Source organism: Salmo salar, chromosome 18 (genome assembly GCF_965601325.2).
Source record: "Salmo salar chromosome 18, fSalSal1, whole genome shotgun sequence".
Taxonomy (NCBI): domain Eukaryota; kingdom Metazoa; phylum Chordata; class Actinopteri; order Salmoniformes; family Salmonidae; genus Salmo; species Salmo salar.
This window is the reverse complement of record NC_138308.1, coordinates 16,210,538-16,323,679: the sequence shown is the minus strand read 5'-3', so window position 1 is coordinate 16,323,679 and position 113,142 is coordinate 16,210,538. Positions and strand designations below refer to the sequence as shown.

Here is a 113,142-nt window from a genome sequence, read left to right as displayed (position 1 = left end):
CAGCAAGAGCGACATCATTGATATATACAGAGAAAAGAGTCGGCCCGAGAATTGAACCCTGTGGCACCCCCATAGAGACTGCCAGGGGTGGACAACAGGCCCTCCGATTTGACACCCTGATCTCTGTCTGAGAAGTAGTTGGTGAACCAGGCGAGGCAGTCATTTGAGAAACCAAGGCTGTTGAGTTTGCCGATAAGATTGCAGTAATTGACAGAGTCAAATGCCTTGGCCAGGTCGATGAAGACGGCTGCACAGTACTGTCTCTTATCGATGGCGGTTATGATATTGTTTAGGACCTTGAGCGTGGCTGAGGTGCACCTATGGCCAGCTCGGAAACCAGATTGCATAGCGGAGAAGGTACAGTGGGATTCGAAATGGTCGGTGATCTGTTTGTTTACTTGGCTTTTGAAGACTTTACAAAGGCAGGGCAGGATGGATATAGGTCTATAACAGTTTGGGTCTAGAGTGTCTCCCCCTTTGAAGAGGGGGATGACCGCAGAAGCTTTCCAATCTTTAGGGATCTCAGACGATACGAAAGGGAGGTTGAACAGACTAATAATAGGTGTTTCAACAATTGCGGCGGATCATTTTAGAAAGAGAGGGTCCAGATTGTCTAGTCCAGCTGATTTGTAGGGGTCCAGAAATTGCAGCTCTTTCAGAACACCAGCTACCTGGATTTGGGTGAAGGAGAAGCGGTCGGGTGGTCGTTTGACAGTGGACCCATTACGGACGCAGGGAATGAGGCAGTGATCGCTGGGATCCTGGTTAAAGACAGCAGAGGTGTATTTAGAGGACAGGTTGGTCAGGATGATATCAATGAGGGTGCCCGTGTTTACGGATTTAGGGTTGTACCTGGTAGGTTCCTTGACAATTTGTGTGAGATTGAGGGTATCTAGCTTAGATTGTAGGACGGACGGGGTGTTATTAAGCATATCCCAGTTTAGGTCACCTAACAGTACGAACTCTGAAGATAGATGGGGGGCAATCAATTCACATGTGGAGTCCAGGGCACAGGTAGAGGTGGTATACAGAAGATAGCCATATTTGTTAAAAGCCCAAGTCCATATTATGGACTGCTGCAGAAGATAAGTTCATTAGAGTTACCAGCCTCAGAAATTACAACCCAAATAAATGCTTCAGAGTTCAAGTCACAGACACATCTCAACATCAACTGTTCAGAGGAGACTACGTGAATCAGGCCTACATGGTCGAATTGCTGCAAAGAAACCACTACTAAAGGACACCAATAAGAAGAAGAAACTTCTTTGGGCCAAGAAACACGAGCAATGGACATTAGACCGGGGGAAATCTGTCCTTTGGACTGAGTCAAAATGTGATATTTTTGGTTCCAATCTTTGTGTCTTTGTGAGACGCAGAGTCTGTGAACGGATGATGTCTGCATGTGTGGTTCCCACAGTGAAGCATGGAGGAGGAGGTGTGATGGTGTGGGGGTGCTTTGCTGGTGACACTGTCTGTGATTTATTTAGAATTCAAGGCACACTTAACCAGCATGGCTACCACAGCATTCTGCAGCGATACCCCATCCCATCTGGTTTGCGCATAGTGGGACTATAATTTGTTTTTCAACAGGACAATGATCCAACACACCTCCAGGCTGTGTAAGGGCTATTTGACCAAAAAGGAGCGTGATGGAGTACTGCATCAGATGACCTAGGGATGACCTGGCCTCCACAATCACCCAACCTCAACCCAATTGAGATGGTTTGGGATGATTTGGACCGCAGAGTGAAGGAAAAGCAGCCAACAAGTGCTCAGCATATGTGGGAACTCCTTCAAGACTGTTGGAAAAGCATTCCAGGTGAAGCTTGTTGAGAGAATGCCAAGAGTGTGCAAGCTGTCATCAAGGCAGATGGTGGCTACTTTGAAGAATCTCAAATCTAAAATATATTTTGATTTGTTTAACACTTTTTTGATTACTACATGATTCCTTATGTGTTATTTCAAGGTTTGGTGTCTTCACTATTATTCTTCAATATAGAACACAAGAAAAATAAAGAAAAACCCTTGAGTGAGTAGGTGTGTCCAAACTTTTGACTGGTACTGTAGGTCTCATAACACTGTTGTCGAAAATAGCCTAAAAACAGTAATCATGCTTCAGCCAAAGGCAGCCATGCCGCTTGGTGTTTAGAAGAGATTTAGCCTAATCTTGATGCATCCATGATGCATTTATAAGTTATATTGTTCACGAATCAATGCATATCAGTAGCTTTAGCTACAGTATTGAAATGTGAACATTGAACAGTAGGAAACATCCCAGAATGAAATATATTGCAGCTGATCCAATAGGCTTGATACATTGTCTACTCTAGAGTCTAGTAGAAACTAATGTTGAAATACATGTTGGTGGTGTCCGCTATGTGAAAAAGAACACACATTGTGCTATGGGAAATAATAAACAGATACTTTCTTAAACACTGCCTTGACTGTTAAAGCTGTGATACAATGTAACAAGGTTGCATTGCATCATTGTATAATTGAATAGCTTACTTGCAATGCACTATTGAGTTTTCACTGCGCAAGAGATTCTTCCTTTCTAAAAAGTGTTTTTTGCAGATTCAAATGTTAAGGTGCTGCCATCTGCTGTCATGTATGGGTACGTCATGTATGGGTACGAACACAGGTTCTCTTCGAAATGCAATGCAACACCTACTTTTAGGCCTATGCATTTATTACGACTTAATTTCAGTCTATAGTCTAGGCCTGAATCAATGCGCAATATTATGTTCTTTACGCATAAATTATTTTGGAGCCTAGCCTGTTTACTGTTTAAAGAAATGTTGTTTAGGCAAGCAGATGTTCTTGTGGAAAGATGAAATATGCCCTGTATTTGGCATTATTCTTCACGAGGCATGAATCACTGCGTAAAAGTGGTAGGTGACTTTGAAAGAGCCAATCATTTGGCTTCAGTTTTCCTGGGGTGTAATCATTAATCAAAACATTTGCTAAAGGTTCAATTTTGCAACGAAAACGAGATTTTCTATTGGAGAAATTCAGGTATGCATCTCCCCGTTTCGTTCCGTTTGCTTCCGTTTGGTTTCTTGTGAATACACCCCTGGGCTCGTGCGTTTTGTAGCCTAACGTACACTTTTGTGAACTCCGTCATTACGCACAACTACGTAAAACGTTCGCCCAATCAGATGAGGAGCTTGAACCCAGGAAAGAATTCGTGTCACGGCAGCAGCACCAGCTGGATCCTATCCACATTAAGACTTCCGGTTTTTGAATTTGGACTTCAACATAAAAGTCAGCGGTAAAAACGCTTTGCGTATGATGCTAAATCTATATTTTTTTTGCAGCTTTGTATAGTGCATAATGTGAAAAGCCAGCAGCAAGCTGTGCAACACAGTCCCCCTTGAAAAACTAAGAATATTTGGTTTCTAGAGACCCTAATGAGTATTTTGGGGTGGGAAATACTCAGTAGGGTCTCCACTAACCAAATATGATTAATTTTGGAGGGGGACTGTGTTGCACGGCCTGTTGCTGGTATTTCACTCCGCCCCCTCCATAGCCCCCAATGCAATACACTCTAATACACTGTGCAAGAGATATGTATTAGTTTGTACAGCAGTAGCAGTGTGTGGGTAAAATCCCTGGGGAAGCCAAGCCAGGAAAATAATGCCATATTACAACCTGTATTGTGATATCTGCATTATTTCCTCAATAACCTGTTAGTTCATATGCCTTGCCACTGTGATATATAGGCCTAAGGCCGAGACAATAAGAAGACACAGTGGCAGAATATATTCAACCACACCTTTGTTTCATCACAAAACCGGAGCGCAACATCTGTCTAGTGGAGTCCACAAGGCATATTGCATGTAACATAACTTACAGCATGGTCAATCAAGTTAATGTTTCCGTCATTTTCGGACTACTAAACGAACACCGGAAAGTTACCACAAGTAGCAAAAAAAAAAACAGGAGCTGCTTCCACTATTCCAGCACCATTTCAACATCATCATATCACCTATGCTAATAGGTGTCTAATATAGTGACAACTAAAAGATTCCCAAAACAATTTAGTCCAATAAATGTAAGCTAAATATCACGTGGCTGTCTATTGGTACTGATTTGTGTGTGTGTGCATAAATAGAAAAACATGTTGACTCATCTTACTTGTAGAGAAACACCAATGCCATCCTCCTTTCTTTCATGTTGCCGAAACAATCTATGACTGTCATACAGTACACGCCTTTAGTTTTTGTTGTCCTAGGCTACCTGGCTAAAATGCTTGCTCGCTAGCCTAACTTCCTTTCATGAGCAATGATTAGCCAGCTAGTTAACATTAGCTTACTAGCTACATATTGAACTTCCATCCTCTCAGGCCAGAGGCACAATGTATGAATTTATGGTTGGGTCAGAATCACCGTTATAATCATTGGCCAGTACTGAGAATTAAGTAAACCACAAGTCCAAATCCCTATCTCCATCAATGGCTAATTTAGGATAGGGCCAATTTTAGCTAGATAGCTCGCCACTGGAGGACAACAACACAACGACATGCAACAATTCAAGTTTTTTTCTGTCAATGACGTTTGGCTTTTGATGTAAAATGATTGGTGTGAAGCCAAATCCAACCTGGCTTCCCTTTACACTTTTTTTTGGTTCGCCAGTACCATTCACAGTTGAGTTCATTCAATTTAGCTCAATACTGAATGGCTATTAGTGTATAAATCTTTTTTTTTATCAAGGGAGGCCAAATGCTTACCGGCTTCCCTTGCACACAACCATTCAGTGACAACAATATCATACATACTCTTGTTGACCAGACAACATCAGATAGATGGACTACACATACAGAGACAGAGGGGTGTTGTTTCGCTCGATCGGATGCTTTCTCCAGTGAGATACATTCAGCCTTTTGCTGAATGTATCTTGAAGGTTAATTATGAAACACAAAGAGACGAAAGATAAAATAAGTTATGTTTTTTTATTTTTGCTTGGTCAATTTTTTGGGAAATATATATAAAATTATATTCTATATATAGAATATACAGACCCTATGGAGTACTCCACACCCCACTTTTACATCTGCACAATTCTATTTTCCCTGTACCACTTTAGTTGGATGATCTAGTGTCCAGGCACCTTGATCCTGGAACATGTTTTAAAACCCAGATTTAATGCAAATGCAACTTAAATATGAACACATATTAATCATTGTTAATGTTTAGACAGTTATTTTTCATACTTCATGAATACATATAGGTTAATGATGCTTTCCTACTATTATGTGGGGACTTTCATTTTGAACGTTTCCGAAATTCCGTGACCCGGAAGTACTTTTTTAGTGTTGCTCACGAGCCGCTAATCAGGAAAGAGGCAGATGATATGGCAGCTTTGTGAGCGACCAGGTGGAACTTGCATTGTTAAGACGGTTAAACGTCGGAATATGAAAACATTTTAACGCGGAAACAGGGAGAGGGACACTGCTCGAAATGATTTACTTGATAGTCATATCCGCATTGTCTGGAGCATTCATTACATTGGTATTACAGTTCTTACTGCTTTACCGGAGAAGCCCCGAGCCTATAGCCAGGACAGTGCAATATGTCAAAGCAGTGCCTGATCCCGCATTGAAGGATTACTTTAATAACCAACATGCAGAATCAGGCCAGCAGCAACAAGACAACACATCATCCGCTACACCCAAACAGCAAGAGGCCATCACTCCCAGGCATCAGGAAGCGGCTGCCACCAGCAGTAGCCCTAAACAACAACCGCCACCGCCTTGTCTAAGTGAGCCCCTCCACACCTCCAAACCGGAGACGTGCAATTTTCTAAATGCTATCTTTTTGTTCCTATTCAGAGAACTCCGCGACACTCCCGTCGTTAGGCACTGGCTCACCAAAAAGTTCAAGGTGGAGTTCGAGGAGCTATTACAAACCAAGACAGCTGGTCGGCTGTTGGAGGGACTCAGTCTCAGGGATATCTCCCTTGGTAATTCTTTGCCCGTGTTTAAAACGGCCAAACTTATGAAGCCAGTGAGTTTAAATGAAGACGGCATGCCCGAGGAACTCAATTTCGAGGTGGACCTTGAATATAATGGCGGGTTCCATCTAGCAATTGATGTAGATCTTGTTTTTGGGAAGTCAGCATACCTGTTCGTAAAAATGACGCGTGTGGTTGGAAGACTGAAGCTGCAGTTCACACGCATGCCTTTTACGCACTGGTCCTTCGCGTTCCTTGAGGACCCACTGATAGACTTCGAGGTGAAGTCACAGTTCGAGGGAAGGCCCTTGCCCCAGCTCACCTCAATCATTGTCAACCAGCTGAAAAGAATCATCAAGAAGAAACACACCTTGCCAAATTACAAAATCAGGTAAAAAAAACTTGCACTGAGTCTACTACCACTTTTATATTTATTTAGGTCTATGCAAGTCAGTAGGCCTACCAAGAGGTGGTCAGAGATGTGCATCAACATTTCAAGCTGATTTAAGGACAAGGGAAAGTGGCCCAACTAACAGCCCAGCTATTATTTTGATAGTTTCCAAGATCTGTAAGATGCACATTTGGACTCCAAATGGGTGATAACGCATAGCCATATTGCTTTCTATTTGGCTAAATTGAAGGCTCTGCTCAATGCAACCTTTTTAGATATTTTTTTTAGGTTGAAATTGTCCACCACGTTATTGAACAGCCTGGCCTCAGACTAGATGTAACAGAGTATATGTTAATCTGTGAAACTGAAATGAGTATGATATGTTATGTTTGCTATGGTTACATAAAAGAAGGTTACTTAGCCAAAACGAAAGGACAGAGTTTGTTCGGGGAGGATGGGTGGGTGTATAACGTGTGTCCAGCATCCCAAAGGTTGTTTGAGTCACATCATGGACAACTTTAGCATTGTAGATAATTAGCAACTTTGTTAAGTCCAGGTTGCAGCGAAAGGTTAAATGATGACAAACATGTAGTCTTAAATAAAAATTTAACTGTCAGGGCATAGGCATACCGACTGTCAGTAGGCAGTGTGGTAGTATACAGTGTTTAGACATGGGACGGAACCTGTTGCAAAGGAAGCCATTGAGGGACATCATGGTTGCGAACCTATGAAATTATATAGGATAGTGTTGATCCTTCTGAGACAGAGGAGTGCCCCCTGTCATTACATTGAGAACATTTTGAAATGACCACAACCTGGTGTGAAATAGTCAGTTAAACACTTTGCCAACACTAAAACTGAAAGACAGAAAGCTTTCTAGTACTTCCCTGTTAGTAACATGAATGCATGTGCAGCATTTTGTCGCCTCTTATTTCTTTTAGACTGTCACATTAGTCAGGTACTCTTTTGCAGATGGATTATTTGCCGGAAGTGTTCACCATCACTTTTGTATTTGGTTGCACTCGCTCAAGGCAAAAAACACGAATGTAGATTTAACTAGGCCTGAAAGTATATTTCTTTTCTATGGATGTATTAACACAGACCTGATGTCACACAGCCTAGATTTAACAATTTAACTAATAATATATGTCCTTGCTAATATGTTACTGTAGTACATTCTAACTTCTCAGTTATAAGAGCAACTTAATGTTAAAGACATGCTCTCGAACTTTGGTGACTACTAAGTATATTTAACTTCATATGGAACAGTGGGACGCTAGCCACCTCGACAACTTCTGGTGAAATTGCAGAGCGTCAAATTCGAATTAAATTACTATAAATATTTAACTTTCATGAAATCACAAGTGCAATACATCAAAATAAAGCTTAACTTGTTGTTAATCCAGCCGCCGTGTCAGATTTCAAAAAGTCTTTACGGCGAAAGGAAACCATGCGATTATCTGAGGACAGCGCTCAGCACACAAACCATTAAACAGTTAGCAGCCAAGTAGATTAGTCACGAAAGTCAGAAATAGCAATAAAATGAATCACTTACCTTTGATCTTCGTATGGTTACACTCACAAGACTCCCGGTTACACAAATGTTCGTTTTGTTCGATAAAGTCCCTCTTTATATCCAAAAGAGCGCGTTTTGTTCAGTAATCCAATGGCTCATTTGCAGTCACAAGAGGCAGACGAAAATTCCAAATAGTATCCGTAAAGTTCGTAGAAACATGTCAAACGATGTTTATAATCAATCCTCAGGTTGTTTTTAGCCTAAATAATCGATAATATTTCAACCGGAAAATAACATCGTCAATATAAAAGAAAAACAAGAAAGGTGCGCTCTCGGGCGTGCGCCGTAACCTGCTCTGAGGACATCCCAGGGTCCACTCACTCAATGTTGTCATTCTCCCTAATTTTTCAGAATAAAGGCCTGAAACAATGTCTAAAGACTATTCACAACTAGTGGAAGCCATAGGGAATGCAATCTGGGTCATAACCATTTATATGGTGGATAGGCTTTCAATGGAAAAACACCCATTTCAAAATAATGGCACTTCCTGGATGGATTTTCCTCAGGTTTCCTTCTGCCATATCAGTTCTGTTTACACAGACATTATTTTAATGGTTTTGGAAACTTTAGAGTGTTTTCTATCTAAATCTACCAATTATATGCATATCCTAGCTTCTGGGCCTGAGTAGCAGGCAGTTTACTTTGGGCACGCTTTTCATCCAAAAGTCCGAATGCTGCCCCCTATCCTAGTGAGGTCAAACCTCCCGCTTTGGGCTATATGTGTCAATGTGTAATTCATACATGCATAATCTATTAGCAGAAATACTGCTAATTCCTCAATTATCCACAAAATCCCTAGTTTGAAAGCGACTGTTTTTCTGGAAGCTGCGCTGTGCAATTTTGCTTACATTCCCCCCCACGTTGGCCGGCCCCCTAGCAATTCGAGTTCTAGCCAATGAGCTTCAGCACCTTTCCATTTGAGTGACAGTTTGCAAGATGAACATACAGCAGAGCGAGCGAGAGAGCAATGATGTGGTACACATACTGTATCTGCACATATGTACGCAATTTTCGGGGACCACTTTTAGCTTGTGAGTGCTACTTTAAGAACTACTGGTTAAAAAGTATACAAAAGTACCAGGAAATCTCTAAGTGTTACCTTTCAACATGTCTAGGCCTGAATGTTAAATGAATCTAGGCTATTGTGGAAAACAAATCTATTTAATTATGCTGAAAGGGTAAGCCTTAGCGTATCACCTATAGAAGTTGCTATCGTTGAGGTTCTTGTTAGTGCTTCTATTGGCCCAGTCAGCTTGTCACAAATGTTGTGACAGCACTTACTGGGCTCAGCATTTGTGGCCTCAATTACATGGCAAACTAACCCATGCAGCTGGTTCGTCTGTGTCATGTCTGGAAGGGTCACGCTGGTGTGCTGGAACTGCAGCGATAGCCGCATTGGAACGCCAAAACTTCTCTATACAGCCTTCTGTACAGCATAATTACTCCTGTCACATTCCTTTGCTTTGATTGTTAGAATATCACAATTCCAGCAAAATGTTATATTGTTGCCTGTTCTGTCCTTTGAAGTGAAATGCACTTCAAACATCCTGGGTTGGTTGTTTTCAGGTGTGTTTGAGAATCGCTACAACGCAGCATGCCAAAATCACTTTTTTGTTTGCTAATATTGTTTTTAGCGTTCTGTGATTTATTCCAAGATGTGGTGTTTAATTGTGGGGAAAAGTTGTTTTCTTTTTAGAAGGTGTAGTTGTGATTATTGGGCTGTGAAATAAGCTACTGTAATATGTTCTGGTCCATGACATACATCTGTATAATTGTAATGTAGATATATACAGTACCAGTTAGAAGTTTAGACACGCCTACTCATTCAAGGGTTTTTCTTTATTTTTACAATTTTCTACATTGGAGAATAATAGTGAATGCATTAAAACTATGAAATAACACACATGAAATCATGTAGGAACCAAAAAAGTGTTAAACAAATCAAAATATATATTAAATGTTTTCTTAAAATAGCCACCCTTTGCCTTGATGACAGCTTTGCACACTCTTGGCATTCTCTCAACCAATTTCACCTGGAATGTTTTTCCAGCAGTCTTCAAGGAGTTCCCACATATGCTGAGCACTTGTTGGCTGCTTTTCCTTCACTCTGCGGTCCAACTCATCCCAAACATCTCAATTGGGTTGAGATCGAGTGATTGTGGAGGCCAGGTCATCTGATGCAGCACTCAATCACTTTCCTTCTTGGTCAAATAGCCCTTACACAGCCTGGAGGTGTGTTTTGGGTCATTGTCCTGTTGAAAAACAAATGATAGTCCCACTAAGCACAAACCAGATGGGACGGCGTATCGCTGCAGAATGCTGTGGTAGCCATGCAGGTTAAGTGTGCCTTGAATTCTAAATAAATCACCAACAGTGTCACCAGCAAAGCACCATCACACCTCCTCCTCCATCCTTCACTGTGGGAACCACACATGCGGAGATCATCAGTTCACCTACTAGGCATCTCACAAAGACACAGTGGTTGGAACCAAAAATAAGAAATTTGCACTCATCAGACCAAAGGACAGAATTCCAACAGTCTAATGTCCATTGCTCGTGACTCTTGGCCCTAGCAAGTCTCTTCTTCTTATTGGTGTCCTTTTTAGTAGTGGTTTCTTAGCAGCAATTCGACCATGAAAGTCTGACTCACGCAGTCTCCTCTGAACAGATGACATTGAGATGTGTCTGTTACTTGAACTCCATGAAGCATTTATTTGGGTTGCTATTTCTGAGGCTGGTAACTCTAATGAACTTATCCTCTGCAGCAGAGGTAACTCTGGGTGTTCCTTTCATGTGGTGGTCCTCATGAGAGCCAGTTTCATCATAGCGCTTGATGGTTTTTGCGACTGCACTTGAAGAAACTTTCAAAGTTCTTGACATTTTCCGGATTGACTGACCTTCATGTCTTAAAGTAATGATGGACTGTCATTTCTCTTTGCTTATTTGATCTGTTTCTGCCATAATATGGACTTGGTCTTTTACCAAATAGGGCTATCTTCTGTATACTACCCCTACCTTGTCACAACACAACTGATTGGCTCAAACACATTAAGAAGGAAAGAGATTCCACAAATTAACGTTTAACAAGGCACAACTGTTAATTGAAATGCATTCCTCATGAAGCTGGTTGAGAGAAGGCCAAGAGTGTGCAAAGCTGTCAAGGTAAAGGGTGTGCACCCATCTTTTCTTGGTTACTACATGATTTCATATTTGTTATTTCAAAGTTTTGATGTCTTCAATATTATTTGTAAAAATAAAGAGAAACCCTTGAATGAGTAGGTGTCCAAACTTTTGACATGTATAATAAATAAACAACCTGGCTGTTGCCATTTACAATTTTTATTTAATATGAAGACATTTTATATAGTAATGCTGCAAATGGTCCATACAAAACCTGCATTTCTCATTGATTTAGGTTGTATATAATTAGGTAGGATTAATCAGGCGGTTATTGTTGTTGAAATGCCAGACTATGTGAGAAGGCACATTGTTTCACTTGAAAATCAATGAAACGCTGTCTTGTGCCTGACAAAATGAACAGACTTTCCTTTTGTCCACCATATTTACTATGTGGGCTGCGGAGCAGGCAAACAATGGTTTGGTTGTTTTGTGAGAACAACAACTAAATGTAACTATTTTATGTCCCTCTGTGCAGCCACAGGCCTCTACTGGCATGGCATGTGAAAGATCTGGTTTAGATCATGTGTGGGAGCTAAATGTTAACGGTAGGCTAAATGCAACAATCTGGAGGATTGACCTAAAATGGTGCATGTTTGTGAGGTGCCCGTGATAATGACTCTGTCTGAGCGAGATTTGTGTGGCAATGTCATCTAAAACAGCCTTTAAGGACGGAGCAGTGGACATTAGGATTAGCTGAATGTCACAGATGGCAGGACTCTGGAGGGGAGGGAGGGCTGGAGGTAATCCAGGCATAACAACACCCATCTTGAGTCAGAACAAAAGCAATATGGATACTGTGCAGTGGGGAATGAGATACTACAGCAATCCTCTGTAGCATAGAATAAAGCTTTATCTCTGCAGTAAGTTTCAGGGAGGGTAACATTCTTTGTTTCCAGATTTACGGTGCGAGTTGACAGAGTTATGACCTCCCTCTCTACTCTACAAACCTGACAGGTTTGTGAGTCTTGACAGTGAGTCTGTCTGGTTTCTGAATGGAATGTTCAGGAGATAGGAGATGATGCAGTTAAAAAGCATGAGATGAATGGCTGATTAAGTACTGGAATCAACCTTTCACCTGCTCCTATCTTCACTAAGGCAATGCTGATAGCCCTGCAATCTCAGCAAACCCACATGGTGTGGATTGGCGAGTTCTTGTTTACATGCATTGCAAATACACTCATGTTACGTTCAGGCGGTAGGTATTCTTAGCATAATAGATGGGGGTGGTGAACAGATCATTGCAGAATTTTCTGGCTACGCTCTCAAATGGTATTAAGCCTTTTGAGATTTTTTGGGGGGGGTCAGAGAATTTAAACCTGTAAGAGAAGAATTCTCAGACACTGGACCAGTGTTAAACTTGAGCACATCATTAACCACATTCCAGGTGTGCAAAGTAGGGGGCCAATCACTTGGCATATTAGATCACAGTAAAATGCACTGAGCCATTCACCCCTGTCCCCATCCTTATCTGGACAGGACATACTAGATTGGCATCATTTCTTCGTAAGCTTGGGCTTACCGTGTGCCATTCCTTTGTCATTTTCATGACTTTGGGTGGTTGTTGGACTGGCTTGTCCTCTATGATTCTAATATCCTGTGAAATTCTGAATGTCTTACATTTGATTTGTCCTGGACCATCAGTAATGTGTACCAATATGTACTGAACCCATTACCCCCCCCATCCCTCCCTTATCCACTGTCAGCTGGGCTGTTTCTTACGGGCAATTCCATTATAACAGAGTGATGCTGAGATCCACTTTAAAATGAATGCCAAGCCAAAATCATTGACTGCAAAGTTTAACAAACCATACACCTATATGCAGAAGTCTAGTTTTGACAATTTCCACAGAATATTTTACTGAAACACATTTACTTGAGGAACAGTGCAGATGCAAAGTTTGATAAATGTTTTTTGTGACCATGTGCTCTGCCATTTCCTGGTTGCTAAAATTGTAATAGTTTGCTTAATTTTAGTTTATGTGACAAAAGAAAACAAGTATAGTGTAGAGAATCATTGTATCATCTAAACCGCTGTGAAATATATTTTCCATAACCCAAAACATTGTATTTTCTGCTGTTTTGAAGCTGGTGTACAAAACCGAAAGTAAAAGATGCAAAAACTAAACTTAAGAACGGGAAGCATGAAAATAGGGCACATAGAACATATCTACAACTTCTTAGACTTGCTTTCATTGAGAAATGACACATCTATAACTCACATTTCTATGTGAATTTGGTCGTGTCGACCAAAAGGTTTCAGCTATGTCATGACACCTTGAGTTTGAAAATATCAATTTTGGTTATTGAACTACAGTAAGTGAAGTGTATCAGCACCTGTTAACAGACTGACTGTAACAGAATGACATGCGTCCTTGGTCTGTACTTTACAGAAATGCATAATTATTAATGTCGTTCTTTTCATCGTGATGTATCCTGAATAGGTACACAAAGGTAGAAAAATGTAATATCCTTCTTCGGTGTTTCGATATTATTCTATCCACTAGCTATTATTCTAATGAGCTCCGCCCTCCAAACAAGACCAAATTTGGACAGAGTTTGGGGAAACCCTGCTGTGCTGTGCTGTGCTCTGCTGTACTGTGCTGTACTGCACTCTATTGCGACTGGTATTTGACTACTATGATTTCCCATTGTGGCCAATTAAATTGCAATCATACTGTTACTGATTTTTCCGGCACTCTGTAACCGATTTGATAACAGATTGACTCGTTTTAATCATTTAATATTTCATAAACAAAATGATCAGTAAAAACAGGAACTACGCTGAACCAAAAAAATAATAAATGCCACATGTAAAGTGTTGGTTCCATGTTTCATGAGCTGCGGCATTTGCACGCAGCGGTAGCGTGCGGAGGTTGCTTGCGCGGCGCGCAGCAAGGAAACAAAACATGAAGAGGATTACATTTCCTGAGGATAACAGTTCTAATGTTGGAAACAAGCAGCCTTATGTTGTCACCCAGAATCACTTTTCTATTCCAAGCTATATAACCATTTTACATACTGTAGGTTTTTGAAAGGACCAAAGAGTTTTAAGTCTGCTTCGTATTTTCCTTTTTGCCATGGAACATCAGGTATCGTAGTATCGCGATACTGGTATCGTGACAACCCTACTTCATACCCTTCATTGATTGAGCTGTCATTGTTGTTTAGCTGTTCTATTGGATCCCAGAGATGGAGAAAATAGGTTAATAAGACAATGAAGCTGGAAGTAATACTAGCCAGAAAGCCACCATTTTGGTGCAATAATGCACTTCATACAGTTGCATATCGGGATATTATTTTGGACGATGTGTCATTTTGACAATATCACAATATTATTTTTGTGCTAGTTGGCTGTACCTGCGCTAAAACCCCAGTATTTTCCCTTCATAGCTTGTTCTAAATCTTTTTAAATAGCGAGACCATTTCTTTTTCAGCACTTATCTTTCCTTGACGGATCAAAACAAATTTTCTCATGGCTCTCTTGTCTCTCTGCAGCAGACATATGGTGAGCAATATGTCTGGAACATCGAAATAAAATCACAGTATCAAATCATAATATTGTGAGAATCGCAATACATATACTGTAGTATCGGCACCTAAGTATCGTGATAATATCATATCGTGAGGTCCCTTGCAATTGCCAGACCTATTTTTACGTCATAGTGAACAAATAGTGTGGGAGGGCAATGTCCATCTGTTAAATCTCCCCTTACAGTATGTCCGACCTCTTTCAATAGAACGACATATTGCATACTCTTGCATTAGTGTGTGTTAATGACTGGTGTTCAGGGTTCTAATCAATAATACTTTTGAAAGCTTTGATTGCTAATGTGTTGAAAAATAGCCCTGTAGTTATACACAAAGTCCACCGCAGTACATGTTCATGACATCCTGATAGAGAATAACTTCTTTGCTTGAAATTTGGAGCAAAGCTTCTATGTTGTTTTTTTGGGGGGGGCCTGGCCAAATGCTTTACTTTCTAAAGTGACATGATAACTCACTGTCTATTAAATATGGATCTGCACAACCCGTTTCAACTCCAAGGTTCTCAAGATTTCTGTTTGTAATGTAACATCTTATGATCTTACTGTTGCTTGGGAACTGAGCATAAGCAATGGGGATACTAGAATTTAGTCGTAGCTGAGGGAAGGAGATACAGCAGGAAAAAGTACATTTTGTCTGAGAGTACAGTAATAACTTAAAGCATACATGTGAATATTCAGTTCAATTTCTAGTTAAGTTGCAGCAAATGCTATGCTACACTCTTTCACACACATGCTACAAGCTTATGATTGCACACACGTGCTCCCTGATTTTGTTAGGGCGTTGGAGTGTTGCACAGTTGGTGTTGAGTCCATTTTCATAACATAAATAATTGAGGTTACCCCATTTTCCAGACATGCTTCTTCTCATATTGAGACTTGATCCCTTTACAGAAAATGCACCTTAAGTAGAGTAGGGATTTTTTTTTGTCTGCTTTGCTGTGTAATGTAGTTTACATACATTATTTAGGAGAATCACAATGCGTTTGACTATTCCATCAGAGTTCTGCATTTTACCGCATTTAACCTCTGTGTATCATGCCCTCTCACGTTCATCCCTCATGGTAATTTTAGGATTATTGCCTGGAACTTTGGTCTGGCTACGTTTTGTGCCAATCCCCCCCCAAAATAGACTTTAATGCTCACCGATACATCAGGACGATTAAGCTTTTGAATTTGCAGATCTTTAGTAGGCAACCCAGGCAGTTGGTACATAATCGCAAATCAAATTTGCTGACACGGAACACCTGGGCTGTCTCAATCAGGTTTTGGGGATTGCTTACCAAAGCCCGGCCTGGTTTGACATCAGGATTTGTGGTATCTAAATCAGACAGTTAATCTGTGGTTTCATAGCAGGAAGAGGCCATATTCTCATGTAGCCTTTTTAAATGCTTTGAGCCCAACAGAGAGCTATTTCTTACTGTTTTATTACTGCCGTCAGCATTTATTTAGACTACCCTTTTCATTTTGATGTTACATGTTTATTAGTTTGTACAAATATTCATCTTTTGAGAGTTACTGTGTTAGCTTGTAAGCACTTGAATGAATAAGATACCAATACTATTCCATCCAGTTGTTCCTTACCAATATAGGAGCCTACAAGTACATTCCTCTTGTCCTTGTGTGTGCACAAACCGTTTTCACAGAAAAAAAATCTACGCCTTGGCTAATCTTTTAAGAGCTTTCTGATTAAAGAATCAAGTTTCCTTACTAAAAGGAATGTCTGGCCGGAACATTGTTCAGAAAGCTTTTGCCTTCTCATTAGCTGAGCAATTCGCAAAAATGTTGGTTATTTTTCGTTTTTTAAATGGTTAAATTATTTGAATTCCATTTATTGTTTATTTTTTTATGTGAGCTCAATGCGCACGTTGCACAGTTTCTCATGAGATAAATCAGATTCAGCCTGAACTGTGCGATGTAGTATGGCGTTGTTGTTTCCAACAGACCAATATTCTATATAGTGTAGAGTGGAAAACGTGATAATTAACTACAATGACCATAATCGATTGCGCACCTACTTGTCAGGTCTGTTTGTTTTTATGCTTGCTACAGAAGAGACCGCAGAATGTATGCTTAATTTACTTTGAAGAATTACAAAATAGTGACTTTGCCAGACAACATATGCAGCAGCTCTATAGAGATGAGATGACTTGGAACAGAATGATAGTCATCAAATTAAACAAATGTAATAAAGTATACACAACTGAAAAATTGTATTCAAGTAAAGTCATGTGAATAAATTATGGTTAATAAGTAGTAATGGGAAGTCACCACCATCATGGGAGTTTTATTAATAGTTTTATTCTGTGTTACAGGGTTCAACCCACATAATGCATAGTGCATTTAATGTTTACAAAAAATGATTTAATCAAAAAGTGTGATTTTATTTTTTAATAATCTAAAGGAATCCGAACTGACTTGAAAAATACTAATCGCTCAGCACTACTGAGCTGCCATAACGGACCGGGTCTATGGGAGATGCCAAGCACAGAATACAAGGAATAATTTGGCCAAACTTATTCAAGGACTGTATTGTGTGTCCATCTCAGAACGAGATATTCACTTTCTACTGTAACCCCCATGGTTGTTGTGGTTGAGACTTGCTTTGGTCCTACTTAATTATTAAAGGCCCAACCACTAGAAATAAGGCAATCTTTAGATCCCTTGATACAAGAAACAATTATTGATAATATTTTAATAAGAGACTAGGCCTATAGCAACAATCATGTTTGGTTTACATTGTTATATGCATGTTTTCTTTTCAGCAATTCGGTGGCAGGGTACGGTATTTGTGACGGCCTAAACTAATGGATAATAGTAAAGAGGCTAAATGCAAGATGCAGGTAGGCCAAAGGGATAGGGATGTGCCCTATGCATTTTTAATAGAGGCTTTTTGATGAGGCTAATGGTGTCTGTGGAACGTGATAGGCCACGTCTGCCCGCTTGTACTTGCACCGAGACAAAATGCAGACGTGTTTTCCAATTAAGATGACTTTGTCGTGGAATGGTGCTGTCAAGCCCTCATGCCTAATAATCTGCTATGTTCTCCTAATCATTGCCCATCTAATGTTACTGAGCTGAGCTTCCTCTTCCACTCTGACCTGCACTGTCTGCGCAATAGAGGGAATATTAACTGTGATTTAAGAATGTAGGCCTGTGTGGCCTCTGTGCGATAAGTGGTTTTGGAACTGGGTTCATTCATGACCACAGAGGCGCACTACAGTGTCAACTGCTGATGTGAACATTTGGTTGTACAAAGCACAGTATAATTAGCCACTCACCAAACATCTGACAGGCTTTGATTTTAAAGTGTACTGTCCCTTTAGGGAGTTAGCCTACCTTTTGTAGATCATAGCCAACTACTCATCATAATAAGGACTAATAAAGTGTTGTTTAGCCATTCTCACATGCTAAGACATTGTTCATCTTGGAGTTTAGCATGCGATGAATGTTGCTGATTTAAAGACTGCCCTGGAGTTAGCCAGCCAAGTCCTTCAGAATGTCTCCCCTGTCACATTCTTCTGCCCCTTTTCTGGATTTCTATTTTCTCCCTGTGGAAATGTATTGGAGACAGTGTGCTGACAACCACAAAGGAGCCTGAAGGAACTGAGCCCTGAACAATGGTTCTGCTTTTGTTCAGTACCCGAAGAACCTGGCGGGTACAGCCAGGGCTGGGACGCTGCATGCTGATTGTGGTAGTGGTACCATTCTCTTCCACCTTGTTATTTGACCTCTCTGGACAACCTGTTGAAGCATGACAGAGAAGCTGCTATGTATGTCAACATAGAGAATTAATGGGAATTCAAGATGCTGGATTTGAAAAACGCTAGGAAAAAAAGAATCAGTGGGAGCTATTGTAGAGGCATTGATATAAAACACTTCATCTTGAAAACAAATATCCTTTGGAGGTAGGTTAGGCTCACAACTAGGATAAGTTATTTATATTTATTTTGTTTCTATGGTTAGGCTGTCTCATATCTAGCATTTTATATTAATGAACAGTTACACAAAATCCTCTCTGGTATAGAATGCCAGGGGCTTCAGGCTAGACATGGCACCAGGGGCCAAAAATAGTAGAGGCAGGCGTGTAGTCCAAAACAACATGATGTTCATAATTACAATGAGGATTTTCATTACTGTTTAATCATTGTCCTTAATTTTGCTTTTAGCCAATGACCACAGCCAATAGAGGAAGTCACAGTGCTGGGACCAAATGTTTTGGAGGACATCATGTTGTATGAGTGGGTCAGTGTGTGTGAACTAGGGTGAGATGGAGAGCCAGGCTGTGTGTCTCACCCCACTCTGGTTAAGGTCAGTCCTCCTGCTGTGGAGCGAGAGCAGGAAACACCCAGGGTCTGTTAGGAAATCCCTGCCCTGCTGGGATCAGATTATCTATCTGCCCATATGCCCAATTGAACCGTGGGCCTCCAGTAGATGCTCCTGTAGCATCTCCATTTCGCATCTACAGTGCCATCAGAAAGTATTCACACCCCTTGACATTTTCAGGCTGAATTTAAGATGGATTAAATATAGATTTGTTGTCACTGGCCTACTCACAATACCCGGTAATGTCAAAGTGGAATTATGTTTTTTGAAATTTTTACAAATGTAAAGCTGAAATGTCTTGAGTCAATAAGAATTCAACCCCTTTGTTATGACAAGCCTAAATAAGTTCAGGAGTAAACATTTGCCTAACAAGTCACATAAGTTGTATGCACTCACTCTGTGTGCAATAAGTGTTTAACATGATTTTTGAATGACTACCTCATAGGGCTGGGTGATATGGCCAAATATCATTATATATATATATGATGGCAACACATATATTCAAAATTATTTCAATGGGTCTTTCTCCATTCTGATTGTTTTATATTGTTCAATTCAACTTCAACCTAAAGTTATTTCCATCAATTTCTGCATTTCCTGCGCTCATTTGAGATCATTTCCACACTGCCACGATGTGGGCAAAAATACTAGGCCTTATTTTTAACCAAATGTTGCAATTGTAATTTAGATCAAAACAGTTGGGTGAACTTTTGGAATCATGGAAATAGAATGTTTATTATAATTCTGTAGTTAGAATATAAATAATAGTGGGCACTTTGAATACAGTGTTTGACATGACAACGAATGAAAATGCTATGGACGAGTTATTGTGACAGGGTAGGAACCAAAGTGATGTTGAGTGTTTCCTAGGGGACCCTATAATCTTTGGCTACATTAAATCTTTTTTCCTATAGCCAACATGCTTTGCCTATTCCTGTTTGATTTAGAAGATACTGTTGCACAAACAACATGCTGATTTAAGCCTCCACCAGTACTGGTACCAGGTAGTATTAGCTAGCTACGTTTGCTCTGACTAAGTACTTTTATTAGCTAGTTAGCTAGCCATCGATATAAAACTAGTGATTAGCATTAGTGTCTAACACGATTTAGCGTAACTTGCTAAGAAAATACAAACTAGCTGTTTGCAGATGTAATAAACAAATTAATATTGTAATTATAGAACGCTTGTGGATTTATATTAAGATCATAGTGCAAACAACATGGTTGTCATCCAACTTGTTGCATGTGCTGCAGACTGAATGAAAGTGTCTCGTGGTCAAGCAACAACAAATGTCCTACTTGAGTGACGGGGTGGGACTAGGTCTGTGTGGAAAGCGGCATGGAGAGAGCGGAGAGGGATGACTCAAGTAGCGGAGTAAACTATAAAAATGGACGTTACACACGGATTATCACATTTAACAAACTAAACATTCAAACACCATTATAGAAGGTAGTAAAAACCCAAACCGGTCCGTGCATAAATACCGGTGTATATAGTAAAATACAGTATACTGCCTAGCCCTACTACCTCATTTACCCAACACATATCTGTAAGGTCCCTCATTCGAGCAGTGAATTTCTAACAGATTCAACCATGAAGACCAAGAAGAATTTCCAATGCCTCGCAAAGAAGGACACCTATTGGTGTATTAAAAAGCACACATTGAATATCCCTTTGATCATGGTGAAGTTATTAGTTACACTTTGGATGGTGTATAAATATATCTAGTCTCTACAAAGATACAGGCGTCATTCCTAACTCAGTTGCTGGAGAGGAAAGAAACCCCCTCAGGGATTTCACCATGAGGCCAATGGTGACTTTAAGACAGTTGCAGAGTTGAATAGCTGGGATAGGAGAGCTGAAGATGGATCAACAATATTGTAGTTGCTCCACAATACTAAACGAACTGACACAGTGAAAAGAAGGAAGCCTGTGCAGAATAAAAATATTCCAAAACATGCAAAACAAGTGTGGCAAAGTAATTCACTTTTTGTCCTGAATAAGTGTTATGTTTGGGGCTAATCCAATACAACACATTACTGAGTAACACACTCCATATTCTCAAGCATAGTTGTGGCTGTATCATGTTATAGGTATGCTTGTAATCGTTAAGGACTGGGGAGTTTTTCAGGATGAAAAAGAAATGGAAAGGAACTTAACACAGGCAAAATCGTAGAGGAAAACCTGGTTGTCTGCTTTCCACTAGACACTTGGAAATTAATTCACCTTTCAGCAGGACAATAACCAAAAACAGAAGGCCACATTTACACTGTAGTTGCATATCAAGAAGACAGTGATGGTTCCTGAGTAGCTGAGTTACAGTTTTGACTTAAATCTACTTGAAAATCTATGGCAAGACCTGGAAATGGTTGCCTAGCAATGATCAATGGCCTAGCAACGCCACCATGGCCTATTTATTGCCTTAACTCCCTTATCTTACCTCATCTGCACAGACTTTTTGTTTTATTTTTTCTACTGTATTATTGACTGTATGTTTTGTTTATTCCATGTGTAACTCTGTGTTGTATGTGTCGAATTGCTATGTTTTATCTTGGCCAGGTCGCAGTTGCAAATGAGAACTTGTTCTCAACTAGCCCACCTGGTTAAATAAATAAATAAAAAAATAACCAATTTGACAGCTTGGAGAATTCTGAAAAGAATAATGGGCAAATGTTGCACAATCCAGTTGTGGAAAGCTCTTAGGGCCAGATTCCAATTTAGTAAATTACGCCTTTCTTACGCCTTTCCAATGCACTTCTCAGTAGTTGGTATTCAAACGTACCTTTTTTTGTCGTGGATTTTTAATTAAATAGGGTTTTCAGTACATTTATCTTAAGACATCCCTTTCAATACGGTGTACCTTTGCTTGAATTTTGTCGACAGACTCAATAGAGCATATCGACAGAACGGGTTCAGAATATTAGGGATCAATAAAAGTAAGCCATCTTTCAGCACCAATTTGCTAGATTTAAAAAGGTTAGGAAAGTATTTATGAATCATAAACAGGTTTGGAGAGCCTTTACGCACTAAAGAAAAAACGGTTTGATTCATTCTAAAAATTGCCACATTCAGTTCTTTAACACATGGTGATGTTAGAAGATTAGTGTACATAGAATTATAATGGGGAGACTAGTGTACACTAGTAGGCTATACCCTTGTCTATTGCCTGCACAAACCATGGAGCTGTGTGATGACACAGCCAAGTATTGCGCTATGCTGTGGGTTCAAACTGTTACGGCTTGGTCTGCGCTCTGCTTCATAATGATTTAAATGGCCTACATGTCTTTTTAAAAAATAAAATCAACTGTTAGTAATGATCCTTAGCACAACCACCTGGCCGTGATCGCGTTTACAGGGGAAGCAAATTTAAGGTAAACGAAACAATGGAATGATATCTAGGCTATACCAGCTGAAGGGAGCTAACAGTAAATTGGCAGTTGAATATGTGTGGCTATTAGGCCTACTGACGGTCGATACTGATGGTGGGTAAAATTTTACATGATTCAAATAAGAAAGCGAAAGTTGGGGTAGCCTATAAGAGATTTGAGAATGCCCATCCCTGCAAGTTAAAAGGCCATATAATTTGAGTTATGCTTTGTGGCACAGCATTTCATAAACTTCACTGTGGGAAAGTTGATATGCTTCAGTTTTCTGCCTTATGACTGGTTTCACATTTGTCTCCAGCGATTATAAGATAAAATATACACTATAAATAAAAGTATGTGGACACCCCTTCAAATGTAGCAAAGGGGGGACCAACTCCATATTAATGTCCATGATTTTAATATGAAATGTTCGATGAGCAGGTGTCCACATACTTTTGGCCATGTAGTGCATACTTCCATACATTTTTCCGACTGGTACCAGGGGACCGCATACTTTTGTTCATGTAGTTTATCTAAAGCAAGTGTCATTTATATTTACAATTCCCTTATTCAAACGGATTACTCATTACCTAGCTCTTATCAAGTTGTTAATGGAGAATGGTGTTATTTCTACTTGGAACCGGTAGGTTCGCTAGACCTTATTCATGCTTTTCTTGCTCATAAAGGTGGTGGAATTATTTGGGAATTCAGTCAAGGTCAGAATACAGCGTATTTGTAGACGCACCCAAAATTAATAGCAGGTAAATAGCATGCTATTCTCATGCTTAAGTTCAAGGTCATAATATGCATAGAGGGAAAAGTGCATTAAAAGGGAATTGTGTCCCATTTGCATGGCTTAATCGGGCCCTTAATCGGAATCGGGCCCTTAGAGACTTACCCAGAAAGACTGACAGCTGTATTCGCTGCCAAAGGTGCTTCTACAAGGCATTGACTCAGGCGTGTGAATACTTATGTAAGTGATATTTCTGAATTTTCAATAATTTGCCAACATTTCTAAATCATATTTTCACTTTGTCATTATGGGGTATTGTGTGTAGATGGGTGAGAATTGTATTTATTTAATCCATTTTGAATTCAGGCTGTAACACAACAAAATGTGGAATAAGTCAAGGGGTATGAATACTTTCTGAAGACACTAGCTCTTCTCCATCTCTCCCCCACTTTTCCTCATCTCACCATCCTCCTCCTCATCTCTCCATCATCCATCCCTCTTTCATTTTTCAACTCCAAGTCTTCTCAATCTCAACTTTATTTGTACTCCATTTTCTCAATTTCTACTTATCTCATTTGCTTTTCCATTCCTCTTTCCAACCCATTTGTCCTCTGAGCAAGGAGATGTGTATCTTACACTTTGTATTACAGTGACCTTATTACTTTGTAATTATTCCTGTAATTACAGTGTAACAGTTTATTATTATTATTATTATTCCACATGTAATTATTAGACAGCCTGCTGTGTGCCTATGCTGATGTGTAGTGATGAAGCAGTCAATAGCAGCTTTAGCATACGTTTTAGTCAGTTGGTTAACTCCTTATCACTGAGCCCGTGTTTCAGTCACTCAAGAGAAACAATCCTGAGCATGATGACAAAGCAGAGATGCTAACCGGTTCTGTGTCTGTTAAACTATTGCCGTGGGCTAACAGCACATCATCTGAAACGTAGACAGTAGCGAATTAGCACTGGATGTCCTCAGGGCTTTGCTACTCAACTTCTCCAACAGTATGATGGTTAGAAAAGCAGAACTAAGCAGAAATGTTTTAAGCAATGCTTAATCGCTGAATCAAATTGCTGATACAGTAGTATTTGTGTTTGGGATTTGAGGGAAGTGATCACAAGTTCTCTGTTATTTTCTTCCCACAGTGGAAAAGCCATAGGCCTATGCATAGATTGTCAAACACTGCTCAATGAAGTGTTGAATCTCTCAGTCGTTATGTTCACACTGAAATCACTAGCAGTATACAACGAATGGACAACCATTTTCTAATTGAATCATTGTCTTTTATTTGTGTTTTTTTTTACAGATACAAACCCTTTTTCCCGTTCCAAGTGCAACCTCCTATCGGGTCTTCCGCCTGTGACTTGGACCTCTCCGTTCAGGAATCAGGATTGGTGGAGGGCCGGCTTAGGGTCACCCTTGTTGAATGTAGCAGGTAGGATGTCTCATGCCCTGTTTACATTGTGACATATTTCATTTCGCCTTACGTCATCTTCACGGAATCTTGCCCCGCTACATAACGGACAAGTGTAGTGTTTGTAACGCAAGATGTTGGAGACCCTGTCTGTTGTCAGAGATGGCATTTATTTTATTCAAAACAGGATAAATATTGTTTTAAGTGATAATAAAACATGTTTTGTTTAGTTCGTTTTTCTTCAACTTGTTTCTCTACATTTATAGCAAGTCAAGCGCACTTTCATTGCAGCTAGCTAGCTAGATGCTAGGCTAGGTTGAAGATACCACTGTAGCTTGCGATGTCCACCTAATAATTATCATCAAAACAAAGGTCATTACCATCACAATAAACTTAAACGGGAAGCAACTGTCATATAATATAATTGGCTCACAGCCAATGTGTATTATTTAACATGACTATTAAATTTGTACTCGCTTATAGGCATGAGTCATTGTTTACAAGTTGCTAGCGATCCCATAAAGCCCTCAATATTTTAATCTTCTGTAGTTTGCCAACTTCCTCTCGCAACGGAGCCTTCAACCGCAAGGGGGAGTGCTTATGGGTAATGTGAACAAGGATTCTGTCTTGGGAACACGGGGGGGGGCGGTATTTCCCAATGCATCACAGCAAGACCCCGCTTTTTCAGAGATGATATGAGAATATAATTATACACGCACTGTGCCAACAATGTTACAGTCCTAAGAGGCCTATTGGAACTAAGAGCAGGAAACGCTATTGATCATTATTAGTAGTTCTACAGTACTTGCAATTTGTCTGCAGTCTCCACAGCTTTTCTGCACAGGGATACAATATACAGTGTAACTTATACAGTTGCGGCCAATTAGTGCCTTCGGAAAGTATTCAGACCCATTGACTTTCTGCATTTTACGTTACAGCCTTATTCTAAAATGTATTAAATAAAAAGAATCCTCAGCAATCTACACAATACCCCATAATGACAAAACGAAAACAGGTTTTTTGAATTTTTTGAAAATGTATTAAAAATTTTAAACATAATACTTATCTAAATAAGTTAAGACCCTTTGCTATGAGACTCGAAATTGAGCTCAGGTGCATCCTGTTTCCATTGATCATTCTTGAGATGTTTCAATAACTTGATTGGAGTCAACCTGTGGTCAATTCAATTGATTTGACATGATTTGGAAAGGCACACCGGTCTATATAAGGTCTCACAGTTGACAGTGCATGTCAGAGCAAAAACCAAGCCATGAGGTCAAATTAATTGTCTGTAGAGCTCCGTGACAGGATTGTGTCTGCACAGATCTGGGGAAGGGTACCAAAAAATTTCTGCATCATTGAAGGTCCCCATGAACACAGTGCCCGCCTCCATTATTCTTAAATGGAAGAAGTTTGGAACCACCAAGACTCTTCCTAGAGCTGGCCGTCCGGTCAAACTGAGCAATCGGGGGAGAAGGGCCTTGGTCAGGGAGGTGACCAAGAACCCGATGGTCACTCTGACAGAGCTCCAGGGTTCCTCTGTGGAGATGGAGAACCTTCCAGAAGGACAACCATCTCTGCAGCACTCTACCAACCAGGCCTTTTATGGTAGAGTGGCAAGATGGAAGCCACTCCACTTTGAGTTTGCCAAACGGCACCTAAAGACTCTCAGACCATGAGAAACAAGGTTCTCTGGTCTGATGAAACCAAGATTGAACTATTTGACACATGCACCTTACAGTGAAATGCTTACTTACAGGAACTTACCAACAATGCATTTTTAAGAAAGTACCCCCCCCAAAAAGTAAGAGAAGAATAACAAATAATTAAAGAGCAGCAGTAAATAACAATAGCAGGGCTATATACAGGGTGTACCAGTACAAAGTCAATGTGCGGGGGCACCGGTGTTGAGGTATTTGAGGTAATATGTACATGTAGGTAGAGTTATTAAAGTGACTACGCATAGATAATAACAGAGTAGCAGCAGCATGGGGGGGGGGGGGGCAGCAATGCAAATAGTCTGGGTAGCTATTTGATTAGATGTTCAGGAGTCTTACGGCTTGGGGGTAGAAGCTGTGTAGAAGCCTCTTGGACCTAGACTTGGCGCTCCGGTATCGCTTACCGTGTGGTAGCAGAGAGAACAGTCTATGACAAGGGTGGCTGGAGTCTTTGACAATTTTTAAGGCCTTCCTCTGACACCACCTGGTATAGAGGTCCTGGATGGCAGGAAGCTTGGCCCCAGTGATGTACCGGGCCGTACGCACTACACTTTGTAGTGCCTTATGGTCGGATGCAGAGCAGTTGCCATACCAGGCAGTGATGCAACCCGTCAGGATGCTCTCGATGGTGTAGCTGTAGAACTTTTTGAGGATCTGAGGACCCATGCCATTTCTTTTCAGTCTCCTGAGGGGAATAGGTTTTGTCGTGCACTCTTCACGACTGTCTTGGTGTGCTTGGACCATGTTAGTTTGTTGGGGCAGTGGGCGCCGAGGAACTTGAAGCTCTCAACCTGCTCCACTACGGCCCCGGCCCCGTCGATGAGAATGGGGGCGTGCTGGGTCTTCTTTTTCCTGTAGTCCACAAACATCTCCTTTGTCTTGATCACGTTGAGGGAGAGGTTGTTGTCCTTGCACCACACGGTCAGGTCTCTGACCTCCTCCCTGTAAGCTGTCTCATTGTCGGTGATCAGGCCTACCACTGTTGTCATTGACAATTTTTATATATTTGTTACCCTTTTTTCTCTCCAATTTCGTGGTATCCAATTGGGAGTTAGTCTTGCCTCATCGCTGCAACTCCCGTACGGACTCGGGAGAGACGAAGGTCGAGAGCCGTGCGTCCTCCGAAACACAACCAAGCCGCACTGCTTCTTGACACAACCCGGAAGCTTGCCGCACCAATGTGTCGGAGGAAATACCGTACACTTGGTGACCGTGTCAGCGTGTACTGCGCCCGGCCTGCCACAGAAGTCGCTAGTGTGCGATGGGACAAGGACATCCCTGCTGGCCAAACCCTCCCATAACACGGACGACGCTGGGCCAATTGTATGTCGCCCCATTTGGTCTCCCGGTCGCGACTGGCTGGGATTGAACCCCAGGCTGTAGTGACGCCGCAACACTGCGATGCAGTGTCTTAGATTGCTGCGCCACCCAGAAGAACCTTGCTGTACCTTTTCTACTGGCAATTTGGCCCACTCTTCAGCAGCAAACTGCTCTAATTCTTCTATGTATGGGTGGTGCCCTCTACCAGCTGCTGTTTTCAGATCTTGCCATATTTTTGGATGTGATTCAGATATGGACCCTTCGCTGGCCACTCCAGAACAGTCCAGCGTTTCTTCTTGAACCATTCCTGGGTGCATTTTGATGCATGTTTGGGGCCTTGTCCTGCTGGAAGATCCACAGCCTTCAATGGAAACCCAGTTTTTGGACACAAGGTTGAACTTTGGACTCTAAAACACCTTGATAATCTGCTGATTTCATGATGCCTTGCACACGTTCAAAGCCACTAGTACCAGAGGCAGAAAAGCAACCCCACTATATTATCAAACGTCGCCATGTTTGATTGTAGAGAAGGTGTTCTTTTTCATTGAATGTTTAATTTGGTTTTCGGTAAACACAGCGCTGATCTGAGCTAGCTCTATTTGTTTCAATGGTCCACAGCAGTTTCCCCAGGATTTAAGCTTGTTTTTAGGTGGGTTTTTGAGAAGTTCAATTAGGCTTTCTTGTCTCTTTCAGTAGTGGGGTCTTCCTATGTTTACCAACGACCACATGAAACATTCAAAGAAAATCATACCCTCCCTAAAATCAAACATGGGGGAGGTTCAGTAATGCTGTGCTAAGCTGCTTCTGGTACTGGGGGCCTTGAACGTGTGCAAGACATCATGAAAACAGCAGATTGTCAAGATGTTTTGTCATGCAATGTTCAACCTTGTGTCCAAAAACCTGGATCTCTGTTAAAGGTTGTGGGTTTTCTAGCTGGACAACCACCCCAAACACACATCAAAAGCACCTTGGAATGGTTCAAGAACAAGCGCTGGACTGTTCTGGAGTTGCCAGCAAAGAGTCCAGATCTGAATCACATCTATAACCTATGGTGAGAGCTGAAAACAGCAGTTGGAGGACACTCAAACATTGAGAAATTAGAGCAGTTGAAAAGTGTGCCAACTTGTCAGTAGAAAGGTGCAGCAAGCTCAGTGATGGCTACAAGAAGCATTTGTTGGCAGTTCTCTTAGCCAATGGCTCTGCAACCAAGTACTAGCTTCAGGGTGGCAATTGTTTTGTTCAAGCCATTTTATCTTAACTTTATTTTGTAAATGAAAATTGTAAACTTAACAAAAAATAAAACGTAATATAACTGGTAACGTAGTGTCTGTCAACAGACTGGAACGAGACGACAAATGAGGAACTTTGGTCCGGGCGCAGATTGTTCATCACTAATCATTTGGAAAAATCACGACTTTTCAGGTGTTCGCATCTTTCGAATTTTGGAAAGTCTGTCTTGGCAGTTGCAAAGAGAGGAGGGGTGGAGCTACAGCTCTGTGTCTGCTTCTCGTTCGTTATAGTATATTTTCTAACATGTTTCCCTCAGAATTGAATCAAGCATGTTACGCAAGATTTTAGTTCTGTGTTTCCGAGATTAAATCTGCGTTAAAAGGGGCTAAAACAGTCTGGACTATATCTAGACCTTGCATTTTTCACCACTATATGTGCTAGGTGTCCAATCCTGCTCTAGTTAAAGGCTCTGGCCACACCCATGAAGGAAATACATCATGAATAAACTTAACCAGCAAGGCTACACATTTACCAATTTAGTTACCTCCTGCTAAAAGTAGCCTAATCCATTTGGGTGACAATGCCTTGCACAGTTAAAAAGCAGTCTGTCTTTAGGTAGGTCATATATCTCTTCTCTAGTCTCCCATCCCTTCCTAAAACACAGCCACATCTCCTCTGGGCCAATGACAACTTAAACATGTCAGCTCTGGGCCTGAGAAGTGTCTCCTCCACCCTGTCCTGATGGCGGTGTAAGTCTTTGTGTTGCTTGGGTCTAGTATAGTAGTGGAGTGGCCGCAAGACTGTAGGACACCAGAAAAGCTCCTCATTAATAATACACAGTTCTTGCCCATTATGAGGCCAGGCCCAAGCTATGGCTGGCACTTCTATCCTTACAGCTGCTGCAAATTGATACCCTCTTACTTCACTGGGCGCAGCCAGATATGTCTGACAATGACGCCCATCCACTTCAATTTACACAGGCTCTACCGTGCCTAATATTGCGTTTTGTCTCTGTAGGATTCCATTGGGAGGGAGCCAAATGAAACCGAACTGCGAGAAAGTCTTAGTTTTTTTGAATAGGCAATGCATTTTTAAGAGGAGGAATAAAAGGTTGTTGATATTCAGAGGAACATCCTTATATTCTAAATAGACCTGAAATTATCAGTGAATTGGTTCAAATGAATATTTTATACATTGCAAATAGCAACAAGATCATTTTAAACGGCCTGTCATTTTTTTTATTTTTTATGTTCTCCTCTTAGTTTTGATTGGTTACTTTCTGTCTGTTGGTTGCTGCTAACTGACAGTGAAAAACCTCAATGTAATGATAGCATGCTTGCTTTCTCTTGCCTACCATGCATCCAACATATACTGTATACAGTTGAAGTCGGAAGTTTAGATACACCTTAGCCAAATACATTTAAAATCAGTTTTTCACAATTCCTGACATTTAATCCTAGTGAAAATTCCCTGTCTTAGGTCAGTTAGGATCACCACTTTATTTTAAGAATATGAAATGTCATAATAATAGTAGAGAATGATATATTTCAGCTTTCATTTCTCTCATCACATTCCCAGTGGGTCAGAAGTTTACATACACTCAATTAGTATTTGTTAGCATTGCCTATAAATTGTTTAACTTGGGTCAAATGTTTCGGGTAGCCTTCCACAAGCTTCCTACAATAAGTTGGGTGAATATTGGCCAATTCCTCCTGACAGAGCTGGTGTAACTGATTCAGGTTTGTAGGCCTCCTTGCTCGCATACGCTTTTTCAGTTCTGCCCACAAATGTTCTATAGGATTGAGGTCAGGGCTTTATGATGGCCACTCCAATACCTTGACTTTGTTGTCCTTAAGCCATTTTGCCACAACTTTGGAAGTATGCTTGGGGTCATTGTCCATTTGGAAGACCCATTTGCGGCCAAGCTTTAACTTCCTGACTGATGTCTTGAGATGTTGCTTCAATATATCCACATAATTTTCCTCCCTCATGATGCCATCTATTTTGTGAAGTGCACCAGTCCCTCCTGCAGCAAAGCACCCCCACAACATGATGTTGCCACCCCCGTGCGTCACGGTTGGGATGGTGTTCTTCGGCTTGCAAGCGTTTCCCTTTTTCCTCCAAACATAACGATGGTCATTATGGCCAAACAGTTCTATTTTTGTTTCATCAGACCAGAGGACATTTCTCCAAAAAGTACAATCTTTGTCCCCATGTGCAATTGCAAACCATAGTCTTTTTTTTATGGTGGTTTTGGAGTAGTGGCTTCTTCCTTGCTGCTCAAATGATGTAAATTTGCATATCAGAAGCTTCTAAAGCCATGACATCATTTTATGGAATTTTCCAAGCTGTTTAAAGGCGCAGTCAACTTAGTGTATGTAAACTTCTGACCAACTGGAATTGTGATACAGTGAATTATAAGTGAAATAATCTGTCTGTAAACAATTGTTGGAAAAATGACTTGTCATGTACAAAGTAGATGTCCTAACCGACTTGCCAAAACTATAGTTTGTTAACAAGAAATTTGTGGAGTGGCTGAAAAACGAGTTTTAATGACTCCAACCTAAGTGTATGTGAACTTCCAGCTTCAACTGTGTGTATATAATACATGAATTGAAAACATTTAAGTGTGTTTTGGTAACTGATTTTAAAGCCAGGCACTGGGTAGTGAACTAGTTAAGACACTGGTCAAGACAGAAGGGTGTCCAAAGTTAGTGGCCAGATTTGACCTCAATTTTGAAAGGAGTTTGACAAAATTATAATCAGTCAGTGACTGGCAGGATTAGGTTGTCAAGTCTGTGTAAATTGTATTGTCTGCCACCAGCAGATGGAGACACAGTCAGCATATTGTTCATCCAGAATCCAGTATGTCATCTGCACATCCTGTAAACAGATAGAGCTTGTTGTATACAGATGGAGCTTGTTGTATACGGTAATTGGGGACTCAGTTGAGTTAATGGGACAAGACCATACATATCCAGTGGTGTAATTGAGGCAAATAAAAATAGTTACTACTGTTTCTTTGTTTACTTTTTTAACACTTGTCAATTGTATTTTTATGACTTTAAAATAAGTTGAAACTATCAATTTCAAATAGGTCTACCTACTGTATATTGTAGAAAGTAATCCTGCAATATAAATATTTACACACTTCAAATGCGCGTCTACTACTGCTTTACCTTAGTATTTTACTATTTTCTGGTATATTTTCATCACTTCACAAGGGGGCAGCAATAGCCTTGACAGTGTTTGCTTCAGTATACTTGTACCATTGGTCAGGGGTCTCTGATGCATCCTAGTAGTACCTGAAAACACTTGTCCCAGCACAAAGAATTTGGTTTGTCTACAGTGGCATCAAGGTCTTTCAAGTGTGTACGTCTGTATTTTAAATGTGCATTGCCTACAATATGTAACAATATTACACAGGGAGACGGAGAGAATCAGCAATGATGTACTGTCTAAAATTAGCTTTTTCTTCTCTAATTTCTCCTTCAGGCTTTTTATCCTGGGCTCGTACGACAGAGAGACCTACGTGCACTGCACCTTTGAGCTGAGCAGCCACGAGTGGAAAGAGAAAACCCGCAGCTCCATCAAAACGGTGGGCTTCTTTAAGATACTGTCCCCCTCCCACTCCCCCCCCCCCCCCCCCCCCCCCCCCATGTAAAACAACACCAGTCATCTTTCTTAAAGACCACCCAAGCGTAATGCCTATTTGTCAGACAAAGAGCCAGAGGGCTACTGACACATGTTTGATCCGCCATGTTCAACTAGGGAATCATAGGTTTTTCCTTAAGAAGAACAACAAGCAGTATCGTATTGGTGCTCCATGTTATTTTTGTGGTCCTAATCATTTGTCACAATATGACAATAGTGTTTAACTTCTTATAGATGCGTTACATTTGTGACACATTAATTGGCTGGTACAAAATACCTAATGGTGACATTTACCGGTTTCATTGATGGTATATTTTTATTCAAAGATATTAACATGATAGAGACCATAGTCATTAGAGAAGAAGCATGGACCACTTGATCTATTGATTCAAAAGTTTTATTTTCCCCCATCTGAGATAAGTCAATTTCCCCCAGTGACATTTTGAAAGCAACAAAAATAATCGAGCCTTAGAGCAAACCTTTTCTAATTGCAGCAATTCAGAGATATTAACATTATAACATGGGACTTGTTCGGAAGTGACTAATGACTGTTTGAGACGGAAATGGCAAGTCTAATTACTGACCATCACTCACACATCCCGACGCTGCTTCTCTCTGTGTGAACTGGCATTTGCATTGGCTCAAAGTAAATTTTAGTTTCATTCAAGAGGTCATTTTTCAGAATAATGTTATTATGTTGTAGCAGCTTCCATCCTGTCCAGCAGAGGGCAATGCCACTATAACATTTGTTCCTCGCTACATCACTTGCAAAAAATAAAGGGACATTTTCAGTAAAATAGTTAATATCAGTAATCCTCATTGACTATATGTACTCTCAGTAAGCCATGCGCTCTAGCATGCCACGGTCTGTAAGTTACAGTTGTGCGTGTGATATTTGTGTTGAAGAGAGAAAGACCATCTCAAATAATTTTCAACATGCTTTCATTGGGAAGTGAGAGGCCCAGTTTTATCTCTACCATCACATTTTCTCATATAAAGCTTGGTTGTGTGTCACGCCTTGGTGTTAGGCTGCAGAGCAAAATCGCACACTGTGTAGTAGTGCAAGTGATAGCTGAAGGCCGTTGACAATGTATTTAATAATAATAAAGAATTAGGTGGGTGCTTATATTAGTCGTATTTCACTTAGTACTAGTGTATATTATACGCATGTGTGAATTGGAAATGTGTTTTTTGCATAGCCCAACTCCCCGAGACACCTTTGGAAAGTGGGGTCACGGCCAGGTTCTGCCATTATCAACGACGACCCTGGAGCAATTAAGTGCCTAGATCAAGGGCACATCGACAGATTTTTCACCTTGTCGGCTCTGGGATTCAAACTGCCGACCTTTCGGTTACTGTCCCAATGCTCTAACCGCTAGGCTACCTGCCTGCAATAAAAGCTATGACTCTCAGACGTGCTACAACACAATTTCTTCAACATTCCTTCCAATGTACAACCCATCAACTGCAGCTGCTGAGGAAAATGTTCAACTTGACCAATATGGCTGTCACCCGGTGTGTCCCTCTAATGACATCCTCTTCAGACAGAGTGCTGTAGCTAGCTCTCCATTAATATGCCACCTAGAGATGCAGATGCAAGGTGGCATTTGGGCCGTTGTATCAGCCTCTTGCAGCTTGTGTCCCAAGCAGGACCATGTTAAGGATTAAAGGCGATACCATCTTAAAAAAAGGTCACTCTCCCTTTCTCTCTGCATATTCCTTTGCGTTTTTATTCCAAGAATGGTCGCTGGAGATGAGGCCCAACTATCCTCTGACCTGGGCTCTCTGTGTGGCACATGTATGTTAATGCACTGAACAAAAATATAAACACAACATTTAAATTGTTGGTCCCATGTTTCATGAGCTGAAATAGAAGATCCCAGAAATATTCCATATACACAAAAGCTTATTTTGCGCCAAAGTTTGTTTACATCCCTGTTAGTGAGCATTTCTCCTTTGCCACGATAATCCATCCATCTGACAGGTGTGGCATATCAAGAATCTGATTAAACAGCATGAACATTCAGGTGCACCTTGTGTGGTGTACAATAAAAGGCCACTCCACAATGCCACAGATGTTTTGAGGGACTATGCAATTGGCATACTGACTGCAGGAATGTCCACCAGACCTGTTGCCAGATAATTAAATGTTAATTTCTCTACCATAAGCCGCCTCTGTCATTTTTAGAGAATTTGGCAGTACGTCCAACTGGCCTCACAACCGCAGATCATGTGGGATCTCCACATCCGGTTTCTTCACCTACGGGATCGTCTGAGACCAGCCACCCAGACAGCTGATGAAACTGTGGGTTTGCACAACTGAAGAATTTCAGCGCAAACTGTCAGAAACCATTTCAGGGAAGCTCATCTGCGTGCTTGTCCTCCTCACCAGGACCTTGACCTGACTGCAGTTTGGCATCGTAACCGACTTAAGTGGGAAAATGCTCATTTTCGATGGCCGCTGGCACAGATGAATTCCGGTTTCAACTGTACTGGGCAGATTGCAGACAGCGTGTATGGCGTCGTGTGGGCGAGCGGTTTGCTGAAGTAAACGTTGTGAACAGAGTGCCCCATGGTGGCAGGTGGGGTCATGGTATGGGCAGGCATACGCTACGGACAGTGAACACAATTGCATTTTGTCAATGGCAATTTGAATGCACAGAAATATACCGTGACGACCTCCTGAGGCCCATTGTCGTGCCATTCATCCCCCGCCATCACCTCATGTTTCAGCATGGTAATGCGCGGCCCCATGTTGCAACGATCTGTACACAATTCCTGGAAGCTGAAAATGTCCCAGTTCTTCCATGGCATGGAAACCTCTTCACTGTTGACGTTGAGACTGTGTTTTGCGGGTACTATTTAATGAAGCTGCCAGTTGAGGACTTGTGAGGCATCTGTTTCTCAAACTAGACACTCTAATGTACTTGTCCTCTTGCTCAGTTGTGCACCGGGGCCTCCCACTCTTTCTATTCTGGTTAGAGCCAGTTTGCGCTGTTCTGTGAAGGGAGTAGTACACAGCGTTGTACGAGATCTTCAGTTTCTTGGCAATTTCTCGCATGGAATAGCCTTCATTTCTCTGAACAAGAATAGACTGGCGCGTTTCAGAAGAACGTTCTTTGTTTATGGCCATTTTGAGCCTGTAATCAAACCCACAAATCTTGATGCTCCAGATACTCAACTATTCTAAAGAAGGCCAGTTTTATTGTTTTTTAGAATCAGGACAACAGTTTTCAGCTGTGCTAACATAATTGCAAAAGGGTTTTCTAATGATCAATTAGCCTTTTAAAATCCTAAACTTGGATTAACTAAGACAACGTGCCATTGGAACACAGGAGTGATGGTTGCTAATAATGGGCCTATGTAGATATTCCATTAAAAGTCAGCCGTTTCCAGCTACAATAGTCATTTTTATTTTTATTTAACCTTTATTTAACTAGGCAAGTCAGCTAAGAACAAATTCTGATTTACAATGACGGTGTACCAAAAGGCAAAAGGCCTCCTGCTGGGACAGGGGCCTGGGATTTAAAAAAATTAAAAAATACAATATAAATATGGGACAAAACACACATCACAACAAGAGAGGCAACATTACATAGAGACCTATGGCAGCAACACCTGGCAACACAACATAGCAACAACAACATGGTAGCAACACATTGTAGCAGCATAAAACATTAGGGATGCACGATATATCTGTGACCATATCCGAATCATCCGATATTAGCTAAAAATGCTAACATTGGTATCGGCCGATGCCTATGTGCAAAACTGATGTCAAAGCTGACGTGCATACCTATATAATGTAGGTATTGACACCACGTAAAATGTTGCGCTTCACGTGCAACACAGCATTCCTAACCTAGCCCACAATGTGGGTCGAGCAGTCAACAAGTCGAGCAGTCATTTGAAAGAGTAAGAAAATTTCAGCAAGACAACTTAAAGGCGCAATCCATTAAAGCTAAGATAATGGAATTCATTGCCCTTGACAATCAACTGTTCTCTGGTCATGGGTGATGTTGGCTTTCGCCGACTGGTCGAGCACTGGTACACACTACCAACTGCGCTATTTTTCAGATGTTGCCCTACCAGAGTTACACAGTAATAGCGTCACTGCTATTAGCTTCACTACATGCATACTATGGAACACCGTTTGGGTCTTTGCGTGTCAAAAAAGATACAGTAGCACTGTCAAAGCTGTACAAGAAAGTCTGCAAACAAGCAAACACCAGCCACGAACGATGCGTTTTCAATACCGTGTTGATAGTAAAGCATAATTTGTTTGACCGCAACTTCTGGGGTAGAGCGCTATAGCTTGGTACCTAGCAAGCACCAAATCAACCAGCCTGAAAACAATGACCAGTAGAAACTGCAGTCATTTTCATCATTCTTAGCAATGATTTAGGAATCCTTGAGTAAGTATTAGCTAGGTTGCCACTTGTTGTTCGCCTATTGAAATTGAACTTCAGTTAATGAAAATTAATAGATAGCCAGCTATTTAAACCTGTTGCCCAAAACTAACGTTATAAGCAGCCAGCTAGCTTCTTCTGGCTAGTGAGGCTCGACCGGACCGGGTTATGTGTTGGGAAGCTAGCCACAATAAGGATTAGGAACAATAGTGGATTTTGATGTTTGCTTTCAAACTAAAAGTATGTCATTGATAGGGATGCAAATGAATACAAAGAGTAGAATTATGCCATACTTTTATATTGAAGGCTAACCGCAAAGTCCACTATTGTGGCTAATCCTTACTGTGGCTAGCTTCACATTGATGGGTCTGACCACCATTAATCAAATAAGAACTGTCTTATAAATTAGGATTATTTTAGATGACGACACCTAGCTATATAGTGAGCTAGCTAACGATAGCTACTGAAACAGATTGTCATTTTATGTTTTTGTGGAAGAACATTGTTTGCATCCATGAGCGAGCTAGCTTTTTTTATGACCAGCACTGTAGGTGCGCGAGACAACTTTACCAGCATCATAGCATATGTATCGGTGAATCGTTGTGACATATGAAATACGAGTGATTAGTGTAATCAATGTGTAATAACTGAGTAAAAAATTTATGAACACGTTAAATTATGTGATGTGCAGTCATTTGCATCAAGCTTATTTGACACGTTAAATGGTATATTTTGAGACACGCAGAGACCCAATCGGCGTTCCATAGAAATCCTGGTTGAGAATGAAACGCCTGAACAAATGAACAACGAAACAGCACAGCAAGTAAAATAAATGGGTTTTGATTATGTTTTACTGGTAATGGGGACATATGTAAATGCCAACAAAATAACTTTTTGGTCTGTGTGTGTGTGTGTGTGTGTGTGTGTGAGTGAGAGAGACCTTTTATTTAACTAGGCAAGTCAGTTAAGAACAAATTCTTATTTACAATGACGGCCTACCCCGGTCAAACTCGGACGACGCTGGGCCAATTGTGCGCCGCCCTATGGGACTCCCAATCACGGACGGATGTGATACAGCCTGGATTTGAACCAGGGACTGTAGTGACGCCTCTTGCACTGAGATGCAGTGCCGTAGACCGCTGTGTGTGTGTGTGTTAACTATTTAACTGTACTAGAATGCTTTTAAAAGGCTGCAAAAATTAAATATAATTTATTTTTTGGCAAGGAAAATATTGGATATCGGTATATCCCAAAATTGTCCTATCGGTGCATCACTATAAAACATGGCACAAACATTATAGGGCACAGACAACAGCACAAATGGCAAGAAGGTAGAGACAACAATACATCACGCAAAGCAGCCACAACTGTCAGTAAGAGTGTCCATGATTGAGTCTTTGAACGAAGAGATTGAGATAAAACTGTCCAGTTTGAGTGAGTGTTGCAGCTCGTTCCATTCTCTAGCTGCAGCGAACTGAAAAACATTAACAATGTCTACACTGTATTTCTGATCAATTTGATGTTATTTTAATGGCCCAAAAAAAATGTTCTTTCAAAAACAAGGACATTTCTAAGTGACTGCAATCTTTTGAACGGTAGTGTGATATATTTATCTTTTGTTTCTTTTTAGTCTCTTCCTTCAGCTACCCTCAACCCCTCCATCTATCTCTGAAGACCATCCAGTTTTGATTTCTATTTGCCATATATTTTTCAACAGTGCTGTGATGTTTCACAAAAGTTCAGTACCTTTTTATTCTCATAATTTTTACAGATTTTACATTTTGCTAAGATTATTATTATTATATTATTGAATGATTGACTATGAATTTTTAAATCACCCAGCAGTACTATTTGCAGAGTTAGCTAGCTAAATCTCTTCCCAATACTTTTCCAGTCTACAGTGAGGTCTGAAAGTTGTCAGCCTAATTCTAAAATGGACCAATGTTGTTGTTTTTTCTCAATCTACACACAATACCCCATAATGACAAAGCAAAAGCAGGTTGCTAGAATTTTTTTGGGGCCGGTTTATAAAAAATTAAATCAAACTCAGCAAAAAACTCAGTTTATTTTCAGCAAACTTAACGTGTAAATATTTGTATTAACATAAGATTCAACAACTGAGACATCAACTGAACAAGTTCCACAGACATGTGACTAACAAAAATGGAATAATGTGTCAAAATCAAAAGTAACAGCCAGTATCTGGTGTGGCCGCCAGCTGCATTAATTACGGCAGTGCATCACCTCATGGACTGCACCAGATTTGCCAGTTTTTGCTGTGAGATGTTACCCCACTCTTCCACCAAGGCACCTGCAAGTTCCTGGACATTTCTGGGGGGAATGGCCCTAGCCCTCACCCTCCGATCCAACAGGTCCCAGACATGCTCAATAGAATTGAGATCCGGGCTCTTCGCTGGCCATGGCAGATCACTGACATTCCTGTCTTGCAGGACATCACGCACAGAATGAGCAGTATGGCTGGTGGCATTGTCATGTTAGGATGAGCCTGCAGGAGGGTACCACATGAGGGAGGAGGATGTCTTCCCTGTAACGCACAGCGTTGAGATTGCCTGCAATGACGACAAGCTCAATCCGATGCTGTGATGCTGTGACACACCACCCCAGATCATGACATACCCTCCAAATCGATCCCGCTCCAGAGTACAGGCCTCGGTGTAACGCTCTATCCTTCGACGATAAACGCGAATCCGACCATCACCCCTGGTGAGACAAAACCGAGACTCGTCAGTGAAGAGCACTTTTTGCCAGTCCTGTCTGGTCCAGCGACGGTGGGTTTGTGCCCATAGGTGACGTGATGTCTGGTGAAGACCTGCCTTACAACAGGCCTACAAGCCCTCAGTCCAGCCTCTCTCAGCCTATTGCAGACAGTCTGAGCACTGATGGAGGGATTGTGCATTCCTGGTGTAACTCGGGCAGTTGTTGTTGCCATACTGTACCTGTCCCGCAGGTGTGATGTTCGGATGTACCGATCCTGTGCAGGTGTTGTTACACGTGGTCAGCCACTGCGAGGACGATCAGCTGTCCGTCCTGTCCCCCTGTAGGGCTGTCTTAGGCGGCTCACGGTACGGACATTGCAATTTATTTGCCCTGGCCACATCTGCAGTCCTCATGCCTCCTTGCAGCATGCCTAAGGCACGTTCACGCAGATGAGCAGTGGCCCTGGGCATCTTTATTTTGGTATTTTTCAGAGTCAGTAGAAAGGCCTCTTTAGTGTCCTAAGTTTTCATAACTGTGACATGAATTGCTGTAAGCTGTTAGTGTCTTAACGACCGTTCCACAGGTGCATGTTCATTACTTGTTTTTTTGATTCATTGAACAAGCATGGGAAACAGTGTTTAAACCCTTTACAATGAAGATCTGTGACGTTACTTGGATATTTACAAATTATCTTTGAAAGACAGGGTCCTGATAAAGGGACGTTTCTTTTTTTGCTGAGTTTACATCACATTTATATAAGTATTCTGACCATTTACTCAGTACTTTGTTGAAGCACTGGCAGTGATTACAGCTTCGAGTCTTCTTGGGTATGATGCTACAAGCTTGGCACACCTGTATTTGGGGAATTTCTCTCATTCTCTGCAGATCTTCTCAAGCTCTGTCAGGTAGGATGGGGAGCGTTGCTGCACAGCTATTTTCCGGTCTCTCCAGAGAGGTTCGATCGGGTTCAAGTCTGGGTCTGGCGGTGCCACTCAAGGACATTCAGAAACTTGTCCTGAAGTCACTCCTGTTTTGGTCTTGGCTGTGTGCTTAGGGTCGGTGTCCTGTTGGAAGGTAAACCTTCGCCCCAGTCTGAGGTCCTGAGTGCTGTGGAGCAGGTTTTCATCAAGGATCTCTCTCTACTTTGCTCTGTTCATCTTTGCCTTGATCCTGACTAGTCTCCCAGTCCCTGCCCCTGAAAAACATCCCCACGGCATGATGCTGCCACCACCATGCTTCACTGTAGGTTTCCTCCAGACGTGACGATTGGCATTCAGGCCACATAGTTCAGTCTTGGTTTTGTCAGACCAGAGAATCTTGTTTCTCATGGTCTGAGAGTCTTTAGGTGCCTTTTGGCAACTCCAAGCAAGCTGTCATGTGCCTTTTACTGAGGAGTGGCTTCCGTCTGGCCACTACAATAAAGGCCTTATTGGTGGAGTGCTGCAGAGATGGTTGTCCTTCTGGAAGGTTCTCCCATCTCCACAGAGGAACACTGGAGCTTGGTCAGAATGACCATTGGGTTCTTGATCACCTCCCTGACCAAGGTCCTTCTCCAGTAGCTCAGTTGGGACAGGCGGCCAAATCTAGGAGGAGTCTTGGTGGTTCCGAACAACTTCCATTTAAGAATGATGGAGGCCACTGTGTTCTTGGGGACCTTCACAACTGCAGACATTTTTTTGTTACTCTTCCCTAGATCTGTGCCTTGACACAATCCTGTCTCTGAGCTCTACGGCCAAATCCTTGGACCTCATCGCTTGGTTTTTGCCCTGACATGCCCTGTCAACTGTGGGACCTTATATAGACAGGTGTGCCTTTCCAAATCATGTCCAATCAATTGAAATGACCACAGGTGGACTCCAATCAAGTCATAGAAACCTCTCAAGGTTGATCAATGGAAACAGGATGCACCTGAGCTCAATTTTGAGTCTTATAGCAAAGGGTCTGAATTCTTTTATAAATAAGGTATTTCAGTTTTTAATTTTTTAATACATTCGCAAGAAATTCTAAACCAGTTTTCACTTTGTCATTATGGGATATTGTGTGTAGATTGAGTTTAAAATAAATTAAAAAAAATGGTAGAATAGGGCTGTAATGTAGCAAAATATGGAAAAAGTCAAGGGGTCTGAATACTTTCCGAAGGTACTGTATATGGCACAGCTGTACATTTTTTTTGGTGCTTAAATGAGACTGGTATACTTTTTTATTTAACCAATTGTGGTCTTTAATGCAATGCCAACAGACAATTTCCTTACTTTGTTCCCCATTTTTGAGGTAATCTGAATGTTTATTGAACGAAAATAGTATTTTCAGTCATAGTGAGTAGTGTTGTGTGGTCAGTTGTATATCAGAGTATAGTTTGATTTAATATTACAGTATTACTGGTAAATTACTGTGATCCAGGATAAGGTTTTTAAATGGAATTTAATTTTAAACCTAGAATAGTTGAACAATTACTGAGCTTTCTGCTTCCCTTTTACCCTCACCTTGACCATACTTAGCCTACATTGACTAATAACATTGTTGGCTTTCCGTTCGTAATACCGATTTTAGAAGTCTTTTCCATCCTATTGTAGACTAGAGGGGTACTCCCTCCTTCCTGACATCCCATAATACCCAGGCCAACCGCTGTAGTGTCCTCACGATCCTCCACCCAGTTCAATATGTAAAGTCCACTCAAACACCTGTGTGTAAGGGTGAGGGGACTTTGTGGGCTGTGGAGTAGATTTAGCCCTTTTCCATTACTGAGCTGGGCTGGGTTTATTAGTGACAGGAGGCCTGTGGTGCGGGCTGCTCCACCAGGCGTGTTTGCACATCTGCCTCACTGATTCCATCATCAGCCATCATTTGGCCCTGAGTGCTGATGCTTCCTGACAGCCTAACAGGGGGGAAGACAACAGTGTACCAGCCACAGTGTTTATCTGTATGTCTTTTGTGTATATATTATACATGTGTGTTTAAACTTTACATTTGTGTTGGTGTGTGTTTAGTACCCTAATAATGTTAAAGCTGAAATACGCGTAAGGGTAATGGCGCCACTGTCCACCCCCAGCACATTTTTTGTTTTGTTGATTAAACAGAGAGGAGCATCCAGCATCGTGGTAAAGAAAAATCATCGGAGCGGGGGGGGGAAACAGTGTTTGGTATTTGAAGTAACTTCTTTGTTGTAGTATCACAAATGGACATGGCGGTTTCACCATTAATTCCTGCTTTAATGGTAAATAATTGCTTGATTGATTTTTTTTTTTTTTTTAGACGGTTGTTCTTCTGTTGTCCTGAAGGTGTGTGCTTAGATTAGAAAGTGATTGGTTATTTCTAAGAACTGATGTCTATTTCTCAGTGACAAAGGTGTCCTGGTTCAGTGCCGCGCGTGGGGTCTTTCCCATGAACACACACACACCCCCCACCCCCCCAAAAAGCTTATATTTTCCCATACATTAAGGGAAAGGCACTGCTCTGTTGATAGGATCACCTCACCACAATGGTTAAGACACTGAGAAAGAACACAGCATTTTTTTTTAACCGCTAATACCATTTTATTTGTCGCGTACACAGATTAGATGTTAAAGCAGGTGCAGCGAAATACTTATGTTACTAACTCCAACAGTGCAGTATAGTTACCTAAAGCACTTTTGTATATCGCGCTGTAATGTACAATTGACCTTATTTTAGCACCCAAAAACATAATGCTTCCAGATCAACTGTAATATGAATACCATTTCCAGAAAAATCAATGACGAGACCTTCATGCTGCCCGATTGAAGAAGGCAATGAGCTCCATCGGGTCTTTTAAAAAATGGCGGGTGGGGAACGAACCCTACTGCGTGATAGGGAAAGGAGGAGATAAGCCGTGGGGAAACTGCTTTTTTCACCCGATCTGTCCAACTTATCACCTCTAAAAGGTAAATAAAACACTATAAAGAGTTTATATAATGTGTCATTACATACCTATTTGAAGGTTTGTGTTGAATTTGAATCTGGTTTTTAGGGCGGCGCTAAATTTATCTTCAGAAGTAAACAGCGGCTATTTAGAGTCATGATGGCTTGCAGTGATGCATTGTTGTACAATTGACTAGGTATCCCCCCTTACCCTGTCCCTTTCTTGTTTTTAATGTGCGAGAGAAGCGCTACCCCTGGTGGAGAGAGGCTGTACGACACAGAATGAGTTGCATTATGCGTGCTGTACGTCACGTCATGACATGTCACAATTTAACGTACAGCGTCGTTTGAATGCCGCGGTTGCGCAAATTTGTACAGAATGGGGTTGGTCAACAGTAAGTGTCTAACAGTACTAATACACAAATAATCCCCCCCTCCCCCCAAAAAAAGAATAAGAAATTAATATTAGAACAAGCAATGTCAGAGTCCGGAATATAAATGTGTGGTGTGTAGAACAGTATGGACAATACAGAAGTATTACAAGTTATGCACAACAGTAGTTAAATAGGATGAGCTATGTCGAGAATACAGTATGTGTATATATAAAGTGAACAATCAATTAGCTTAGTTTCTCAAAGATCTTATCACATTTGCACAAAATGTTGCAGGAATGCTAATCTTATCTGTTTCTAACTACAGAAACGATTTCAGAACAATAAACATTAAAGTGACCCGTGTTCAATAACTGTATGTACATAGGTTAGCAGTCTCTGAGGTGCAGGGCATTGTCCCAGGCGGGGGCCGGATAATGATGACTGTTACAGCAGTCTGATGGCTCTTGGCCCCTGCTTTGATGCACCTGTACTGTCTCCTGCTAGATTGTAGCAAGGTGAACAAGCTGTGGCTCGGGTGGCTGAGGTCCTTGATGATCATCTTGGCCTTCCTGTGTACCTGGTGCTGTAAATGTCCTGGAGTGCTGGCAGTGTGCCCCCGATGATGCATTGGGCTGACCGCACCACCCTCTGGAGAGTCCAGGGCTTGCGGGCGGTGCAGTTGTCGTACCTGCGTTGACAAAATGCTCTCAATGGTGCATCTCTAAAAGTTTGTGAGGGTCTTAGGGGCCAAGCCAAATTTCTTTAGTCTCCTGAAGGCGCTGTTGTAACTTCTTTACCACGGTGTTGGTGTGGAGGGACCATTTCAGGTCCTGAGTGATGTGCACGCCGAGGAACTTGAAGCTTTTGACCCTCAGCGCTACATCCCTGTCGATGTGGATAGGGGCGTGCTCTCTCTGCTGACTCCTGTAGTCCACGATCACCTAATCGGTTTTGTTGAGGGAGAGGTTATTTCCATGGCACCACTCCACCAGGGATCTCACCTCCTCCCTGTAGGCTGTCTCATCGTTGTTGGTAATCAGACCAACTGCTGTTGTGTCGTAAGCGAACTTGATGATTGAGTTGGAGATGTGCGTAGCCACTAGGGCAGTCCCCGACTAAAATACAAATCATGGTCGACCGAAAGTCGTTTTTGTTTTTTAATAATGTGTTTTAATAAAATCAAGTATATAGGCATTGAGCGTGTCTGATGCTTTAAGTTTACTGTTTGATGAAATAAGACACAAATTACTTGAGGGAGTCAGAGATCAAGATAACCCGACCATCCTCCTCCCACTCCTACTAGCTTTCGTAGATTTTGCCATCGTTTGCTTGCTGTTTGAGGCGAAGAAAAAAATACTTTGAGAAGCTCCACAGCTCATTAGTGGTGGTGCATTAAGCCAATCAGAAATACTATCAGATCCCCAAATGGGCACATTTGTATGCCTACATTTGCGCGCAGGCCAGGTATCCTATAGGCCTACTTCTATGCGTAACCAGGTGTGCGTCCTTACTCAACATTGACAGGAGCGCTCCAAACAAAACACAGCGACCAAGTTGACAACTCCTAAATGGAATGAAATAAACAAACTTGTTTCTCACAAGGTTGTGCAATCTGCAAACAATGTGTCCACTCTGACAATAAGAACGTTAAGACTGGAATAATAATATATTGATTGCATTAACAGACATTACCAAACATTGTAGATGAGAAATTATAGGAATTAACGGTAAATGTAATACTGGTGATGCATGTAATGGGGAATTGATAGACACTAACAATCAAACACAAACAATTCACACAATGAAGTTATGAAACAATGAATGTGCACAAATTGGTGGGAGAGAGCACATTCTGGAGAGAGGCGTGCAGCCACACTCCCCTTCTTCTTAGACTGTGTCATCCCCACCACCTCCGCAATGGATTAGTATACAGAGATGGGTGCGAAAAAGAGGGGTGTCTCGTGAGCCATTAAAAAATACATACATACATACATACATGCATGCATGCATGCATGCATGCATGCAGTACATACATACATACAGTACATGCATGCAGTACATGCAGTACATACATACATACATACATACATACATGCAGTACATACATACATACATGCAGTACCAGTCAAAAGTTTTGACACACATACTCATTCAAGGGTTTTTATTTATTATATTATTATAGAATAATAGTGAAGACATCAAAACTATGAAATAACACACATGGAATCATGTAGTAACCAAAACAGTGTGAAACAAATCAAAATATATTTGAGATTCTTCAGTAGCCACCCTTTGCCTTGATGACAGCTTTGCACACTCTTGGCATTCTCTCAACAAGCTTCACCTGGAATGCTTTTCCAACAGTCTTGAAGGTGTTCCCACAAATGCTGAACACTTGTTGGCTTCTTTTCCTTCACTCTGCAGTCCAACTCATCCCAAACCATCTCATTTGGGTTGAGATCGGGCGATTTGTGGAGGCCAGGTCATCTGATGCAGCACTCATCACTCTCCTTCTTTGGTCAAATAGCCCTTACACAGCCTGGAGGTGTGTTGGGTCATTGAAAAACAAATGATAGTCCCACTTAGCGCAAACCAGATAGGATGGCGTATCACTGCAGGTTAAGTGTGCCTTGAATTCTAAAGAAATCACAGACCGTGTCACCTGCAAAGCACCATCACACCTCCTCCATGCTTCACGGTGGGAACCACATATGCAGAGATCATCCGTTCACCTACTGTGCGTCTCACAAAGACACGGCAGATGGAACCAGGAAACTCAAATTTGGACTCATCAGATCAAAGGACAAATTTCCACCGGTCTCTTCTTATTACATTTTAGTCATTTAGCAGACGCTCTTATCCAGAACGACTTCCAGTAGTGAATGCATACATTTCATAATTCTTTTCCCGTACTGGTCCCCCGTGGGAATCTAACCCACAACCCTGGCATTGCAAACACCATGCTCTACCAACTGAGCCACACGGGACCACATGGTGTCCTTTCAGTAGTGGTTTGTTTGTAGAAATTTGACCATGAAGGCCTGATTCATGCAGTCTCCTCTGAACAGTTGACGTTGAGATGTCTGTTACTTGAACTCTGTGAAGCATTTATTTGGTCTGCAATTTCTGAGGCTGGTAACTCTAATGAACTTATCCTCTGCAGCAGAGGTAACTGGTTCTTCCTTTCATGTGGCGGTCCACATGAGAGCCAGTTTCATCATAGCGCTTGATGGTTTTTGCGACTGCACTTGAAGAAACTTCTTAAGATGTTGCAGATTGACTGACCTTCATGTCTTAAAGTAATGATGGACTGTCATTTCTCTTTGTTTATTTGATCTGGTCTTGCCATAATATGAACATGGTATTTTACCAAATAGGGCTATCTTCTGTACACTACCCCTACCTTGTCACAACACAACTGATTGGCTCAAACGCATTAAGAAGGAAAGAAATTCCACAAATGAACTTTTAACAAGGCACACCTATTAATTGAAATGCATTCCAGGTGACTACCTCGTGAAGCTGGTTGAGAATGCCAAGTGTGCAAAGCTGGCATCAGTCATCAAAGTTTTGATGTCTTCACTATTATTCTACAATGTAGAAAATAGTGAAATAAAGAAAAATGCTGGAATGAGTTGGTGTGTGCAAACTTTTGACTGGTACTGTATGTGTGTATGTAAACTCAGCAAAAAAAGAAACGTCCTCTCACTCTCAACTGTGTTTATTTTCAGCAAACTTAACATGTGAAGATATTTCTATGAACATAACAAGATTAAACAACTGAGACATAAACTGAACAAGTTCCACAGACATGTGACTTACAGAAATTGAATAATGTGGCCCTGAACAAAGGGGGGGTCAAAAGTAACAGTATCTGGTGTGGCCACCAGCTGCATTAAGTACTGCAGTGCCTCTCCTCATGGACTGCACCAGATTTGCCAGTTCTTGCTGTGAGTTGTAACCCCACTCTTCCACCAAGGCACCTGCAAGTTCCCGGACATTTCTGGGGGGAATGGCCCTAGCCCTCACCCTCTGATCCAACAGGTCCCAGACGTGCTCAATGGGATTGAGATCCGGGCTCTTCGCTGGCCATGGCAGAACACTGACATTCCTGTCTTGCAGGAAATCACGCACAGAACGAGCAGTATGGCTGGTGGCATTGTCATGCTGGAGGGTCATGTCAAGATGAGCACCACCTGAGGGAGAAGGATGTCTTCCCTGTAACGCACAGCGTTGAGATTGCCTAAAATGACAACAAGCTCAGTCCGATGATGCTGTGACACACCACCCCAGACCATGACGTACCCTCCACCTCCAAATCAATCCAGCTCCAGAGTACAGGCCTTGGTGTAACGCTCATTCCTTCGATGAAAAACGTGAATCCAACCATCACCCCTGGTGAGACAAAACCTCGGCTCGTCAGTGAAGAGCACTTTTTGCCAGTCCTGTCTGGTCCAGCGACTGGGTTTGTGCCCATAGGCGACGTTGTTGCCGGTGATGTCTGGTGAGGAGCTGCCTTACAACAGGCCTACAAGCCCTCAGTCCAGCCTCTCTCAGCCTATTGAGGACAGTCGGAGCACTGATGGAGGGATTGTGCGTTCCTTGTGTAACTCTGGCAGTTGTTGTTGCCATCCTGTACCTGTCCTGCAGGTGTGATATTCGGATGTACCGATCCTTTGCAGGTGTTGTTACACATGGTCTGCCACTGCGAGGACGATCAGCTGTCCGTCCTGTCTCCCTGTAGCGCTGTCTTTGGCGTCTCACAGTACAGACATTGCAATTTATTGCCCTGGCCACATCTGCATACCCCATGCCTCCTTGCAGCATGCCTAAGGCATGTTCACGCAGATGAGCAGTGACCCTGGGCATCTTTCTTTTGGTATTTTTCAGAGTCAGTAGAAAGGCCTCTTTAGTGTCCTAAGTTTTCATAACTGTGACCCCACCTCTTTAAGGAATACCTGGGATAGGATATAGTAATCCTTCTAACCCCCCCCCCCCCCCAAAAAAAAAAAAATATATATATAGATGTACTATTGTAAAGTGGTTGTTCCACTGGATATCATAAGGTGAATGCACCAATTTGTAAGTCGCTCTGGATGAGAGCGTCTGCTAAATGACGTAAATGTAAACTGTTAGTGTCTTAACGACCGTTCCACAGGTGCATGTCCATTAATTCTTTATGGTTCTTTGAACAAGCATTGGAAACAGTGTTTTAAACCCTTTACAATGAAGATCTGTGACGTTATTAGAATTTTTACGAATTATCTTTGAAAGACAGGGTCCTGAAAAAGGGACGTGTGTGTGTGTATATTCTACTGCTCGATGAAAAAAAATCTATTTCGATCAACAGCATATCAACCAAATAATTGGGGTCAACTCTCGTAGCCACGCAGTCATGGGTGAACAAGGAGTACAGGAGAAGCTGAGTACGCACCCCTGTAGGGCCCCCGTGTTGAGGATCAGCGTGGCAGAGTGTTGTTGCCTACCTTCACCACCTGGGGTCGGCCCGTCAGGAAGTCTAGGACCCAGTTGATCAGGGAGGGGTTCAGACTCGGACCCATTCAGAGAGCGAATACCTGTGGCTATCCCGAGGTTCATGGTGGCTCAGTGGCTGGATTTAGGAGCAATCTGAGTATATTCACTGTCTTCAGCAGACTGAGCTTCTCCTCTAGTGAGTCTGTCTGTACACAGTCAGGAGTAGTGCTGTGCACAACGCCTGTTCAGAGGAGCTCCCCACAGATTCATGTGTCAAAAGCAGGACTAGACTACAAGTGCTCACTGGGCATCCCTCAACGCTGTGACCTAGAGAGCTTGCTTCTTTTTATTTACTTGATCTTTTTCTTTGTCTTTTTCTGTGTTTTCGGTCCCTCCCACTGTCTTTTCACTAATTATTAAAGAGAGATTCCCTCATTTTTCACTGTAAGACCTGCCATTTTTGTACATCACGTTTTGTCAAAGGATCCTCTCATTTTGCCAATTCACCTGGAACAACTCCCCCAGTTAATCTCTGCAGTCTGGCCTTCAGCATCTCACCAGCGCTGGTATGTAGCGATAGAGAGGGGGCACTTCCTGTGCCCATTGAGGTGATCAGAGATGCTCTGACGCAGCTCTCCCCTCGCCTCTGTTTGATGTTCCATTTCAGTGTGTGTGCGTTTGTCTGTCTTTAATCCACACTGCGCCTGGCTCTCCCTGATGGCTGATGAAAGGCTGTCAATAGACTCCTCTTTCTCGCGTGCGCATGCTCGCTCTCTCTCGCTCTCTTCCACCCCACCTGCCCCTGCTCATTCTGCCCTGCGAAGATGAGGCTCATTCAGGCCCATGGGCTGATGGGCTCCAGACAACCCTAAACTCCACCATACCGGTGTGGTATACACAGTCCACTGACTGGCTCCCTTATTGTGTGACAGAGCTATAAAGCTCCTGTCTCGAGGGAAATGTTTGATATACATGGCGAGGATGTAAAAAAAGTACATGATTTATCAGGTATTTTAAATTCTTTCATCTTGTAGGTGTAGCCATTCAATTCCCTTATGTATCCTCCTTTCAGTGATGATATACAATGTGTCCAGTTTATTAGGTGCACCATCTAGTACCGGGTCGGACTCCCTTTTGCCTCCAGAACCTTATTAATTATTCAGGTCATGGAAACGTTGCTCAGTTGGTATCAAGGGGCCTAACGTGTGCCAGGAAAACATTCCCCACACCATTACACCACCACCGCCATCATGTTGCTTACGCCAAATCCTGACTCTGCCATCAGCATGACGCAACAGGAACTGGGATTCGTCGGACCAGCCAATGGTTTTCCACTCCTCAATTGTCCAGTGTTGGTGATCGTGTGACCACTGGAGCTGCTTGTTCTTGTTGTTAGCTGATAGGAGTAGAACCCGGTATGGTCGTCTGCTGCAATAACCCATCCATGACAAGAACCGACGGGTTTTGGGTTCAGAAATGCCGTTCTGCACACCACTGTTGTCCTGTGCCGTTATTTGCCTGTTTATGGCCTGCCTATTAGCTTGCACAATTCTTGCCATTCTTTTTCGACCTCTCACCAACGAGCTGTTTTCGCCCACAGGACTGCCGCTGACTGGAGTTTTGTAGTTTGTCGCACTAGTCACGGTAAACCCTCGACACTGTCATTTGTGAAAAGCCCAGGAGGCCAGACGTTTCTGAGGTACTGGAACCATCATACCACGCTCAAGCTGAGGTCACTCGTTTTGTCCATTCTAAAGTTCAATCAAACCGTAACTGAATGCTTTGATGCCCGTCTGCACATTACCGGTCAAAAGTTTTAGAACACCTACTCATTCAAGGGTTTTCTTTTATTATACAATGTAGAAAATAGTAAAAATATAGTAAAGACGACATCAACTATGAAATAACACATATGGAATCATGTAGTAACCAAACAAAGTGTTAAACAAATCAAAATATATTTTATATTTGAGATTCTTCAAATAGCCACCCTTTGCCTTGATGACAGCTTTGCACGCGCTTGGCATTCTCTCAATCAGCTTCACCCGGAATGCTTTTCCAACAGTCTTGAAGGAGTTCCCACATATGCTGAGCACTTGTTGACTGCTTTTCCTTTCCTTTTTCCTTGTTGGCTGCCTTTTCTTCTGCGGTCCGACTCATCCCAAACCATCTCAAATTGGTTGAGGTCGGGGGATTGTGGAGGCCAGGTCATCTGATGCAGCACTCTTGGTAAAATAGCCCTTACACAGCCTGGAAGTGTGTTGGGTCATTGTCCTGTTGAAAAACAAATAATAATCCCACTAAGCCCAAACCAGATGGGATGGTGTATCGCTGCAGAATGCTGTGGTTGCCATACTGGTTAAGTGTGCCTTGAATTCTAAATAAATCACTGACATTGTCACCAGCAAAGCACCCCCACACAGTGACACCTCCACCTCCCATGTTTTACGGTGTGAAATACACGTGTAGATCCTCTGTTCACCCACATCGTGTCTCACAAAGACACGGCGGTTGGAACTAAAAATCTCCAATTTGGACTCCAGACCAAAGGACACATTTTCACCGGTCTAATGTCCATTGCTTGTGTCTCTTGGCCCTAGCAAGTCTCTTCTTATTGGGGTCCTTTAGTAGTGGTTTCTTTGCAGAAATTCAACCATGAAGGCCTGATTCACACAGTCTCCTCTGAGCAGTTGATGTTGAGATGTCTGTTACTTGAACTCTGAAGCGTTTATTTGGGCTGCAATTTCTGAGGCTGGTAACTCTGAACTAATCCTCCGCAGCAGAGGTAACACTCGGTCTTCCATTCCTGTGGCGGTCCTCATGAGCCAGTTTCATCATAGTGCTTGATGGTTTTTGCAACTTCATCAATAAGTGCATCGATGACATCGTCCCCACAGTGACCGTACGTACGTACATACCCCAACCAGAAGCCATGGATTACAGGCAGCATCCGCACTGAGCTAAAGGCTAGAGCTGCCACTTTCAAGGAGCGGGACTCTAACCCGGAAGCTTATAAGAAATCCCGCTATGCCCTCCGAACCATCAAACAGGCAAAGCGTCAATACAGGACTAAGATCGAGTCGTACTACACCGGCTCAGACGCTCGTTGGATGTGGCAGGGCTTGCAAACCATTACAAACTACAAAGGGAAGCACAGCCGAGAGCTGCCCAGGTGCCCAGGCTCACAACACCATCATCCCAGAAACCCTAGACCCGCTCCAATTTGCATACCGCCCCAACAGATGATATAATCTTTATTGCACTCCACACTGCCCTTTCCCACCTGGACAAAAGGAACACCTATGTGAGAATGCTATTCATTGACTACAGCTTAGCGTTCAACACCATAGTGCCCTCTAAGCTCATCAATAAGCTAAGGACTCTGGGACTAAACACCTTCCTCTGCAACTGGATCCTGGACTTCCTGACGGGCCGCCCCCAGGTGGTAAGGGTAGGTAACAACACATCCGCCATGCTGATCCTCAACAAAGGGGCCCCTCAGGGGTGCGTGCTCAGCCCCCTCCTGTACTCCCTGTTCACTCATGACTGCATGGCCAGGCACGACTCCAACACAGTCATTAAATACCTTCACCGTCATTAAATACCTCACCACAGTGGTAGGCCGGATCACCGACAACAACGAGACAGCCTATAGCGAGGAGGTCAGAGACCTGGCCGTGTGGTGCCAGGACAACAACCTCTCCCTCAATGTGATCAAGACAAAGGAGATGATTGTGGACTACAGGAACAATAGGACCGAGCATGCCCCCATTCTCATCGATGGGGCTGCAGTAGAGCAGGTTGAGAGCTTCAAGTTCCTTGGTGTCCACATCACCAACAAACTAACATGGTCCAAGCACACCAAGAGTGTGCAAAGCTGTCAAGGCAAAGGGTGGCTACTTTGAAGAATCTAAAACATCAAATATATTTTGATTTGTTTAACACTTTTTTATTTCTACATGATTCCATATGTGTTATTTCATAGTTTTGATGTCTTCACTATTATTCTACAATGTATAAAATAGTAAAAATAAAGAAATACCCTTGAATGAGAAACTTTTGACTGGTAGTGTATATAGCATGCCACGGCCATTTGACTCACTCTCTGTAGGAGCGTACCAAAAAAACTGACCACTGAGTGTAGGTAACCTTTCAGTGGACAAAATTCCTTTTGACACATACTAATGGTTAGGAAATTCATGTGGAAAACATATTGACATGATTCAATGATCTCAAAAGCTGGTAAAATACTTTGTTTCTCAACCCAGTGGGGTTGATGATCTAGCCATTTTGGAGACTGCTGTCACCTCAATCTGTTACATAGCAAACAAATTGGCTGCCACAGTGTGTGACAGTTATCAGCCCCTTCCTCCTACTGTAGGTGTGGCTGATTTTTAAATGGCCCACTCTAATCCTGTTTACAGCTGTGTGTCTGCAAGGTGGTAACATATTAAAGAAACAGGCACCAGATCTCGTCGGCTGGTTGTTATCATTACATTTACAATCGATTCACATCGGAAGGGGGCTTGCAGCAGTGAAGGCGGAATTGACGGGCGATAGTGTGCATGACGAACCTCGCCCCAACCGCATTACTGACTTCCTGTCAATTGTGCTCAGAATGCCTTTATCTGATGCCTTGGACAGCGTTGCTCATTAGAGCGCAAATGACCTTACGTTATTTGCTGCTGTATGTCAGAATTGTCCCAGGATGTTTTATTAGTTCTGGTATAATGATATTTGTTGTTGGAATTGGCTTTGGTTTACAGCTCTATTTTAACAAACCTTACGCAATAGTAAATTTGAGTGTAGGCGGTTGCGCTATAGGTTCATGGGTGTCAGAAATCACAATTGTTGGCGCACTTGTTGGCGTTGGCTCGAAAGGGCTTGGTTTTGATGAATAAACAAGTTGTGGGTGTGTCGAGGCTTGACCCCTCACTGGCCAATCAGAACGTGCTCCATGGCAAAATATGTGGTTGTTTATGTATTGCCTTGGAATCAACTTCAATTACAATGTTAGTCTAAAATAGTTTGTTAAATGACTTTCAGAAATGAAATAACAAAAGGTAGACCTATCCCATCTTTGCTAAATAGGTTAACTTGATCCAATTTTCAGTAATTGCATGGCTTCAATGGCATTCACACTAATATAGGGTCTAGGCCCAATCTAAATTGCATTTTGGCATGGACATGCCAAACATTGTCAATAAGCAAGATTAAATTAATTGTTGATAAGGCCTAAAAAGAAAGATTATAATCAAAACGAAACAACTTGTTTTAAACAGTCTGCCACACTTCAAGGCACCATCATTTTCCCTGTGGGCATGTAATATTAAAACATCGCAGACCATGGAGGGTTTGACGCACATCCAAAACGGGACCTGCATAGCTAAAATAATGTGGACCTGCCTACAATGCATAGATGAAAAGGGAATGTCAGCTCAGTTTTACTCCTCTCAAACCTGATATTTTAATAAAGCTTTGGTGATTAAGATTTGTTTCCAAGTGGTCACAGAAGCCAAACCCTTTATCGACAGTCTTGACTACTTTGCAATTGCATTGGGCAGACAAAAAAAAGCCTTCATTGAGAGGAGGGGAGGCTATGCTTGGTTTTTAATCAAATAAAACTAAAACAACAGTGGTACCGCTAAAACCAGCTTTTGGTTGGTTTTAAATATCCCTGTCGGCGCTGCCTGAAATTAGCACTTTGGATAATGGTGGCTGAGGGTTTGGCTGCCGTTTTTACGTGCTCCTAACCAACTGTGCTATTTTGTTAGGTTTTTTTGCATTGTTTAACTTGTTTTTTACGAAAAGTTGCTGCTACCTTCTCTGTTGCAACACAGCATTCCTAACCTAGCCCACAATGTCTGCTGTGTAGCTCGAGCAGTTAACAAGTCGAAAAGTCATTTGAAAGAGTAGGAAAGTTTCAGCGAGACAACTCAAAGGCAAAATCCATTAAAGCCAAGATAATGGAATTCATTGCCCTAGACAATCAACCATTCTGTCATGGGTGATGTTGGCTTTCGCCGACTAGTCGAGCACTGGTACACACTACCAATTGTGCAATTTTTCAGATGTTTCCCTACCGGAGTTACACTGTAATAGCGTCACTGCTATTAGCTTGGGTGCTTAGAGCGTTGGGCCAGTAACCGAAAGGTTTCTAGATCGAATCCCCGAGCTGACAAAGTAAAAATCTGTCGTTATGCACCTGAACAAGGCAGTTAACCCACTTTTCCTAGGCAGTCATTGTAAATAAGAAATTGTTCTTAACTGACTTGCCTATTTAAAGGTTAAATAAAAAAAAATTATAATAGCTTCCTGACATACATACTATGGAAAGCCGTTTGGGTCTTTGCGTGTCAAAAAAGATGCAGTAGCACTGTCAAAGCTGTACAAGAAAGTCTGCAAACAAACACCTGCACGAACGATGTGTTTACAATACCGCGTTGGTAGTAAAGCATAATTTGTTTGACCGCAACTTCTGGGGGTAGCTAGCTTTAGCTTGGTACCTAGCTAGCACTAATACAACCAGCCTGAAAACAATGACCAGTAGAAACTGCAGTCATTTTCATTATTCTTAGCAATGATTTAGGAATCCTTGAGTAAGTATTAGCTAGGTTGCCACTTGTTGTTCACCTATTGAAATTGAACTTCAGTTAATGAAAATTAATAGATAGCCAGCTATTTAAACCTGTTGCCCAAAACTAACGTTATAAGCAGCCAGCTAGCTTCTTCTGGCTAGTGAGGCTCGACCGGACCGGGTTATGTGTTGGGAAGCTAGCCACAATAAGGATTAGGAACAATAGTGGATTTTGATGTTTGCTTTCAAACTAAAAGTATGTCATTGATAGTGATGCAAATGAATACAAAGAGTAGAATTATGCCATACTTTTATATTGAAGGCTAACCGCAAAGTCCACTATTGTGGCTAATCCTTACTGTGGCTAGCTTCACATTGATGGGTCTGACCACCATTAATCAAATAAGAACTGTCTTATAAATTAGGGTTATTTTAGATGACACCTAGCTATATAGTTAGCTAGCTAACGATAGCTACTGAAACAGATTGTCGTTTTGCTGTTTTTCGGTAAGAACAATATTTGCATCCATGAGCTAGCTAGCTTTTTTTTATGACCAGCGCTGTAGGTGCGCGAGACAACTTTACCAGCATCATAGCATACGTATCGATGAATTGTTGTGACATATGAAATACGAGTGATAGTGTAATCAATGAATGCGTTAAATTATTATGTGACGTGCAGTCATATTCAGGTCCTGATTGGTCAACAAGCTTATTTGACACATCAAATACCAGGGACTGTAGTGATGCCTCTTGCACAGATAATAATATTTCCACCTCTCCCTGACCAAGTCTGTAACACCTACATGTTTCAAGCAGACCACCATAGACCCTGTGCTCAAGAATGTGAAGGTAACCTGCCTAAATGACTACCGCCCCGTAGCACTCACATCGGTAGCCATGAAGTGCTTTGAAAGGCTGGTCATTGCTCACATCAACACCATCATCCCGGAAACCATAGACCCACACCAATTCTCATACCGCCTGAAACAGGTCCACAGATGAAGCAATCTCAATCGCGCTCAGCACTGCCCTTTCCCACCTGGACAAAAGGAACACCTATGTGAGAATGCTATTCATTGACTACAGCTCAGCGGTCAACACCCTAGTGCTCACAAAGCGCATCACTAAGCTAAGGACCCTGGGACTAAGCACCTCCTTCTGCAACTGGATCCTGGAATTCCTGACGGGCCGCCCCCAGGTGGTAAGGGTAGGTAACAACACATACGCCACGCTGATCTTCAACACTGGGGCCCCTCAGGGGTGCGTGCTTAGTTCCTTCCTGTACTCCCTGTTCACCCACGACATTGTGGCCAAGCACGAATCTAACACTAACATTAAGGTTGTTTGACGACACAACCTGATCACCGACAACGATGAGACATCCTATAGGGAGGAGGTCAGAGACCTAGCAGTGTGGTGCCAGGACAACAACCTCTCCCTCAATGTGATCAAGACAAAGGAGCTGTTCGTGGACTACAGGAAAAGGAGGGCCAAACAGGCCCCCATTAATATTGACAGGGCTGTAGTGGAGCAGGTCGAGAGTTTCAAATTCCTTGGTGTCCACATCACCAACGAACTATCATGGTCCAAACATCCCAAGACAGTCGTGAAGAGGGCACAACAATACCTTTCCCCCTCAGGAGTCTAAAAAGATTTGGCATGGGTCCCCAGATCCTCAAAAAGTTCTACAGCTGCACCATCGAGAGCATCCTGACCGGTTGCATCACTGCCTGGTATGGCAACTGCTCGGCATCCGACCGTAAGGCGCTACAGAGGGTAGTGCGTACAGCCCAGTACATAACTGGGGCTAATCTTCCTGCCATCCAGGACCTATATGCTAGGCGGTGTCAGAGGAAGGCCCAAGAAATTATCAGACTCCATCCACCCTTATCAAAGAATGTTCTCTCTGCTACCGCACGGCAAGTGGTACTTGAGCACCAAGTCTAGGTACAAAAGGCTCCTTAACAGCTTCTACCCCCAAGCCATAAGACTCCTGAACAATTAATCAAATGACCACCCGGTCTATTATCTATGCATAGTCACTTTACCCCTACCTACATTTACAAATTACCTTGACTAACCTGTACCTCCGCACATTAACTTGGCACCGGTACCCCCCTGTCTATATCCTCGTTATTGTTTTGTAATTTTGTTACTTTTTATTTATTTGATTTTTTACTTTAGTTTAATTAGTAAGTATTTTCTGAAATCTATTTCTTGAACTGCATTGTTTAAGGGCTTTTCACGGTAAGGTCTACACCTGTTATATTCAGCGCATGTGACAAATACGATTTGATTTGATCGTTTGACACTAGTGACGCCTTAACGCCAGCCGAAAATAAAGCCCTTAGACTCAAAGCAGATGACTCTTAGGCTATACAGTAGATCACACAGCTTGGCAAACTCCTCAGATGAACTGAAGGAGAACTTTAGTTTTATGATCGGCTTATATTCCATCTGACAATGTCCATGTTGTTTCTTCTGTTTAACTTTATTCAGTTTGAAATAAATTGATGGTAATTGTCATTTCTTAGAATTTATTCTGCTGCAGTTCGTATTTCCTCTGTTCAAAACTCTGATAGTACACATGAAGTGTAGTACAAGTACAGTCCCAAAACAGAAGGCTAATGAAATGGCAAATGGAGAGAATGGTGCTCGAGGAGGTGCTGTGGGCTGGTTGGCAGGAGATGTTCTAATACACTGTGGTTAGCCAGACTAATACTGTGGCTGGACCAAACTAATACACTGTGTTGCTGTTTACCTGCGGGCTCCAAAAGCAAGCTGAGGAAATGCAAGGGGTTAATCAGGCAAGTCAGCCCTGAGAAGTTCCAGAGAACTGAGTGGCACCTGGCGATCCTAGCTGCACGTTGGAGCTCAAAGGACGAAGAAGAAAGAATTAAATACCAACGTGATAAGGAAAAGGAAAAAAAGTGCGTCATGCCATCCCCCTCTCTCTTTGCTGTTTGAAAGGAAATTGCTGATATGAGAGGTGCTGGTTTTATTTCCATTTTGGAAAACTGTTCAAGCATGATGCTGATGAGAGATAATTCTTTGGGCGTGAAGGACAATGGACATGCTATAAACGGACCTGAGTGGACTACGTGTGGGTGAAGAACCTACAAGGGAGGCTGTATATGCAAGTGCAAATTAGCAAGGGGGGGTGGACGAGCGGACGAGCACCTTTTTTTTTGTGTTCGCTTCCGTCTCCATAACAACTCCTTTGTCCCCTTGCTTTTGAAGCCAGCCTGCTATCATAAGCCACAGTAGCAACATGAAAATTCAAAGAACCTCTTGATGACAAACACAAGCATAAATTTGACCGCAAGCTTTGTTGAGCTTTGTCAAAGATTAGAAAAGGGAAATAAAATAATTGTTTGCACTTTATATAGGTTCTTTCCACCTACTGTAGGTGCTCAAAGTGCTTAACATAGTAAGGGGAGAAACTCAACTCTTCCACCACCAATGTGTAGCAGCCACTTGGGTGATGCACAGCAACCATTTTGTGCCAGAACAGTCACCACACATCTGCTGTCATGGTGGAGAGTGGTATATGCCAATCAGAGAGGATGATTAGGTGGCTATGATTGAAAGGGGCCAGGTTGGGAAATTGGTCTGGACACCCGGGTTGACACCCGGGTTAACACCCGTACTCTTACGATAAGTGCAAAGGGATTTTTTTTATGACCACAAAGAGTCAGGACACCCGTTAACATCTCATCTGAAAGACAGCACCCTACGCAGGGCAATGTCCCCTTCACTTCCCTCCAGTCTAAGAAGATTGGGATCTCCTTAGACCAGAGGCAAGCGTGACCCCATCTGGTCTCCTCCCATCAAGGGACTGACCAGGACTGACCCTGCTTAGGAAAGCCAGCAGTGGGATGCAGGTTGGTATGCTGAAACCTATTACCTTGTGGATCACTTGGTGGATTTTCAGATTGTGCTTCTCATCTGTAACTGTCACTTTATGCTCTCATTTCATATGTTGCTTACCCTCAGCTATTTTTCTTTGAAGGTGTTGGAATCGGCTAAACTTTGAACGTTGCGATATTAAATAAATGATAGATCAGAAGCATTGAATATAAGGAGTGAGATCTGTAGAAAGACAGTGGCTGTGGAAAATGCTGGGTGGACGGGAGGAGATCAAAGGATTGCTATAGGGGAAGCAGATGGACATCTGTGGATTAGGCAAAGGAGGGGTTGAGGTCAGCAGATCAGGTCAGATCCCCTGAATGGAGTAATAAGGGTTTACTACCCTTTTCCTGTGGAACCATAAGATGTATGGATATGTATGTATATATATATATATATATATATATACCTGTGGTGGTGAGAAATGTTTGGCTGTCTGAATACAGCTGTGACAACCCTTTGGGAAGAATTAAACTTGGTTAAGCTTCTCTAGTGTCCGTGAGTTATTTACTCTGAAAAATAAGAACCTAACAAAGGTAAATAATCCTGAATAGGTTGCATAATTTTTGTATTATTTTTTAATCTTTGAGTCATTGATATCAGGACCCATTCATGCTTTCCTACTTTAATTTCAGTGTTTACTGATATGACAACATTGATTGGTTCAATGAATTCTGATGTTGAAATTGTAAGTGGGCTGGTGGAGATGGGGTAATACTGATTTTGAGTTTTATTGAATTTTCACAAAAGAGGAAAGGGCAACCATGACAGGCAACAATAATTATGTCAGTTACGTGTTTGCTTTCTCCTTCCATTAAAAGTCCAGCTTGCATTGCTTTGTATCCCAAACAGATTATTTATGAAACACAATAATCTGTTAAACAGGCAGCCATAACCAGCCATATAAAAACAATCACACACACTCAATCTCTCACACATTCTATTCTATATAGCAAAACAACAGCCCAATCCAGCCAAACCATATGGAGACCTTTCAAATGTTTGAGGGGCAACATGTTTTATTTACTGGTTATTCATTTAGGAGCCCTCAAATTTGCAACTGTGATTTCCAAGTGTTTTTCTAAAGGAGCTAATCAACTTGAACAGTGCTCATGTGGACCCCATAGCCAGTGGCCATCCAAGGCTCCTCCGATGGTGCCACTAATTGGACATGGCAGCGAATTGCTGCCTGCCTGCCTCGCAGGGACTTGTACCCTATAACCATACACAAATCGATCTGACATGTGGTATTACATTAGATTACTGGGCAGCCTAGTGACCGGGAAAAGGATTTGTTTGCCCCAACCAGCATCCGGCAGATGCTCTGCTCACGTGCAACCCCTTGGACCACCCAAGTGGCGCTTCGATGAAGCTGGTTTAGCTACGGCTGTGGCACTACTTGGCCTATACACAGTATTGTAAGGAAAATTGGAGGCAGTAGGAAAAGAAGGGGCTTGTATCGTTAACATGTTTTGCCTTTTGTCAGAATAGTGAGATCATTGCAAGCATTTGTATTGGATGTTTTGTCTAACCTCTAGTTTTGCACCTTTTTCCTCCTAATGTCATGATATTGCTGTGTTATAGTCTAGCATCTAACATGGTGTCTGTCTACACATGGACCTTCATTTAAGGAGTAGGGAGTGCTGAAATAGAACATCTGTCTTGCTGCTTATCTAACATTTCTCTGTCATTGAATTTCACATGATTGTGTTAGGCTACATAATAACAAAGAATACACAGACACATAGTATCTACAAACCATTGAATACATTTCTCAGTACTGGCCAAGTCTTTGAGATTATATATATATATTTTTTTAAATGTACATTTTATTTCACCTTTATTTTACCAGGTAGGCAAGTTGAGAACAAGTTCTCATTTACAATTGCGACCTGGCCAAGATAAAGCAAAGCAGTTTGACACATACAACAACACGGAGTTACACATGGAGTAAAACAAACATACAGTCAATAATACAGTAGAAAAATAAGTCTATATACAATGTGAGCAAATGAGGTGAGATAAGGGAGGTAAAGGCAAAAAAATGGCCATGGTGGCGAAGTACATACAATATAGCAAGTAAAACACTGGAATGGTAGATTTGCAGTGGAAGAAAGTGCAATGTAGAAATAGAAATATTGGGGTGCAAAGGAGCAAAATAAATAAATACAGTAGAGGAAGAGGCAGTTGTTTGGGCTAAATTATAGATGGGCTATGTACAGGTGCAGTAATCTGTGAGCTGCTCTGACAGCTGGTGCTTAAAGCTAGTGAGGGTAAATACTATAACGTGATGAATCAAAGAAAATGTCTGACTATTCTTACTCAAGCGTAGGATGGGGCTACAGATTAATGTGTATTTAAAGCAGTGATAACTGCTTAATAGTCATTAACCTTTCATTTGTTCTCCAAGGCAGCACAGATATGAGAGGTTTGCTGAAATAGACAGTAAATTGTGCTATTTACATCTGGGCCATTGACTGTTGCTACACTGCCTGTTTGTTTTCTCCTCAGTGAGAAGGAACCAAGAGCTGTCTGTTCTCTCAGTCAATGTTAACTAGATTACTCTGTCGCTTCAGCTCAGGTTTGAGATAAATCTCCCACATAAAATAATAAAACAATGTAATTTGAGGGTAAAGGCCACAAAAAAAATACTTCAAAAAGAAAAGTTCCGTAGAAAGGAGTTTTTTTTTGGCACCCATTGTTTTTCATTAGTTGAATTTCAGGTCTGTTTTTGTTCAACACCATGATTTATATCTGCAGTCTATTCAATTTCTTACAGTGGAGGCTCCTCAGAGGAGGAAGGGGAGGACCATCCTCAGTGAAATTCATAAAAAGTGAAACCTAAAAAAAGTTATCCTTTTTATAATAATTTAACTATACTAAATATATTCACGTCATCAAATAATTGATTAAAACACACTGTAGCACCATGGTGTTGCCGGAGGACAGCTAGTTTCCGTCCTCCTCTGAGTGCATTGACTTCAATATTAAACCTATTAGGCTCATGGTTCTCACCCCCCTTCCAAAGACTTAATTATGACAACTTCCGGAGGACTTCCTCAAACCTATCAGAGCTCTTGCAGCATGAACTGATATGTTGTCCACCCAATCAAAGTATCAGAGAATGAATCGAGTACTGCAAGCATAAGCTACAGATAGTTAGCACTGCAGTGTATAAAATGTGGTGAGTAGTTGACTAAGAGAAAGACAGTAGTTGAACTGGTTTGAACAAATTAATTTCTTAAATTATGGAGAAGCAAGAGACAGTTATATTTTGTATTTTTTTCACTTAGCTAGCGAATGCAGCTAGCTAGTTTATCCTGCTCAAACAGAGCAGGATGCTATGTTAGCTAGCTGACTATGGTTATCCAACACTGGAACTCTTCCAAGTCAAGGTAAGCTTTTGGTTTTATTAATTTATTGCCACTGGGGCCTGCCGGTTAAACTGATTGCTGACTGTATACTGTACTGCATGATTGTAGCAGGTTTACTAACGCGTTAATACTAGTAGCTATGTTGACTATGACATTAGCTAACATGGTGACAACGATGTAGGCTGCCTGTAGCGGTTAGTGGTTATGATGTGAAGGTTTGGCTTGGAAAGTTTTTTTTTTTGCCTGGTCAGACAGCTGATGTGGACTTCAGTGCACAACACAAGCGAAGGGAAAAGGTGAGAGGAGGCGAGCGCGTCGGTGCCAGAAGGAATTTTACAACGGCCAGCCAAAATGATCATGCTGTTTGTAAGTGGCTGCTATAAATGTGAACTGTGTTTGCATTTGATCAGAGAGGTATTCATTCAGCCAATTCTATTGTAAAACGTTTCTTAAACGGAAGCAAATAGCGAAAAACATAACTGAATTTGTAGTAGCCTAAACCTATCTCTGTTACAATGAGCTGGTTGAATGTGATATGAATGACAGTCATCCAATATGTTGTAATAGAAATAAGGCCATTATCATTAAAAAAAAATATCGTCCTCATCTTAAGTCACTGACCACCACTGATTTCTTAATAATCAGAAACTTGTTTACTGACACACAAATAATTTTTATGAATACTTGGATACTAACATCAAGCTGAAACGATTACTAACGTCAAGCTGAAAATATATTTTAAGAGGTTATGCTGGTTTCTCTTATGTTAGTTGAATGAAGCATCAGTGAACATTAGACCGTAACACTGAAGGAGAGCTGTGGGACCGGGACCTCACATTCTTCAAATGAAAGGTTCACCTATTTTCAATGTTGTATTGTTTTTGTGCATCTCTGTGCGATGTTCTATCAATTCCCGGGGTCATTTAATGTTTTCATGTGTATCTGAGCTATTGGTGTTCAAGTAGGCAGAAATCTGTCCGGTATGACGTAGCACTGTGATAAAGTCTCCCTCACTACACTGGAAGTTAATAGGAATATGACTTTTAGATCGCAAAAACATCTATCATACATGTCGGATTTCAATAATGTTTTCTCTTGAATGATCCATTGATCATATTTTTGCGGTATTCCTACCTCATAAAATGTATTATTTAACAGAGGTTCCACCACATTTCTCCTACTTGTCTGCCTCTTCAGTCCAGGGTGCATTGCATTGTGCCGTTGCGAATATCAGACTCCACTCTGTGAGGCACATCGATCTGCAGGTTGAAAATGGTGAGATTGTAGACTGCTAAATTGATAGTGCGGTTTGTTTAGGTGATTTTTACAGCTAACTAGCTACTTCACATGCTGATATTGACTTTGGTATTATTGTGTATAGCTAGTTTGCAGCCAGCCCATGGAGCATTGCATTGTGGGTTTTGTAGTCGACTTGAGCTGCAACAGATTTCCGCAATGATTTTCACATGTTGATACCCACCTTATTATAACGAAATTAAACATTTGTTCACACAAAACATTGTTCTTACATATTAGTGTTATTTAACACTAAGTTATAGGAATTTGTGGTTTTGGGTGGATTTTTCCTTTTTAATGAGCACCTGGGAGAGAGCTGTGGTCTTATAACTAAATTCATTAGGGGTTTTCTATCTTGTCCGCCATGTGTGAGTGTTGTGCACACATCACGTGGGAGGGCACAATTTGCACTTCACAAACTCTGCTCTCGTATGCAAATGACCCAGGGGGTGGAGGAGGAGGCAGATTGGACAGCGGCATCGCTCGAGCAACAGGTGTATACACAAGGTTACTGTGTTTATCAGCACAATGGCTTCAATGACTGTCCCTCAACACCTACACACACACATACACACGTTCTGCAGTAAACCATCCATGTACCTCAACCGTTGATGTCACTTGGCATATTTGCTCAAATCTTGGCATCTGCTACATGGGTAATTTGTTTCTCACCGATTGTAGTTTCAGATGGCCTGTCATTACAATTTCACGTATTTAGACATTTTGTTCAAAGGCAATGTTTGTGGGTGCATTGTGGTTTTTAGTGCGACGCTTCCTGTAGTGTACATGGGACCCTGTGAACAGTAACTGAACAAAGGATGCAGTAGAGTTGTATTAGTCATAAATCGTGTTGACTCACCAAGTTTACTACCTTTACAGAAAAATATATGATCACCACTCAGTATAGCTTAGTGCATGGTGAACATTTTGCAGTATGAATACTTGAAGTGCTGTAACTTAGAGATACAAGCATAGATTTATTCTACCATGTATTTTGCTGCTGCCCCTCGACTTCATCTAACTGCAAAGCTTTCTAGTGTTATGTCACTGCATTTACATGTCACTCAAGGCAAAATGGTAACATGTTGTACTCCCAGCTCGAGGGGACAGTTATGCTGATGAATGAATATTCTTCCTCAGGGAGGTGTGTGGCCTCTTCAGCTAATGACAGATAGGCCATCTGTGGGCCAGACCTTCTGCTCTATAGGGACTGTGTACAGCAGTGGTGTAAATTGATGTGGAGTGGGTGCTGCATGCCACGTTTACCTGCTCCCTGACGTTATTGGCCTGGCTAAATCCTACGCCGCTCCCACCGTCTCCTCCGTAATTGCCCTTTAGTCGGCGCTCATTCTTGCAAGTCACCCATAATTGCCGCTCAATGACGCCTCTCTGTGAGCGTGTTAGGATGATGTAGCCCTCTCTGTACTTTTGGGGAAAACGGTGACATTGACACAGGATGTCTCTCTCAGGGTGTTGCTGTAGAACAGTCATAAGAGAGTATTCGCTCTGCTTTCTTCTTTTTAGTCTTACTAGCTACTCTGTAGTTCTAGTGAGCGCCTTCAAGAGGTGACAGCCTATCAGAGGAATAGGATGTGTAGGAAATCTGTTTAAGGCACACAGATGAGCATCAAGCCTAACCCTCCTGCTGAGCTTTATCACAAAGTATTGATACTGTGAAACACTCACTACTGGTGCAGTACCATGAAAACCATTTTTGTTTTAATGCTTTTTAGGTTTGTGTCTGACTGAATGGCTAATGCAGAGATCAGTATTTCTTCAGGATGGATGCTGAAACACATGAGGATCCAGCTGATGGTTTTCACTCAATTGAATTTGCTTAGTGACTATAGCAGTGTATAGCAGGCCATTCGATCTGATGTTCAATTGTCTTTTGTCAGTCGCAGCCTTGTGTGTGTGATTTGCGATTGACATGCATCATAACCAGCGACTGAAGTGGAGTGCAATGCTTTCAGAGGCAGACATCCTCAGATGAAAGCCTCAGGTTTAGATCACACAGCGTTTCCTCTCCTGGCACAAAGAAGATATTAGCCCCAGTAATAGCGGCAGCACCCTTGATATTCACTCCTGCCCAGCTACTTGTTGAGCTTGAATTGCTTTATTTATTTGTCTGTAAGTGGTTTCAGACCCTCTTCTGAATCTCACTGGCCTCTTCCATTAGAAAGGGGGGGAAAAACGTGTTTTCTTTGGCAAGATTGTCCCCCATAGTTTGACTTACCTACATACAATATATGTATTGTTTCCTGCTCAATTATGACAAGACCATGCTGTCAACTCTGATGGAAGAGTTTTGACACGTATGAAAAATTGGCTTTGTGTGAGAGAGTATATGCCAGCAGCCAAATGGCTAATATCAGAACCCAGAATCAAATATTGCTTGTGCGGGCCAGCTATTCACGAGACACTACCAAATGGCTACTCAAAGATGCACAGTGTTCTTCATCATTGACTTGTGCACAATGTAGCCTAACATGGCAATAGCTTGACGATTTAAAGGCTCTTGTGCACATTTTGTTGTCTTTGCAGCTGCGGTACATCGTTGGGTGAACTTAGTGTTTTATTTGCTTTGCAGCCCTCATCGTTTCCCCACTAACACCTGTTGGCTTTTAAATGTAATTAGGCCATTCTAGGAAAGGGGTTCAACATGGCCAGATCCGGTTAAGCCTTGAGGCAGGGACCTGCATTAAATTAGTTAGGAAAGTTTCAAATGAAAAGGCAGGTTCCTTGGTCTACAGGATTTAGAGACAGGTAATAGGACTGACTGAACTGCTGTCCGCACCATATTCCTGTCAGTTGCCACCATTGTGACGAGGCCTACAGGCTATTTCTATGGCTCACACTGTTATTTTTCTGTTGTACTGGAAGTCTTGTTAAACCATGTGTGAACATAGTCAAGATGATCAGCAATACTGTATGATTGCACAATCGTTTGATTTCCAAATGGTTGTGCAACAGTAAAATCTTTTTAAATGTTTTGTCGTAGAAAGATAGAAAAACAAAACCTGGTACCTGAAACATTTTAATAGAAGTAGAGACCATTATGATCTGTTCTTGCCTACCGTGTCACATTGTGATAGACCCACATGTAGCTTAGGTTCTGGCCTGATCTCTTTATCTCCAAATTTCACCTGAAGGTTCTTATCCAAGGTTTGAAATCATCCGTCAGCTTCAAATGAATCAACTACCCTCGGCTTGTCAGCTCGTATAGATCATCTGCTTCTTCATCCCCGCCTCTAACTCGATCAGTGCTCTCCTCGAGAATTAGAACAAATGACAGCTGGGAAATTACAGTCGTTTGTCTCCGTCTCTCTGGGTTCTCTGAGTCCCCTCTGTCTCCCAGACCACTTCCCCTCCTACCTATTCCCTCTTCTTCCTCTCCTCCCTCAACCATCAATCTCTCATCACATTTGACCTCTCATTCAAGATCTGACAGACATCAACTTCCTCCACAATTCTATAGTTGTGTTGGTGTGTATGACATTTTGATAGTTGGAATCGTCCCATGATGACATGGTATTATGAGAATCTGCATAGAATAGGGGGGGGACTCCTACATTAGAAGCACTGCACTATAGCAACACGTTGTCATGTTGCATTGGCCCAGGGAGACACAAAGCAGGTTGCCCCGACATCACAACAGGTGCATGGTGGGATACGTGACTTGTGCTCAATGTGTGACAGTGATTTGAGGCATCTGGCAAACTCCAGGGGTGAAATTGGCCCGTAATTGCAGACCTTTCTTTCCCTCCGAATTAGCATGCAGTGTTTTATCGTCATCTAACCCAGAGTGTGGAGGCAGACTTCTTGTTCTGAAACATTAGTCTTCTTTCTTTATATACTATTTAGCTGCGTGTTTACTTAATGTTTAGAAATGAACTTCTTCAACTAGGTCTAATATTGTTGTATATTTGTATGCTGTAAGGGTATGCTGCCGGTAACATTTTTAAATTTAACGGTTTTGTGATGGTTTAAGACAGAGTAGCCTAAAGGATTAGGCTTACTGTATTCTGAAATCGATAGCAAGCTTAAAGTGATGCTAAGTTGACATTTCTAATGTGTGTGTGTTTTTTTGTCTGTGTGTTTCAGACGGAGGTTATCAAAGGACCCTTTGGCAATGTGGGTATGACGTTCAGGCACGTCCCTGCCTGTGAGGGTGACGCGGTCCATGTCAGCATCGAGACGGTCACTCCCAACTCTCCTGCTGCCCTGGCAGACCTGCAGAGGGGCGATCGACTCATCGCCATTGGAGGTAAGACCCTAAAGCCATGCAGCATAAGTAAACCTGACTAGCATGATCTGGCAACCCTGAGAATGTTTGCAGTGACTTAAGATCAGTAGCATACAATAACACTGGAATGCATGTTGTTTAGGTCTTTTAACATGTTATTTTTCTTCCGTGCAGGTGTCAAAGTGACATCCTCTGTCCAAGTGCCCAAACTGCTGAAGCAGGCGGGGGACAGGGTGCTGGTCCTGTACGAGAGGCCTGTGCGTCACCAGAGTCCCACCGTGGGCCTGGGAGCCCTCCAGGAGGGGCTGGGCCAGCTAGAGGAGCCCAGCTTCATCCCTCCGCCGGGGGGCTATGAGGAGGACCCGGCCCCCATTACCACCCTCGCCGACATAGCCGACAGCAAAGACATGGACTGTGAGTTTGAAGACTTGACTGTGGACCCCAAGCCTAACCCCCTTAGCAGTAGCGCGGAGGCCAAGGAGGATTTCCTGTCCGTAAACCAAAGCCCCAAAAGGACTGTGACCAATCTGGCCTCAAAACCCCTCGGCAGCATATCGCCCATCCTCAACCGCAAAATGAACCTGGCAGGGCTTCAGTCGCCGGTCAGATCCCCACCCACACCAAAGCCCTCGCCACACAAGATCAGTGAGCCAGGAGAGGGGCCACAGCGCCCCACCGGCCCCCCTCCACCCCCACCCACTCGCCCGCCGGTGCCCCCTAGACCCCACATTAAATTAACGTCCGCCTCTTCTGAAACCCAAAGTCTGCTGGAGGGGAGTGAAGCTACCAACGGGGCTGAGAAAACTCCAGAAAAGACTCAAACACACTCCACGGGAAGCAATGGTGACAAAGGCAGTGCTGTGACGACTCCTGTGAAACAGACCGAACCAAAGCCAGCAGTCAAACCACCCGAGCCCTGCGACGAGCCGCCAGCGACCCCCTCCACTCCCAGCAAGCAGGACCTGGCCAAAGACAAGGTTTCTGAGAGCTCCATCAACACCCGAGACAGCATGGAGGACCACTCAATGTGGGAGTCCTCAGAGATCATGTTCCGCAACCGGACGGCCCACTGGGGCCATGCCTCTGTGGTGTTAGAGGTGGAAAGCAACCATAAGTACCTTAACGTGGCACTGTGGTGCAAAGACCCCTTCAAGCTGGGCAGCCTGCTGTGTCTGGGCCACGTCAGCCTGACACTGGAGCACGTGGCCCTGGAGTGTCTGTCCACGTCTTCATCTGAGTACCAGAGCACCTTCAGGCTGGAAGCCCCAGAGCCCAGGGCCAGCGTCAGCCGCACCGCCCTGCGCAGCCTCAGCACCCACAAGGGCTTCAACGAGAAATTGTGCTACGGAGACATCATCCTCAACTTCAGCTACCTGGCTGATGGAGAATCCGAGACGTGCGGCGGGCTGGCGGAGCGGGAGAAGAAGGCCAGCATGCCGGACGAGGAGCTGAGGGAGAGGGAGCAACCTTCCTCTATTCCCAGTGATGACCTGGCCTACAGCACCATGCAGCTGGTGGAGGTGCGCCACAACTTCCAGGACACCCAGTTCCAGAACCCCACTTGGTGCGAGTACTGCAAGAAGAAGGTGTGGACCAAGGCTGCCTCCCAGTGCATGATCTGTTCCTACGTCTGCCACAAGAAGTGCCAGGAGAAGTGCCTGGCCGAGCACCCTCTCTGCGTGGCCGCCACCGACCGACGCAGTGCCGACCCGGAGGCTAAGTCCACCATCAACCGCGCCACCACCGGCCTCAGCCGCCACATCATCAACACTGGCTCCCGTCTGCTCAACCTGCGCCAGGTGCCCAAGAGCCGGCTGGCAGAGCAAGCGGCTGATGTTGTGCCCGACGTGGTGCACACCCCCGACATCTCAGACAATGAGAGCAGCGATACAGAAACCTACGCTGGGGCCAGCCCCTCCAAGCATGCACCCGGCGGCACCACCAAGCTGGTAAGGAGGGAGGGAGGACTTGATGACAGTGTATTCATCGCGGTGAAGGAGATCGGCCGGGACCTGTACCGGGGCCTTCCCACCGAAGAGCGCTCGCAGAAACTGGAGCTGATGCTGGACAAGCTGCAGCAGGAGATCGACCAGGAGCTGGAGCACAACAACGCCCTGATGCAGGAGGAGAGGGAGACTGGGGACGCCCGGAGGAAGGCTCTGATCACGGCCGCCCTGGCCAAGTCTGGGGAGAGGCTCCAGGCTCTCACCCTGCTCATGATCCACTACCGGGCAGGCATCGAGGACCTGGAGTCTGTGGATAGCGCCGGCACCTCCCCCTCGGAGCCGCATGGCCTCCAGGCCAAGGGCGGGGCCTTGGAGGAGGCCTTACTGGGGACAGAGGTTTATGACAGTGACATATGCAGCCCAGTGGAGGCTCAGCTGCTGGATGACATCACAGAGGAGCAGATTTGTGTGGAGGCGCTCCACTAGAGAGGATGAGGCATGGGCTTGAGACTTACAACAAAATGATTGAAATCTTTTTCTTTTGGGGTGGTGGGGTCTAGGTTACCTTCTGAAGATTAGCTGAAGTGGTCTGGTGAGGGTGCAATTGTTGATTTGTAAACCAGTCGGTCATGCGATTCATTCTTGGTTTTTGTCCTAGTTTTCCTAAAGTCATACTTTTAAAGGGAAGCTGGAAAGCTCGATTGTGACCTGCTTGAATTGGCATTAAGAACAGTCTCCCAAGTCAATCTGTAAGTGCTTGGATTCAATAAAAGTTGAAAACATACTGTACATTAATTTTCCGTTCTATTTTAGCTTTTGTTGACGTTAATTCATTTGTTTTCCTTACAAGGCACCTTGAAAACAAAACATATTTTCCTATTGCTTGAAAATGTGAGCTTAAATGTTTGTATTCAATGTTTTAAATGGAACTGTTCAGTATTTTATCACTTCAAGTTACAGCAACCGCTTTTCAAATTTGGCATAAGATTACAATCAAAATGTGGTCACCATAGCAGGAGCTATGCAAATTGCAAATTGTTATCTAAATTGTCTTTGGGCAAGGAAATAAATATTAGTGTTAAATATATATACACTCAACCATATGAAAATGTGTTTTGTTTCAGATTATGTACTTTTCATGTCACTCATATCTTCTGTTTGAGTACTTTAATTAATGCATAATCAAGTTTTTGAGATCACCCATGACTCTTCTCTTCTTTTTTAGTTTTTGGAGGTTCTGGAACTACAAGCTCATGTGATAATTCAATGAAATGGGCAATAATGTGGGGAAGATGGTGCTCTATCCCTGTCATCCTCGGTTTAGTTTATGTCACCGAGGCCAAACATGTTTGACTATGTACATGACCCATTGTTTAACCAGCATATTAACTGTACATGTTATTATTTTCTGTTACTTTTTTTCTGGTGGGGAGGGATATAGTGATGTAATAGTTGTTTCTAATTTAGAAAATTAAGTTATTTGATTAAGCACCTGTTTTGTTGTCTCACCGTCCCCCCCCCCCCATCCAAATTGTTTATTTGTATGGATATAAGAACCATGAACTAAAACTCAACTCAAATATGGTGGTGGTGGTTTTATCCGATCATGTTACTTGAGACGAAATGCTTGCTGTTCAAATTCTTATTGAATGATGCAAAGTATTTATGTATTTATGGCAGAAAATTCATTTATTTGGTTAATCTCGTTATGAGTGTTGTGTAAGATACAGGAACACGTGGATGTCTTTTTGTTTTAGTGTATGTATATCTGTCTTTATTTATTTGGTGACAGGTGTTGGGTCTGATTTTGATAAATGCTCAGAGCATTTAGGCTGTGATTGTGTAAATTTCTTGGCCTTTGAAAGTTGTTCTCAATTATGGACGAATGTATGTCCATTTCTATGTATGTGTATATACAGTCCAGCACAAACCCTCTACAGAAATGCAACCACTGTTGTACCCCAAAACAGTGATGTCATCATGACCGGCCACAAATAAACTCCATTCAAACCTAGTACAACTGTTGTAAGACACAGAAGGAAAAGCGCTGGTTTTAGGATAAGGAAAGCGTAATTCTCTTCAAGGGACTTAAAGCCTCTGGATAGGATCACTACGGGTGTGTCCAAATACCCATAGCTATACTCCTAAATAGTACGCTGTTTGAGTATGCGAAAAAAATAACGTTTTATAGTATGTGAAATGTTGAAAATCTAGTATGCTTTAAATGCCCGGATGTCATACTCATTTCAGCTTTTTTATCTAGTAGAATTGGCTGCACACTATTGAGGAAGAGAATTGTCTTTTCGAGAACAACTGATAATCAGAATAAGGGGCACACTCTACAAAAATGAAATGGCGGGGAACAAGCGCAAATGCGCATTCGATGACGCCTTCTCAGTATGGATGAGTAGTATGTTGATATTTGTTGCTGACTGCATACGTTTGTACTCAACAGTATGTAGTACGATTAGTACACAGTATGCAGTTTAAGTAGTAGGCAAGCCAGATTTTACGACACAGCCTATGACTTCTATTCTATTCTCACCCGGGTCATTGAAATCACAGTGTGTTTCTGTGGCTGTGCTGCCATTGCTTCAGCATAGGACCAGAGATGGTGAAGTGGCCCTTTGGGTCAGACAGCAGATGGAAAGAAAGCTAAACTAAATTCTGTGCAATAGACGTGATGCTCTTGTAGAAGCTGGCTTGGCTGCTACTTGTTGATCTGTCTTCAATTGTTGTATATTCAGATTGTCGTGCAATATTTTTGTAGGAAATGAAGACGAGTGATAATCAGGAAAGGATTCTTCAGTTTTCTATTTCTCGTCGTTTCTCTCCATAGAAAACCGTATCTGACCGTTAGGTAACTTGGGACCCCTGGGCTGGAATTGAGCTCATGAGAAGAGTAAACAAAAACACATTTTGGGCTGTCATGCTACTTCTGCTACTGCTGCTGTTGTAACTCTGTACTCTCTAAACCCATTCATACGCTCCTGATCTGTCTCTCCCTACGATTCACAGTATACTAACATAACATAGTGTCATGGCTTTCTGCTGTTGAAATTTGTTTTTGTAAGAGGGATGTTGTACACGGTTCTAGAAATGGATCATGTGATGAAGCGCTATTGTACATGTCCTCAATTAAAAAAAAAACTCACCTGAAGTCCATTTGAGTTCCTGTGTGTTCCTACTCTAAATACTCTTTGAATTAAGCAATACTGAACGTACTGTAAGACGAAGGTATTTTCTCAGTCAGTTTAACATTACATTGGTCTGATGGACGTTCTGTAGACACAGGGAAAGATAAGACAGCCATCGGTCTTGTGTCAACTGTTAAGGTTCCTTGGTGGAATGGGAAATCATTGTTTATATTTGACAGTTCCTTGGTGGAATGGGAAATCATTGTTTGAGCATCTGGTAAGTAATTGGAGCCCAGTGGTGAGATGGACATGATGATTAGAGTGTGTTGTCTCGAACATGGGGAACTGGTGACACCCCCCCCCCCCCCCCACTCCTCATAGTGTGCTCCCCCAACATCCTCATGTCTCCCACTACTGCTTCAAAGACATCAAGAATAGGTGTCATTTCTCCTCAGTCAACAATTAATCATACTAAAAAAAACATCTATCAAACTTAGGTTGGTTGAATGTATTGCTTAAAAAAGACATCCAATGTTAACATATTCCATCCAAACACTTTTTCAGAGTATACAACATTTATTTTTGTTTCCCATCCCCACTGAGTATCAACATATATTACACAATCAGCACACTTTACACAAACAACCAGTCCAGATTATAAAATGTCAACATTAGTTTTTTTGTACCAGTTAGTAAGTATTTGATATACACACACAAACCAATGACATACATGTCAGAAGGCACACACACCAACATGAGCACACACACACATGCATGTGTGCAATATATTTCGCATCTAAACAAATGACAAAAAATATATTAATCTCCACAATATATAATCAATTATGTAACCTACATGACCCAACAATCTATTGCAAAAATAACGGCAACCTCTCTGAATGGTAGCCATCTTGACATAAGAATATTTTCATTAAGGGTGCGGCGAATTTAAATATACATTTGAGAAAATAATGCAACTAATATTGAAGTTATCAGGTAATCATCTCTGTCAACTCCACCACAGACAATTTTGCTTATATCATTAATATACAATGAAACTCATTTGAGTGTCCATTAAAACAGACCTGCAATCCAGCAAACCCAGAGTTTGGCAAATAACAGTCCATATACTTCAAAATGCAATCTTATTTGACATTTTGAATATGGGCCATTGTGCTTTTCTGTGGCAAGGGCATTAAAGTATTTTCAAAGATTTCCAGGATATCTAGATGTCAGATTTGCTTGAAGAACCAAATAATGGTTTGTAATAAATGCACTTTACCAAACAATGACATATATATTTGACAGTTATTAGCTGTGCTTTGTATGCCTGGCTTTTTCTGTTAGATCACCGTGATCTTGACAAAAGCAGAATAGTGGATGAGTCTATTTTCATTTTCTGCTTCAAGACAAATAGGAGAGGGGGTGGGGTAAAGGGGAGGGCCCCTTCATGGCCCTGTGTTGTGGATTCATACTGGTGACTGACGGCACACAAAATTCACTAATGACATGTGCAGGCCAGGGCCCAGTCAGCCAATCAAATCCTCAGACATAAGTGTGAATGTATGCTGAGTATACAAAACATTAAGAACACATGCTCTTTTTGTGACAGACTAGGTGAATCCAGGTGAACATTATGATCCCTTATTGATGACCCTTGTTAAATCCACTTCAATCAGTTTATATGAAGGGGAGGAGACAGGTTAAATAAGGATTCTTTTTAAAATCCTTGAGACATTGATTGTGTATGTATGCTGTTCAGAGGGTGAACGGGCAAGACAAAAGATTTAAGTGCCTTTTAATGGGGTATGGTAGTAGGTGCCAGGCGCACCAGTTTGTGTCAAGAACTGTACCGCTGCTGGGTTTTTCACACTCAACAGTTTCCATTGTGTATCAATAATGGTCCACCACTCAAAGGACATCCAGCCAACTTGACACAACTGTGGGAAGCATTGGAGTCAACATGGGCCAGCATCCCTGTGGAAAGCTTTCGACACCTTGTAGAGGCCTTGCCCCAACATATTGAGGCTATTCTGAGGGCAAAATAGGTGGGTGCAACTCAATATTAGGAAGGTGTTCCTAATGTTTTGTATACTCAGTGTGTGCATGCACTGCTGGACAATATAATAAACTCATTTCATTTTGGAAACGATGTATGCTGTGCTTTCCGTATTGTGTGTTAAACAGCTAGAAAAAGGGTCTACTTATTGATGACCTGGAAGTGATCAATAAATTCACAAATAAAGTTAATGCTTTGATAATCTTTGATAAAACTTTGAGAGTGTTTTCTCACTAACAGACACGACAAAACAGACTGATCACCTCAATATTCTCTCTCTGCTAAACCAACATTAACATACCAGAACTGTCCTTGGAGTTAAATGGTGTGGATATGTAGACTGATAAAGTGCTTATGGAATTTCTCCTCTCCTTAAGGTGATGTTTAATCAGAGACTAAGTAAAGCTGTGTCCGTATATGTTTACGGCTTGTAATATCAATAGGGAAAGTAACAAAAATCTTAGTTACACATCTTCTACCTAAACATTATATTGACACAAACACATTAAGAAAAGCCTATAAGATATATGTTTCCAATTGTCTGTAAATGGAGCTGAGGGTAAACAGAAAGATAAAATTCTATTATCTGTATTCAAAAATCACTCAGATATAAGTCTTACTTTTCCACACATTCAAATGGCTTTCCAAAATGTACAAATAAAAAAAGCAAAATATGTTTTCTATGAGCTGAGGTATTATTTACAGTGAAAATGTGTTTCATTAACCATTTTTGTATGTGGAAGGTGTAACTGAGGATGATATTGAAGTGGTGCTGTGTTTTTTATGTGGTATACCATGCAAATAGTCATAAGCAGTCAACCCAGGACAGCACTGGATTCTGGGGATATAACTTTCTATGACTTCAAAGGTTTTAGTTCAGGTATTTCCTCAATTCGAATGTCAATGTAAAAACATGTTTGTAGAATCAATGAAAAAAAGGCCAATTTCAAGGTAAAATGCAACCCATACATTGTGATTTGCCTTGTCCAAAGCAGTTAACAAATTCTCATTCCAAATGTATTGAGTAACTTGTATAGAGTATGTAATACTTTATATCTAAATCATTTACCATCTCTCATCATAATACAATTATAATCAACAAATAGAATGACAAACACTAAAGCAGTGTTCTCATAGTGCCTTGTTCAAGATGTTAAATCTGATCCAAAGTCAGAGTTACTTCTATCTTTGTAGAAACTAAGTACCATTTTTTTCATATTTCTGTATTAGATATGTTGATTAAGACTGTTAATGGCCAAAAGGTGAATTATTAAGACAGGTTTGTACTCCTTGCTGACCTGCAGTACACAATTTGGTGATCTATGAGATCACCCTCAGCTGAACTATCCAGTAAATATGACTCACAACGTTCTACTATTAGGGCCTATGAAAACCCTGTTTTGACACATGTTCCACTTCCATTGGATAAGGCTGTTGGCTAAAAATAAACACAAGCAACATGCTTGTGACCACAGAGGGATGAGAACAACTTTGGTTTGCTCCAGTCGTACGATCACAATGACATAGAACAGTGAAGACCGACCGCACATGAGACATTCACATCGAAACAGCTTTGCTGTTTTTTTTGGATTTTGGATTTTTATCTCTGTTTTTGTACAACAAAATAGATCCTCTGGAAGGTAACATACCTGTCTGGTGTCCATTACTACTCATCATACTCTGTCTCCATCTCTTCGTACTCTGTGTTCCCTTGTGTTGAGTATGATCGGGTCTTCATTGCGCAGTTGGAGTCCATCAAGATGGCCTGAGAAGAAAACAATTGTCTAGAGTCAGAGTACAACCCTAATTTTTTTACCATAAATGGAAAAAGAGAATGAAATGGTCACCAATAATTTGTTATCAAGGACAAAAGTATCAGAGATGAAAGATGTCTCGTTTGAAAACAAAGAGCTTTGTACTGTGGTTGCATCGTATACAGTCATGTAGCTTTGATGAAAGACAACTACCTAGGCCAATTTATTAGTCTGCCTCGAGAGGCATAATTCTTTGAACCTTTTTCACAATATCTAGTTACAGAGACACCCATGTGCAATTTATAAAAGCTTTTCAAACTATGTAGATTCACTACCACCATCTACCCCCAAAATGTGCAACCAAAGGGGAAGCTACCCTGAGTGTACAAAACATTAAATAACACCTTCCTAATATTTAGCCCCCACCCATTTGGCCTCAGAACATCATCAATTCGTCAGACTCTATAAGGTGTTGAAAGAGTTCCACCGGGATGCTGGCCCATGTTGACTCCAATGCTTCCCACAGTTGTCAAGTTGGCTGGATGTCCTTTGGGTGGTGGACCATTCTTGATACACACGGGAAACTGCTGAGCATGAAAAACCCATCAGCGTTGCAGTTCTTGACACAAACTGGTGTGCCAGGCACCTACTACCGTATCCTGTTCAAAGGCACATAAGTCTTTTGTCTTGCCCATTCACCCTCTGAACAGCATACATACACAATCCATATCTCAATTGTCTCAAGGCTTAAAAATCCTTCTTTAACCTTTCCCCTCCCCTTCATCTACACTGATTGAAGTGGATTTAACAGGTGACATCAATAAGTGATCATAGCTTTCACCTGGATTCACCTGGTCACTCTATGTCATGGAAAGAGTAGGTGTTGATAATGTTTTGTAGACTCAGTGTATATTGTTCAAACACTCTAACCAGGCTCAATACCCTGCTATCTGTTCATGTATGTGGTGTTTCTAAGACAGCAAACTGTAAACATACACACAATCTATCCCTCCACCATGTCCACAATCTATCCACCTATCCCTCCACCATGTCCACAATCTATCCACCTATCCCTCCACCATGTCCACAATCTATCCACCTATCCCTCCACCATGTGCACAATCTATCCACCTATCCCTCCACCATGTCCACAATCTATTCACCTATCCCTCCACCATGTCCACAATCTATCCACCTATCCCTCCACCATGTCCACAATCTATCCACCTATCCCTCCACCATGTCCACAATCTATCCACCTATCCCTCTACCATGTCCACAATCTATCCACCTATCCCTCCACCATGTCCACAATATATCCACCTATCCCTCCACCATGTCCACAATCTATCCACCTATCCCTCCACCATGTCCACAATCTATCCACCTATCCCTCCACCATGTCCACAATCTATCCACCTATCCCTCCACCATGTCCACAATCTATCCACCTATCCCTCCACCATGTCCACAATCTATCCACCTATCCCTCCACCATGTGCACAATCTATCCACCTATCCCTCCACCATGTGCACAATCTATCCACCTATCCCTCCACCATGTCCACAATCTATCCACCTATCCCTCCACCATGTCCACAATCTATCCACCTATCCCTCCACCATGTCCACAATCTATCCACCTATCCCTCCACCATGTGCACAATCTATCCACCTATCCCTCCACCATGTCCACAATCTATTCACCTATCCCTCCACCATGTCCACAATCTATCCACCTATCCCTCCACCATGTCCACAATCTATCCACCTATCCCTCCACCATGTCCACAATCTATCCACCTATCCCTCCACCATGTGCACAAATAAGCTATCCTCTTCTACCTTCCCATACAAACTGTAGCTTACTCATACTCTAAACCAGGGGTCTCCAACCTTTTCTAGCATGAGAGCTACTTTAGAAAAATCAAACGCAGAGAGCTAGTAATGTATTTTTATTTTTCTCTCTTCTCCTGTCTCCTGCAACTCTTCCCCGGTGTTCCTATAAGAGAATGTAGTGCACTATGTTTTCTGTCAATATCCCTGGTAAAATAATGGTTAATAAACAACTCTAAGGGGGCCCTTTCAAATCTGTGATTTTCTTTCCCGCCAAATTGTTTTATATTTTCCCAAAAGATTTTTTCTCAGTAAAGATGTTCCTGGTTTTCAATTTTTTGGGCTTTTCACATTCAAAATTACAATTGTTCCTTGAGAAACAATAAAATTGGATGTTCTGAGTCCATGTCAATGCTTAAATCACATCAGTAGACATTTTTTGGAGGGGGGGTTGTCTGGAAGAAAACTAGTAAATTTGGATTTTGTAATTCCCCTTTCATTGCGCATCTGGCCATTTTTAAAACCACAGCGCCCACAGCAAAATCGAATTAGCATAATCAAATAATCCCCATAAAATTCCATCCGTTCTAAACTAGAGATATCTGAGTTTTGGCATTGGATGCGTCTCAATCTACTCCATCAGCCTATGTAACACTTCCGCATCTGCGGTGAAATGTGACAGAGCTAGAGCGGTGTCTGTCATATCATGAGACATCACAAAATCGTCTGTAGCGTTTTGCTCTACTCCATTTTGCTCTACTACCCCCACAAGCATCTTGGGACTCGTCTGAAGTCGTTACAGCCAATCTGCCTACTTCTGTCTGTAGCGTCCGAACCCTTTGGGCTAGACACTAATATAACCCCTCTGTGTAAAGGTGAGACTCTCACAAACACGTACATGTTTTGCTCTAGGACACCCACAGGCCTCACAAGATTCGTCTGAAGGTCGCCCTATAACAGCTTCCACTCTTCTGGGAAGGTTTTCCGCTAGATGTTGGAACATTGCTGCGGGGACTTGCTTCCATTCAGCCACAAGTGCATTAGTGAGGTTGGGCACTGATGTTGGGCGATTAGGCCTGGCTCGCAGTCGGCGTTCCAATTCATCCCAAAGGTGTTCGATGGGGTTGAGGTCAGGGCTCTGTGCAGGCCAGTCAGGTTTTTCCACACCGATCTCGACAAACCATTTCTGTATGGACCTTGCTTTGTGCACGGGGGCATTGTCATGCTGAAACAGGAAAGGGCCTTCCCAAAACTGTTGCCACAAAGTTGGCAGCACAGAATTGTGATGCTGTAGCATTAAGATTTCCCTTCACTGAACTAAGTGGCCTAGCCCAAACCATGAAAAACTGTCCCAGACCATTATTCCACCAGACTGGTATCTGCCAAACCCAGATTCGTCTGTCGGACTGCCAGATGTTGAAGCATGGTTCATCACTCCAGAGAACGTGTTTCCACTGTTCCAGAGTCCAATTGCGGCGAGCTTTACACCACTCCAGCTGACGCTTGGCATTGTGCATGGTGATCTTAGGCTTGTGTGTGGCTGCTTGGCCATGGAAACCCATTTCATGAAGCTCCCGATGAACAGTTCTTGTGCTGATGTTGCTTCAAGAGGCAGTTTGTAACTCGGTACTAAGTGTTGCAACTGAGGACAGACGATTTTTACATGCTATGCGCTTCAGCACTCGATGGTCTTGTTCTGTGAGCTGTTCTGTGAGCTGTTCTGTGAGCTTGTGTGGCCTACAACTTCACGGCTGAGCTGTTGCTCCTAGACATTTCCACTTCACAATAACAGCACTTACAGTTGTCCGAGGCAGCTCTTGCAGGGCAGAAATTTGACGAACTGACTTCTTGGAAAAGTGGCACGTTGAAAGTCACTGAGCTCTTCAGTACGGGCCATTCTACTGCCAATGTTTGTCTATGGAGATTGCATGGCGTATTGCATGGCTGCTGTGTGCTCATTTTTAAACACCTGTCAGCAACAGGTGTGGCTGAAATAGCTGAATTCACTAATTTGAAGGTGTGTTCACATACTTTTGGCCTTGTAGTGTATATGGAGTCTGTAGGTGACAAAAATAAGGGGTTAAATATATATATTTTTTATATCCTGATCTTTCTTATATCTGTCAGATATAGGATAGACACTTCATGTTATTCCATGTAGATCAAACCCCAGGCTGTAGTGATGCAGTGCCTTAGACCACTGCGCCACTCGGGAGGCCTCAAATCATTTTCCCATATATTTTTGGGGTACTTCAACGGTTCTTAAAATTCTAAATCAAATAGAGAAATTATCCTTGGTATGACCTTCTTAAAACAATTCCATACAGCTTAGTAGTACCCCCCTACCCTCCTTACACTCTTGTGGTTTAATTGAGCATCTGTGAGGAATGTGCTGTCTAATGTGCCGGTCTAGAGATGGCTCTGTACTGCTGCTGCTCACTTCATGGCAAAGTTTGCAAATAACAAATAATATATGCAAATTATATACTTACTCATGATATACTTCTGCCAGGTAAGCCTACTTTGCAGTTAACATTTAATTGAGAAGGTTTTCTGTCCACCCACAATTGGGTTATCACATCAACTGGCTACACACAGAGGAGTGATAGACAAACGCGTGCACCGCACAGACAGACAGGGGAAATATTGCTGGAAATTAATTGGCAGATAATGTGTTAGGTTTGGCTTTTTAAGCCATAGTGGCTAACCAGGTGTGGGATGATGTCAATGTTGCGTTGATTAGATAGTCGCTGGGAGATACTTGTGAGATTTGTTTATGACAGTTTGCGGTGGAACACGTGAAAATTGCATGTACTTTCAGAATTGTTTGGCGAGCTACTCATAGGTGGGCTGTGAGCTACTGGTAGCTCGTGATCGACCTGCTGGAGACCCCCCGCTCTAAACCAATTCAGTCTGGAGAACCAAAAGCAGGTGGAAGCTGGGGTGGGGATGGCCAACAGCAGTAGAATGCATTACACAGCAATGGTGAGACTTGAACTGGCCAACTTAAATAGACAGCCAAATTAAAGAAGGCATGTGTCTCTTGATCAAAACTCTGTTTTGAGTTCCTCTCTCTCTGCTTCTCCTGGTAGTATTGCCTGTAAAAGACGACAGTAGTTTGAGCCTGTGGGTATGGTAGTTCTCTCTGCATCAGACGCAGCTTTACAAGTAATTCGCATTCAAATGCATACCTCTGCAGATGTGTGTGTAGTAGGTTTGTGTGTGTGCATGTGTGTCTTTGTGTACATGTGTGTGCGCTTGTGCGTGTGTACGAGGTGTTCAGTGTCTCACCATTTTCTCTTCCCTCCCAGGAGGACTCCTGAGGAAGTAACAGAGGGGAGCGAAGAGGATGTCCACGACGCCGATGATGGTCATGAGCCAGGAGAACCCAATGCTCTTCGCTATGGCGCCCCCAGCCGACGGACCTTCATCAGCAAAGGAAGGCTAATGAGCTTATAGGGGAGTTGAATATGGAGGCCTTATTTTCCCCATTTTGACATATGATGATAACTATCCCCATGACGGCAAATCTGCGAACTCTTACTATGCCATACCTTAAAAACCTACATAAGAATGCATGGTGCAAAATCAGAGAATATTAACATATGGACTACAACACTTGGCAGTTTAAAATCATTACTTTAAATATGTATACTTAATTAAGTGGGTCCTGTGGGTGGGATGGGGAGGGGGTTGGGGGTTGGGGGGGGATAAATGTGTATTTTGGTTTGTGCTTTTTTTTTTTTGTCTTGTCAACCCCAAAATTAAAACCTGATCACAAAAAAAAATGTAATAATGTGTGATAGAAATGTTTAAAAGACTATGCTACGGGACTGGGTTATTTTCAAGCATCTGAGTTACCTAAAGCAAAGCCCATGCAGAATGCCACATCAGCAATGGCGTACACAGTGCCATAGACTGACACATGTCTCAGGTCCACTAAATAGCCCATGATTGGCATCATAGAGGAATCCACCATGCCTGACAAGAGACAAGACATTGAGAATACAGTCATATCTGTTACAAACCAGATGCTAATTTCATCATTTGCGGTTTTCCTGTACAGTGAGAAAACAAATGGACTTACCAATTGCAAAACCAACACCGAAATTCGGAAGTATTAGTCCATAGATGTCCTTAGCAAAAGGAACCTATGACATAGGACATAGTCAAGGTAAAGAGTGGAACAGGGGTTTTATTGATCAAATGTTTACAGTGTTATCCAGAATACCATTCTTTATGTGGGACTCGAGGATATTTGTTTTCCCACACACAAACACAACTGCATAAGGCACTACAATGAAAATGGAATTGTCTGTTTCCAGAGAATTAGCTGTTTGCTGGTTGACTTCTGAGCGAACTCCCCTTCCCTAGACTCAGAATGTGATTTGGAGACTAATGAGATATAGTAGGACATTAAGACAATGGGACTGTTCCAATATTTTGAAAATGCATCATTACTTCCCCCTTTCTTCTATGTAATTCCTGATCTGGCATGACTGGGTTGGTAAAACCCTAGCTTTCACCTATACCCATAGTATTACACAAACAATCTTTAGATGGACCCCCTAATACTGACGATGCCATGCCAAACAGGTAAGGTAAGCACTGTGTTGTGCTGGATGCTAAATTCTAGCTGAGGAAGATGTGTCTAGTACTCACACAGAGGATGCTAACCCCCACTAGTACCATCCCGATGAGAGAGCACAGCCATCTGGGAAAGGAAGAAAGAGCAGTTCAGCGTCTGCCAATGACAACAGTCAACGTCCCTCTCCCCTCCCTCCACCGTTGTTTTGTACCGCAAGGCCACAAAATCAGATTTATTAGAATATTAAACTTAAAATAAACTAATAGAGGAAGTAAATGGATCACAATCTGTTTTCTTTGAGTCAGGATTAGGACATTTTAAGAAACAAATAGGAGTTGCTTATTTCAAACTTTCTAAAATAATACTGCTATGGCTACAGGCAACATTTGAGTCCTGAAATACATTTATTTTCATAAAGTGTGAGTTAAAAATAGAATGATTCATATGTGACAGATCGCACACTTGATCAACTGCGGCAAACAAGCAAACATTAGCCAAGAGGTCATATACTCATTGTCACACTGAGACTTCAATAAACAGCAAATACCCAACCTGCCAGAGAAATCTCATTCAGAGTTGCTCAATAGTACAGGAAACAGATACCAACGCGGGAGAAGATAAGGAGATGGAAAAACGGGAGTCATTTCCCCCCCTACCTCCCCATCTTGTGTGCGAGGACGCCAAAGATGTTGGTTCCAATAAGGTAAGAGATGCTGGCTGGCACGAAGGCAATGCCTAGCAGAGAGAAAGAGAGAGCGAGAGAGAGGAGGAGAGAGAGAGAGAGAGAGAGAGAGAGAGAAAGAGAGAAAGAGAGAGCAAGATTGAGAGTGAGAGAGAGAGAGAGAGGGAGAGGGCAGGGTACAGAGAGGAGAGAGCAGGGTAAAGAGAGAGAGCAGGGTAGAGAGAGAGAGAGAGAGACAGAGAGACAGAGAGAGGAGAGAGAGCAGGGTAGAGAGAGAGACGGAGAGAGAGAAGAGAGAGAGAGCAGGGTAGAGAGAGAGGCCCAGATAAGCAGCCACATTATCAGCCTTCATCATAGGGCTCCAGCACATCTCCTAGACACAGTAATGAACACTCCCGCTCTACACTCGCCCTCAAATGACACCCTAATATCCTGCCCTGTCCCCCCATCTTCCTCCAGCCCCTCTCTCATCCCCCTTTATCTGTGCGAGTCCTCACAGGCAACGCCACTAATAAAATAAGTAATAATGACGGAAAAGAAAAAGAGTGATTTGGTTTCAATGGGAGGTTCAATGATATTTTCAATGTTCACCTACATACTGTTTGAAGTTATTGCAAGTCTACAGTTATAATCCAAACCATGAGTTGAAATGAGGACCTTTATTCTAAGTACATTCAGCGGGCAGAATAGTTTCATGAGCAGCATTGTCAATAGGGGAAACAGGGTTGTCAAGAGGGACAAAAAGGAAAATAAATGTAAAAATACCTAGCTGCCATTTTCTTGGACACATGGTCTCCATCATCCAAATAGGCAACGCTGGTTCTAACATGGCGATGGCCATGTTCGCAAAACAAATGGATCCTGGAAAACAGAATGTGATTGAGGATAAGTGGACCCTGGGCCTATTATTCTCCATCTTCACACTTTTTGTGTGTCCCTATCACCCCCCCACATCACCCCCACCCCCCCACCCCACCATCCCCCGTTCCCGCAGCCTCAGACATAATACCAAGTATTAGTCCACCCTGGCCAAAGGACCTGGTAATTTAAGTGGTGGGGAGGCTCACTGACACATAAATGCATTTTCCCCCAGTACTTCAGTATCACACATACTCCAACACACACAAGCAAGTGTGCAAGCAAGCACACACACACATATACAGTCACACACCACAAACATGCACGCACATGCACATGCACATGCGTGCACAAGCACACATGCACCAATGCACCAATGCAGGGACGCTCGCACTCAGTCAGTCACGCACTCACGCACTCACACACACAATCTACTCTAATGGAGAGATGACCCCATCTAACATGCAGCGCTCGCTCCCTCTCAACACTCTCCCTGGCAATAATACTGTGTTTTCCTGGCTCAGGGCACAAATTCAACCGCTGAAATAGAATTTGATGGAACATCTGAATCAATTCTTCTCCCACCTCTTTGCTCTTTGCTTAGTGTGACTGAAATGGGAAATGGCACAGCAGGTACTTCAGAATGAAGTAATAATATTACAGTATTAATAAGTGACGCGTTCTTACCTGCAGCAATGAGTATGTATGGATCTTTCATAAGACTCCATAGTGAAGACCCTTTCTGGCTCTGTAGAGAGAAAAGGGACATGAAATGTAGAGCTAAACAGAGAGCCATGAGTTTCATGTCAAAACTGATTAATACAAAAAAGGCAGGCAAAATATGATATAGGGTACGTAATTACTACAGTACTGTCTGTGCTTTTACATCGTTCTACAATGATGTTTGGTTACTATCTGTGCTTATGTCAAACTGGAACACAGTTTTCCCTCTCTATTCTGAGGATCTCTGCTCTTACAGTAGCGAATAGAAAATGTCCACACATAGCCAGTGAGTTTACTAAAGACTGGCACAGTGTTGACAACAACCCGTTATCAGTCTGTTAAGAGAATTATGTTCTCACTGTTCTTAAACTGCTACTCAGTCTGCAACTCAGAGTTCGTAAAGTTCTGGTTTAAATAAAACAGACAGAATTCCCAGCTTACAATAGTCAAAAATGTTTATTCACGATTGCGCTCTGAAGTGCATTGTACAAAGACATCTATCATATACCAGGCTCCTTATTTACGCACACACATACACACGAACATTAAGGAGAGTTAGTTATCTTCTTCCCCAGAACTCTCAACACTGTAGATCGTCACCCAGCCGACAGTTTCATTCCTCTGAGATTAAGGAAACCTTGAGGGGGACTCCCTCTCATATCTTAAACCCTCAGAATTCAAGCTAGGTCAGGTCAACCACAGTTTAATGGCTCTTGGTGTTTACTTAAACACACACACCAACATTCCTCTCTTCCCCAGTCCAACCTAGTTCGATTTATGCTGAACATTTGAGTTACTCATTATACATGCTACATAGACCATATCACTAATAGTTAGGTTTCAGGGTAGAATTATTTAATCATTATCTTTAACCATAGAAATTCTTCTATCACAGTCCCTCTGACACCGTCTCTCAGCTTAATGACAGATATGTACTAATTGTGAGGATTATGTCATGACCCAAACCCATTCCACTTTCTCCTTTTTAATATTCTTCAAGACAACAATTTCAAACATAAAACGATTTCAAACATAAACAACCTTCCCCTATCATCCACAACTAAGCAACGTCTAAGCGCCATTGGTCTGACAATCACAGCCACCATCTAGCTCTCTGGTTCGGTCTCTGCCTCCTTGGTATCCGTGGTGACTGATACACATCAGCCCCATAGACCAAAGTCATAGGGGCTGTGATAGGAATCTCTATCACAGGCACACATCTCCTCTAACTGGAATGGTAACCCATCATCCCAGAGACCCACACATTTAGTGGTTTAAATTCAGACTGTTTTTTTGGTTGTTTTTACTCAGACACCCGCGACCCATTTAAAACCTCCCGTCGCGAGTTGCGACCCCCACTTGAGAATTGCTGGTGTAAAGCACTTTAATCATCTGGAAAAACGCTGTTCGAATCCAATCCCAATCAAATCACATATAATACACTATTGATATCACAGTGATCTGGTGATTGTGAACACATTCCAACACAATTCCAATGAATTTACATCAATAATCCTAAAAAGAGCTGTCAAATCTATAGCCATACACTCACCTCTGGTTCCACCTTTGAGGGCTGGAGAATGAACAGTTGCAGTGCTGTTGGGAGACAGAGTCTGAACTTAGTTAGCATCCCTAACAGGTAACTTCTGATTGGAGAAAACAGAATGTCTGCTTCATGATAGAGAGAAACATGGCCACATTACCTCCATCCAGCACAGCCAGAACAGCCAGAATGAGGAAAGGTGCCGTTTTCCCCACAAACTCATACATGACACTGCCAAATGGTGGGCCCACTGGGTGGAAGAAAGTAAAGATGGTCAGTGGTTTTGGCCAAACGTAGCCTGTTACTGTAGTCTACAAAGAGCTCAAATGCATCATGAATTGCGTACATACCCAGCACACCCATGGCGAGACCACCGAGGGCTATCCCAATGGCATTTCCCCTCTCCTCATCATCTGTGTACACACTGGCAAGCATCCCCATCCCTAGAAGAAGAACAGGACATGTAGCTACCCACTGGGCACAGACGTCTAGTTTTGATTCACATTTGGTTGAGTTGTCAACTAATGTGAATTCAACATGAAATCAACAAAAAATGTCACAATGTCATTGGATTTAGATTTAAAAAAATAAAAAAATACATTTACTTTGATGACTTTTTGCTAATCCAATCAATTTTCCACCTTGATTCATTGTCATCACATAGATTTTTATCCGGTGGGTAAGCTCTTAGACACACAGGTACATTTGACTTGGCTAAATGTATATGTTTGGTTAAAGCATTCAGGGTATTTTATTTCTTTATAGCACACTGTATTGAAACACTGCTCTTCGTTTATCCCAGAGCTGTTCGAACAAAACAAACCAAAACCTCTGTGATTGTTTGAATAGACATTTGACAGCGCTATATTAGGAGTATTTGTCCCTCTACCACAGCACCTTTCAATAACTCCACTAGAGCTGTGATAAATGATTGTTCAACTTGAGAGACATAAAGATGCATAACAAGGTAGGCCCACAGTAATGAAAATGTGAAGTTTCTGGAGAAACTGTATGTTCTTGCGCAGCTGTCTCAAAGTGAAGCTAATCCTGAAAGCATCCATAAATGTCAGGGGTAATGCCAAGGACCTTACCAGCCACGGAGGAGCAGGAGGAGCCCACACCCTGCAGGGATCTGGCCAGAAACAGCAGAGTGTAGCTCGATGAGAAGGCGAACACTTAACAACAACGACGACAATAGAAATTCAGACAAAAGAAAACATCAATCATGAAAAATCATTGAAACACTTGTGTGAGATCTGAAAACAGGTGTGGATGTGACGGGTGTGGATGTAGGTAATACTTACTGATGGTTGACAGGAACATAATACAGAACCCAGCAAACATGGGGATCTGGTATCCTATTCTGTAAGCACACGGAGACATCCCTTCTCAATACTGTTCAATACAATATAAAACAAGACAGCAATAACTACAGCTCATCTAACACTAGGCAGTCTAGTTGCAGCAGTCGGGCAGAAATACTCTTTGGCCCTGTACACACTCAAGCTGTACAACTGATGTACAATGCATTTGCCACAATGGTTGTGATACAACTGATATTTACGTGATACACAACTGAGAGTTGGTCTCCACAGAAATGTTTACACAACCATTGTGTGGTGTCAATGCTTTGTAATTATTGTTGTGTAGGAAAACTCTGTTGTATCACAATGAATTGCACATCAGTAGTTATACAACTTGAGTGTGTACTGCGGGACTTGTTCCATGTAACTGACATGCATGACTTGCCTTGTGTTGTCCTTATCCAAGCCGAAGGTGACTAAGGGGAAATAATAGGATTCTATTGTTTGCTTCAATTACAGCATATTGTGGTGCCCAGTTGAGACGGTAAATACTAGCCTTGATGCATTTGCCAATACTGAGCAGTGAGCACTGCTAGAGCTCACATCTTGACTGATTCCTTACTTTACCCGTGGGTGCATTCCATATGAAAATACCTCACAGTAATGTCTCTGACACCTTGGTCTTTCAGAATGTGTGCTGACATACAGGTATGTCTATAAAATAATTGTTCTAGAGTATAATCGATCTTGAGCAATTGTAGAACACAGTAAGTAGTTCAAAACAATAACTACAAGTGCTTGTAAAGCCCTAAAAGCAGGGATCCTTACTGAATGCATGCTGCATGCATGCAGGGAAGCATAAATCCAACACAAATCACTAAACAGGAATTTAGCTACATGGGAGCAGAATGGATTAGATCTAACTTACATAACATTTGGTCTCAAAATAGCAATATAATGTAATATAATGTATATAAATGTTATCCGTTTTTGATTTTCCTCCCTGTCACTTGAAAAGAGTCTGTTACTGATCTTTCTTTCCATGTATACTGTGATTTGACTTAGATAATACATAAATATGATTCAATAATGACCTTTGACTGAGTACCCAAACTCAGGGTAAGCTTAGTCACCATTCAGCTCTGGGCTAGCAGGAAGCAACTGTGACCTGGCAGGCACCCACACTGCATGTGGCTATGCCCTGAACTCTGAAGATACACACACTGGTCCAAGTTGCCTGCCTGCTGTCATCTCATTTTAGTGTAATTCAAAACTACTTGTTTTAATTATTAGTCAAATCAAGTCATAACTGTACGAAACAACCACTTTATACTCCCGAGTGGCGCAGCGGTCTAAGACACTGCATCTCAGTGCTAGAGGTGTCACTACAGACCCCGGTTTGATCCCAGGCTGTATCACAACCGGCTGTGATCGGGAGTCCCGTAGGGTGGCGCACAATTGGCCCAGCGTCGTCCGGGTTAGGCGAGAGTTAAGCCGTCATTGTAAAATAAGAATTTGTTCTTAACTGACTTGCCTAGTTAAATAAAGGTTAAATAAAAATAAATGAGTGCCACCAGTGAATCATTTTAAATGCTAAAACTTTTACATTTTTGTCATTTAGCAGACGATCTTATCCAGAGCAACTTACAGGAGCAATTAGGGTTAAGTGCCTTGCTCTAGGGCACACTGACAGATTTTTCACCTAGTCAGCCTGGGGATTCAAACTACCAACCTTGGCTTACTGGCCCAATGCACTTAACTGCTAGGCTACCTGCCAGCGCTCTTCATGAACAAGGGAAACATAAATAGACATGTCTTATGAAACCTGAATTATATGACTATACAGCTAAGCTAGTTGCCATGCAAACCAGTTCACAGCTGGCATTCAATTTAAAATAATCTAGAAATAAGCATAAAACTATTGTATTTGAAAAAGAGTGAGTAACAGAAAACACACCAGTGTGGACATGGGGAAATGTGACGGTTAGAAGCTTTCATTCACCCACCTGTTGGTGAGAGGCCCAATGAAGGGGTTGGTGATGAGCTGTACAGTGGCCTTGGAGGCAAAGAGTAGTCCCACTTTCACATTCTCATTGAGCAGCTGGTCGTCTGCTTTGGGGCAGTCGGGCTGTGTGGAGTTGTGGGGTGTGAGAGCCGAGGTGGAAGAAGAAACCCCCTGCGTCTGACCCAAGGGTATGGGTGTGGAGTCCATTGGGCCACCGCTGGTTACCCTGACAGAGTTGTCATAGAGGGACACGATGGTCTGGAAGGTTCCAGAAGGGGTGTGTGGGGAGGCCGTAGTGTGATTCTTGGCCATGTTGGCTGCTGCATCATCAATTGTGTATAGGTAGCTAGGGATGATGGGGACTACCAAGAAGAAAGGATCAGAAAAAGAGATGGGGGAAAAAGGTTCTATCTACATTCTGATATAACTTCTCTCCGATAGACCCACCCACAATTTGAACAACGTCTGTCGGGAATATAATTAAGAAATTATTTCGTATTTATTTGATTTGTGTAGCGGATGGGACATTAGGACACACACTACATTTTTTTCAAAGGTTAAGAATAGATTGATTGGATTTCACTAATTTAGCTATAAATATGGCAGATAACACAATAATTGGCACCATGAAGATGGTTTTAGCCTATTATTTTCATATAATTATGTTATTATCATGTTTTTATGATATTGTAACGATATGATTATTAGGGGGTCATGACCGCATGAGTAAAACTTCATGAACATGTCATAGATGTATTCCTATGTTGTTGTGTAACTAGCAAACTAATGGTGATGAGATAATAGTGTGTAAAAATAGTTTTATACAAGTTATACGGATGCATGCAATGTTAGGTTGGCTATTGTAGCTAGGCTAACGTAAGCTAAATTTGCTAGCTAAGCTAGCACCAAAGCTAGCACAGTATCTGGATCTTTTCAACTGCAGTTTCAGATGAGCAGCACTCAGTGAGTCAGTGTTCACCTTAGTGAAAAAGTAGATAGTTCCTTTAATGGAGGTGCCAACACCAAAGAGGAGAAAAGTGCTGTACATTAGTTTATTTTTGGGAGTGCAAAAGACTGTAAATGAATAAATGGCTACACAGCTAGCTAGCTAACTACACTGTACAATTCCTAATAGACTGGTGCCCAAGTGCTATAACAAATGTTGTTGCCCACATTCTGATTTAATTTGGTTGTCATGGCAGGGGTCAGAGACAGGTCGTATAGAGAGAGGGCGAGAGAGAGAGCACCGCCCATGTTGAGGCAGGGAGAGGAAGAACAGGTCATCAGGTGAGAAAGCAAATTGAACCATGCTTGGATTCCATAGATAGGAAACCAGTGACATGCATAAAAAGGTATTTAGTGCATTTAAGTGAATTGAGACTAAAGATCTGACCCCTCTCTGTACCACTATATGCCCACCTTTGTATAAGGTTGCAACCGGTTATTAACTGTTTTTGAATGTGTGTGTTTTTTACTTGATGGTGAATGACAATGAGTTGTTGCTATGCATTTTTGAAGTCTATTGCTTGAGCATGAGGCCATACTAATTGGGATATCTTGAAGGCTATTTCTTGAGCATGATGGCATACTCATTTATTTATTTTGAAGTCTATTGCTATAGCATTTTATTCCTTATTGAGGAGTTATATTTTGACTGTCACTGAATTATTGTATGAAATAATATTGCAATAAAATTGTGTAACCAAGTGAGAAGTTCCTGTACTCAGATTGCCTCGACTCCTTTTAAATTAGTTCAGTATTGGGAAATTAGTTATTCAAGACCATGTACTAGCCAACCATGGTGAAGGGTACACAAATAGATGAATGGGTTTTGACATTTAAATGTAGTTAAAGAAGGGTTGTGGTGGTGACTTTCTGAACTGTTAAGAGTAACAACACAGTTAAAAGTAATTTTGGTATTTCAGTTGTGGTTGGGGTATATTGACCAAATTATCAGGACATTTTTGGATGTATTTTCCCTTAGAAATTCACCAGAAACAACCATTTCACAGCTTTTTTTTATATCTTGAGGGGCATTCCCCCAGACCCACCTTGAGGGGTGTTGCCACAGGAACCCATTGACCCAATATGCAACACAGCCCTTGCTGTATATAGATTTGCCTCCAATCACATATAGGCATATTACGGCTAGCTACTCTATAGTAATTTCTGGCTGACATATTCTGACATTCTTCCAACGCGCACCTGTATCCAGTGCTCAATGGACATGTCCGGGAGACCTGACCAGCGTTGAGGGTGTACTCACGCGCGAAATAACAGCATTTACGCACACATCAAATGTCATCTATAATCTATCGGATACGACTGGGAGATTCATTGGTAATGGCAGTTTTGATGCTTTCAGGTAAATCAAGTGAATTTAGGACCTTGGGACCAAACACATGTCTGTAGCGGGTCCACCATCCCGGTCCACCAGATTTCAATTAATAATTACTCTTTACTTGGCAACGTGAAAGGCAATATACATTTTGTTACATTTTGAACAATTCATATCCTTGTGAAGCTTTACACTATAGGCTAAAGCGTTTGAAAATGCCTAAGGTTGTAAGCAATTTGACGCAATCTGATAACATGACTAATCATAATGGACAGATTAAACGTTTAGGAAACAACATTGTTGCACATTGGCCGCCTACTAATATGTTATTATGGGTATAATAGCATTTTAATTCATAATCTGTTTGATTTATGAAATATTTGATGCATTCATTCTTACTCATTGTCATATCTAATATTGGATATCGGATGACAAACCAATCAATGTGTATCTTATTTGAATTAAATTAAATTATATGACCAGGTCTATGTAAAGGTAAGAACTGAAGTAGCTAGTGTCTAATTTCGTATATTATTACAAAACTTCAGGCAAGGCTAAATTATGAGCAAATCATAGGCTTTAGACTAGCGTAGTTTATTTATTTTTTATTGGAAAGCAATAGCCAGGACGCTGACATGAATAACTTTTGTTCCGCACCAAAATTAATAATTGAACTACTCGAAACAAAGAGGAGACTACTACCTTCTTAAAATGGAAATAACAAAACATTGCATGGTTCAAATTAATATCTGTTATGTGTCCAAATTGTTTATGGGTTATTTAGGCTAGCAACGGACTCGAATTGGTTTTAGAAATGCATTTTTATGCGAACTTCAATGGGTGAAATAACAGTTGACGCAACAGGTAAGCAGTGTGAAAATACTTTATCCAAAGTTGCACCTACCGACCACCGTTAGAAGCATATTATCCAGCAGCAAGGCGATGAAAACGATGACCAGGATCAACTTCCTCGATTGTCTTTCCTCTCTCATCCATGACAATAAATTAAATTCTCTCAGTGTGTCTAATCTTCCCATTTTTAGAGTCCACAAAGGAGCAAGTGAAAAAAATATTCGCTCTGAAAAGAACAAACGTTATGGACACCAGAGAGTGACAGTCTGGAAACAAAAAATGTAGGCTACTATAGTATAGAAGCCTAATGGCAAATTACGCACGTTAAAATGTCAAATAAATAAATGTTCATTTTGTATAGATTGTATAGATCTCACACAAGGCAATGTAAAATACCCTTATAGAGAGTGGAGTAGACTAATATAAATCGCTTATGTGCCAGTGGAATAAAGTAGAAATTGGGACATCTGCTTCAAGAGATCGTGACCTGAAATGTGTTAAAAGTGCCATAATGGTTGAAATCTTACCTTAGATGCACATTAGCAAAAATCCCTTTGCGACCGCAAATCCGAAAGGAACGATAGATGCGGTGCGTTTTAGTTACTTGAATGCTCCTTGACGTCATGCAACCTTTATCATGAACATCCTCACATACAGCATCACAGTGAGCGATACGCACAATCAAATAACATTGAAGACAAAGTCGAAATCGAAATGTGGGAGTCGGGGTTTTGATGATGTGCATGATATGAAATTAAAGTTTTTAGTTTCTTACACTTCTGAGGGATATCATTATCATTTTGAATCCAACTACAGTTTATCAGAGTAACAGTACGATACTGACAATTTAGCATTTTGTTGACTATGTAAATCAAATACGGTTCATTCATTGTCATACATAAGAAATAACCTATATATGTGCAGTGTGTGTGTGTGTGTGTGTGCGTGTGCTTGCTAGCACGCGAGCAATGTGGAACACGCTTAAAATATATTTCGCGTGGGGCTGCGAACCAAAAGCTGGAGAAAGAACACACACACACTTGTAACTTCCCATGTTTCAATACAGCGACAGCATCTCTACAATGTTATATAGATGCCACCGATATGGAACCCGTGGGAACTAGGTAAAACTAGCTCCCTTTTGGCAACAGTCAACCGTTACAAAACCTGTCAGGCCAACCGTCAACCCTCACAAAGCCTGTCAGACCCCGTTTTTACACGGTTGACCACTCCTGCCTCATCAAAATCACTTTTTTATCAACCATATGACTTGACCTCCTGAGCGTTCGCTCTCTGCGTTTATCAGAGACCCTCGTCTTCCTATCTTTTTATGCAAGATCAGTGCAGAATCATCTCTCAATTACTAAACTCTTGTCTATTTTGAAAAGGACTCATCATTATGCATGCTTTTGAGCACTTTATTGCAGTAAAGGGTGGCAATGGCACCGCCTTGTGTTTTATGATGTCTGTTGCATCTTCATGAGACAATGCAAAACGAACACTAGCAGGCCTATGTGTTGCCATAAACGGGGAACAACCTATCTTTGCATTTCCACCTCTGTGGAGACATAAAGATGCGGCTGTAATCTGTCTAGACTTCACGCGACTGAAAGTGTAATTGCAGTGATTTTTTTTAGCACTGGATTTATCCACCACTTTCATCCAGTTAAACTGAAGCAAATCTTAACCATATTGACATATTCAAACTCCCACCAGTTTCATCCACATCTAAAGGATCACCCAAGTCAGGATGTAGTCCAAGAAGGCTTGTATTATAAATATAAAAAAAATGACCATCACGTTTCACCCACTCAATTACATGATCCTACAATCATTGTAGCCTATTTACCCCCTTGACTGATCTATGAGATCTCCAGCTCATTGAGTAACCATAGCTTCCTGCCCCTTCGATTACATAGCCAACACAAGTTTACCAAGAACACCTTTTCTCAACCGTAATTGAATTTGTACCTTTATTTTTTTGTGATTTATTAGTATGTTGTTGCTGTAGGAGTAGATTGAACTATTTTATCTATTGGTTACATCAACATGTAATGACACAGCTTTCCTGAAATGTAGTAGGCCTATGTTGTTGCTACTGGGGTTTTATGTGAAATGGTATGTTGGTTGTGGTCTCCTGTGATTGGCCATTGACAACAAACCTCCCTTTACAACATTGTTCCTCAGGTTGAGTTATGGGCCCTTTTTCAGACCACTCTCTACCTTTCTTTTTTCTTTCTGTTCTCTGAGAATTTGCTGCCATACTAAAAGGATATAAGCATATCATATTTTGTTCTTTGGAATTTACTGTCTCACGATGTCTCATGTCATTTGTTTCGGAAAACATTTAGACACCACACATTGACCTGAACGTGTTTTAATGGTGATGTGAAAGCAGGATATACAGTTTGCTAGACAGCATAAGCTTATGCATGCAGGGTGATTAACAACAAACATGTATTTCTCATATTTCTCCACTATATTTGCATGTTAGGAGTTACGGCTGGCACATAAAAAGCACACAGCCAAAGACTAGCTTAATAACTGACACCTTAGCTCAATGAACACAGAAGCCAATTTGAAAAAAACGTATTGGTAGTACTTCATTTTACCGTACATACATTACCAAGTATTTATACATGATACATACACAACAATAACCATTTGGTACCAGGTGCTATAGCTACTAATTGTGTTGAATTATTTTAAGCAAGCACCAGAAAGTATACATTGATAATAAATACAAGGTAAATAAATAACAGTGGTACAGTACTGTAAAAATAAACTGCTACCATATTATTCCCTATAGAGGAGGCACTGAAAAATGCAGGTGCAAGCTTTAATGTGCACTTATCTCACAACTTGAACAAAGACTCATAAACAATTCTAACCAATGCAGCAGTCATTGCAGCTTCAGTCAAATCTACCAACAGTAGATTGGGATGTCCCCATCCTAAATCAAAGGTAGAGTATTGGAACAACAGGTTGAACTGTAGACAACATGTATACATACCATAGATAGTATAAGTAACTTGTTGGATAAATATATCCAGACAAAGAGTGCATTTCTATATTCGGGCAACAGACATGTAAGATAAATCTCACATACATAAAGTCACACAATTTTGCTTAAGCTTTGGTCACATGCACATTTTCATTTGCTCAAGCTAATGAGGAGGGGTCAGCTCAAGAGTTAGCTTTGCACCCCACTGAGCTAGACACTGTTCCCAAGTCAGCCGTACAGAACTTCGTGCTTAGTGCTTTTTGGACCCACAATGGCAGGGCCTTATAACCCTAGAACTCTTGAGCCACCCGGTGGAGGGCGAAAATCTTTTTCTCAGTCGCTCCCCAACTCGTCAAACCTCTCTACCATCCCCCCGCTGATGCAGCGCATGCACTGGCGGTAGCAGCTGACGATGCGTGACTGGCCCAGCTTGAAGGCCATGGACATGATGGCCATGCCCATGATGATGAAGACAAAAGTGAGCATGAAGTACTTGGGGTGGTTGGGCACGATGTCACCGAAGCCGATGGTGGTGAGGGTGATGAAGCAAAAGTAGTAGGCGTCAAAGGTGTCGAACTCTGTCTCCCACAGGGGCAGGATGAGGCCTCCAAACAGGATATAGGCAAACACCACCACCAGGATGAGGAGCAGCGGCACGTTCAGCTTGTCCATATTGTCCCCGATGCCTGTGAAGTCCCAGATGGCAAAGCCCTTGGGCAAGGGGGGCATGCGGTCCAGCTCAGGGCAGGAAAGGCTCCGCACCAGTGGGCCCTGCCTGTTGAAGTTCTCCCGTGCAATGATGCGGTTGAAGATCTCTATGTTGTTTCGCAGCTGGATGGACTTGCGCTTCACAGACTGCTGGCTGTGGAGGACCTGTCGGATGTCCATGGGCTCCCGGACCACCACCTCGTGGCTGAAGGTATAGGTCCCGTCCGGGAAGCCCCCCTGGCCCCCGTGCCCTGGCTTCTCTGTGTCATGGGAGGGGGACCAGCGGCCGTATTGGGGCAACCGGCAGAAAAGAGTGTGCAGGTGGCAGTAGGCCCTGGAGAGGAGCATGGCCAGGAGGTCTCCCACATCTGTGATAACCAGGAGCATGAGGGGGATACCGACCATGGCATACAGGATACAGACCACCTTACCAGACAGGGTCACCGGATAGATCTCTCCATAACCTGAGACAACAAGAGCAGCAGGGTATGGGGTGATACAGGTAGCTTACTTATTTCCCTCTCATATCCAAATATTCTCTTTATTGACAACAATAATTTTGTGTCCAACCTCAAATTATATTGTAAAAATGTCTGCTCCTAACATACAAAAAAAGATGTGTAGAAGATTGAAAGAATATAGTTTGTCAAACATGGTTTTAGATCTATTGCTGCCATCTGTTGGTCATTTCTAATAGTGGATTTGCTGATGCTTCTCTCTGAGGGCATTCAGGGACAGATAACTAACTGTATGCTCAGGCAGGGGCATCATACACCCATTATTTTATAAGGGGCTCGAAGTATGTGAGGGTGGAGGGGGGAGGAAATTTAGAGCCATAATCATTATGTCTAATTCTACAGTGCATTCGGAAAGTATTCAGACCCCTTCACTTTTTGTTACATTACAGCCTGATTCTAAAATGGATATAATTATTTTTTCTCTCATCAATATACACACAATACCCCATAATGACAAAGCAAAGACAGGTTTCTAGAAATGTTTGCAAAAAAACTGAAATACCTTATTTACATAAGTATTCAGACCCTTTGCAATGAGGCTCGAAATTGAGCTCAGTGCATCCTGTTTCCATTGATCATCCTTGAGATGTTTTTAGAACTTGGAGTCCACCTGTGGTAAATTCAATTGATTGGACATGATTTGGAAAGGCACACATCTGTCTATATAAGGTCCCACAGTTGACAGTGCATGTCAGAGCAAAAACCAAACCATGAGGTTGAAGGAATTGTCCGTAGAGCTCCAAGACAGAATTGTGTTGAGGCACAGATCTGGGGAAGAGTACCAAAACATTTCTGCAGCATTGAAGGTCCCCGTGAACACAGTGGCCTCCATCATTCTTAAATGGAAGAAGTTTGGAACCGCCAAGACTCTTCCAAGAGTTTGTCCCGTAAATTATTTCATAATGGTCGCATCGCCGTTTTAAATGCGCTGTGAATTGTTATAAAACCACTTATCACATGAATCATTCTATTAGGTATTTGTTGTGAAATTGTTACATATTACTTGTTAGGTATTGCTGCTCTGTCGGAACTAGAAGCACAAGCATTTCGCTACACTCGCAATAACATCTGCTAACCATGTGTATGTGACCAATAACAATTGATTTGATTTCATTCTGGCTGCATGTGTCCCTCTCCTCTCCCCGCCTCTAACTGGGGCTCACGTTACACAACCAGCTGGCACGTCTGCTTCAAAAAGTGTTGGCAAAAACAATTCTCCGATATGATTGAGTTTATTTGGTCACTTGTGATAAATTCTAAAAGGAATTATAAAAGCAATCCGTTTGCAGTTCTCACTGGAAAGTATGTTAATAATTTTCTAAAGGTAATGAAATAATGGATATTATGATTGGGCACTAGTCAGCCTATCAATAGCCTATTTGTTGCCTTACCTTTCTCTTACTCACAGTTCAAGTTGAGATGCGTTTGGACTTGGAAAGTTTACGAGGTGAACTCATTCATTCTTTTTTTATGTTCTGTCTGCAGTGACTTTTGTCTGGGCTGCTTCAAATGGGTTACACTGGAGTTTGTTTTAATAACATTACTTTATTCCAACTAGAAAATGTCTTATGAAATCATGCATTCATTGCACATTATAATGCATAAGATGGTGGTTTTGAAGATGTGTAATTTTAACATTGTGGGACTGCAGGCAGGAGCTGGATGAGATCTGGCAGGAGCAGGTCGGTGTTGGCAAAAAACCTGTGGGGGCGGGCACTAATAAAAAAACCTGTGGGGGCGGGTACTAATAAATCAGTTCTCCGCAGATCTCTACTACAGAGGACCATGATGTGGGTAGTGGACAAACATTGACATCTATTTGGCTAAAACAGACATCTATAATGTGCTATACTGTACTCTACTGTACTGTACCCTACTATTCTCGACTGTACTCTACTGTACTGTACCCTACTCTACTGTACTCTACTGTACTGTGCTCTACTATACTGTACTGTGCTCTACTAATCTCTACCCTACTGTACTCTACAGACCAAGACCACTAGATCAAGAGTCCATGGGCCCTTTCTTAAATTGTTAGAAACGCAAGAAGAGTAAACTCGAGCACAGAACAGTAGAGTACAGTAGAGAACAGTACAGTAGGATACAGTATAGCAGAGCACAGTAACTTGTCATGGTCTAAACTCACTGGGTCTGGGTCTGAATCTTGGGACCAATGTCCTGGTATAAATCTTGGTCTTGGCTCTTAGATATTACCTTAGTCTTTGGTTTACGAACTATACGCAACCCAATTTGAAATAGACAACGCTCTCTGATCATTGGCTGATCACTCCCAACCCATAGGAATCCCCACCCAGTTGACTACTTTTAAATGGCGGAAGCCCTCAATGGCAATGTCTATATCAAAACAAGTTATTTCCATATATAGTATAGTGGTATAGTCTTTTGACCATACAGACATACACTACCATTCAAAAGTTTAGGGTCACTTAGAAATGTCCTTGTTTTTTAAAGAAAAGCACATTTTTTGTCCATTAAAATAACATCAAATTGATCCGAAATACAGTGTAGACATTGTTAATGTTGTAAATGACTATTGTAGCTGGAAACGGCTGATTTTTAATGGAATATCTACATAGGCGTACAGAGGCCCATTATCAGCAACCATTGTGTTCCAATGTCACGTTGTGTAAGCTAGTGCAAGTTTATCATTTTAAAAGGGTAATTGAACATTAGAAAACCCTTTTGCAATTATGTTAGCACAGCTGAAAATTGTCGTGCTGATTAAAGAAGCAATAAAACTGGCCTTCTTTAGAGTAGTTGAGTATCTGGAGCATCAGATTTGTGGGTTCGTTACAGGCTCAATATGGCCAGAAACAAAGACTTTCTTCTGAAACTTGTCAGTTTATTCTTGTTCTGAGAAATGAAGGCTATTCCATGTGAGAAATTGCCAAGAAACTGAATATCTCGTACAACGCTGTGTACTACTCCCTTCACAGAACAGCGCAAACTGGCTCTAACCAGAATAGAAAGAGGAGTGGGAGGCCCCCCGGTGTACATTGAACACCACACATTGGCTGCAACTGAAGGCTGAATGATAGAACAGCTCAAATGTTATGGGATGCATTTTCTCCATTGTTTTTTATGGTAGTCCACTCTGGTAGGTCTACATTATGATCAAATAACCACAGTAGCCTACTTGGCCACTGTTAAAACTGTAACTTAAAGGTGGTACAGCCTCAGTGTTCACAGTAAACGCGCGCTGGAAGTTGCACAGAATTTTCAGAAAGTTCAAGTTTGCGCTCAGCAGACCTGAAATTTGCTCAGTGCCGAAAAAAACGAGAGGGAACATTATTAACCTCACTGCCGTAGTGGCATTTTGCCCTAGTTAAACCAAGGGGCCAGGGTGCCGGTCTAAAAGCACAGCTTCAACTGCTCCTACAGTTTTGCTTTGGTACTGCAGTTTAACTGATGCTTGGCCCAGAAAGACAATTTCCATACATGGCTACATAGAGAAGTCAGATTAGAAAGTTCCTATTAAGACACTTTAGTCATCACCTTTGTGCACAAAACATCAATTGAATTATTCTAATAATTGTTGCTAAGGCCAATATATGTTTTCACAGCCGAAGATATTAAAATTGTACATTCATCCAATGTCTGCCATGTTTTATGTCACGTATACTCCCTCTCCGGCCTCTGGGTCGTCAGGCTACTGATTATCACCATCGTCTCGTGCACCTGCCCTCTTGACAATCACCTGGACTCCATCACCTCCTTGATTATCTTCCCTATATCTGTCACTCCCCTTGGTTCTTTCCTCAGGTGTTATTGACTCGGTTTTCATGTCGGTGCATTGCTTGTGTTTCGTATTTACTGTTTCATTTATTTATTAAAACACTCACTCCCTGAACTTGCTTCCCGACTCTCAAGTGCGCTCATTATAGAATAACACCTCACCCAAAGGAAGCATCAGGGAGTGTTTTTTAATTTTATTTTTGTGTCAGAGTAATGACGTCGGGTCTGGGAACTGCTACAAGCTCTCATGCCTCAACCAGATTGCCAGGTTTCCCTGCCTCAGCCGGCTCGTCGGGCTTTCATGCCTTAGCCGGATCGCCAGGCTCCCGTGCTTCCACCGGCTTGTCAGGTTTTCATGCCTCAGCCGGCTCGTCGGGCTTTCATGCCTCAGCCGGATCCCCAGGCTCCCCTGCCTCAACCGATCTGTCAGGTTCCCGCGCCCCAGCTGACTCGACAGGTTCCCATGCCTCAGCTGGCGTGACAGGTTCTCGCGCATCAGCAGGGGTGACCGGTCCGCTCCTGATCCCCGGGTTCGTCCCCTTTGACCGCGTCTTGCAGCTGGAGCCGCGCTTCGGGGAGGGGGTACTGTCACGTATAGTCCCTCTCCGGCCTCTAGGTCATCAGGCTGCTGATTATCCCGCACACCTGTTACCATCGTCTCGCGCACCTCTTGACAATCACCTGGACTCCATCACCTCCTTGATTATCTTCCCTATATCTGTCACTCCTCTTGGTTCTTTCCTCAGGTGTTATTGACTCTGTTTTCATGTCGGTGCCTTGTTTGTGTTTCGTGTTTATCGTTTCATTTATTTATTAAAACACTCACTCCCTGAACTTGCTTCCCGACTCTCAGCGCGCTCGTTATCTTTTTGGATTACGTGATGATGTCGTTGCAGCTCAAGCTGCTTCCTGTGCACACTGTGCTAGTTGTGCATGTGATGTTGGTCGGTATAAACCGGATGCAACCCGGATATAGACGGCCCATGAATTACCATATGTGAACGTGAGTAGATTACCTTGAAAACAAAGGTCTTGGATGCAGTCTCCAGTTTTTACTATACCTCAATGAGCTAAACATGAGCACAATTCCCGCTTGCATTTTAAGCCCCGCATACCCAAACTCGTGGTTTGTTGGGAGAGTTGTGTGTCTGAAAAGGACCCTACCCTGAATTGTATTTCTCCCTTTCGGAATGTCAGAGAGAAGCCGACATCCTCCCCAGACCTTGTGCCGTTGCCTAGTTTACGATACTCCAAGGTCTGGGATATCCAAGACTATTGCGAGAGTGTCCCTGGTAATGATGGTTACATGATGTAACATTGAAGCTTCATAAGAGTGACTATAGACACAAGTCATAGCATTAACAACAAATGTATAATAACAATATGTCATACAAGCTCAATCATTTACAATTTGACTACGATGGGATAAAGAGGAAACATAGTTGAGATAAGATCCATTGTGGTTTTCTGATAGTGACATGAGAATATATTGTGGTGATCTTGGAGATTGGAACCTAGAAAGCAATAATTATCAATAATGTGGAAAGAAGTCAGTCTTGAGACCTCTAATCTGCTTCTGGTGATGTGAAATGCATTTGGGTCTTCGAGGGACTTTCTTCAGTAATTTGTGGCCTTCCTGTTTGCCGACCAAGCTATTAGCCATTAACCCCAACATAAATGGACCATGATAACTATCATATATCCGACCTTAACAGACTTCCTAATGTATTTTATGAACATAAAGTGGAACATTAACAAAAAAATTGAGTGCAGAGATGTCATTCAAAATGGGTTTCTGATGTAATATTACCTGGTTTGGAGTGTTTTGGAGTGTTTTCTAACATGTTTTAGTAACATTTGCATAATGCCTTGTAGTCAATGGCAAGTGATGACAATTGTCTATGTAATGAAACAAAATATGGAGGGAAAAAAAGTTTTTGGGGATCAACTACAATCACAGAAAGAGTGAAAAGAAGCCTACATGTAAACATTTCTGAACTTCCCCTGCAGGTACTCCCACAACATTAGAAAATTAAAAATGGAATCTAGCAACCTTTCCCATTTCACTTTCCGATATATGATCGGTAAATGTTTGGTTCAATACAGCATGGCTCACTAGAAAATCATCCTTCCTCTATGCCAACTGTATAGAGGAAGGCCCTAAAAATTGTCAAAGACTCCAGCTACCCAAGTTATAGACTGTTCTCTCTGCTACCACATGGCAAATGGTACTGATGCACCAAGTCTGGAACCAGCAGGACCCTGAACAGCTTCTACCCCCAAGCCATAAGACTGATAAATAGTTAGTTAAATAATTAACCAAATAGCTACCTTGACTATCTGCATAGAACCTTTTTGCACTAACTTTTTTGACTGATCACATATGCTGCTGCTACTGTTTACTATCTGTCACTTTATTCCTAGTTATATCAAAATCAAATCAAAGTGTATTTGTCACGTGCGCCGAATACAACAGGTGTAGACCTTACAGTGAAATGCTTACTTACAGGCTCTAACCAATAGTGCAAAAAAGGTATTAGGTGAACAATAGGTAGGTAAAGAAATAAAACAACAGTAAAAAGACAGGCTATATACAGTAGCGAGGCTATAAAAGTAGCGAGGTTACATACAGACACCAGTTAGTCAGGCTGATTGAGGTAGTATGTACATGTAGATATGGTTAAAGTGACTATGCATATATGATGAACAGCGAGTAGCAGTAGCGTAAAAGAGGGGTTGTTATATGCACATACTGTATCTACATGTACCTCAATTACCTCGTACCCCTGCACATCGACCCATGTATATAGCCAAGTTATCGTTGCTCATTGTGTATCTATAGTATTATTACAGAGTTAAAATGCTCTCTATTATTACAGTTTTACTTTTCCTTTATTTCTCTATTTTCTTTCTCTCTGCATTGTTGGGAAGGGCCTGTAAGTAAGCATTTCCCTGTTAGTCCACACCTGTTGTTTACGAAGCATGTGACGAATACATATTTGATTTGATTCACTAAAAGTTTTGAGATTCAGAACAATGCTGAACAAGAACTACATAATATGCATGTGTGAAAAACTGTCTGCAAATGCAGTTGATGGGAATGGTCCATTAGCAATCACGGCTAGGCACTAATGCTGAAGCTGTGGCTTGAAATGGCTGTTGAGTGAAGTCAAGACTGGGGGTGAGGCCAAGTCAATGATCTATGTTCTTCACTAAAGGAGTGTTGAAAGAGAAGGCTAACCAATATCTTATCTTGTTACTTTAACCACTGGACATTTACATTTTTTTTTTTTTTTTACATTTTAGTCATTTAGCAGACGCTCTTATCCAGAGCGACTTACAGTAGTGAATGCAAACATTTCATACAACTCATACATTTTTTCTTTTTTCTGTGCTGGCCCCCCGTGGGAATCGAACCCACAACCCTGGTGTTGCAAACACCATGCTCTACCAACTGAGCTACAGGGAAGGCTAACATTACATTACATTGTCCTCACACTCCCTCAAGATGGTAGTAGTTGTATAGTCAATGACCACATATATCATAGACAGTTCATATTATGTATATAGGCACATCTTAAGACACAAATACTCCTGTATTAATCTTATGGGCACAGCCTCTGATTTCAATTATTTATATGACATCATCATCTTATGGTGCAATCAAAGCAGCGATTTTGTCCCTGGTAGTGATCATCGCAATCAGAGAGGGTCTGAGCCCAGCGTGAACCTACACCACAGGGACTGACACATGAAAAGTGCACAGAACATGGCAACCTCCCCCCCATTCTTTGCAGCAGCTGTCTGCAGATGAGAACCACAAGGTGCTAGCAAGAATGAATGCAGAGCACAGCCAACTGTTCTTTTTGTCTGTACGTTTTATAAAGTGTAAGAATAACATCCCTAACACAGTCTTCTGCCATTTAACTAATTTGGTTTTGAATACTGCCATTATAGCTCATTCCTGTTGTCCCCGGAAAGGCTAATTTATTTGACATTAATGCAGTCATTTTAAACTCAATTAAAAAATGGTTTCCTCCGGAAAACAATTGTATGGGAGGTGGTCAAGAAACCAAATTTGTTTAATTTAGGGAACGCGGTAATCTACTCTATGTATATTGACATTGCATGTGCTACTAGATACAAGTATGTCAATGTCAACCATTGTTTTAACAATTCATTTGACAAATGATAAGGGTTTGATGGATATGAATTTGTACTACAGTCCAGACTTTTTTTGAAAATGTTTACACATCGATCTGTTAATACTAGTGATAACGGTGTCCATGAAATGCTCCGATGTAACATGCACAAATGTGTAATGTGTATTCCACAGTATTTCCATTTAATGACAAACTATTTATCAGTGAGGTATGGTAGGAGTCAAATCAGCTATGGTATGAATTACAGATAGACAAATCCCCAAAATATCAAATTTTCAATCCCTGTTGGCCAAACCCGTTGTTTCATAGTTGACTGCTGATTGATGGAGAGCAGATCCACTCTCATTTACAGCCTGATAACATCAGTTCACTCAGTGAGCATGGCACACAGCACACAAAGACCAAAGTTCATCAAGCCTGAGGCAAACATGATCTAATGTGGTGGAAATTTCAGTGACTATAGAGATGAGAGAGACAGTGTCCTATTTGTAAAGAAGATTGTAATGAATTTGTACTAATACATCATGCCTGGTGTTACAAATACATTGATATTTATTTCAGGTGGGCTTCATTTTGACAGGAAAGCCATTGTTGCTTAGAGGCAATCTATATCAGTGGTGCCCATGCATAACAATCCATAACCAGGCATAACAAGTGAGAGTATCTATCTATATTGTCCTAATGAGGCTATACATTTACAAAGAGAATCAAATGAGCCCAAACATTTTGCAAATGGTCTACAACACCAGCACAATTATATTTTAGTATACTGTAGGCCTAATGTGCTGTCTTAATTAGGCCTATTTTGTGTTTGTTTTGCATGTCTTTTAACTTAAGACGAAACTTAACTTAAAAGTTAGTAAATTAGATGACTTACCCACGGTTGTGAATACAGTACAACAGAAGAACAGGGATCCATAGAATGTCCATCGCTCTGGACGTTGAAGCCATATGGATTTGAACCCCCCGTTGATTTCTTTCTCTAGTTCTTTCACCAAATGTTGTTCTTGAGAAGAATTGCTGGACAAATTACCTGTAAATAAAAGGCAATTATTTGAATGAAGTTAGCTGTAAACATTTTTGAACACATTTACAACACATTAAAAAAATGCAATGTAAAAATCCTATTTTCATCCCATCTATAAAGACGTTAGCCCTATATTATAATAATAATAATAATAAATCTAGCTTTCTGGCCTTTTTAGGCTGAGTTTCTGTATAGCAGTTTGTAACATCGGCTGATGTAAAAAGGGCTTTATAAATACATTTGATTGATTGATTGATTTACCTTACCTGGATAATTCTCAATTGTGCGCAACAGTTTACCCAAAAACTCATGATATTCCCCTTCTGTTTTGTACACACTCCCTCCCTCAATGCACCAGAATAGCACCGCTCCCAAGGCAGCATATCCGACGAGTGAAAGTATGAGAAAAACGTGAGGAAACAGCTTCCATAGCTTTGAAGCACACTTTTTGGAATTCTCTATCGAACTTCGTGTTTTTCCCAATGCCAACGACATCTTACAGTCTCTGAAAAACTATTGGAACGTGATGCAAAATTCTCTCTCCATGGCAAGGCTGTCAAGACCGTCCGGCGAGAAGCGCAGAATGATATGTGCCCGCCATCCCCCCTCATTAAGCTAACACTAAATCGAAGTCCCCCAGGAGACAAGTGCTATTGACTTCATCTCTCAGGTAGGCTATTTTGAAACTCCACAAAAGAGGACATTTATTCGTTTTGTACTTGATTCCACATTAAAGCCTCCTAAACTGGATAATGCAATTGCCATTTTAATCAGTAACACAATTTGATCTTGCCCCCTCGCCTTTTTGAGCATTGAGCGACAGGTGTTGACGCCATCTATATTTAGCTAGCCCCATATGAATGCCGCTGTTGTTTCCGAAGAACAACAGGATCTTCTCATATTCCAGCCAGTAAAACAGGGAATTCCCTACAAGGCACAGCGACAAAACTGCCATAAAAACATCCTACAAACATTACAACAAACTTCTGCTGCCATGAATCACAATGGAAATCATTGGCTGAATTATGACCATCACCTAATACATTGGCTAAATAGGCCTACTGCTTTACTTGGTTGTGATATTACGTCTTTAGGTGTAGGATCTTCATTTGAACCAGTTTGCTACAGCAGAAAAATTAATGATTATGTGGATTATAATTAATGAACATTTTTGTAGAGTTGATACCAGATGAGGCTGCTGGAGGAAATCAGTGGAATTGCACAAGCACAGTGTTTGACTCCATTTAATTGATTCCATTCCAGCCACTACAATCAGCCTGTATAGCTCCTCCCACCAGCCTCTTCTGGTTGATACATTTTGTGTAAGGGAAAATTAAGTCTGAAATTTAAAAGCGGAAATTACAAACTTCAGAAGCCTTTTTAAACCCCAGATACACTACAAGTTTTACATTTCCTGCAACGCAGAAATGTTCTGCAACAGAGTGATCAAGTTAAGATCCTACATCTGTACAAAGAGCCTTCCGTGAAGCAAGAAATATACTCTAAATATTTGTATTTAGCTTTCAATTGATCCTGTCCTGTTTAATCCAACAAATCACGTTAAAAGGTGCACAATGTCAGACGGTCCATTCAAAGTCTTTTGAGACTGAAGCCAAGATCCGAAAGGACTGCATGGATGGGTGTGTATTTTAAGGTCTCAAGCAAGGTGCTTCATCATGTGAGCGTGGTTCACCGAAACACAAGTAACGAAACTAACCTACCAGAAGGTTGTCCAATTTTTTGAGACAGGCAATGAAGAACCTTCTATGGGTAGAAGCCTTTGTTGCTGCCCTATGCGGGGATGAGTGAGTGAGTATGGGTAGGAGCCAACAAAGGGTTTATTCTCAGACTAGTTTTTTCTTATTCTTCATGTCACATTGTATAATGTAGAAGACAGGCGCAGGAATACGAAATAGGGGGATTTTATTTTTCTACACAAAATAGAGTACGTCATGAACATGACAGGGACGAAGCCCAAAACAAACACGTATATACAGTTGAAGTCTGAAGTTTACATACACTTAGGTTGGAGTCATTAAAACTCATTTTTCAACCACTCCACAAATTTCTTGTTAAAACCTGTTAGGGATAGGGGGCAGTATTTTCACGGCCGGATAAAAAACGTACCCGATTTAATCTGGTTATTACGCCTGCCCAGAAACTAGAATATGCATATAATTAGTAGATTTGGATAGAAAACACCCTAAAGTTTCTAAAACTGTTTGAATGGTGTCTGTGAGTATAACAGAACTCATATGGCAGGCCAAAACCTGAGAAGATTCTATATGAGAAGTACCCTGTCTGACCATTTCTTGTCCTTCTATAGCCTCTTTATCGAAAATACAGGATCTCTGCTGTAACGTGACATTTTCTAAGGCTTTCATTGGCTCTAGGAAGGCGCCAGAACGTTGAATGATAGCTCTGCAGTCTCTGGGCGAAAAACAGCAGGGGTTTCGGGGGGAGTGGTCCTTCGAGGAACAATGGCACTGGCGTGCGCATGCATGTCACGACTCCATGTTTTACTTTCAGTGTTTGAACAGATACAACGTCTCCCGGTTGGAATATTATTGCTATTTTACGAGAAAAATCGCCAAAAAATTGATTTTAAACAGCGTTTGACATGCTTCGAAGTACGGTAATGGAATATTTTGAATTTTTTTGTCACGAAACGTGCCAGCGCGTCACCCTTCGGATAGTGACTTGAACGCACAAACAAAACGGAGCTATTTGGATATAACTATGGATTATTTGGAACCCAAACAACATTGGTTGTTGAAGTAAAAGTCCTGGGAGTGCATTCTGACGAAGAACAGCAAAGGTAATCCAATTTTTCTTATAGTAAATCTGAGTTTGGTGAGTGCCAAACTTGGTGGGTGTCAAAATAGCTAGCCATGATGGCCGGGCTATCTACTCAGAATATTACAAAATGTGCTTTCACCGAAAAGCTATTTTAAAATCGGACACCGCGATTGCATAAAGGAGTTCTGTATCTATAATTCTTAAAATAATTGTTATGTTTTTTGTCAACGTTTATCGTGAGTAATTTAGTAAATTCACCGGAAGTTTTCGGTGGGTATGCTAGTTCTGAACAAAACATGCTAATGTAAAAAGCTGGTTTTTGATAGAATTATAACATAATGTCCTAGGAGTGTCATCTGATGAAGATCATCAAAGGTTAGTGCTGCATTTAGCTGTGGTTTTGGTTTTTGTGACATATATGCTTGCTTTGAACATGGCTGTGTGATTATTTTTGGTGAGGGTACTCTCCTGACATAATCTAATGTTTTGTTTTCGTTGTAAAGCCTTTTTGAAATCGGACAATGTGGTTAGATAAAGGATAGTCTTGTCTTTAAAATGGTGTAAAATAGTCATATGTTTGAAAAATTGAAGTTTTTGTATTTGAGGTATTTGTAATTCGCGCCACTCTATACCATTGGATATTGGTGAGGCGTTCCGCTAGCGGAACGTCTGTCCCTAACAGGTTAACAAACTATAGTTTTGGCAAGTCGGTTAGGACATCTTTTTAATTTTTTAATTTTTTAATTTAACCAGGTAGGCTAGTTGAGAACAAGTTCTCATTTGCAACTGCGCCCTGGCCAAGATAAAGCATAGCAGTTAGACACATACAACACAGAGTTACACATGGAATGAACAAAACATACAGTCAATAATACAGCAGAAAAAAAGAAAACAAAAAGTCTATATACAGTGAGTGCAAATTAGGTAAAATAAGGGAATTAAGGCAATAAATAGGCCATGGTGGCAAAGTAATTACAATATGGCAATTAAACACTGGAATGGTAGATGTGCAAAAGATTGATGTGCAAGTAGAGATACTGGGGTGCAAAAGGAGCAGAATAAATAAATAAATACAGTATGGGGATGAGGTAGATAGATGGGCTGTATACAGATGGGGTATGAACAGGTGCAGTGATCTGTGAGCTGCTCTGACAGCTGGTGCTTAAAGCTAGTGAGGGAGATGGGAATCTCCAGCTTCAGAGATTTTTGCAGTTCATTCCAGTCATTGGCAGCAGAGAACTGGAAGGATAGGCGACCAAAGGAGGAATTGGCTTTGGGGGTGACCAGTGAGATATACACTGCGTGCTACGAGTGGGTGCTGCTATGGTGACCAGTGAGCTGAGATAAGGAGGGGCTTTACCTAGCAGAGACTTGTAGATAACCTGTAGCCAGTGTGATAGACTGCATCCAGTTTGTTGAGTAGAGTGTTGGAGGCTATTTCATAGATGACATCGCCGAAGTCGAGGATCGGTAGGATGGTCAGTTTTACGAGGGTATGTTTGGCAGCATGAGTGAAGGATGCTTTGTTGCGAAATAGGAAGCCGATTCTAGATTTAATTTTGGATTGGAGATGCTTAATATGAGTCTGGAAGGAGAGTTTACAGTCTAGCCAGACACCCAGGTATTTGTAGTTATCCACCTATTCTAAGTCAGAGCCGTCCAGAGTAGTGATGCTGGATGGGCGGGCAGGTGCGGTCAATGATCGGTTGAATAGCATGCATTTAGTTTTCTTTGCGTTTAAGAGCAGTTGGAGGCCACGGAAGGAGAGTTGTATGGCATTGAAGCTCGTCTGGAGGTTAGTTAACACAGTGTCCAAAGAAGGGCCAGAAGTATACAGAATGGTGTCATCTGCGTAGAGGTGGATCAGAGAATCACCAGCAGCAAGAGCAACATCATTGATGTATACAGAGAAGAGAGTCGGCCCAAGAATTGAACCCTGTGGCACCCCCATAGAGACTGCCAGAGGTCCGGACAACAGGCCCTCCGATTTGACACACTGAACTCTATCAGAGAAGTAGTTGGTGAACCAGGCGAGGCAATCATTTGAGAAACCAAGGCTGTTGAGTCTGCCAATAAGAATGTGGTGATTGACAGAGTCGAAAGCCTTGGCCAGGTCGATGAATACAGCTGCACGGTTATGTCTCTTATCGATGGCGGTTATGATATCGTTAAGGACCTTGAGCGTGGCTGAGGTGCACCCATGACCGGCTCTGAAACCAGATTGTAAAGCGGAAAAGGTACGGTGTGATTCAAAATGGTCGGTAATCTGTTTGTTAACTTGGCTTTCGAAGACCTTAGAGATGCAGGGTAGGATATATATAGGTCTGTAGCAGTTTGGGTCTAGAGTGTCTCCCCCTTTGAATAGGGGGATGACCGCGGCAGCTTTCCAATCGTTGGGAATCTCAGACGATATGAAAGAGAGGTTGAACAGGCTACTAATAGGGGTTGCAACAATTTCGGCAGATCATTTTAGAAAGAAAGGGTCCAGATTGTCTAGCCCGGCTGATTTGTAGGGTTCCAGATTTTGCAGCTCTTTCAGAACATCAGCTATCTGGATATGGGTGAAGGAGAAATGGTGGGGGCTTGGGCGGGTTGCTGTGGAGGGTGGGGTAGGTGTAGCCAGGTGGAAAGCATGGCCAGCCGTAGAGAAATGCTTATTGAAATTCTCAATTATAGTGGATTTATCGGTTGTAACAGTGTTTCCTAGCCTCAGAGCAGTGGGTAGCTGTGAGGAGGTCCTCTTATTATCCATGGACTTTACAGTGTCCCAGAACTTTTTTGAGTTTGTACTGCAGGATGCAAATTTCTGTTTAAAAAGCTAGCCTTAGCTTTCCTAACTGCCTGTGTATATTGGTTCCTAACTTCACTGAAAAGTTGCA

The 113,142-nt window shown here is 41.9% G+C and overlaps 3 protein-coding genes across 4 annotated transcripts; 1 reads left to right on the top strand and 2 right to left on the bottom strand.

Annotated features, from left to right (window-relative positions):
- The first annotated feature begins 5,327 nt into the window (after positions 1-5,327).
- LOC106576940 (PDZ domain-containing protein 8) lies at positions 5,328-73,769 on the top strand. Its single transcript, XM_014154483.3, has 5 exons — positions 5,328-6,343; positions 24,377-24,505; positions 32,248-32,350; positions 68,522-68,684; positions 68,838-73,769. Exons 1-5 carry the CDS (start codon positions 5,460-5,462, stop codon positions 71,093-71,095), a joined length of 3,537 nt encoding a protein of 1,178 aa, XP_014009958.1. The 5' UTR covers positions 5,328-5,459; the 3' UTR covers positions 71,096-73,769.
- Positions 73,770-74,308: 539 nt separating this feature from the next.
- LOC106576939 (synaptic vesicular amine transporter) lies at positions 74,309-94,977 on the bottom strand. Of its 2 annotated transcripts, none has more exons than XM_014154481.3 (16): positions 94,816-94,977; positions 94,341-94,514; positions 91,100-91,460; positions 89,094-89,152; positions 88,881-88,964; positions 88,140-88,232; positions 87,950-88,039; positions 87,799-87,842; positions 86,211-86,271; positions 85,431-85,526; positions 84,640-84,718; positions 84,058-84,109; positions 83,483-83,546; positions 83,257-83,376; positions 82,687-82,820; positions 74,309-77,570 (listed from the first exon to the last, which is right to left on the bottom strand). In XM_014154481.3, the coding sequence occupies exons 2-16, from the start codon at positions 94,471-94,473 to the stop codon at positions 77,472-77,474; spliced, it is 1,569 nt and encodes a 522-aa protein (XP_014009956.1). In that variant the 5' UTR covers positions 94,474-94,514; positions 94,816-94,977; the 3' UTR covers positions 74,309-77,471. The 2 variants fall into 2 exon arrangements, with proteins under 2 accessions (XP_014009956.1, XP_014009957.1); XM_014154482.3 differs by lacking the exon at positions 74,309-77,570 and adding an exon at positions 77,580-82,493.
- Positions 94,978-96,649: 1,672 nt separating this feature from the next.
- Positions 96,650-108,545, bottom strand: LOC106576938 (potassium channel subfamily K member 18). Its single transcript, XM_014154480.3, has 3 exons — positions 107,731-108,545; positions 107,315-107,470; positions 96,650-98,464 (listed from the first exon to the last, which is right to left on the bottom strand). The coding sequence occupies exons 1-3, from the start codon at positions 107,957-107,959 to the stop codon at positions 97,626-97,628; spliced, it is 1,224 nt and encodes a 407-aa protein (XP_014009955.1). The 5' UTR covers positions 107,960-108,545; the 3' UTR covers positions 96,650-97,625.
- Between the last annotated feature and the right edge of the window lie 4,597 nt (positions 108,546-113,142).

What these genes read in the sequence shown, in the direction of transcription:
- LOC106576940 (XM_014154483.3), top strand. Translation starts at nt 5,460, where the DNA reads ATGATTTACTTGATAGTCATATCCGCATTGTCTGGAGCATTCATTACA. An exon ending in TTGCCAAATTACAAAATCAG is followed by an intron (nt 6,344 to 24,376) that starts GTAAAAAAAACT and finishes TTTTTTTTACAG; the next exon opens with ATACAAACCCTTTTTCCCGT. An exon ending in CCCGCAGCTCCATCAAAACG is followed by an intron (nt 32,351 to 68,521) that starts GTGGGCTTCTTT and finishes TGTGTGTTTCAG; the next exon opens with ACGGAGGTTATCAAAGGACC.
- LOC106576939 (XM_014154481.3), bottom strand. Translation starts at nt 94,473, where the DNA reads ATGGGAAGATTAGACACACTGAGAGAATTTAATTTATTGTCATGGATG. An exon ending in TCTGGCTGTGCTGGATGGAG is followed by an intron (nt 87,843 to 87,949) that starts GTAATGTGGCCA and finishes GTCTCCCAACAG; the next exon opens with CACTGCAACTGTTCATTCTC. An exon ending in CTGGGAGGGAAGAGAAAATG is followed by an intron (nt 77,571 to 82,686) that starts GTGAGACACTGA and finishes TTTTCTTCTCAG; the next exon opens with GCCATCTTGATGGACTCCAA.
- LOC106576938 (XM_014154480.3), bottom strand. Translation starts at nt 107,959, where the DNA reads ATGTCGTTGGCATTGGGAAAAACACGAAGTTCGATAGAGAATTCCAAA. An exon ending in CACAATTGAGAATTATCCAG is followed by an intron (nt 107,471 to 107,730) that starts GTAAGGTAAATC and finishes TTTTATTTACAG; the next exon opens with GTAATTTGTCCAGCAATTCT. An exon ending in TACTGTATTCACAACCGTGG is followed by an intron (nt 98,465 to 107,314) that starts GTAAGTCATCTA and finishes TTGTTGTCTCAG; the next exon opens with GTTATGGAGAGATCTATCCG.